The 144,179-nt window shown below is 37.4% G+C and overlaps 2 protein-coding genes and 1 non-coding gene across 7 annotated transcripts in view; 1 reads left to right on the plus strand and 2 right to left on the minus strand.

The window, feature by feature from the left end:
- Window positions 1-4,407: 4,407 nt before the first annotated feature.
- MOK (MOK protein kinase) lies at window positions 4,408-98,593 on the minus strand. 5 transcript variants are annotated; one of them, XM_027848960.1, is made up of 12 exons: window positions 98,317-98,593; window positions 72,923-73,037; window positions 52,383-52,472; window positions 50,392-50,462; window positions 31,894-31,972; window positions 31,736-31,784; window positions 28,638-28,816; window positions 18,110-18,211; window positions 16,565-16,738; window positions 15,126-15,240; window positions 5,309-5,506; window positions 4,408-5,224 (listed from the first exon to the last, which is right to left on the minus strand). In XM_027848960.1, exons 1-12 carry the CDS (start codon window positions 98,321-98,323, stop codon window positions 5,144-5,146), a joined length of 1,260 nt encoding a protein of 419 aa, XP_027704761.1. In that variant the 5' UTR covers window positions 98,324-98,593; the 3' UTR covers window positions 4,408-5,143. The 5 variants fall into 5 exon arrangements, with proteins under 5 accessions (XP_027704761.1, XP_027704763.1, XP_027704762.1 ...); XM_027848962.1 differs by lacking the exons at window positions 50,392-50,462; window positions 52,383-52,472; window positions 98,317-98,593 and having other exon boundaries at window positions 72,923-73,004; XM_027848961.1 differs by lacking the exons at window positions 50,392-50,462; window positions 72,923-73,037; window positions 98,317-98,593 and having other exon boundaries at window positions 52,383-52,468.
- A 14,547-nt stretch (window positions 98,594-113,140) lies between these two features.
- TRNAI-AAU lies at window positions 113,141-113,214 on the minus strand. Its single transcript has one exon. It is a non-coding gene; the product is annotated as a tRNA-Ile (tRNA).
- Window positions 113,215-133,949: 20,735 nt separating this feature from the next.
- ZNF839 (zinc finger protein 839) overlaps window positions 133,950-144,179 on the plus strand; it is a 37,483-nt gene continuing 27,253 nt past the window's right edge. The window contains 2 exon segments of the mRNA XM_027849030.1: window positions 133,950-133,983; window positions 133,986-134,500. Coding sequence (XP_027704831.1) covers window positions 133,950-133,983; window positions 133,986-134,500 — 549 coding nt within the window.

Raw genomic sequence — 144,179 nt, forward strand, 5'->3', positions numbered from 1 at the left:
TCCAAGAACCCAGCTCAGCTACTACTTTGACTAATTTATCTCATATCTCTAGACCTCATTTTCTTCCTGTTCGAGGGGTTAGTACTAGATTGTGCTTCCATTTGAAATCCTGTGATCCTAAATCCATGGAAAGATTCCATTAGCTACTCTAAAGGCACCAATAAAGTTTGGTGAACAAGAAAATGGGAACACCTGTTTTGGTCTGGAGTAGTCCACAGAATTTTGCTACCCAGTGATGCTGTAGGTATTACTTTGTCACTACAAATTGGATTGAAGAAGGGACATATCATTAGCAGGAGTCCAGGTCAGTTGTCAAACCAAAATAAGGAAGGAAACATTCACTTACCAGATGCGTGCCAGAGGAGAACTGAGTAAGTGCTGGTGTTTTCATTGCTTCGTGCCAGCACCTTCGTCCAGAGCAGCATTTTGTCATACAAGGTAGCCCTGACTTGGTATGATAAGTAAGGTAACATAATGAACCAGTTAAAGATATCCTTTGATGAACAAACTACTGTTTACCTTCTACAGCTTTAAGTTTGCCTCCTGCAAGGAGTGGTTCTTGCACCTCCCTCTGCCATTTTTTCCCCAAAACTGTTGGGTAGTCTGTCTTTTGCAGGTGAAGGGTAGACCAGTTTCAGTCATGCCTGTTTCTTGGACACCAGCGTCTGCAAATTGACAACATTTTGATTTGATTTCTTTGACAGTGCTACAGATCTTTATGAAGATTTTGTACACCATTGCTTATGTTAGGGGTTCTTAACCTTTTTCTATGTCACGGAACCCATTTTGCAATCTGGTGAAGCCATTGGTCGTCTTCTCAGAATACTGTTTTTAAATAGTTGAAGAAAATGTTAACTTCAGTTGGAGGTTACTGAAAATGAAAAAATATTTTTCCCAGCCAAGTTCATGAACTCCCAGTGGACCCCAGATTAAGAACCCCTTGTTTTTATCATTTTATTTTCTTAAGTGTTTATTAAGCACCTCCAACATGCCAGGCATTGTACTAGGCTCTGGTTTAGTAAACCTAGTGCTTGAATACTTCAAATGACATTCCAAGACAGTGACCAACCTTGAGACAAATTAACATAAACCAAGTTCTAAAGAATTAAGCTGTCTTTGAGTTCAAAGCAGTGTGGATTTGGAGAGGACGTGAATTCAAATCCTAGCTTTAACACTTAGTAACTGTATGATCATGGTCACTTAAGTCACTTACCCTTTCTGGACCCCAGTTTTTTTATCTGTAAAATGAGGGGGCTGGACTAGGTGACCTCTGAAGTCCCTTCAGCCTGATATCTAAGACCCTATGGGTAATGACCCTCCCTACTGCTTCTGGCCAGGATCTGTAATTCTTCAAACCTACACGTGCGCACACATGCACACACACATGACAATCCAATACTTAACACATTTTATTTAAAGTGACTAGCTCTGATCAGGCAATGAAGGATGGACATGATAGTGGAGTAAGAGTAAAAAGATCAAGTTTTTGAGTCCCTTCTCTGACAGATTAGCTATGTGACTCTTACCTCAATTTACTAATTTGTAAAATAAAAATACTAATAGGTACATTGCTGGTTACAGGGTCATAAAGAAAATACTTTACAAACTTTTAGAAATCAATCAGGCACCTAGGTGGTGCAGTGGACAGAATAGTGGACCTGGAGTTGAGAAGACTTGAAATAAAGTCACCTCAGACACTTCCTGGGCAAGTCACTTAACCTCTGATTGCCTCAGTTTCTTCAACTGTAAAATAAGGATTATAAAAGCACCTACCTCCAAGGGTAGTTGTGATGATCAAATGAGATGTTATTTGTAAAGAGTCTTTGTAAACCTTAAAGCAGCAGTTCGCTATTAATATTACTCAATCATCCAATAAGTATTTATGGAAAGAGATATTATTGAGATTTTCCCTTTTATTGTACATGGGCTAGAGTATTAAGAGGCCCTGAGAAAAAGAGGTTCTTCCTCCCCCCTTTCCTCTCATGTCTCATTGTGCCATGAAAAAAAAGAGTTGATTGTAACCCTAAAAGATGAAAAGGCTATTTCTTGCTCTGGTTCCATGCTGTAGAAAAGGGGACCCTGGATGCACAAATATGTACAAGCTTCAAAGCACCCTAAATTGTTTAATGGAACTAAGGCAGTGAGTTGTTTCACTATAATTTACAAAGCAACCAACTGCATTTAAGTTCATCAAGAGCTACTGTCACCTGCATCACTGGTTGCCAAGGCACTTTAAAATTTGCAAAGCACTTTATATAATCCCATTTGTACTTCACAACAACCCTCAGAGGTGGGTACTACAATTATCTCCATTTTATACATGAGGAAGCAAAGACTCAGAAATTAGGTGATTTGCCCAAGGTCACAAAACTCTTAAATGTCAAAGGCTAGATTAAAATCCTGCTTCTCAAAGCCCAGCACTTCATCCACCATATCATACACCATGCCCATTCTTGAGCATCCTTAAGTTTTCAGAGTAGGATATATGGTCACTTTAGCTACATTTTTTAGAAACTCTGTTCTCAAGCTCCCTCACCATTACTGCTAAATTTCAATTAAATGTTATAGGAAATATTAGTTTATATTTCCATCTAAATTAAAAGGGGGTAAAAAAAAATCACATTATTTCAATAAGCTTTTCATATATGACAAATATAAGGGGCAGCTAGGTGGCACAGTGGATAGAGCTCCAGCCTTGGAGTCAGGAGGACCCGAGTTCAAATCTGGCCTCAGACACATGACACTTACTAGCTGTGTGACCTTGGACAAGTCACATAATCCTGATTGCCTCACCAAAAAAAGGCAAAAAAGAATAAAAAAAAATATGACAAATATAATTTATACTGCTCTTAGACGTAGTGTCTGTAATAGTTTTTAATTCCTGCTGATGGCATATTTGGTTCCTTTGTAGGTAATTTGGTTCCCTTTCAACATTCACTGAAAATTTTCCTACCTATTAGTTTGAAGTTTTAGAAGACCTAAAGCAACATAATTGATAATTCTGGGAATCTTTGCCCTTAGAGCAAAGCTAACACAAGTCCCAGTCCTGCAGAGCATGAGAGATAAAACACAGTGAATTTATCCTGTTTTATTGTCCCTCTGCCTTCAATTAACCAGATAACTAACAAAACTTTTTGTATTATGCAGAAATAAGTGTTAATCTAAAACCAGGGTTAAAACTGACTTCTGTTTCATATAGTATCTGAAATGATTTTTTTCCTCTTGACATAAAATTAAGTCTAATAATTATCAAACTTCCTTCCAGTGTTTTAATTTACTTAGAAGCTCCATGTAAGCATTATTATTCATAGACTAGGTTTCAAGGTACTATTTAAAAGTATATATTTGATTTAGATTAACATAGAGGGCTGGAGAATCTAGGAAGTGAAGAAACACAACCTGAGACAATAACTAGAGGTTTTAAATTTTAGAAAATATTTGTGGCCAAAAAAAAAAAAATCACGTACACATCACAATACCATCCCAAGTAGGTATTTTTATTTAGAAAAACATTAGGAGAGAACTGGATCAACTATTACACTTCTTCTCCAGGAATTTGGCCAAAACAATCACTGGTGAGGTGGGAGAAACATCATTGCACTGATCAGAGCCTCAGTTTTCTTATGGAGATAAAACATGTATACCACTTACCTCATTGCATAGTTGTGAGGAAAGTGCTTTGTAAACTCTAACCTGTGTTAGAAATAAGATGTTACTATTATCATAACAAGGTACCAATATTCTTTATAATGGAGCTTTCGACGTGAAGAGGGAGAATATTTCATGCCAGGCTTTGTATGGTGCCTGACACTGAAAAACCGCAATTGAGTCCTGGCTTCCACTGAGGCATTTGGGAAACAAGGAAGAAGCACAACCTGTATAGTGTTGCCCCCACCACTGTCATTTCACAACAGTGTGACTAATGCATTATAAGCAAAAAGTGACATCATTCAACTACTCACCTGAAACACCAACCCAATGATTGTTTGAACTGGGTCCCAGAATTACCCCCCTGAGCATGAACCCATTTGGTCTTTATCTTGGCAGCATGTTTTCATGGCACCCACAGTGATGGCAGGCTTGGTCTGCCTGAATTATGGTTTGTTTGTTTGTTTGTTTGTTTGTTTCTAAAGAAAGATGAACTACAAAAGAAACAAAGCATTTTACCTTCAACTTCAGAAATGTCATTTTGAGATCAACGTGAAAAAGCCTACTCTATGTTGTACACAAAGTTGGAAGACTGTGGCATCTTCAGAGAAAGGACCTGAATTTGGTTCTACTGATTATATGATTGAACTTACCCAAATGTTTCAGAATTGAGCCCTTAAGCAGGAAAAATGCATATTTCCATGAGAAAAGTTTTTATTTATTCCTTTAATATGTCAAATAAAACAAAATTAAGCATTGTTGAAGTCCTTGTGACTGTCACATTTCAGTACTTTGTATGCTATCAGAAGCTTTAAAATAAGGCTGAAAGGATTCACAAGGACACAGATTTATCTTTAGAATTAAAAAAAATCATAGCTTATTCTTTAATATCAATCAGTTGTTTCCAATAACATAATCCATAAAACATTAACACGAGCATTGTGGTTATTCAAATATTACTGTTGGTAATGTTCTAATAGCTTAACATTTTCAAACAAACTGAAGTTATAAAATGCACAGAGCTCACAGTTCAAGAAGACCAAGATATAAATAACACATAAAATAAAAACCTTGTTTACCTGTTTTGACTTTTGTATAAAAAATTACAAAATGCCCTCCTTCCTCCAAAAAAAGTCTTAACCCCACTAAAATGAAATAAAAACCCTAGAATTTGATGCTTTTCACAAATCCATTCAAATGGAAAATACAGTACATGCATTTAGAAGGTGAAAATACAAAGTGCATTTCTGATCTGCTAAACATTTGACGTCTTTTCAGGAAAGCCACAAGTGCTGACTAGACATAGCTTTTAACCATCTCGTGCCTATATCGTGAAGGTCCTAGAGAACTTCAGGGAGCCTCCAGGTAAGGCACTGTCACTTGTCTGTTCCCCAAAGCCCCTCTGTTACATCCCAGAAGCATAGTTGATTCTGTTTCTCTGCTTCCATTCATGCCTGGTTTTATAATCCAAGTATCTGGAAATAAGACAAGTTGTTCAGTATCCTCCACTTTTTCTTTCTGTCGTGGGCAAACGATATTGTTTCATGTTAGACTTAATGTCCTTCTGTGTATCTGTCTGTTAAAGAAATTATAGAAAGGTTCAAGTAAAGACTCATAGGCTCTGAGAATAATTTGATAAAGAACAAGTCAGAATTAGTACCTTCTTGTTTGTTCCAATATATTTCAGAGGCTTTAAGATGGGTACTTTTCCACTTGTTCCAGAGCCACTAAGAACAGCACGCAGGGTAGGGCTGGAGTAGGATGTGAGTTTGGTTACTCCAGAGACCTTCAGTCTGGGTAGTTCCACCGGACAGGTAGATCCCTGCCTTTCTGAGTGGTCTTCAACTTGCTTTAGATACTGTTTGTTTAAAACACACACACACACACACACACACACACACACACACATTAAAGATCATTTTAGTATGATGTAGACAAAAGAGTCTTGGACAGATGGACAGGAAATCTGGATTTCAGTCCAGACTATTTTACTAGTTTTGTCGCCTTGGGCAAGTCATTTCTACTCTCTAAACTTCAGTTTCCTCATCTGTAGAGTGAAAAAACTGAACCAGATGAGATGATCTATTGCTCAGATCCTTCCTTTTAAGTTGTAACATTTTATGGTTCCATGAAATAACTGGTTTCTTTTCATTTTCTAGAAGCAGTATTGCTGAGCCCTTTATTTTATTTTATATTATACCCAGACAACTTCATAGGCAGGATGTGACTATAAATGGACTATGACTGACCATTAAACCAAAACATGTATCATTTGTATATCCAGACAGTACAATATAATGGGAAAAGCCCTGGAACTTTAATTAAGATGATTGTGGGAATGGTCAGAAAGATAGCTAGCTTTCCCACACATACCAGACCAAAGAATTAACAATAAATCCAAAAGCAGCCTACACTATGCATCTTCATCCAGCTTAGGACTTCACAAAAACATAATCAAGAAACCCTGCAGGCACAAAGAAGTCCTGCCAGAAAAGCCAAGTTGAACAAGGTAAATAAGTCAGAAGCTTGCCAGTGCTTAGAGCCTCCTAGGCCTAGGGCATCTGAAGCTTACAGTGCTCTTCACCTGGGACAGCAAGCCTGAAGTGCTCCTATGACTAAGGTCGGGGGAAGGGGGGGGCCGAAAAACCACATCAAGAGTTGGCAGGTCTCAGACCGAGATCATTCCACCCTGCCCACGTTTCCAGGCTACTATCCAGGCTTCTCCATCATGCCTAAGAAGAGAAATTTATTAATCCTGAAAGATCACTTCAGCCCTGGAATTACCCCTCTCCCTGAAGCTCCTCCTTCTGATTAGATGATTTCTCCCAGAACTTCCATTTAAAGATGGCAACCAGGTCAAACATCTCTTCTTTTCTCTCCAGGCTGCATTCTGGACTTCTCCATTATGCCCCTGTGCTGGGTATCTACCTCAACCCCCTCTGACAGCTACCCTTTTCAGCTTCCTTTTATATGTTGTCTTTCTCCATTATAATGTAAGCTCCTTGAGGACAGGGATTGTCTTTTTTATATTCATATTCTCAGTGCTTAGCACAGTGCCTCGCACATAGTAAGTGCTTACAAAATGCTTGTTGACTGACGGACTCACCAAAAGTCTGCAGCACTCCTAAATGATATACTCCAGAGAGTCCTGAAGACCACAGGCCTAAAACCTGCCAGCATTCTGAATACAAACATACCATAGCTTCCTCTGAAGCTAGAGAGACCAAGCCAGGAGATTGAGGTTAGAACTAAACAGGGTCTGACCACATGGAAGAATGCAGGAAAGAATAGGGCTTTGTTTTGGCAAGAAATCCCAAACCAGATACTGAGGCTGGAGATAATGGTAAACAGAAGAACACACTTAACATTATGAGGAAATAAGATGTGTTGAGCCAACTTGAGAGACAAACCCTAAAGAAAAAAGTAATTCCAAAACAACTACAAGGCTCAGAGAATGGCTTGGCCATAACAACTTATAAGAGTGTCTGGAAGAAATGGAGCAAGAGATAAAAAATGAAATTATAAATTAAGAAGTCTATAAGAAAGAACTGGAAGGAAAATAAATAGCTTTGAAAAGAAGGTAGAAATTCTTACCCAAGTAACAGACTTCCTGAAAATTAGAATATACCAAACAAATCAATGACACTTTTGGAAAATAAGAGGGCAAAATCAAAATACTGAAAATAATACGGAAAAAGGTATTTAATATCAAACAATTGACCTTGAAAATGGATTAAGGTGGTATAATGAGAGGTAATTTAACAATCGTCAAACTCCCTGAAAACCATGACTTTAAAAAAAAAATAGCTGAATATTGTATTTCAATAAATCTTAAATGAAGACTGCTCAGGATCTACTAGAACCAAAGGATGAAGTAAAAAAAGAAATAATGGAACAGTCACCTCTTGAAAGAAACTCCAAATGAAAATTCCCAAGGACAATCAAAGCTGAAATCCAGAAAGAGTTCAAATACCAAGTAACCACAGTCAGAATCACTCAAGTCTTGGCAACCACAACAACTAAGAAGAGGAAACCTTGAAATATAACCTTCCAAAAAGGGGAACAATAAAGGCTTAAAACCAAGAATAACTTACCATGAAAGACTGAGGTGAAAAAAAAAAGTGGGCCCCTAATAGAACACAGGACTTTAATTCTTGATGAAAAGATCAGAGCTGAGAACAAATTTTGTATTTTTTTTCTTTATTCTGAACTTAACCACCAAACAAAATTGCTAAAGTAGAACAGAAAAAAAGGACTGCTCATAAAACTGTAAATCTCTGTTATGTAGAACTTCCTTTTCATTTTAAGTAAATTCAGCATGTAACTTTCAGATCTATCCTACTTGTCTCTTTCCCTCTGGCCTTTTATTCTCTTCTGTTCATTTTTTTAAGAAAAATTTTTAAATGTCTTATTCGGTGGTCTTCAGAGAAGAAAGAAAAGAGAAGGGAAAAAAGGAGAATGAATAAATATTTAAGTGCCTACTATGTGCCAGGCACTGTATTAAGTGCTGAGTATACAAAAAGAAGCAAAAGATAGCTCCTGCCTTCAAGGAACTTACAGTCTACATGAAGGAAGGGGTGGAGGGAGCCTCATTCAAATCTGATAAAGGAGAGTTAACAGAAACACAGGCAGCTAGGTGGCACAGTGGATAGAGCACTAGGTCTAAAGTCAAGAACACTCATCTTCCTGAGTTCAAATCTGGCCTCAGACACTTACTAGCTATGTCACCCTGGGCAAGTCACTTAACCCTGTGTGCCTCAGTTTCTTCATCTGTAAAATGAACTAGAGAAGGAAATGGCAAACCACTGTAATATTTTTGCCAAGAAAACCCCAAATGGGTTCACAAAGAGTTGGACAAGACTGAAATGACTGAACAACAAACGGAAATATAACACAGATATATAAGAGTTTGGTGCTAAAATAGATTAAACAGAAATGAGTAAAGACAGGAAGAAGGGAGACAGGGTCAGAGATGGAATAGACAGAAGCAAAACAAATTTCAACTTCAAAGACTTGATTGTGAAGGGAGAGTTAGGAGAAAAGAACGGAACAGTAAAAAGTAATAGAAGAGGTAGGGAGGAAGAGCAATGGAGTTTAAGTAGATTGTTTCAATTGTAGATCATTAATGTTAAAATACACTCCTTTTATCTCCTTTTTTATAAAGAGGTGGCTAGTGTCAAAGAGGAAAAAATATACAAAGGTATGATATAGGCAAATCCACAGTTAACATTCATAACCTTGACCTTGAATGTGATAAACTCACCCATGAAATAGAAGAGAGCAGAATCCAAAAATATACTTTTTGCAAGAAACAGACTTGAAACATATGATGCATATAGTATTAAAATGAGAGGCTGGAAAAGAATTTATTGTACTCCAGGTGAACTCAAAAAGCAGGAGTAACTGTCATGATCTCAGATAAGGCAATAATAAAAACAAAGGATTGAAAGAAATAAACAGGGAAACTACATTATCCCAAAAGGTACCAGAGAAAGTATCAGTACACACACACACACACACACACACACACACACACACACACCAAATGGCATGTGTAAAGGAAAAATTGAATTACAGGAATAAAGATGAAAATAATAATAGTTATGGTCATCAACCAACACCTTTTAGATCTAGACCAAAGGTTTCCAAGTTTATTTGGCCTACCACCCCCTTTTCAAAAAAAAAAGTTACTGAGCGCCCCTCCTAGAAATCTACTTTCTTTAACCCTTTAATTTTTTTTAAAATTTGTGTCATTTCAAAAAAAATATAATTTTTTTAAATGATGCATCTTAAATTTAACAATTTATTATAAATTTGTGAGGTTTTTCCTGCATTGAAACTTTGGTGATGCAATATTGCATCATGTAACCATGTAGTATCACATTGTAAACAACTCATTACATGCACGTAATTCCTGCCAATGCATGTTGGACTTACCAACAATGCACAACATGCTCATCTGCCAACATTTGCTTGTTAAGACCCGTCAGTGGACTTGAACACTGATTGGTTATAATGGCATTTTGTGTATTTATTTGTAAAATAATGACATCACTATGATTTTAACTCTGTTATACAACAAATAAAACATGTACGAACGGTTTTTCAAAATTTTCTTCTCTTTCCTTATGCTTCTACTACCCCCAATTGCACCCAAGGTTACTGCTGGATCGTTCCAGCACCCCCCAGGGGGCAGTATCATCCACTCTGAGAACCTATGCCGAGTCTAACAAAAAGGTAGACAAGAAATAAGTTAAGGACCTGAATGAGATTTTAGAAAACTTAGATATGATAGATCTCTGGCAATTAATGAATGAGAAAGGAATATATAAAATTTTAACTTCTAATTTTAACTGCATTGATTTTAATCAATAGTTAAGTTCTGGACCTGAAGTCAGGAAAACTCATCTTCCTGGGTTTAGATCTAGCCTCAGACACTTACTAGCTGTGTCCCTGGGCAAGTCACTTAACCCTGTTTGTCTCAGTTTCCTCATCTGTAAAATAACCTGGAGAAGGAAATGGCAAACCACTCCAGTATCTCTGCCAAGAAAACCCTAAATGGGGTCATGAAGAGTTAAACATGACTGAAAAAACAACTGAAAAAGATTCCCAAAATCATTGAATTATGAATTCTCTCCTAATCTAGCAATACTACTACTAGTTACACACCTCCAAAGAGATTAAAGAAAGAGGAAAAGGACACAGATGTACAAAAATATACTTTTGTTGTAGCAAAGAACTAGGGAGATAACCACCAATAAAAGAATGGCTGAACAAAATATAGTACAGACAGTTATTGCTTTACATGAATTTGCATTATACAAATTTGACTTTATATAAAGAGTTCTGAAAGAAATCCACATTCCAAAAAAACACCTATGTTAACTTTACTGCAGTACTATGCTCTCTCTCTCTCCACTCCTGCCCCTGGCTCAGGGCTCTGCAGCCTCCCCGTACTGCCCCCTCCAAAAATCTAAAAACTAAAAAACTCTCCAAGTGAAAGGAGAACAAGAGACTACTGCCACTGTTGGACTTGGCCAGAGAGGAGCCCTTTGCCCATGTCTGACCCCTGCATGTCTTGTCTTCAGTCCTTGAGTGCTTGGATACTGAATGTCTGCTGCTAGCCCTTTCATGTTGTTCATCCTCTCCTGTCTATGTGCAGCCCTGACTTGTCTGCTGGCCACGTGTTCTTCCTCGGTTCCAGCCAGGCCCCCACATGGCTATTCTCAGCCTCCACAAGTTCTTCCTGCTTTCACTTCTCTGTCCCCAGCCTCCACATGCCCTTAAACTGTGTATTGGCCACTCGTCCATAGTGTGCAGCCTCTTCCTGCTTCCCTTTCTCCTTCTCTTTCCCACATCCATGGGCAAATTCGCACTATATAAAAATCACTTTACACAGTGATCTGCAGAATGGTCTACTTCTGTAAAGCAAGAACTGCCTGCATGTGAATATAATGGAGTATTATTATGCCATAAGAAAAGATAAAATCAATGGATAAGAGAATTCTGAAAGACTTGTAGTGTATGAACTGATGCAGGGTACAGTAAACAGAGGCAAAATATTTTATTTGGTGACTTTTTAAAAGGGTTTTTTTTTTTTTAAGAAAAACAACTAAAAGCTTAAGAACTGTAATCAATGCAATAATCAGCTGTGATTCCAGAGACCAAGAATGAATCATGCTACCTGAGGTGGCAGACTAGAAGTGCAGAATGAAATACATATTTTTGGATGTGGCCAATGTGTAGGCTTGTTTTCCTTGACTATAATTATTTGTTACCAGAGCGGGGTGGTTTTTTTTTTTTTTAATTTGGGAAGAGATGGGAGCTAGTGATAGCGATGCCAAGAAAAAGTATCAGAAGAAAGAAAAGAGGGTCACTGAAATATTTTTTAAATGCACAGAAGAGAACAGAAGGAAATTCAGGGGGAGATAAACAGAACAGCTTCAAAACAATGTTGAATTTATTATATACTTTTTAAAAGGTATATGTAAGTAGAGATTTGGGTTTTCATAACAATCCTCTTTTTATGTTCTTTGTATATGAAATTTTCACATAAATTGGTGTTGTCAAGTTCAGAATAACAAAAAATTAAAAGCAAAAGCACTGGACTAGGAAGAAAAAGATCTGTAGCCAAGGCCCAGCCCTACTACAAACTAGCTTCATAACCTTGAGCAATTCACTGTATGTCTGCTCATTGTTATCAATTGTTTTACAACTGAAGAAACTGCTAGTAAGTGTTTGAGACTGGATTTGATCTCAGGCCTTCCTGAGCCCAGACCCAGGACTCTATCCACTGAGCCACCTAGCTGCCTAGGAAGGGGAGTAAAGTACAGTGATGTTGAATAGATAGGTTGGGCCAGGTTGTAAAGGGCTTTAAAAACTATAGCAAAGGGCTTATATTTGATACTAGTGGTAATAGGGAACCAATGGAGTTTACTTAATAAGGCCACTGCCTTATATGTGATATACTGATATACTGTGATATGGTCAGACCTGCCCTTTGGCAGCTGTGTGGAAGAAGGGTTAGAGTAGGTGGAAACAGGCAATACAACCAAACAGACATCCAGTTTGAAATGTCTAAATAAGCAGATAAGTAGGACTGGAATTCAGTTGTTGTAAGGATCAAATGAAAGAGTATTTATAAAGCTATGTGTCTGGCACATAGTAGGCACTTCATAAGTGCTTACTTCCTCCTCTCAACTTCTTCCTGCATTCTATGACTGAGCCACCTTGGCCTTCTCTCTCAAAATCTCAAATTTATAAGCACAAATGGGAGAGGCATGGGTTGGAGAATGAACAATGAGGCACTACATAAGGAGGGTGCATGGTCTCCATTCTTCCCCACTGCACCCACCACTTTGTCAATACTCTACTTAAAATGTGACCCTCAAGACTTGAATATTATACTTGAAATGCCCTCTAACCAGAAAAGAGTACAGCAGGGCCATCACCTTCTTTATAAAGAATACCATGCCGCTACTAATGAACACGTTATCGAAGGCTGTATGACTAATGGATAGAGCTGGAATGACAGCTCTGCTTCTGACGTGTACTAGATGTGAGACCCTGGGCAAGTCCCTTAACCTCTCAGTGCTCCAGGCAGCTCTCTAAGACTATAAGGGACAGAACAAGGACTGATCTGCACTGGTAAAGGGAGTTTCAAGAGCTCTCTATGACCATGAAATTTCAGGCCTACATGCAAAAAAAAAAAGATTCCCCATAGTTTAAGAGGATTTTTTTTTTCTGCTTTTCTCTACACACAGTTAACTCATGTTGAATTTTCAGTCTGGTACATCCTCCAGATCTTTATCACACCACAGGTTTCTGTGTCTCTGAAAAGTTGACTGAGGAAGGACATATCTACTAACCAGATGTGAATATTTGTTCACCAAAAAGAGCAGAGCTACCTAGCTATCTGAATTGAGCAAACAAATGGCAGCACAATGTTGAGTAAAACAAAGTGGTATAAAGAGTGTTGCACTTGGAATCAGGAGTTCGCCTTGTGTGAATCTCAGTTCCAACATTGTATTTACCTTCTTTGTGGCCAAGTCTTTACCTTTCTAAGTTTCAGTTTCCTCAGCTATGAAATAGGAACAGTAATACTTGTGCTACTTATTTCACTGTGTTGTTGCAAGGAAAACATTTTGAAAGCCTGTAGAAATGAGCTATTATATGAAGCATCAGTGAAAAATTAAAACTCAGCACATTGCAAATTTAATCTCTTTCAATGTTTCTAAATCAAAGATTAACTAGTGGTTATATCTCGTATAAATGAAGTAATGGAAGATGGCAGAGTAAGAAGTAAGTCGCTGTTACCCTCCCTTATTAACCTCTGAAAGCCCAGATAATATTGCCCCTGGAATAGCTGAACCAGAAGAAAGATAGCATGCAACAGTCCAGTAGCCCAGGTAGCTTGAGGGATTAACAAGAAAGGCCCCCCCTTGCCCTGGAGGAAGAGGAGAAGTACAGAATGGGAGGAATCCCAGCAAGCTAGGGGAAAGCCCCACCTCAGCATACCAGGAGGAGATCCTGAAACCCAGGTGGTGGAGCGGGCAAATACCAACACCAGCACTCCCGAGTGCCTCAGTGAGGGCGGGGGAACCAGTGGAAACCAGCTCAGAAAACCACCAAGTGCCTTGACATTCTACAGCAACCAGGTCTCCCAGTCTCTCAGCAAAATTAAGGGAAGCAGCCCTCCGATGGGCCCCAGGCAGATAAACATCCTGCAACATCCATCTGAAAGGAGTTGAAGAAAGTGAAAGGAAGGAAAGGCCCTGTGAGTAGGAAATCTCCAGGGGCCAGACTACCCAATCCTACCCCTTAGAGTTCCAGTGTTGCTGATTCCAGCCCAAAACTAGGTAAGCTGCCAGAACCCTATAGCCTCCAACTGCCAGCCTTGGAGGCCCCAGCACACAAAAACAGTGACCAGGCCCTAGGCTCTCAATACAAGAAGCTAGGGTCAGTGCCCTCTGCTCCCCAGCAAGAGAGCTCAATCTTTTTAAAGGCCAGGAAATGGGGCAGCTAGGTGGCGCAGAGGATAGAGCACCGGCCCTGAAGTCAGGAGGACCTGAGTTCAAATTCAGCCTCAGACCAAACACTTGACACTTACTAGCTGTGTGACCCTGGGCAAGTCACTTAACTCCAACTGCCTTAAAAAAAAAAAAGGGCCAGGAAGTAAGCAAATACCATAAGCAAAAAGAAAGGTACGATAGATTCTTATTATAGGAAGAGTGAAGATCAAGGCAGAAATTCTGAAGAGGATAACATTGTCAACAAACCCACATCTGGAACCTCAAAAGGGAATATGAACTGGTCTTAAGCCCAAAAGGCCTTCTTAGAAGAGCTCAAGAAGGATTTTAAAAGTCAAAAGAGAGAAGTAGAAGGAAAAATGAGAAAAGAAATGAGAGGTTTGCAAGAGAAAGTAAATAACTTGGAAAAGGGAAGGACAAAAATTAACTGTAGAAATAAATGAAGTAATGCTTTGGCATACGTTGTAAGACAGGCCAATACAATATACGGCCTGCAGGCTGTTTGCAGCCCTCGGACATTATGTTGTGCAGGCCTGTTGTAAGAAGTAAGATGGAGATGAATGCTTTCATAATATTCTAGAGGAGAATTAAAACCAGTAAACAGATGGATTTCCCATAGCTCTAATGTTCAAATTTAACATCCTCTTCTTTGTAACTTGGGAACATTTTCCCTGTGATGGAGGACATAGGAAGGTTTGGGTGAGTTGTACCAATGGTTCTCTATTATTCAGACATAACAACTGCCAGATTTCTCTCAAGCTTAATCAGAAAGGGACTGCCTTCGCCAACACTTCATTTACATATATGCCCTCCTGCCAAGAAGTCTCTGAAGTAATCATCAGTTCCACATTCATTAGGTCCCAGGGAAGAGGTATGTATTATAAACAAACACTTTGTAGGGGAGAAAACAATCAGCTGTGAAGTCAAGATCCTTACAAAATTTGTTACCTGCTTTTTGCCTTCCTTTGAAATTTGCCACACATTTTTGAGTGATTCTGCTTCTCCCAGATGTTCTGTCAGTCCTACTTTCCTGCGGGCTACAAGAGCTTGCTTCTCTGATACCCTATGATGAATAAAAAATATAACCATTCCTGTACTGTATAACAGTATACAGAGAAACCATAACTACTTGCTTTCCCTGTTGTAAGATATGCCTCAGTTTACCTGCTGTCAGCAACTATTAAGGGAATATCTTTCCCTAATTCACCAATTTTAGTGTAACAGTCTGAACCATGGAACTAGAGATCTCATAGTAATATATGTATATGCTCAGGTATCTGTGGGAAAGTTAACAAATCCAGCGGGATAACTACACAATTACATGACACTCTTGGACAAGCATTTGTTTGTAGTTTAATGATAAAGAGATGAAACTGATTTTCACATTTGTGTATAGAATAAATCTCATTACTTTAGAGTCACACTGCACATACATAATTAATCTTTTCTAAACTGATACATTCAGCTCTAATTATCCACATAGGGATTTTCTACAAGTTGCTAATACTAGTCTGGCTTCAACCTGCAAATTGGTAAGCTATAGGCTGTTAGAAATTTATGTCTTGTAATCTAAAGTAAAAATTAAAACATGATGTGAAGGATCCTTCCACTGTCTAAAACAAATGTATTTCTAAAGTTTTAGGAATAGGTATGTTTCCATCATTTTTGTTGATTCATTATATCATTCCATTCCCATTGAAGTAGATGATCAAGTGATTTAATTCCGTAAGAGAGGAAGAGGACTATCAGTCTTAATATCACCTGAAAAGAGAACTTTTTGCCTCACAGAAAATACTCCCCACCTCTCGTTTTATAATAACATTACTACTTTGGGGGCCAATTCACCTGAAGCAGGATGGAGTAAGATTTTTTTTTTTTTTAAACTTTCAGGCAGTTGGGGTTAAGTGACTTGCCCAGGGTCACACAGCTAGTAAGTATCAAGTGTTTGGTCTGAGGCTGGATTTGAACTCAGGTCCTCCTGATTTCAGAGCCAGTGCTCTATCCACTGCGCCACCTAGCTGCCCCAAGGAGTAAGATTTTTTAAAGGCCTCTGTTAGGCACATCAAATGCCAGGTGTGATAGCTGCTTTTAGGAAACAGCATGCTTAAATAAATCCAAACAGTGGTCATTTGCCCCCTAAAAATGAGATGCATTAATAGCTGCTATCAAAGGGTACTTTAAGCAGGCGTTGTTTTGAGATGATAAAATCGTAGAGGCCAGAGGAATCTCAGAAGACTCTAGTCCAGCTCATAGAATCCCTACCCCATTCTCCCTAATCGGTGCCCTCCTGAGGCTTCCTGCCCCCGAAGGCTGCTGGCACTGCTCCCCAGCAGTGCTTCTCTGGATGGAGTCAGACTCGGGATCCAATAAAGATGTTAGAAGCTTACCTTTGTTCTCGGAAGTAAATATGCTGCAGCGCCTGGTGGGCACTGATTCTTTCATCTGGGTCATATTCTACCATTGCATAGATCAGAGAAAGGCACTGAGGGGACAAAGTCGATGTCATCAGAGAGATTCCTGATCCCTTTTTAAAAGGAAAATCAAAACTCATAGCTCTTGACCTGTGTTAAAAGCCCAATGATAATAAACAACAGTGTCATCATTGAGAGGATTCAGCTGGTAAGCTATCACATCTCCCAAGAGATGGTTGTAGCTTCACAATTGTACTGGCTTAACATGGCAGCAAAGATTAGAATTATAGGTCATAAAACTAGAAGCAACCTTAGAGTTCAACCTTTTTGTTTTACAAATAGGGAAACTGAGGTCTAGAGAGGGAAAGGGACTTTAGTTCATATAGCATATTTGTGACAAAATTAGGACTTAAACACAGGTCTCCTAACTTCCATCCCAGTGCTGAAAGCCCAGTTCAAAAATGAGTTTTAAGCTATTTGAAGGAAGATGTTAGCACGTTAAAAAATGGATCAATCAACAGGCATTTATTAAGTATTATGTAACAAGCACCATCCTAAACACTGTGGGATTGTCCCTGCCCTCAGGAACCTTTTGTTCCACTACAGTAATAATATTGCAGATGTCAAAGAATGATAAAATAATTTTTAATCAAAATGCTGCCCCACTCCTTCAGCAAATGTGATGATAACATACCTTAATGAACTAACTATAGAGTAAATATGAATCAATTTTCCAGTTTTGGCTTTGCCTCCCTCTCTGAGCTGCTGTGGCTAATGGTTGTAAAGAAAGCCCACTGAACACTGTAAAAAACTGTAGATGCCTAAGCCATAATTATTTTGGTTCCTCAGCCTTAGGAGCAAATGTCTCCCAAGTCTCTTTTCTTCCCAGGTTTCTTCCTTTGTAAGATGGGAAGGTTGAACTAAATGATATCTAAGACTTTTTACATCCCTAAAGTTTTGTGAAACACATTCAGTACTGTTTAAATATTTATGGAGATTCTAGAAAATTTACACATATTTACATACTGAATGCATATAACAATTTCCATCAAAAGGTTTCACAACATATAATATAAATATTTAATATAAATAAACATATTTACATACTGAATGCATATAACAATTTCCATCAAAAGGTTTCATAACATACAATATAATATATAATATAAATATAAATCTGGGCCCTGATTTTTAAAGGGCCTCCTGATAAACCAAAATCCTCAGAAATATGCTGGTCACCCAAACTGGTCAAACTTTCCTTGTACCCTTTAAAATCACAGTCTGTGTAGTAATTATGCCTATACAAATAGGAATTGTTGTCCTTATAAAACATTAGAAATAATAACATCAACAAAGAGGATATATCAAAAAGCCAAAAGTAAATTAACAATGGTCTTTGCCTCTACATGTTTCTCTTAGGGCAAAGCTAAGAAATGTGCTAGGAATATAATATCAATAATATTAGACTTATAATAAAAAAATAATGTACAAGTTCATAAGCAAAAGGTACCATGTGCTTACTGTTTGAATTTGGTAAGAGTTTTCTGAGGAGGTGTGCCAATAATATCATGGATTTTGGAGATTTGGTCCAGTTCATTAGCTCCAGGAAAGAGAGGCTGCAGACTGAAAGAATATGACAAGATGGTATTGCTGGTAAAATGGAGGAAACACTTGGAGTTATCTTCCCATTACAGGTATGTCTATTCCTACCATCTCCTGCACTCATCCAACCCTCTTAGGGGTCCATGAACTTCAGATTAAGAATCCCTGATCTAATCCAACCTTCTCATTTTAAAGATGAGAAAACCAAGGCTCAGAAAAGAGAAGTAACTTGTACAGGGTTGCACAGTTAGAAGAGTCAGGATTTGAACTCAGTCTTCTGACACCAAATCTAATGCCCTTTCCTTTACAATATGCTACCTCAAGAGCAGTCACTTAATCTAAGCCTTAGTTTTCTTGTTAGCATTTGATTGCACTACCTAACTTAGAGGTTGTGAAGGTCAAAAAAGAAAAAGTATGTAAAAACATTACACACTCTATAAACATTGTTATTATTAACTGTGTCACAGGGTTATTAAATGGGGTCTGGACTTGAGATTCATTAGTATAGATAAGGAAATAAGGATAAGGATAACTCCCTCTACCAATGTAGATTAGCAGCACATTCTCTGCAGCTTATAGTCTTAGAGAGGTTAAGTGACTTGCCCAGGGTCACACAACTAATAGGTATCATAGGCGAGGCCTGAACCCAGATAGTCTTGTCTATAAAGTCAGTTCATTACCCACTCTGCCACATCACTTCATAGGGTTCAGATCAAATAATATAAATATATATGAAAGTACTTGGCAAATTTTAAAGCTTAAGAGAAAATATAATTATTGTTACTTCTAAATTTCTTAAGAAATAGCCCTGATTAATATTCCCTTAATCTCCATTTTTCTTTTTAATTCTGTTTTCCCCAATCACCCTTATTTTCCTTAATTGCCACCTTCATAAGTTTATCCACTGTTCTCCCCGCCTCACCTTCCACCCAAATTCATCTTGTCTATTTACCAATGCTATAAAGGGCCACCTAATCCTCACCAAGAAACCCAGCTCCAGCCTTGACATTCTACCATGTCATGTCATGTCATCAATGTTCAACCATGCCAACCCTTATTGGGCACTCCTGGGACTAACTTTTTCCAGTATCCTCCCACCAGCTTGAAGACCACTATGGTGATCCTCACCACTGCCCCCACTTCACCCAATTTTCTTTCCTTGAGTGGCAGATTCAGCTTGGGTCTAGTCTAGAGACTTCATAAAAAAAAAAAAAACAAGTTTACAAGTAGTAGGGGCAGTACAGAATAAAATGTTATTATTGTTGTTGATAATAACAACAACTATCATTTCCATACTGGCCTTTAAGGTTTATATAGTGATATAATAACCTTATAAGGTAGGTAATACAGATGTCAATCCATGAAAAGCATTCAAAAAGTCATCATTAATGGTTCAATGTCAAATTGGCAGAAGATCTCCAGTAAAGTGTCCAAGGGATCTGTGCTTGGCCCTATGCTATTTAACATTTTTATCAATGACTTGAATAAAGGTATGACTGGAATATTCATTAAATTTACAGATGTTTTGAGAAAAAAAGTCATTTGTTAAATGCCTGTTACATGCCAAGGACCGTGCTAGGCTAGAGACAAAGACAAAAAATCAGTTCCTATCCTCAAGAAGCTTACATTTTACATTCTATTGAGGGAGATAATGTGTCCACAATTAAGCATATACAAAATATATACAGAATAAATACATGGTAATTTGATGTGTGGGAGGGAAGCACTAATAGCTGGAGAGATGAAGGAAGGCTTCATAGAAGTGGCTTTGAAAAAGAAACCAGAGATTGAAAGAAACTAGGCAGTCTAAGCACAGAGTCTGACACATAATAGATGCTTGCTGACTGAGAGGCTGAGGTGAGAAGAGTACATTTCAAGCATAAGAAACAAGCAGATATTAAGCTCCTACTATGTGCCATGCACTGTTAGGGGCTTGCGATACAAAGACAAAAGTGAACCAGTTCTTGCCCTCAAGCATCTTATAGTTTAGCCAAAGAACTAACACATACAAATACAAGGTAGTTTTGAAGAAGGCACTCATAGATGAGGAGAATCAGGAAAGGCTTCACGTAGAAGATGGAATTTGAGATGAGTCTTGAAGGAAACTAGGAATTCTAAGAGGCAGAGGTGAGAAGGGAGTGCATTAGAGGAAAAGAGGGTAGCCAAGGCAGACATACAGAGATAGGAGATGTAGAGTAGTATAACAGGAACGACAGCTTGGCTTCGACACGGGGTGAGGGGTGGGGAAGAGAAAGTGCTCGAATCTGCTCATACCTGCTTGCAAAAACCAATTGTTAAATTTTCAGCGTGAGAATTTACACCTCACTACAAATCAGGATTTATTATTTTATTGACAGTCTAGACTCAAGAAAGTGATGGAGAAGATGTTTATAATGCAGAGTAAACTTTAAAATGTTCTGTGCACACATTTTTCCCCAGAAAGCTGGCTGCAAACATTTACCATCACATCCCTGGCTGGACTTAGTATACATAAAGGGGAGTGTAATAAAGTTGGAAAAGTAACATGGGGCTATGTTATGAAAGGCTCCAAATGCTAAACAGAGGAGTTTATATTTGATCCTTGAAAGGAACTATTGTATTTTACTGAGTAGAGGAGACATATGGTGATAACGTCAGGAAAATAACTAATAACACAAAGCTATGAGGGACAGCGAACACACTGAATGACAATGTCAGGATCCAGAAAGATCTTGCTTGACAAGCCAGAGCACTGGGTTAAATCTAAGAAGATAAAATTCAATACTGATAAGCACAAAGTGCTATATTTAGGTTTAGGAAAAAAAATTTCACAAGTACAGGATGAAGGAGGTATGGTTAGAGGACAGTTAGTCTGAAATACAGAGTTTTCATGACCTGTTGGCTCAATGGGAGTCAACGGTGTGATGTAGAAATTAAAAAAAAAAAAAAGCAATTTGGATCTTGGGCTGCATTAAGAGAGTCATGGCTTCCAGGGATAAGAAGGATCAGTTGAAGGAACTGGGGAGGTTTAGCCTAGAAAAGAGAAGACTCAGGGGAATGAAGCAATTTTCAAATATCTGAAGAATTGTTATGTAGAAGAGGAAGAGGCTTGCTCTGTGTGGTCCCAGAGGGGAAAACAAGGAAAAGCTGGAGAAGTTGCAAAGAGGTAGATTTAAGATTGATGATAGGAAAATCATCCTAACAATGAGGACAGTCTGAAGTGGAGTGGGTAGCTTCCAGGGGTCTCTAAGCAGAGTACGAATGACCACCTATCAGGTATGTTACAGGGGCAATTCCTTTTGAGTATGAGTTAGACTAAAGAGCTGCTGAGCTCCCTTCCAATTTTAAATTTCATGATTCTGTGAAGTTCAGAGGTGAAATAATTTGAGCAGAGCCATGGAGCCCACTCAACCTCTCACTCTGAGCTTTACCACTTCTGATGCAATTCTCTTACAGTGTCATAGCCAGCCCTTGCTAACATCTCCAGTAGCTATCTTTTAAAATCTACACGGATTGGTCAGTTCTCTGTAGATCCACATCAATCCTTTCAAATAAATCCCATTTTTCTTCCTCAATAGAATTATTTCTTTGTGTCTAGAGAATTTCTTTCTTAAGAGCTTTCTATGTCTCCTGAGATGGCTTCTCTTAAAGAATTTTCATCTGTATGATACCTCCTTGCCTTCCTCTGAAATGAAATATACTCCACTAAAATCTAGGGTGACAGACCATGCCTGGCTTTTCTCTTCTCTATCACAAACTCTTAAGTGGGAATTGTAACTCTTCCTTATTTTTATCCCAGCAACTAGTTCTTCCCCGTTGGCTAAAAAATCAGATCCTGAATAAAGTTCTCTCCTGGTGGTTCCTCTACCTTTTGAAGGATAAACTATCATTCAAGGGCTTCATTATAAAAATGGAAATCAAATGGCCTAGTTGGGCAGAAACAATACAATAGAATTGCCTGCACCTCTAATAGCTCTGCTGTACTCCTTGGACCATTTTTCTAGCGCACCAAATTATGCTGCAGAGTTAGAGAAGCTTTTGCAACACTGAAGAAATTAGTGACCTACACATTTTACAACTCAGTCTCTGCTGTAGAATATTTCTCATCTTTCTTCCATATTAAGCTCTTGCCTCATCTTCAACCCATACCCAAGAAGACTCCATGTTATATGTTCCTTATATCATCTTCCATTTTCTAGACATTAATATCAGTTTATCCATTTGCCTTTAATTTCCAAACAACCCTTTTCTCCTTTGTCAATGCTCAGTCAGGAACATTTTATATCTTCAGGGAATAAAATCTAAATAAAATGATCCTTATGCTGACTTGAGAATAGGAAACCAGAAAAATTCTTTTATAAATATTATTTCTATATACCCACTAAATTTGAACATAACTTTAAAAAAAAAGGAAAAGAAATTAGTTACTTATTTTTGGAAGAGAGCTCCAGTAGCTGTCTGGATAATTAGTTTCCCAGAGATGCCAGGCTTGTGATCACTAGAAGGATGGAGGGAGGAAGAAGGGGGAAGGGGATGAGGGAAAGAATTCCTTTTAAAAAAATTCTTTCCAATTATTACGAATTTGACAAATATCAACAAATATGATCATTTGTACATACAAAGAAAAACAGAAAAATGGGACTATATACAAATTTAACACAGTAGTTCCCAAACTGTCCTACTTGTCCATATCTATTTCTGAACTTTATTCAGCTCACATCTATGTATTTCTTGGTGTTCTTTTCTTTATTTTCGGCATTCCTATCATTATTCTTCCCACAGTTCTTCCTCTTCCCCCAAAAAATTGAAAACCCTCCCTTGTAACAAATAAGTATAATCAATAAAAACAGATCCACAACCTGGCCGTGTCTGAAAATGTTGAATAATAAGGCTGGAAAGGTAGACTGCAAAGAGATGGAAGTGAGTGCAAGAGGAAATGGAACAAGTGTAAACAACCTTTCGAGGTTTTTGGCTGCAAAAGGGAGAAGAGCTATGACAGTAGCTTTAGGTGGCGACAGGATCTACTGAGAGATTTTTAAGAATATCTGTAGGTAGGTGCTGTAGGCAGAAGGGAAGCAGCCAGTAAATAGGGAGAGAATGAAGGGAAGGGGTGATTGTTGGGTAATCTACTGGTGATAAAGAAACTGTGACCCAGAAAACTTAAGTGACTTTCCCAAATTCACATAGATAAGAAGCCACACAGATAGAAGAAACCAGATGAATTGAAGGTCCTCTAGCTTCAAATCTATGTCCTCTTTAAAAAAAAAAAAAAGTTCTTTCAAAGACTGAGTTTCCGCATCTCTGCCAGGCTGGAAATGCAGAGGGCCCAGTCCTGCCACCGGTAGGCCTAGGTTCTTTAGCTTGTTCCGTTTTTAACCTGGGCCACCTCATTCCTCCTCAGGCAACCAGCCCACCCCACCCCCAAATCCTGGAAGCTCACTAATGATACTGAACTTAGCTCAAAAACCCAATCAACATAGCTCACAGCAATTCAGAACTCCAGAGTTCAAGAGATCCATCAGCCTCAGCCTCTCCAGTAGCTGCAAATACAGGATGTACACCACCATACCCAGCCCAAATCTATTGCCTTTTAAGGTAAGAAGTGGGATGATTGAAATGTGAGTTTGGTTCAGTTCCTGTCTCACTATGACAACTCCTGTGCTCCTTACAGTTGGACTGTTGGGAGGAACACAGAATCTTTCTTCTCTGCACTTTGCTTTCTTTCTGTGACCAATGAGTGAATGAAAGAAAGGGCATTAAGTATGTGCCAATCAGTGGGGATACAAACAAAAAAGTAAGACAGTAGCTCATAAAGATTTTGTTTGACTGTGCTTATTTGTTGTAAGGTTTTTCTTTTTCAATTGGGGTTGCAGGGGAGAATGAAACTAGCATGCCAACCAAAAAAAAGGAGAAAAGAAAGGACCATTGAAGCATTTTTAAAATGTACAGAACAGAAGGAATTTGAGAAGGATACATAGATAGTTAGGAAAGCTTTGAAAGTAACATGTTTAATTTCTTATATACTTTTTTCAAAAATGATAATTGTATATAATGGAGATTCAGTGTTTTATATGCAATTCTCTTTCTGTTCTGCTTTGTATATGGAAATTTTCAAATTTTTTTGGTATTTGCAAAGTTCAGAATAAAATAAAGAATTTTAAAAGTTTAAAACAAAAGATCGCCTAAGGTGTGAAGAAGTTGGAATCTGAGTGGAGGAAGTACCCAGATCAATAAAAGATATTGAATAAAAAAAAAAAAAATAAAGTGGAAATCAATTCTCAAAATAAGCAGTAGTTTAGAATCAAATATTTATGTTTTTCAAAGCTTTTTTTTCTTGATTAAAGGTATGCTCATCTTAAATTCTGAATTACTAATGTAAAACTATTGTCTTAAAATCTACTAACAAATGTTGGCTCTTATCCTCATCCATTTAATTCTACTGCCCAACTTTTGAATGGTTAGAAACCCACCTAGAATAAGCACTTTCTCTATGCTATCTTTCCTGTGTAACTGTCCTCCACCCCTCCCTCTCCTCTCACTCTCTGTGATCAGGATTTTCAGATACTCTGGTGACTCTTAGATGATCTCTCTTTAACCTGTTTTCCAGAATAGTTGTTTTTTGATAGTACCTTATATTTTCTTCTGTTTTCAATCTTTTTATTTTATTTTAATGTTTCTTGTCTCATGGATACGTTACTTTCTGTTTGGTCCATTCAATTTTCTGACAATTCAATTCTTCAATCCTTTACTACCATGTGTTCCAAGCCATTAATTCTCTTTGACATTCATTCTCCTCCCTCATGGTCATCTCATCGCATATAACATAACATTTTTCATTTTTTATTTCATTTCTTCCAGATACTCTAAAGAGTCCTGTGGCCAGGACATTCTTTTCTCTTATGCTGTATTTGGACTTAGTCTCTTCTTCGCTCACCTTTTGGGCTTCTCCCAAGCCATCACAATTCTTTCAATGTGTTTGGCATTTTCTTCTGGTTATTCCTGTTTCTAGCCCCTGTTTCAGGACTAGGGCTTTGTGCTGGAGTCAAACTCTGCTTCTTCCCATATGCTAGGATGGTGTGTGCAGGCTCTGCTTGGTGCTAAGTGGCCCTTCTGCAGTACTCCGGGTTTGGGCTCAGTCCTCTGGTGACTCAACTTCGGTTTTGACCTGGGCTCCCTCGTCTTTGCACAGTTCTGAACCTGGAGCTGGCTCTGTGCCTTGCTATGAACCTGACAGGACTCAACCAGAGCTGCTGAGTACATTGGTAGCAGGTATTTTGTTCTGGTCATTTCCCCCGCTGTGGCCTGAGCACAGACTGCCTGAGCACTGGTCCAGCTTTGTCTCCTCAGAAGCTGCTGCCAGCAGGAGGAAAGACTGCCAGGAGCCAGACTAGGCACTTCCTTCTGCTGCCTCACAGCCAATTATCTCAGGTGAGAAGACCTCAGACCACAGATACACTAGAGCCCCGAGCTTTCAATCTCCTGATAGAAACAATGTATCCCTTGAAGAAAGGCTTCTGGGGCCAGACCAGGCACCTTCCATCTACTACAAAGCAACCACTTATATATAGAGCAGCAGAAGACATTTTCCTCCTCCTTCTACCAGCCCAGTCTCCTAACTGGGATATGGAGAATCTCCAGTGCAAAGAAGAGCAGCCCTCCTTTTGACATCAGGCCCCCTCCACTCACTGATGAATCTTCCCACAGCTGGTCATACCCTTCACATCCCAGTGAGACTCAACTCCTGTAGATCATTATCTGAACTCCATTTCACACCCCCTCCCACCCAATTCCCATCCTCAACTCTCTCACCTCAAAGTTTGACCCTAACTCTACCCCACCCTTCCACTATGCCCTGTGGAATGCCTGTGCCATAGGCAACAAGCTTCCCTTCATCTTAAATCTATTCCTCTCTCACTCCTTCCTTCTATTATTTCTTACTGAAACCTGGCTTCTCCCTGATGATACAGCCTCCGTGGCCACCCTTTCCAGGACTTACTGTACCTTCACTCATTCTCTTCAGCTCACTAGTCAGGACAGGGGAGATGGAAGGCTCCTTACTCCTCCATCATCAAGTAATCTCTCTTAAGTTCCATACTATACATCTCCCATATCCTGAAAAATTCCTCAGCTGATCCTTCCATCCCTGCTATCATCCTGTAACTCTTCTGCTATAGGTAGCTAAACTCTTTGAAAAGGCCATCTACAATAGGTCTCTCCACTTTCTCTCCTCTCACTCTTTTCTTAAGTCCTTTTAATCTGGCTTTTGGCCTTATCATTCCACTGAAACTGCTCTCTCCAAAATTATTAAGTGATATCTTAGTTGCCAAATCCATTGACTTTTTCTTAATCCTCATTCTCTCTGACATCTCTGCAGTCTGCTTTTTAATCCTCTCTTCTCTCTAGGTTTTTGGCACACCACTCTCTCCTGGCTTTCCTCCTATTTGATGACTTCTTCTTTCCCATTTGTTGGATTTTCCTCCAGATTACACCCTGTAACCATAGGTGTCCCTTAAAGTTCTCTGCTGGGCCCTCTTCTCTTTTCTCTCTATACTATTTCACTTGATCTCATCAGCTCCCATGGATTTAATTTCCATCTCTGTGCTAATAATTTTCAAATCTATCCTGCCCCAATCTCTCTGCTGACCTCCAATCGCCTATCTCCAGCTACCTTTAAGACATCTCAAACTAGATGTCCAGTAGCATCTTAAACTCAACACATCCAAAACAGAACTCATTATCTTTTCCCCTAAATCCATCCCCCTCTACCTTCCCTATTATTGTAGAGGGCTCTTCCCAGCCCCTCAGGCTCTGCATCTGTAAGTCACCCCCCCCCCATATCCAAGCTGTTGCTAAGGCCTGTCATTTTCACTTTAGCAACATCTCTCAAATATGCCCCCTTCTCTCCTCTGACACTGTCACCACTTTAATGCAGGTTCTCATCACCTCATGCCTTGATTAGTGTAATAGCCTACTGGTAGGTCTGCCTGCCTTAAGTCTCTCCCCATACAATCCATCCTCCAAAAGCCACAAAAGTGGTATTCCTAAAACATAGATCCAATCATATCACTCCCCCCTACTCAATAAACTCTAATGGCTTCCTACTGCCTTGAAGAGCAAACACTTGGCATTCACAAAGCCCTCCATAACCCAGTCCCTTCATATCTTTCCAGTCTTCTTATACCTTACTCCTGACACTTACTCTTCCATACGGTGACTGGCCTCCTGGATGTTCCACAAGCAAGACATTCCAACTCTAGACTCCAGGCATTATCTCTGGCTGTCCCCCATACCTGGAATGCTCTCCCTCCTCCACTCAAACTACTGACCTCCCTGGCTTCCTTTAAGTCCTAAATAAAATCCCACCTTCTACAGGAAGCCTCCCCCAACCCCTCTTAATTCTAGTGTCTTCTCTTTCAATTATTTTCCAATTATCCTGTATATAGCTTGCTTTGTATATATTCGTTTTCGTGTTGTTTTCCCCATTAGACTGTGAGCTGAGGCAGGAACTGTCTTTTGCCTCTTTTTGTATCCTTTGTGCTCAGCATAGTGCCTAGCACATAGTAGGCACTTAATAAATGTTTACTGATTGATTGATTGGTCTGGCCATCCCTTTGGTCTGAGTCTGAGGCAGTTTTTCACTTTGCCTTACATCCGTCCTGGCTTGTCTCTGCTCCAACCATGCTTAGGCCAGGATTCTGTACAGTCTGGGACTGGATGGAAGAGTTTATAATTACTTCTCAATGTTTTCTTTATCATTGTTCCTTCTGGTGTGATTTTAGAGGTTTATTTGGGTAGAGGTTAGGTGAGATTTTGGGCTCATTTAAGAGCTAATATACTGTTATCTTCTCTGGCTTGTCACCTTCCCCTCTCCACATAAAAGCCAAAGTAGTTGTGGTGCCTCAGGGCCTAAAAGCTAACCTAGGCTTGCTAATGGATCACAAGAGCCCAATTCTGACATCAAAAGCCACTCACTACCTTACCTGGTTCCTTACCCCTGAGAACAAATAATCAAGGCTACAAGCCTTGTTCTTCTTATCCACTCTGATTTATCAAAGCATCAAATTAATCAGAGACACTTTGCTAGAGTTGTGATCAACAGTAGAAAAATAAACTCCCAAACTGTGATGCTTCCTTTTGGATGCAAATCAATGATAAGTATTTGAGAATCAAAATAATAAAAAATAAGCAGGAAATTTTCAGTTTAGTATAAAACTAAAATAAACTACAGAATTGCTTTTAAATCCACTTTTAAGGATGAAGTGGCATCAAACCACCAACACTAACCCAGACTCTTGTGATTTAGCTTATTTTAAAATCACAGAATTTTAAGAGCTTGGTAGGATCCTACAGATCATCTACTCCAATCTCCTGATTATATTTAACTCTACCATATAAGGATGAGATGTTATTAGCATTTTTAAATTCAGCAATGTTTTTATCTTTTAAATACTATATCTGATTATTTTACCTCATGATTTCATAAAACACACAGCCAGCACTCCACATATCCATCTTGTAGCTATAATATCCATCTGTAAGGAGACACTCAGGGGCCCGGTACCAACGAGTAGAGATGTATTCTGTATATGGCTGCTTAGAATAAACACTTCTACATGACCCAAAGTCTCCTAATTTCAGAAGATCCTGCTGCAAGAAAAAAGCAAAATTTTAAAGCCCAAATAAAATGTATCTTATTCTGTAGCTTCTTTAAGGAAAATAACTTCAAACATGCATTGATGAGAAAGTTACTAAAATGTAAACTTATTCTACAAAACAACAAATCACTGACCTTTTCTGGCACTTATAATTACCCTCTAACTGATGAGATGGGGTTTATATTTGTTGGAACTATAAACAGATATTTACAATTGCCCTGGAAATCAGGATTTGACACATTTCCAAACGACTACAAGCTTTAAAATATTTAAAGTCATCCTATATAATGCTAACAGTGAAATATATACAATAACAATAGATTTCCTCACAGCTAGAACAAGGCATCTGTACACCCTAGGCAAGGTTTGAAAATTGTACCCCCTGACCAATGGTCAACAACCACACCCCTTCCCTCAAAACTTGGTGTTATTGCCCACTGAAAGCTTTTAGCCTTCACTGTAACACATACAGCTTGACTGAAAAATAAACCTTTACTGAATCCTGAACAGTGGGGGTTTTCTGGCACTCAAAGTAGAGATACTGACTGGACCTGTGATTTCATCAATGTAGTAACTTCGACAAGGTCATTCCCTCTACCAGTGCAGGCTGGCACAGCTTATAGAGAACTGACTAAAGCACAGACTTGAACCCAGGTCTTTCTGGCTCTGAGGCCAGCCCATCTACTATACCACAATGCCTTTCATTAAAAAATATGTGTGGTGATACAGTTGCTCTACCTTAGGCAAATGCTTGTTTTCTAACCCTAGTAAAGAATCTACTACTCTAAGAGGACTAGGACTCTTAGATATGACAAAATCTTACCTAAATCTCATCTAATACCTAGCAACTTTCTACTAGGGAGGCACAGAATTGCTTTTTGCTATTGTTCTATCCTTTTATGCCACAACATCATTAAAAAGTCTCTGAAAAACTAAGCTTTCCCATTGGCGATGGCATCTCAATTAAGCCTTGAGGGAAATTACAGATTCAAAGAGTCTGAAGAGAGGAGTAAACACAGTAGAGGCACGTAGACAGCCTGTTCAAAGGCTCAGAAATCAGAGATAGAATGTCATGTTTAAGAAACAAGGAGGCCTGTGTGACTATGAAATATACCTAGAGAAGTGGGCTGGAGCCAGACTAATGGGCTCTAAATGATAGGCTCTCTATTGTACATTATCAATGTGGATCATTAGAGTATTTGTTAGTTGAAAAGTTTATTTATCAAATATTGGAAATAAATTTTTGCTCAATTTTTTTATTTAAAAACATTAGATTTAAAAATTTTTTTCTTTAAAATGAGTAATTTTTATCATCTTACTACTTCTTCTTCCACTATTTATTGGTCATTTTTAAACTGCTATTTGCCTATATTCTAGTCTCATCCTCTAACCCAAAATTCAAACTTCTACCCTGGGACCCTGGGTTTCTGACTGGTGAACATTCACCATGCCTTGCCTGGACCTAGACCCACCATGATGCTTCCCACCTATCTTTAAGCTTCCATTCTTCTGTACTCTAGCCTTCACTTCCAAGCCATTACTCAAGCTTCTACCCTGTAAGCCTGGGCTTCTGATTAGTATAGCTTATATTAAATAGTAGCACTATAAGTGAAGTTAATGAGAAAACAAGATTTGCTTTACAGAAATTAACTTTAAGCCAACTTTTCTATAAAGCATAGGGTAACAGTCATAGTTCCATAATAATGATGTCATGTTATCTAACTAAATTGCATGGCATTAAACTGATTTTTTAAAAAAAATTTTTAAAAAACCCAGTCCTTGAGCATTCTTCATGGATAATCATGGCTATCTGTTTCCTGTGCTTCTTGAAAGCTGGCCAAAAATTTCAGTGGTGACTCCTGTGTTTCTGAAGAACTTCATTCATTCATATTAAGTTTCTTGTAAATCAATGACAACAGTGTATCAGATATAAATGCACATGGTAATAACTTAGGTGTATGGCACTTTATAGTTTAAAAGTGTTTTCAATCTTATTTTCTTCTTTGGTCCTCAAAACGATTGCTATGAGGTAGGTACTGCAATGAATACCACATTTTGTGGATAAGAAAATTGGCTTTCAGAGAGGTTAAGTGATACGACCAAGATTACTAAGGCTAAGGCATTTCTCGGTGTAGACTTCTGATCCCTTCCCATCAATCAGTCAGAGGTCAATAAACATTTTCTACTATCTGTCAGGCACTCCTGTAAGCATTGGAGTTAAAAATAGAGGCAAATGACAATTCCTGCCCTCAAGGAGCTCACAATTTAATGGGGGAGACAAGCCAACAAATAGGTACAAACTATATATCTGAAAAATAGCAAATAATTAAAAGAAAGAAGATACTAGAATTAAGAGGGTTGGGAAGGTCTTCCTATAGAAGATTCGAATTCACCTTTTTCTCTAAGGTAACATAGCACCTTATTTTGTCCTCTTTCAAAATGCTTCCTATGTCAAAGCCCAGTGTTCATGAATGCTACACTAGCACAGTATAATTGCTTATCTATTGCCAAAGGGCCAGTCAAACTAAATACTGAATGGCACATTGACCAGAGCGACTAATGAAATTGCAAAGAGTGAGAAAGCATAGAGGGAATAATACCAGCAATGAAATAAGAAATCCATTAAAGTATATAATTTTGTGTCTTAACACCCTGTTAGACTGTTAATTTATATGAGATGAGGGACTATATCTAAATTTTTATATTACTCCATTGCTTAGCATGGTGCTTGGCATACATAATAGGTACTTAGTAAAAATATACTTAACTGAACTGGATCTAAAAGCTGGATTCCCTCAGATTCAAAATTTACTGAAAACATGGTACATCAGCTCTAACTCTAGGAGATAAGACACAGAATTTTGAATTCCAGGTCAAGCTCAATACCATTTTCTTATGTAAAGCATCTTACCTTTATTAATATATTTTCTGGTTTTACATCTCTGTGAAATATTCCATTTCTGCACCAACACAGAAGAAAAAACAGAATCAATCCAAATATCTTAAAACAATATTTTGATAAGGGCTAAATCTTCTTGTGAATTTATGTTCACAAACTGAGTCACTTACCTATGCATGTGATCAAGAGACTTACACAGCTGGTACATATAGTTCATTATTTTCTTTTCTGGGAGTGGGTGCCTCCTCCCTATGCAGAAGAGACATAACAGTGACGTAGTTACATCTTTACTGAATTCAGAATGAGAGCCTACAATTTGAAGAGACACTGAATAAAAACCCATCTTCGGCTCAGATTCTTATAATCTAGTCAAATGCTCAGATTCTTGCAATCTAGCCAATAGCTCACTAATGTTCAGACTCCTTAAGAATCTGTCCAATATGGTGGATGTTCTAATAAACCTTGTCTTTGGCTGAAAAAACAAAACAAAACAAAAAAAACCCATCTTCCCTCCTCCTTACAAAATAACAAGGAGGATCATTTTTGTATATTTATATGTAGTACATAGGTTATATAAATTTGACAATTAAAATACAGATAAAATGGCAGTTATTTAAAATGCAAATGGATTTTTTTCAATTGTTCAATCATGGTTTCTAATTAATAATGATATTTATGATACTAACAGTTTTGCTTGTCTTAATCAGAGTACATCTCTGGTCTTCCATTTCTTAACTCCCAAAATCATGGAAAATTTAAGATGGTTATTTGGGTTTTTTTAATGTATTTTTGCTTGGGCTTGATATCTATTATAAGTTTTAACGTTTTATATAAAATCAGCTATAATGGACAATCCTGAAGTAGTTTTGTTTTGTTTTGCTTTGTTTTAATCATTACAGGACAATGGTGGCTTACAACTGCAGTTGCCCTAAGAAGTCGAAACAAGAGCTGTTTTCACATAAAGTTCTTGGGAGCATGGTTTATCTTTAATATATTTACTTTTAAAAATATTATGTTATACATGTTATACATATCATTAATGTACCATGTCTATACATTTTTTAACCTGAGAATTCTAAATGTCATGTTCTTTCTTTCTAGGTAAATGTTCCCATTTAAGCTTTATGGTTATTTTCATAGTTAACTGTCTACATATTTTCTCCCTTTAAGTAATAAACTCCTTGAAAGTGGGATCTGTTTTGTATTCAATTTTTCAATTTCCAGGACAAAGGTCTTGCACAAATAAATATTTGTTGATCTGAATTTTTTGGTTTGTACTTTATTTTGGCACTAAGTAATGATTCTGTTTTTTCTACATAATTAAAACTGTAGCAATGATAATCTAAAAGAAAACCCACTAATAATTGACTTAAATATTTTGGTGTCAGTAATTAACTTTAATGTGATAATATGACTATTTCAAATTACTTGTAATATGTTTCCAAGGTTTATATAAAAAGTTAAGAATTAAACCACATACTTCATTTTTCTGTGGTATACTGAAATTTCATCAAAAAGCAACTATAAAAAAGTAAAAAAGACAGCACTTTTTGCTATAGCAAAGTCAAAGGCTGCAGACAGCCCAGTTCTCCTATTTTTACTCCCTTTACTATCTAAAACAAGCACCAGATTGAATGTTGTCCAAAAAATCCAAAGAGAAACATCAGTAAGTTCCTCCATCCGTCTCATGACAGCATAAAAATACAAATATGCTACAGAACCTAGAAGAAGGGTCCCATACAGAAGTCAACATGAGTATAGGTAAATAAGCCAGAAGGCCACGGTAGCACCCCAAATGGAGATAACCACAGCAGAATGGAAGTCTCAGAGAAAATGAAAGACCATGGCAGTGCCCACTGAGTCAACCATAGAATACTAAGCAGGGATAGTAGGGGAACTGGAAGCCAAGGGCAAGTACCTAATGAAAGAAAAGTCGGGACAAAAGGGCAAGAACCCAGGAAAGAGAGGTCAGGACAAAAAAGGACCTAACTACCACATTCAAGAGTTAAGTATGGGCGGAACCTGGTCCTGGCACAAAGTCCAAAATCATGAATTGAGCCTGGTGGAACTAGTGAACAAAAGATACCTAAATAAAGAATTCTTATAAATTTATAGCTGCCTAATAGACAAAAGAGCAACCCCACAATACCTATGCACAGAGCTTCAGAGAAAAAAGAAAAAAAAAAAAAAACCTTGGTCACAAAGACTGAAACAGAACCTGGAAGAAATTAAGCAAGACATTTTTAAAAATGGAATTATAAATAAAGGAAAAAACTGGAAGGAGAATAAACAGGTTAGAAAAGAAGTTAGAAAACCTTAGCTAAATAGAAGGCTCCTAGGGGCAGCCAGATAGAGCACTGGCCCTGAAGTCAGGAGGACCTGAGTTCAAATCATTTGGTAAAGCTGCCATAGCTCTTGTTGTAGCAAGGCACATCTGGCCACAGCCTTGTTAGAGAGTCTGAAGAGTAAAATCTTAGGCTTCAAAAAATGATGAGCACTTCTGCACCCTCCAAAGTTGCAGCATGCCCACATCCTGGCAAGGAAAGCTGAAGGAGAAGAGGGGAAGGGGAAGGGTAAAGAAACACGTCATACTGTGAATTTAATTATGAATGGAAAATACTACAGAATTATGATCCATCAGATAGTTATACAGCTATTTCACAAACTTAAAGACAGTAGTCAGAAACAGAGCATCTGTAAGTGAAGGGAAGTACAGATTTAACACTTGAAAGTCCTTGATGCTAATTCTCAGAAGCAGGAAACAGAAGAGAAAGAAAAAGTAATAAAAGAATTGGAGGAATGATAAGCAGGGCTAGATGAATAGCTAAAAAAAAAAAATAAGTAATAGAGCAACTGAAGCAAACTGAGTTTTTGTATATGTTGTTGAAGAGACTTCTGGCACTGATTGGGTGCCAGATGCGGTTTGGCTGTATGATCATATTCTCAAGTCTAGCAAGCAGGCCAAAGGTGTCTCCCATATAGATATTCAGTCCTTATCTCTCTCAAGCAGCATCCCCAGGTCATTGAAGAAAGGCACAATGAAAACATTACAACTGCAATATCTTCATCTTACTCAGAGAAGTTGTTTGTAGTAATTGGACTAATTATGTTGAGGAGCTTTTTGGGGACATTTTTTGCCTTTTTTTTTTTTTTTTTGGGCTAGGCAATGGGGTTAAGTGACTTGCCCAGGGTCACACAGCTAGTAAGTGTTATGTGTCTGAGGATGGATTTGAACTCAAGTCGTCCTGACTCCATGGCCAAGCATCACCTAGCTGCCCCTTTGGGGACATTTTTTGGATCGCATATTTTGCTTTGGAGTTGATTACTCTTTGTGAATACATGTTTTCTTCCTGACATTCCACAGCCTCTTGACTTTCTATGCATTATCATTTTTAGCTGTACTTATAATAAAATTCTCTTTCAAACAGTACTTTTTAAAAGAAAAAAAAAGGAAAAGAATACTCTAAGAAAGAAATGAGGAAGAAGCAAGGGAAAACTTACTGTATTTATCATAACTAAGATGTAGGAAAAGATTATACAAAAATGAATGTGTGGAGCAGAAACTACATAGGAACATCATTCTTGTTTGAACCTAACAAAGGAAGATCAAATACACACACACACACACACACACACACATACACACACACAGAGTTTGGTGAAATAATACATAAAATACAACCAGGAAATAGGCAGAGACAGGAAAGAGAAGAGAAAGGTTTAAGAAGAGTAGAATAGGGATAGAATAGTTACAAGCAAAACAAATTTCAGAGAATGGATCATAACTGGAAAGTGAAAGGTAAGAACCAGTGATATGGGTTTGGGTGAAAGCAAAAAGGGTGAAGTAGAAGCAGATCACTTCAAGTGTAGACTAGTACTGATCACACCTTCCCTTTCACCACCTTCTTCACTGTGACAAGAGAAGGGAAACTGAGAAGAAAAAATAGACGATATGCTGGAGGGAAATACTTGATTAGCCATTATAACCATGAATGTGAATGGGATGAACTCACCCATAAAAGAAGAACAGAAAGTATTAAAAAATGGAATCTAAGAATATGTTATTTAAAAAAAACATACATGAAACAGATTCACACAGAGTTAAAATGAAAGGCTGGAGCAGAATGTATTGTACATCAGATAAATTTAAAAAAGCAGCAGTAACAATCATAATCTCAGACAAGGCAGTAATAAAAACTGAGTTGAAAGAGATAAATAGGGAAATTATATTATGCTTGAAGGCACCAAAGTCAATGAAAGAATATCAATACTTCTCATATATGTGTGTGTGTGTGTGTGTGTGTGTGTGTGTGAGAGAGAGAGAGAGAGAGAGAGAGAGAGAAAGAAAGAGAGATCACTGAATAGCACAGTGTCTAAATACTTAAAAGAAAAAGTGAATCAAATTATAAGGGAAAACAGCCAGCAAAACTATAATAACCACCTCAGTGTACCTCTTTCAAGCCTAGACAAATCTAATAGAAAGATAAATCATAAAGAAGATGAGGACCTGAATAGAACTTTAGAAAAGCTGAATGTGATAGCTCTCTGGTAATTGCTTAATGAGAACCAAAATGAGTACTCATATTTCTCATCATTCCAGGCATAAAACTTTTACAAAAATTAACCATGTGTTAGGATATAAAAACCTCCTAGACAAATGCAGCAAAAGTATAAATATTAAACATATCCTTCACTGGCAATAACATAATAAAAACCACAATTAGCAAAGGATCTCAGAAGTGAAAACTGAGAAAATCAATTGATTGTACTCTCTAATTGATTTCATTTTATATCACTACCAACATTTTGTATAACTCTCAATGATGTTTCATTCGTCTCTGAATTAAGTTTGGAAATACAGCTTTCCTGTAAATCACTCATTGTCTCTGAGTTAAATTTAGAAGTTGTTTTCCAAAAATAAAAATTTTTTAAAAATTTTAAAAAAAAGAAGTTGTTTTCCTGGGGCAGCTAGGTGGCACAGTGGATAGAGCTCCAACCTTGGAGTCAAGAGCATCGGAGTTCAAATCGGGCCTCAACACATAACACTTAACTATCTGTGTGACCCTGGGCAAGTCACTTGACTCCACTGCCTAACAAAAGAAAAAAAAAAAGGAGTTGTTTTCCTGCTAATCACTGTTCTTTTCTTATGTTAAGGAAATCTGTTATCCTTGAAGGATGCAGGTGGATGCCAAGGAGACTGGTCTGTTATCTTGCAACACTGGCTATTCATCAAGAAAGTCTGGTCTGCTATCACTGTGATACTAGCGAGCCATGCAGGTGTACACCACCAATCAGCTTTTCATAGTGACAAGATGGAAGGAGGGAATATTGCCAGCCCTGCATTCCAAACTACCAGCTAATTATATTGTTCCCCATATCTACATTGCTTCTGACTTTGTAATCAATCATATTGTTTTCCTCATCTATGATGCTGCCTTCTAGTTTTTGAATGCTCTTCCTTTTGTCCATAAAAATAATCTGGGGTGATATTTTCTGGGTTTCCAGAGGCTGATAGAGGAGGGTGAGAGCAACTATCTTTTTACTCCACCATCTTGTCTCCCCCATAAAAATAATCTGTCAGCCCTCATTTAGTGTCTCTGGCTTGCTGAGGACCTAAAGACCCCATTTGGTGGTAACTGCTAGCTTTACCAATGAAGTGAATATGCTTGGAACTTTGTTGCCTCAGTTTACCTTAATTTCAATTTCAATCACAACAGTAAAAAGGATTTCTATTTTAATGGAGATTAAATAACTTAATCATAAAGAATTGGTGAACCAAAAAACCAAATCATATTAACAACAGGTAATTTCATCAACATCAAGACAATATGCCAAACTTGTGGGATGCAACAATGAGACAATATACTAAAATCTTATTAACAACAAGTTTCTCATCTTCTTTATTATTTATCTATTAGACTTGTCTGGGCCTGAAAAAGGTTCACTGAGGAGGCTATTATAGTTTTGCTGGCTATTTTTCCTTATAATTTGGTTAACTTTTCTTTTAAGTATTTAGATCCTGTGCCATTCAATGAATATATATGTATATATATGAAAAGCATTGATATTATTTCATTGTCTTTCATGCCTTCAAATAAACTGGCCATGCAACTAAAATTAAAAACTAGAAGAGCAACAAGTTTTAAAAAACCAACCACAACAATAACAAATCACTAAAATAGATATTCTGAAAATAAAAAAGATTAACAAAATTAAAAGCAAAAAAGAAAAAGAATTGGTAAGTGAAAGAAGCTGTTTAAAAAAAACTAATAAAATAAGTAATGAAATAAATCATTAGTGAATCTGAAAAAAAATCAAATTACCAATACCAAAAATGAATAATGAGAACTCAACATATGAAGAGGAAATGAAAGGAAATATTAGAAGATCTTCTGCCCAACTATATGCCAACAAAACTGATTAACATAAAATAAATGTATATTTATAAAAATATAGAATATCTAAATTAGTACAAAAAGTATAATTTCTATAACCCAATCTCATAAACAGAAAGTAAAGGAGCCATAAATGAATTCCTACAGGGGAGAAAAACCCTCAAAGGACAAGATGGAATTATTCTATCTTCTATTGAATTCTATCAAACATTCAAAAAGTAGTTAATTCCAATATTAAATAAATTATTTGCAAAAATAGAAAAAGGTATCCTATCAAAATTCCTTCGGCCTTGCTACATATATCGGGGGAGGCAGTATAGAGAGGAAAAAAACCAAAAACTAAAATCACTAATAAATATCAACCTACACACAAAAACAAAAAAAATTTTAAAAAATATAAGCAAAGAGGCAACAGCAACATATTAAAAAGATTATACACTATAACCAGGTTGAATTTATGCCATAAATGCAGGGATGGCACAGTAGGAAAACTATCAACATAACAGACCATAATAACAACAAAAGCAATACAAATTTGATTACTGACAGATGCAGGAAAAGCTTCTGACAAAATAGAACACTTTTTATCGAAAGCTAAAAAGCATAAGAATAAAAAAGACTTTCCTTAATATAATAAATAGTGTCTATTTAAAACCAAGAACATAAACATTATCAATAAGAGATAAATCTTAGAGGCTTGCCCAAAAAAATTAAGGGTAAAGGAAATAGGTCTATTATCACCACCATAATTTTATATAATGCTAAAAATGCTACCTATAGCAATAAGACAAAAATAGCAATTGAGGGAATAAACACTGGCAAAGTGGAAACAAAATAATGATTTTATTTACTGCAGATGATATGATGTCCTACTTAGCCCCAGGATTCAACAAAAAATTCACTCAAATATTTAATGTCTTTTATAAATTAGTAGGGCATAAAATTGGGTTTAGATCAGCATGTCACAATGCATACCAAAGTAAGCCAAAAATGGAAATATGTCTAGAAAATCACCACGTCAAAAATTAGAGGACCAGGGAAGAAAATACTTTTTAACAACTATGGAAAGGGGATGAGTTTTTAATCAAACAAAGGGCAGAGAAAATCAAAGGAAATAAAACAAACAATTTTGATATTACAGAATTGAAAAACATCTGAACAAATAAATTTATTTAAAATGTAAAATAAGATAGCAGAATAAGGCAGGAATTCACCTGAACTCTCCAACATTCACCTCCAAAGAATTATAACACCTTAAAATGAATGTTGGAGCAGCAGAACCAACAAAAAGATGGGGCAAAATAATTTTCCAACCCAAGACAACCTAGAAGGTAGGCAGGAAAGGTGTGTCTCACATTGATGAAAAGGGAGCACAATCCAGTAGAGCCAGTGTCCATACAAGCCAGCAATAGGCCATGCCCAAGGAAGCCAGCAGGAGACCTTCAGCCCCTGTTCAGGTTAGAGGTCAACCCCACAGCTCCAGTGTAGCAGGCCAGCTGCCAATCTCCTTGGCCCCAGAACAGCAGGCCAGCCATGAGACCCAGCAATCCAAGCCCAGCAGGCCAGCAGGGAGGTACCAAGGATCAGGCATAGCAGAACAGCTAGATGAGAGGCCTCACAGCAGAGTACTCACCAGATCCTGTGGGCCTGGTCCCCCAATTTAAGAAGCTTAGGACAGTGCCCTCTCCACCCCAGGAGCAGAGTCCAACTTTAAAAGTCATGAAAAAGACTGAAAAATTAAAAAAAAGGATCTAACCCTAGAACGTTACTGTGGTGCCAAGGAAGGTCAAAACACAAATTCAATGTCAAAACACCTACATGTAAAACCTCAAAGAAAAATGTGAACTGGTCTCAGGCTCAAAAAGAACTCCTGGAAGAGTTCAAGTAGGATTTTTAAAATAAAATAACAGGGGTAGAAGAAAAATTGGGAAAAGAAATGAGAGTGATACAAGAAAATCATGATCAGGTATTTGTGAAGAAAAGACCAGAATTGAATGGAAAATTTGACCTACTAGAGTCAGGAGAAACAAAAGAAGGTAAACAATAAAGACTAATTATAAAGGACTTAATAAGGTCAAAATCTTTGCTTTTTATGTAGGAAAACATTATCTGTAACTCTTAAGAATGTTATCATTACTTGGGTAGTTTGAAAGAGTATAAATAGATAGAAGGCTTGGGGTTGAGTTGAGTCTCATGGGAGGATCCTAAAAAAATAAAATTGGGTAGGGACAGGTAAAATGGAGCAATTTTCACACAAATGAGGCATGAATTGAAGAAATGTTATAGTGGAGACAGAAGGGGGTGGCGGGCTGGTAGTGCTAGAATCTTATTCTTATCAGAATGGGGTTTAAAAAAAGAATAACATAACTAGAATGGTCTAAAGTCTTCTTGATTTACAGAGAAATAGGAGGGCAGGGAGACAGGATAAAGGAGGGACTTTTAGAAGGGTGTACAAATGAAGAAATAGAGTAAGGGAGAGAATTAAAAGGAGACTCTTAAGAAGGATGGGCAAATTAAAGAATAGGAGAGTAAAGGCAAAGGGGAAAGGTTAAGGGAGGGATTCTTAAAAGGGGGAAGAGGCGAAGAGAGGGAATCTTAGAAGAGTGGTGGATTAAGGAATAGGAGGGTAAGGGAAGTAGATAAGAGAGGGATTCTTAGAAGGGATGCAGTTTAGGGAGGCAGTGATTAGAAGGTAGTTAGACATTTGAGAAGGGATAGGGTAAAAAGAGAGGGGGAGAAGGATAAAAAGTGATGGAAAACAGGATGGAGGGAAATGCACAACTAGTAATTATAACTCTGAATATGAATGAGATGAACTCACCCATAAAATAGAAACAGATAGCAGAATGGATTAAAGACCAGAATCTAACAATGTCATTTACAAGAAACACATTTAAAAATGAAAGATACACATAGAGTAAAAATAAAGGGCTGGAGGAGAATTTACTAAGCTTCAGCTGATGCAAAAAAAGCAGGGGTAACAATCATGATCTAAGATAAAGTTAAAGCTAAAATAGATTTTATTAAGAGATAAAGTCAAAACTACATTATGATAAAAGATACCATATGTAGCCAAGATTAGAAGGAAAGCAGAAACTTGGGGGGATATGGTTTTATAGACAGTTTCTCAGATAAAGGTCTCATATCGCAAATATATCAAAAACTGTGTCAAATGTGTAAGAATATGAGTCATTGCCCAGCTGATAAATGGTCAAAGGATCTAAACAAGTAATTTTTTGATGAAAAAATCAAAACTATATTTAGTCACATGAAAAATGTTCTAAATCATTATTGATTAGAGAAATGCAAATTAAAACAACTTTGAGATACCATATCGCACCTATCAGATTGGCTAAATTGACAGAAGGGAAAAATGACAAATATTAGCGGGAATGTGGAAAAATTGGGACACTAATACACTACTGATAGGATTATAAACTGATCCAACAATTCTGGAGAACAATCTGGAATTATGCCCAAAAAGTTATAAAACTATATACCCTCTGACCTAGCTATAGGTCTGCTTCCCAAGGTGATCAGGGAAAAAGGGAAAGAATCTACATGTTCTAAAATAATTATAGCAGTTCTCTTTGGCAAAGAACTGGAAATTGAGGAGATGCCCATAAATTGGGGAATGACTAAACAAGTTGTGGTATATGATTGTGATGGAATACTACTGTACTGTAAGAAATTATTTTAGAAAACATGGAAAGGCTTGCATGAAATAATGAAAAGTGAAATGAGAAGAACCAAGAGAACTTTGAATACAGTAACAGCAATATTGTTCAAAGAGTAATTGTGAACAACCAAGTTATTCGGAGTACTATAAATACTCAAATCAACTAGAAAGACCTATGAAGAAAGCTGCTATCTACCTCCAAAGAACAGATAAATAGAAGTATGCATAGTTTGCTTTTACATATATTTATAAATCTGTGTCAAATGGTGGCCTTCTCTAGTGTGGGGTGAGGAGGGAGGAAGGGAGACAGTTCAGAACTTAAAATGTAACAAAAATAAATAAATTAAATTGCATTTTTTTTAAAACTGCTGAAGTTTAAATTTTTAAACCTCCATTTTTAATCACTATTATTACCTTTTAGTAAGAGATAACCCAGCTTGAATTTCACATGAACAAATATACACCTTCCATTTTGAAGCCGGAGCTATCTTCAGTCAGTATTTTCGCATATTGACATCTCTCAGGAAGAAACAAAGACTAACTTAAACTAATAATTTATTATATTTTACAGACTATATGGTGTGCTCAAGGACTCTGCTTAAAACCCTGGACTTTCCATCCCTGCAGAGAAAATCTCTCTTTATATAGATCTTTCCTATATAGGAATACTTTGTCTAAAGTAGTTCCATGTGGCAAAGAATTGGAAATTGACAGGATGCCCATCAATTGGGGAATGGCTGAGCAAGTTGTGGTATATGAATGTGATGGAATACTATTGTGCTATAAGAAATGATGAACAGGCTGACTTCAGAAAAACCTGGAAAGACTTGTATGGTCTGATGCTGAGGGAAGTGAGCAGAACCAAGAGAACGTCGTACACAATAACAGCCACATTGTGTGATGACTAATATTGATAAACTTAACCCTTCCTGGCAATACAAGGATCTAAGACATGATGGAAAATGCTATCCACGCCCAAAGAAAGAACTATGGAAGCCAAACTGTTATTTTTTTTCTCTTCTGTTGAGTTTTGTTTCCTCTTTCTGATGGTTCCTCCTATTGGTTTTAATTTCTACTTACAACATCACTAATGTGAAAATATGTTTAATATGAATGTAAATGTATAGCCTATATCAGATTGTGTGCCATCTTGGGGAGGGTGGTGGGGAGGAAGGGGGAGAAAAATTTTAAACTCAAAAGCATATGGAAGTGATTATTGATAAATCAAAATAAATTAATAAAAAAATTTAAAAAAATAAAGTAGTTCCCTGGTTGATTAAAAACACATTAGATAAAATGGTTTTATAGCATAATCAGTTCAACAGGGACAAGTGATGATCAATAGAAGATATTAGCTCATATTTCTATAGCACTTTAAGTTTTATACAGTACTTTTCTCATTAATAACCTTTGTAATGTAGGCAATGTAAATATAATTATCCTCATCCTACAGATGAAGAAACTGGGTTCAGAGATTAAGCGACCTGCCCTCAGTTACAGACTGAGTGTCAGAGCTGGAATATGAACAGAGGTCATTCCAACCTTCCAAAGCCTAGCATTCTTTATATACCATGGTTTCAAATATTTTGCTATGTGGTTTAATGGTATTACTGGGAAGGGGAGGAATCTTAGTTAGGGTTGCCATGTGTGGGATATGCTTGTACTGATTTAATGACCTAAACAGCAAAAAACCCAAGATTGAAGCCTGGAATTCTGGTTACTTAGTCCTTTATTACTATGTCTACTCATTGTTCAAATACCGATAATTCCAGCATCCATGATCTCTTTCCTTACTCCATCAACACATACTTCACTCTGGTCTTAGATGAAGAGAAAGAGCCTTCCTCCTTGACAAGGCAAACCCCTCTATAGCCTCCTTTCAGCTCATCCTCTCCCAGCTTCTCCAGGAAATTGTTCAGATTATCATCCTCATTCTCTTATCTTCTTTTCCTTTATATCTACTGGCTCCTTCCCTACTGTCTGCAAACATGTCCACATGTCCCCCATCCTTAAAAAAACCTTCACCTGATCCAACCAACCTCATTAGCTATCACCCCTTGAGAAAATTACAGATAGCAGGTGTCTCCACCTCCTCTCCTCTCACTCTCTTATAAATTCCCTGCAGTCTGGCTCATCATACAACAGAAACATCTCTCTCCAAAGTTACCACCAATCTCTTAGCTGCTACATCTAAAGACCTTTTTCTCAGCACTTATACTCCTTGACTTGTCTGCAGCATCTGACAATGTCAATGACTTCCTTGTGGACCCTCTCTCGGATTTCATCCTAGTTCTCCTCCTGTCTGTCTGATTCCTCAGTCTCCTTTACTGGTTCTTCATCCAGGTCTCTCCTTCTAACTATGGATGTCCCCCAAGTCTCTGTCTGTGACCACTTTCTCTTTTCGCTCTATCCAAGGTTCTTAACTTTTTTTTTTTTTGCTTAGGCAATTGGGGTTACGTGACTTGCCCAAGGTCACACAGCTAGTAAGTGTCAATTGTCTGAGTCGAGATTTGAACTCAGGTCCTCCTGATTCCAAGGCCAGAGTTCTATCCACTGCGCCACCTAGCTGCCCCCTTAACTTTTTTTCGTATGTCATGGAACCCCTTTAAGCAGTCTGTTGAAGCATGTGGAACTGTCCACAGATTGCTTTTAAATGTATAAAATAGCACACATAGGATTACAAAGAAAACCAATTATGTTGAAACACAACCATCAAAATACTTTAAAAAATAGGTTCAAGGATCCCAAGTTAATAACACCTGCTCCATTCTAATTTATTGAGTCAGCTCACCAGCTGCCTTATCTGATCTGCTGGCTTTCCAAACTGCGACCTCCAGTCCTTTGACCCCTCAATTCTCTCCTAGGTCATCACCCTGTACTAGTTATACTCTTCTTACACCATCTTAGTAAAAAACCTTAGTAAACTCACTATTCCATTCATCACAGAAGCTCTTCCAAGTCTTTTCATCTTTCCTTGAGTCTCCCATGGTTCCGGCCACTTCCTACCCTTTCAGTTGAGAGATCTTTACCTCATATTTCACTGAAAAAAAAAATCAGGAATTTTCCAAGAGTTCCCTCTTCTTCCCTCCTTCTCATCCCATATCACTTAGGTCACAAACCCACTAACCCTGAGTGTGCCACAAGGCTCTTCCTGGGCATTCTCTTCTTCCTCTATACTATTACACTTGGTATTCTTATCAGTTCCCATAGATTCAATTATCATCTTTGTGCTAATGATTTCCAAATCTACTTATTGAGCCATAAGTTCTCTTCTGATCTCCAGTTTCACATCTCCAGGTAAGTATCTCAAATTGGATGTCCTATTGACATTTCAAACTCAACATGTCCAAAACTAAACTCATTTTCTTTCTCCCCAAACCCTTCTGCCTTCCAAACTTCCCTATTACCATTGCCAGTACCACCATCCTTCCAGTCCCCCCAGGCTTGAAAATTATATGTCATCCTCAACTCCTTACTATCTCTCACCCCTATATGTCCAATTTATTGGCAAGTCCTGTCAATTTCACCTTTGCAACATATCTCGAATACATACATCCTTTTATACTACTACCACCCTAGTATGGGCACTCATCTCCTCATGCCTGGACTATTGCAACAGCCTGCTGTTTAGTCTGTCTGCCATAAGTCTCTTCCTGCTCCAATTCATTCTCCATTCGGCCAACAAAGTGATTTTCCTAAAGCACTATTTTGACTATGTCACACACACCTATATCCTGCATCCTACTGCCTCCAGGATCATCTTCCATTTAGCATTCAAAATCCTTCATAACCTGCCCCCTCCCATCACCTTTCCAGTCTTATTGTATCTTATACCTCCCACCCCACACTTCCATATAATCTTCACTTCAATAACACTGGTCTCCTTGCTATTCCTCAAACAAGAATTTCATCTCTCAGCTGCAGGCATTTTCACTGGCCATCTTGATTGCCTAGAATACTCTCCCTCCTCATCTCAGTTTCCTGGTTCCCTGGCTTCCTCCAAGTACCAACTAAAATCCCACTTTCTACAGGAATTCATCTTAATTCTAGTGCCTTACTTCTATTGATTACTTCCTATTTATCCTGCATGTAAATTGTTTGTACATGGTTGTTTATAAGCTATCTCCTCCATTAGATTGTGAGCTCCCTGAGAGCGGGTACTAACTTTTACCTTTCTTTGTGTCTTATCACTTAATACAGTGCCTGGCACATGGTAGGCACTTAACAACTTATTATTAAATGACTGACCTCTGTATAGATCACTCCCAGATCTACATATCTTGTTGCTAAGCTATAGACACACATCTCCAACAGCCTTTTGGACATTTCAAACTGGGTTCCCCTAGGTATCTCAAATTCAACATATCCATTATATCAGACCTGCACAACTTGGCAGTAGGTAGGGGCCAAAATTAAAATGGGCTAAACTTCTGCAGGCCATAGATAGGTTTTTAGCAGCTCACTTTTGATAAACCCAAAGATCTCACCTACTAGGGTAAAGATTTACTATTAGACAAAAATTTCTGGGAAGCAGTCTGACAGAAATTAGTTTTAGCCTAATTTTGTACAAATTTCTGTACAAAATACAGCTTGAGATGTCTAATAGAAAGCTGGATATTTTTGAATCTGGAGGTCAGGAAAGAGATTAGGGCTAGAAATATAGATTTGAGGGGAAACTAGGTGACACAGTGGAGAGAGAAGCAAGCCTAGAGTCAGGTAGACCTGAGTTCAAATCTAGCCTCGGACATTTACTAGCTATGTAACACTGAGCAAGTCACTTAAGCCTGTTTGCCTCAGTTTCCTCATCTTTAAAATTATCTAGAGAAGGAAATGGCAAACCACTCCAGTATCTCTGCCAAGAAAACCTCAAAGGGGGTCACAAAGAGTCAAATACAACTAAAACAACTGAACAGCAACAACATATAGATCTGAGAATCATCTACAATAATGGATTCCATGGGAGCTGATGAGATCATCATGTGAAATAACATAGAAGGAGAAGAAAAGAGAGGCCAGGACAGAGGCTTGATGGATACCCACAGTGGGCAGGTATGACCTGGACGAAGACTGACCAAAGGAGACTGAGAAGGAGCAGTTGTGTGTATAAGGTGAATAAGGCCAGGGAAGTGTCATGAAAATCTAGAGAGAAAAGAATGTCAAAGAAAAGAGGGTGATCAGCTGGGTCAAAGGCCAAGAAGGACGAGGATTGAGAAAAGGCCATCTAGGAGACAACTGATAATTTTGGAGAAAGCAGTTATAGTAAGAAGCAACAAGATGTAGAAGAACGATCATTGAACTTTTAAGTTAGGAGACCTAAGTTTCAATTCTAGCTCCAATACTTGCAAATTGTGTGACAATGAATAGGTCACCCACATGTTGAGGCTTTGTTTCCTTAAACTAGAGATAATACACATAATCTTTGACCTCTAGGAGCCAAAAAGCAATTCATTCATTACCAACCTCACAGGGTTGTTGTGGAGAAAGTGCTTTGTAAATATAAAGTACTAAAAAATTATGAATTATTCATTACATTAATAACAGGACCTATGATTACCAGGCTCCTTAAATTGCTTATACTAATTTTGGGGAGAAACATGTTAGGGTTAGGAACCTATGCAAAGAGTAAACTTGAATCAGTAAAGCAAGACTGAGAATTCCCAGCATAAGTCAGTTATAAATGAGCTAGGGCAAGAAAGCTGGTGTTGAACTTTAGAGTCTTGAATATTGTGACTCATTGTCAGATCACCACCAATCAGTTCTGTCGGTTTGTGAGTCAGGTTAGGCTAGAAAACTAATATAGGCTAACCAAGAGCCCAGACCTAAATTCACAGACCATCAGGGCTAGAAAGGCGCTCAGAGGTAACCTGGTGTGCCCCCTAACCAAAGCATTTTCTCTATAACATCCCCAACAAACAATGTCTGCTTGAAATACCTCCAATGATGGAAAGCTCAACTCTATAAGTCAACTCATTCCATTTTTAGAGATTTATGATTGTAAGGAAGTTGGAGGGGGGGGTAAAAGGAAGGAGGAATTCCCAAAGCAGGAATCAGCTACAAAAGGCAAGAAACCAGGTAAACACAAATATATAGGTAATACAATTACAATTCTGTTTGGAGCTAAGTGTGGGAGAAATATTACATAAAAGAAAAGAACAATTATCTGAAAATTGAGAGTTTTACAGTGAAATGGCATTACAAATACAACAAAGATCTTATTAGAGATCAAAACATAGAAAGGTTTATTTAACATTTTAAGAAAGGATATTGTTATATTCTCAGTTTTCTAGAAAAACTTGGAAAAGTTCAAAATTCTTACCAAAGTCATTGCTATTCTCCTATCGTTTGGAATGTCATCCTTCCCTTCTCTCCCTCACCAAGTGAAACTTTTCAAGACCCAAGTTCAAGTTCCCTGCTCCTCTAGGAAGCCTTCTCCAATTACTGTGATTCACAATGATCTCTTCCTACTCTGAACTTCTATTGTATTCATACCTAGAATCACAATGTCTAGCAATTAGAATCATCTAATAGAATTCCTTCATTTTGTAGTTGGAGAATCTGAGGCCCTGAAAGACGTGATCTTGCCCAAGCAGAGCAAATCAGTGGCAGAGCTGGTTTTACAATTCAGGATTTCTGACTGAATCAAGTGCTCTTTCCTCTACATCATAAGTTCAACTGTCCACTATTTGACATTTTTAAGTTTTGTAGCAATTAGATTATAAACATGTTAAGGGCAAGAATCAAATCTTACACTTTCTTTATATTCCTCAAAATTCCTGCACACTATTAAGCACATTACTAGATACTTTACTTATTGAGTGACTGTTCCGCTACTTCATTATTAATTCATCTTCTAACTTCCAAAATATCCAATAATCTAAGAGGCTGCCAAACCAACACAAGAGAATAACTATTCTCACTAAAACAACAAGGATTGGCTCAAGTTACAATATGATGTCATCATCATGAATGCCTATTATATGTCAGTTACAAAAAAGAAGTACATGGGCAGCTAGGTGGTGCAGTGGATGGAGCACCAACCCTGGAGTCAGGAGGACCTGAGTTCAAATCTGGCCTCAGACACTTGACACTAGTTATGTGACCACGGGCAAGTCACCTAACCCCATTGCCTAGCCAAAAAAAAAAAAAAGAAGTGAAATCTAGTTAGGAACATAGACTATATATATAAAAAGATAAATGATAATGCAAGGTTGTGTATGCTATCAATGAGTGGCAGAGTCAATAGTGTAATATAGGGAATTCAGAGAAGGAAATAATTACCAAAGGCTGGGGTGATCAAGGAAGGCTACACAGAGGAGATAAGACTTGAATTGGACCTTGATGGAGGGGCCAGACTTAGACAAGCAGAGAGGATGACTGTCAAGCTATGAAATTCTCCATTTTCTACAATCTGTCTAGATCAGGCCTGCACAACCTGCAGCCTGCGGCCTTTGAACCGTTTACGACTTGTGGGCACACCAAAGGATTTTGGCGGGCCACAGGTTGAATAGGCCTAGCCTAGATGGAGAGAGATGTTTCAGATTAAATTTCTCCAATTAAACACATTCCCTTATCCTTGAGAGTTAAACATTTTTAATTCAAAATTAAATTGCTTTGAATATTTGTGTATATAGTATCACAGAAATTCTCCCTATGCTTGAGTTTTGAGAATTAACTGTTAAATGTGTATGCTTCAGAAATGCAGACTATCAATAAGCTAGGTTAACAGTAAAAAGATATTCCAAACTAAATGAATAAAACTTAGTGTTTTTAAACTGACTGTATACTTTGTCATATTTTACATTAGACATAAATCCACAAAAATATTCTAAATCATATACAGCATATGAGACATGTTTTTTCTGATACTTCTAAGAAACAAGGTGTCCCATATAATTGGACTTTCAGATAAATGAGGCTTTAAGCATAAAACATTTTAAGATTTTAATAATTGTAAATGAAAATCTTCTTAAACCTTTTACCCTGCTTCCCTACCTTCTTAAGAGTATGTTGAACATAAATTAATCTTTTTTATGATAATCATATAAATATTAATTACTCTATTTTACCATAACACAGTGATGTTCTCAGAGGCAACTGAGCTACGTATGGTCATTTGTCCCTTACGCTAAATGGTTCTGAACTGCTGTGCTTTTTAATTTTGTTTTTTAAAGTCTTACTATAAGGCAATCAATTGTCATTTCCTGCGACTGTGCCGGGCTCTAGGCATACTCTCCCCTTCCTGGTTCTAATCTGCCAAAAAAACAGATAATCAAACTTGTTAAAATTAGAGTAAATATACTCTGAAGGAGGGTCTGAGAAGCTTGCCTAGGACATCATGGTCTTATTAACATTTGTTTTGGATCCTCTAGTGGTATCTGTTTCCTTTCAGTTTGAAATCATAGTCACAGCACCTCAAGTTGCTGAATAAGAAATCTCCAGTGAGTGAGTACAATGTCACTGCACTATGCATTAGTTATCACTACCATTCCAAAATAACAATTCTCAAAAACTAAAGCATTTCAACATATATAAATAGGTCTAACAACTCTATATTTTAAAATAGGTCTTTAGATTGGCTTTCAAGTTGAACGTACCTCGTATTAGCTCATAAATATTCATGTCCATAAGTTCACATATTAGTGCAAGAGAACCAGTTTTTCTGTCACTGAAGAAAAAAGCATTTTTTATTCTGTTTTCTCCTCATCAGGAAGTATAATCAAATCTTCATTTCATTTCTAAATATAGTTTGTAAACATAAGGCATTCCGACACATTGTACAAAGATAACAGCTTAGTGATTAAAAGGGAAAGTTTTGTTTTAAATCAATATTTATAAACAGATAAAATTAGGTTGAAATAATAATAAGAGTTTAGTTCAAGGCAGAATTCTAAGTATTTTTTTATATAGATAACATAATATCTTAAGGACACCTAACAGGCAGATAGCTACGCTGTGCTTTGCAAAAATAAAATTAACGAGATGTAGAATGAAGAGAAAATCCCAATAGGAGGGGTCTGCTAAGTGAAGAAAACAAAAGAAATTTTAAAAACCATTCCAATTCAAAACACTAGCTTTTGGACAGCATGGAGTGAATACAGAGCACTGGACTTGTAACCAAAAAAACCTGGATTCAAGTGCCCCAGCTCTGCCACTGACTGGCCACAGCTAGTGAAGTTCTTTGAATTTCAGCTCCTTTGCTAGTCAAATGTTGAGAACAATATTTTATTACCTCTCTGCCTGCCTGCCTGCCTGCCTCACAGGGCAAGGAAGGTACTTTGTGAACTCTAAGGTACTAGGTAAATATAAGCTGTTATTGTTATTACTGTATACATGGAGAGAAGATTTACTATGCTTTAACTATCAAAACTTGTCTGTAAAACTCTTGAGAAATGAGAAAAGAATGGAATCATGAATCAACCACAGCAAAATTATGAGGAAGACAACAACTATTCAGCACATGCCTGGCTTCACCTTAACTCCAATTCTCCTTGAAGTGGATGGATGGAGATACTCAAACTATTTTGTCTGCATTACCCGAAACACACTTTAGAGACATCTGAGCTTCAAAAAAGAAATTTTTTAAGGATCCTTGAGAGTGGTCCATTATCAGGCTAAGGAAAATGAAACTGATTTACTCAAAGTAGTTAATGATAGTCAGGAGTAAATGTCACTTAAAAAGAGATGTCTAATTTGGTGGTGAGTTTTCTACTGGGTTTTAAGGACCAAGATTTTGATGCTTAGTTGGAGCCAGGCCTCTGAATTTAGGACTACTTTCTATCAATACATTTACTGAAGTAGTTCACAGAAAATGAAAGCCAGAATCCTTGAAGCCACAATTCTATAGCTGTCTCTAAAATTCCATTTGGACCTATCAAACTAGGAATTTCACAGTTATAAAACTGGCTCCTGAGGAGATGTTGTATATTGCATGTTTGGCTACAAGGTAAACTTTAAAACAATCATCTAGTAATTGGAATTGAATAAAAATTCCTCTTAAATTATAGAACTTTGTTAGGAAAGGTTATTAGACACCATTAATGCAGTAAACAAACTGCATAAAGGAAATGGAAAGATCTTGCCTTTGAAAGAGGTTTACAACATTTTCCCAATAAGTCATTAATAAACTACTAGATCGTAAACTACATGACTTCAGGCACTATGTCTTAATTAGTCTTCATATCACCTCCAGGGCTGAACACAGTAAAGCTCTTAATTTATGTTGCATGAATAAATAAATGTATGTTCAAATTTCAAAATATGTTCCTTAGTGCCAGAGTCATTCACTGACTTTCTAACACTGACCTATATATTTTTTTCTATATAATCTAGTTATTTCCCTTAGTTTTTTTTTTTTCTTTTGCATATGTTCTACTCATGAAGTGAATTCCTGCCCTGGAAGTCAGAAATCCTGTGCGCTCATTAAATGTCCAAATAAAATGGAGTTTAAGTTAAGAAAAAAAGACATTATTGTTTTTCTGAGCAACCAAAAAATGTTTAAAATCTTGACATAAACTTTACTTTCTGTTAAAGAAAGATTAAATCACAAGCATCAAAATATAGAAAACTGAAAAAAAATTATACTTACAAGACAACTTCATGCAACGTAAGAATATTTGGGTGTGGATTCAGGCGCCTCAGTGCTTGTATTTCTCGTAGATTATTCACTTGCTCAATGCTATTTTATAGGTGAAAAAAAACCCACTACAATTTAAAACTTTGATTTGTTTTTCAAACAGTATAATTTAACATATAGGATCACAACTATTAAAAAAAAGAGCTATTTCTGGCACAAAAACTATATTCTAAATTCTGCTATAATAGCTGTAGTTAAAGAATGGTTAAATGCACTGATTTTCACCATTAACCTCTGAAAATCAAGGCTTATGAGCTTTGGAAAGACACTAAGTTTATCCTTGGTTACATTCCCAGAAGAATTTTTTGGCTTTTTTTTTTTTTTTTTTTTGCACAAATGAAACAGACAGAGACAGAGACACTTCCTGAGGATCAAGTCTTTGGCCTACTTTAGGATTATCAAATGTTTTGTTTAAAATTTGACACTAACATCAATATAAATTAAACTTGTTTAATAACTATTTACATTAAAATTAATTTTGATGCATAAAATATCATAACACTTTTAAAATATCAGTCTCTGTAAATCCTCACCAGAATTCTTTGTCCTTTCTCATTTTATGTTAGTATCTCCTTTTTTCTTCTAGTTCTATTTTGCTCTGAATTATTTCATAAAGGCTGTTTCAGATTTCCTCATGGTCCTCATACTTGTTTGTCTTAATTATATTATAATTTCCATTACATCAATATAACATAATTAATATAACCATTCCTCCACTTAGCTTGTTTGCCCTTTCTTTGCATTTGCATGGAACACTGCTCTGAAAATCTTCAAGCTACTCTTGTGTTTTTATTAGCACTTCTCAACAATGGAATTACTGGATAGTGTGTTTATACCTGTAACATCTATTACATACTGGAAGACTGTTATCTAAAAATATTCTCTAAGTCTACAATCCCCCTAATTTTCTATTCTACCAGCAGTGAGTGAATCTGTTTCTCCACAACAGAAACATTCCATTTCATTGTTTTTATTTATTTTTGCCAATTGTTTTAATTTGCATCTCTTACTATTAGTGATGTTGAATATTTTTTCAAGTAATTATGAACAATGTGTTTCCTCCTTTGAAAACTATCTGTTTCTTTCCTGTGATAATTTATACAGTGTGGACTGGAAATTACCACTTTGGTTTATTTTTCTTATCCATTCTGCACATTTTTTCATTTCATTACAGTATTTAATCATTCCATTTTTAGTTATAAAGTTTATGCTTGTGTTGGGCTCCTTTTTTTAATTTTTCAATTTTATTTCAGACTCAAACACCAGAATACAAATAGAGAATAGAGAAAAAGAAAAAAACATCATAAACTTAAATATTGAAACTTAATTACAAAGTAAGAAAAGAAAAAAAAGCATGTCATGTGCATAGCAGAACATGAGAGGATTCAAAATATGTAACAATAAATTTTCATTTCAAAAAAGCCTATATGAGGGACAGGTAGGTGGTGCAGTGGATAGAGCACGGGCTCTGGAGTCAGGAGGACCTGAGTTCAAATCCGGCCTCAAATACATAACACTCACTAGCTGTGTGACCCTGGGCAAGTCACTTAACCCCATTGCCTAACCAAAAAATAAAAAAATAAAAAATAAAGCCTGTATGATAAATACTACACGTTGTGTTAAGAGCTGTCCACCTTTTCTTTGCCTCCTTATAAGTTTTTTTGTTCTCTGCTGTGCACTTTTTTAACTTTGTTCTTTTTTTCCCTTCCCCCGAAAGCTACAATTGAGTGCAGATATAGTTCTCTATGGCTATAAATACATACAGTATACACATATACACATACATACATACATAGACATATATTTTCCCAAATTCTACTCCTGATCTTTGTTTTTATGTTTGTACAGATCTCTTGTTTCCTATCCCTCCTGACTCCTCTACTTTACTTCTACCCACTACCTTGCCCTTCTGTTACTTAGCCTACCTTTTTCCAAGGATCCTTCCCCTATCCTCCCATTCCCATAAATCTAAACACCCTTCTATAGCCCCCTAAAACCTATTCCCTCACCCTCCCTCTAGAGATCCCTCCCTTATCCTCTCCCCCCTTGCTATCCCCTCACCTTCTTATTTCTTCTAAATTTAGAAGACTTTTATACTCTTCTAAATATATATGTATTGTTCCCTCTTAAACCCATTCCCAGTGAAAGTAGGTGATTGGAACTACCAGCCCCCATCCCCCATCTAATTCCCCAGTATCAATTCTTTGTCTTGCACCTCATTTGTATAAAAGAATTCCTCTTTTTAGCTGTGCTAAATGGTTTTACATTTTAAAGTCACATCATGCTCAGATCTACCCCAATCTTTCTTATGAGCTACCCAATTATTAATAAAAATTTTAGACATACATTTTGCATTTTACATATATAAAAAGTAAACAGCCTGTCCTCATTGAATCCCTTGTAATCAGTATTTGGTATGCACTTTATGTTTCTCTTGGCTCTTGTATGTCAAATCTTCTATTAAGTTCAGGTTTTGGGTTTTTTTTTTAACAAAATCTTGAAAGTCTGACAGTTGATCAAATGTCCATATTTTTCATTCAGGATTATACTTAACTTTGCCAGGTATGATATTTTAGGCTGGAGCCCCGGTTCTTTTGCTTTACAATATATAGTGGTCCAAGACCTGTAGTCCTTTAGTGTGTCCACTGCTAAGTCTTGTGTGATTCCAATTGTGGCACCATCATATTTAAATTGATTTTTTCTTGTTGTTTATTTTATCCTCGAGCTGGGGGTTTCAGAATTTGATTATAATATTTCTATGAGTTTTCCTCGTAGGATCTCTTTTAAGTGATGAGCAATGGATTTTTTCTATTTCTACTTTTCTCCTTTGTTCTAATGCTTCAGGACAATTGACTATAATTATTTCTTGTATTATTGTATCAAGATTCTTTTTTGATCATAGCTTTCAGTTAATCTGATATTTTTATATTTTCTCTTCTTGATCTATACTCTATATCTGTTATTTTACTTATAAGACATTTTATTTTCTCTTCTATTTTTCATATTTTAAAAATTATTTCTTGATCTCTTATAATTTCGCTGGCTTCACCTTGCCCAATTCTAATTTTCAAGGTGTCATTTTCTTCCTTAAGATTCTGGATCTCTTCACTTAATCCCAACTGCCTAAAAAAAAAAAAAAAAAAAAAAGATTCTGGATCTCTGAGGCAAGCTAGGTGGGGCAGTGGATAGAGCGCAAGGCCCTGAAGTCAGGAGGACCTGAGTTCAAATCTGGCCTCAGATCAAACACTTGATACTTTGGCTGTGTGACCCTAGGCAAGTCATTTAACTCCAATTGCCTAAAAATTAAAAAAAAAATTTAAATTTAAAAAGATTCTGGATCTCCTTTTGTAATTAGCTGACTTTCCTTTCACAGTCTTGTTTTTCTGGAATTGTTCTTTTTTTTTTTTTTTTTTTAGTTTTTCCTCAGTCTCTTTCATTCAGTTTTTAAAGTCTTTTTTAAGTTCTATGAATTCTTTTTGGGCAGGTTGACATTACTGTTTGACGTTACTCTTTGGGGTAGAAGGGGGCTTCTTTGCTTCAATATCCTCCTCTGAAGATGAGCCCTGGTCTTCTATATATTCCCATAATAGCTTTCCATGGTTGGATTCTTTCTCCTTTGCCTTTGCATTTTTTGTAGTAATAGCTTAATTTTTGTAATCACCTCTAGCCCTGGGGTATAGGGGATGGTGCTTCTTGCCCCAGATCTTTCGTTCTCCCCTCTAGCCTGGAACCAAAGCCAAACCTCCAGCCTCCAGTAAGTACACACAGCTAGGGGCCTTATGCCCCACTGCTTCTGTGCTCACTGGGCATGTGCTGGTTCCTTCTCACCCTGGGGCTCTACGTAGCACAGCTGGGTCTGGCGTTCCTTGTCAGCAGAGGTTCCTTCGATTTTCCTGGGCTCAGACACCCAACTCCCTTCACTATCCCAGAGGTAAAAGTTTCTGTAGTTAGGGCCAAGGCAGCTTCCTAAACCAGCTAACCCCAGGGCTTGCCACTTGTTAATGGGGCGCCGAGCCTGGAGGTGTTTTGTCTTCTCAGGGACCAAACCTCATCCCAGGATTTTTCTTCTGATCTTCTCAAATTGTCCCAGGAAGACACCTGTCATGCCTCTATTCTTATTTATTTTTACTTACACTTTTTTTGACCTGTGGTGCTATTTTGTCACCTTTGTGGGAGAAAATCTTGAGAGCTTGGAATTTTCTGACCTACTCCGCCATTTTCCCAGAATCCTCTCTAGGTTCCCTTTCTTTTGTTATACTACTTTGATGTTAGTATTCAGATGTTCTTCCTATAGACTCACTCCCACACTCAGCCCCATTTACCTGCCTTATCCCAAGTTCTTCTGAATTTACTAAAGTTGTTCATTTCTCTTTCTTTCACTCTCACTTCCTCACACTCCTTCACCCACATATCTGATCAGTTACAAAGCTTATCAATTATACCTCTACAATATTTATCACATTTATCTCTTTGTCTCTAAGAACACTGCCTCCACCCTAGTTCCAGCCTTCATCACCTTATGCTTGGAGTATTGCAATGGCCTACTGGTTGGTCTCTCTACCACAGTTAATCTTACTAAAGTGCAGGTCTGATCATATCTCTCATCTATTCAATACATTTCAGGGGTTCCCTACCACCTCCAGGATCAAATGTAAAATCCTCTATTTGGCATTCAAAGCCCTTCATTATTTCTCCCCACCCCTTTCCAGTCATCTTATACCTTGTTCTCCACAAAGTACTCTTAGGTCAAGTGACACTGGCCTCCTTGCTGTTTCTTGAACAAGATATCTCAACTGGGCATTCCCTCTGGCTGTCCCAAATGCCTGGAATACTCTCCCTCCTCATCTCAAATTCCTGGCTTCCCTGGATTCCTTTAAGACCAGCTGAAAGCCCACTTTCTACAGGAAGCCTCAACATTAGTCGCTCTCTCTGTTGATTATTTCCAATTTATTCTGCATTTAGCTTGTTTATACATAGTTGTTTACATGTTATCTCCCCCATTAGACTGTGAGTTCCTTGAGAGCAGGAAATGTCTGAATAGTGCCTGGAAAATAGTAGGTGCTTAATACTGTTTACTGGAAAATTGACTGACCTCTCATTTATACTATCCCAACAGCCTCTTAACTAGTATCCTGCCTCATCAGCTTTTACTCAGCTACAAACGTGATATTCTTAAAGCACAGATCTGATCATGCTCTCAGATAGCTCAAATGACTCCCTAGTACTCCTAAAATCAAATATAAACTCAGTTTGACATTTAAAACCCCTCACAAACTAGCCCCAACATACTGTCAGGTCTTATTACATATTACTCCCCTTCATGTATGCTACAATCCCCCCCAAGTTGGCCTTCTTTTTGTTCTTCACAATACTCTCTCTCTCATCTCCATGCCTTTTCACTAACCAGAATGCATTTCTTTCTCACCTTTGCCACTTAGAATCCTTTGTATCACTTCCACTCTCAGATCAAGTAAGATTTTCTACATGAATCCTTTCTTTAGTTACCCAGCTACAAGCACCTTCCTCACAAAAACTATCCTGTAATAGATGTTGTCTCCTCCAGATTGTAAGAACTTCAAGGGAAAAGACTGTTTCATTTACATCTTTGTATCCCTAACAGCTAACAGAGTGCTTGGTACATAGGAGATGCTTAAAAAATGTTTACTGAAGGATAAATAAAATCAATTTTCCCCTCTCTTTTTGACTCTTCTTCTTTGCCCAGTTAAAAAAATGATTCGAAGTCCTTCCTCTTTGCCTTCCCTCCAAACCTTTAGTTAAGTACTCTATTTTGCTATTCAATTTTCTAAAAAGTTTTTCTTTATCCTCCTTGATATTTCTCTTCTCTTCCAATCTATTTTTAAATTTTGTATTCTGATCCATGGGCTACTTGTTTCTTTATTCTCTTTATGTCCCTCATGAGAAGAAAGTCTCAGAAATACCAAGTTTGATCGACCTCTTCTATCCCATCTCTGTTATTGCCATTGTAGATTTTACCTAATCATCCCTGATGTGAGAGATGAGCTCTGAGGATCTCAGGAGTGAAGCCTCCTCAAAGAGTTAATCGTTTGACCTTGTAAAGAGACATTCTTTTCAACACATCCTGTACTTTATCAGACCCCTCCCCCTTCCCAAACTTGTTTTTAAGCACATAGCAAGGAGGAATAACCCCCCCCCCAAAACTGTTTCCTGGTTTTTTTTTCCCCTTGTCTCTAGGCAACTGTTTTTTGGTTTTGTTTGTTCTCTGTTGCTGGGGTAGACCGGCAGAAAATAGACTGTGCCCTCAAGGCTTGCACCAATGAACTGAGAAAAGGGGGTTAGGGAGGAGGAGTTGTGGTTAGGAGGCTATATAATCTGTCTTTGCTGAGCACACCCGTCTTAGGCAGAGGGAGGGTGCCCTTTCTCAAGAAAGTTAATAAAGAAAACTTTCTTTTTGTTAATATCTCTGAGTTTCCGATTTATTGGTAAGGGTCTCTGTACCCCACACACTGACTTTTTTTAATATTGCTGCCTTTTACTTCTCTTCTGTCATTTTCCTCCATTTCAGTACTTTTATATCTGCTATTTTCTGTCTCAGAACTTTGATTCTTTGAAAAGATCTCATATCATATATTTAATTTTTCCTACTCCGCTGTTTGTGTTTTTTTTTAATTCTGCAGTGAGAATTCTTTCTTTTGAGCTAAGCCTATTCCTCATATTTTGTACTTAAGAAGTTTTAATCTCATTACAAAAACAGAAAATAAAGAAGGAACAAATAATGGTTCAGGCCATGAATCAGAAAGTAATTCAGAATAAACTGGAAGTGAAGAGAAATAATGAGGACAAATCAAAGAAACGCTTCTTGAAAAAGAAGACAGCAAAAGAAACCTACTTAAGAGGCTGATGGAGAAGTAGGGAGAGAAGATTTTTGAACCACTTGCTTAACTGAGCAGGGAAAGAAAAGGGGCAAAAGAAGAGGTAAAATAAATTAATAAATTAGATTAAGACAAGCATTTATTAAGTGCCTACTAGGTGTCAGACACTGTGGTGTGCACTGGGAGCACATATAAAAAAACATAAAATAATCCCTGTCTTCAAGGAGCTTACATTATTTTTGGAAGAAACAACATGTAATACACCTAAGTGTATACAAAAATAAATACAAGGTAATTTACTCCTTGGCACAAAAGTCCATCTTCTTTTTTTCACCAATATTCTCCTTCAGCTAAAATCCTAGTGAAAACATGGCCTGGCTTCTCAAAAGCTCTGCCAGATAAAGCAAAGCAAACCAAGCTGGAAAGACAGGATTGAACATGGCCTCAACAATGGGCAGTACACCTGCTGTCTGAGGACCAAACTAGCTGTTTGGTTCTCACCACAGAGTGATGAATTTTTTGGCCACAGAAACTCCCAAAGAACATCTACTAAATTATTATAGGAGTTACAATCTGTGTTGATGGAATAATCATAGGATTTCAAAACTAATCTAACTCAATCCCTACCAGAAAAAAAAAATACCTCCTACAACATCCCAACAGTAGAAAGAATGATGTGATTAGAGTCTGGGGATCTGGGTTCAAATATTGATTTTGCCATGTGTGACGTTGGACAAGTCAATCAACCTCTTTGGGCCTTAGTCTCTTTATCTCCAAAATAAGAAGCTGAACTAACTGACCTCTAAAATCCCTTCTACTTCTAAATCTGATCCTATTTCACAAAATAGGAATTGGTTGTTGAAGAAGAAATGATAGGAACTTAAAGAACAAATGACCACACTATCATGAAATCTATGATAGAGAATGGGAGGAGAGGAACATCAGGAATAATCTGATATGTACTCTAGATTTTAAAAGATTTTAGAAAAGAATGAGTATGATCCCATAGCCTAATATTTAGCAGAGAAAAACAACCTCCAAGGATTTAATGTTAATATGTGATGATATATAATAGTGAATAAACTGAACTGTTCAACTCCAGTTTTGCTTTTCTTTTCCAAGCAGAATAATCTTTAGATTAGAAAGTATAAGAGTGTCTACCTCAGATCAATTTAATCAGCAGAAGGCCCAGACATCTTCACTGAGTCAACCAAAAGTAAATTAGGTGCGGATAAGTTTTTTTCAATTAATATGAATTTCAATTTTTGATTTGAATTTCAATCTCAAATTTTTCCATTTTCAATCTTTTTTCAATTTGAAAAGATCAGTGGGACTTTGGGTCACCGGATGAAAGTAGATGATGCCATACAGGAAATATCTTGTATTTGGCTGACACAGCTCAGGGCCTATGGAACCCAGGGAGTCAGTTCATAATCACAGATTTCAGTAGTAGTGCGGTCAGGGCCAGTGATGAAGGACTACTGGGAAGGAACTGCCCTTGGCAGGGGGTGGGGCAGAGAGGAGGATTAAGTTTTCTCTCCCCTACTAACCCTCTTCTCCACCACTGACCAAATGATGACCTTAAAAATTTGAGCATCATGGAGCTCCCACTGGCACTGATGGTAGTTAAATGAGGAGCACTACACCAAGGAGCAAACTGTGGAGACCCAGCCCAGGAGTCACCACATGGTGTCCTGCAGCAAGAGAAGAATTGGTCCAATGGCTTTGCCACATCTGAAAGTGACCCTGACAAGATGAAATGTTTATAGCAGTTACTTCACATTTGAGCCCCTTTGCCCAGGGGCTAAGGTGATAGAGAGGAGATGCCCTGGCTTGGGGGGAAGAGAGATTTTGTTGTTATTACTATTTCTTTTCAGTAAATATCCATTTGTAAAAGTAAGTTATATTAACTAATTAGATGATAAGGGGATACTAACTACTGGTCACTAATATTGAGAGGAATACTGAATTGGGGGAATGAGCCAAAAGCATTAGAAAGAACCTCAACACCATTCAGGGGTAACCCTAGAGCCCTAATGGAGACATGCAGACAGCCAAACTCCAAAGACCCAATCTGCTAGCAGTACATATAGAGTATAAGTCTAGAGTTTCACTACAATAATATAAATGTTTAGTAGAAACATACTGTTTCCTGCAGATTAACCCAAGAGGCCTAGGAATAGCAGTGCCCACCAGAGCATTGGCCCTGCTTCCAACCAAGGCTTTGAAGCCATCATTTCTGGTAATTTGGTTTTCTTCTTTCTTTTTTTAAATTAAATTAACCAAAGGTTTATCTATCTAATTGGTTTTTTTTTTTCATAAAACCAGCTCTTAGTTTTATTTACTAGTTCAATAGTTTTCTTAATTTCAATTTTATTTTCTCTCCCCTACTATCCCTCCCTCCACCACTGACCAAATGATGACCTTAAAAGTTTGAGCGTTATGGAGCTCCCACTGGCACTGATGGCAGTCAAATGAGGAGCACTGCACCAAGGAGCAATTTTTGTGTATGTGCCATGTACTGCCAAGAAAAAAGTATATTCCTTTCTATCCCCTCCAGAGGTCTATCATACCTAACTTTTCTAATATTCTATTTACCTCCTTAACTTCTTTCTTGTTTATTTTGTGGTTAGACTTATCTAGTTCAGAGAGAGGGAGGTTGAGGTCCCCAACTAGTATAGTTTTGCTGTCTATTTCTTCCAATAACTCCCTGCACTTCTCTAAGAATGTGGATGCTATACCATTTGGTGCACATATGTTTAGTAATGATATTACTTCATTGTCTATGGTGCCTTTTAGCAGGATGTAGTTTCCTTCTTCATCTCTTTTGATAAGATCTATTTTTGTTTTTGCTTTGTCTGAGATCAGGATTGCTATGGAGCCATCGTTTCTGGAAGAGGAACCCTTGCGGAGAAGGGACCTGCCATACCTGTGACCATCAACATCAAATGTTGACCTAATGCCACTAACAAGACCGGTAAATAAGCCTACCTTAGGCAACAAGCCACGTTGAGAGAGAAACAAGTGGTATCATGGTCAAGTGGGTCAAAACAACTCAGTAACTCTGGTGGAGATGGCCCAGGAGCCCCCAAGACCACCAACTGGGCTTCCAGCTAGGCTTCTGCTTTATGGCCAACATTGAGAAGAGCATTCTTTGGAAAAGAGGCTCACCATTCCCACTACCACTAACAGCAGCCGCCACTTACTAGCAGGTAAACATAAGAACCTTACGAATAGCAGCACTACCACCCCAACCTTCTCTCAGATTACCAGCCCTGCTTTTAGCCTGGATGTCAAACCACAGGGAAATAACCCCCTATGGAGATGTTCCCTGGCAATTTCCTCTGCATATGCTTAAGCTCCCAACTTCTCAGCAATAGCTATTGAAGAACCAGAAAAGAAAGTTCTTACCACCAAGATCCTTGGCACCATCAAATGATTCAACATCAGAAAATATGTTGAGGGTTGGGAAGAAGTACAATGAGCTCTCCACCAAAACTCCTGCAAATAGATCTAAAAAAATGCACCAGACTGAAACCTGATCAGTAAATCCAAGAAAAAGTCACAGTGAGTCTCTTTTCTAGCCCAGGTGAGCACAGGGAGACAAAGAAGTTTCTGGACACTAAGGATGGAATCTGGACAGAAGCAAGTCACATAGAGTACTTTAGCACAGGAAGATGCTGAGTACTAGGGTATGACAAGGCCCAATAGCCCTACTGGGGTGCCATGACCTCAAGCAGGATTTAGAAACAAATGCCAACCTGTAGCTTTGTAGATCAATACCCAATTCTGGGTAATAGATCCAAGGTAGACTGAGAAGGGGACCTGCACCCTGGGAGTGGCATTCCAGGCTGAGTGAGTAGTCTTGTGCCTTGGCCTGTGTACCAAGAGAGGAGCAAGTTCAGAAGCAAACAGGTATGGCTTATACACTACCACCCCCCACCCTGCCCAGGAGCAGAGCAGGCTCTCAGTTCCAACTTCTATCCAAGTCTGAGGCCTGCAGAAAAATAACCAGAGTGGGAATTCCAGACAAAAAGCCCAACTAGCTAATTGTGGATGAGTTTAACAATAGTCTACTGTTGCTCAGAACCAAATCCAGGTCAGAAACTTGCAGATCTCAGACCAGGGAAGCAACTATCACATTTCGCCTTGACGACTCTAAAAGCACTGATAGCTTGCAGGTCTCCAGCTTAAGCTGGCCCTGACAGCTTGGCACAGTACAACAGTCAATACACCAAGAACCAGGGCAACAAGACTATCCACAAACAGAGTCCAGCCATAACAAAGAGTCTGAAGTCATGAAGTAAACTGGAAGAATGAGTAAACCAAAAAGGAATCCCACCATAAAAAACTATTATGATAACAGGGACACTTAAGATACAAACCCAGAAGAGAATAACTTTAAAACATCTACATGCTAAGGCTCAAAGGAAAACACAGCTTGGACAAATTCAATTAGAATTCTGGGAAGAGACAAAGAGATTTGGGTTCTTTTTTAAGAGTTTAGAACATTTTTTATTAAAAATGTCAGAGCACCAGAGAGGGGGGAAAAACTAAAAAAGAAATCAGAGGTAAGGAAGAATTGGAAAAAAAATTAACAGTTTGGCAAAAGTAGTACAAAACTTTGCCCAAACAACAAATCCCTGAAAATTAGAATGGACCAAATAGAAGTCAATAACTCCACGAGACTGAAAAAAAAATGCAAGGTATTTCAGAGTAAAAAAAAATTAACCTGGAAAACAGATCAAGAATAAAAATTAATATTCATTAGACTGCTTGATTACCACAACCAGAAAAAAAACCTAGATATATTACAAGAAATCTTTTTTAAAATACATTTTCCAATTACATGTAAAATTTAACATTCTTTTTTTTAAATTTTGAGCTCCAAATTCTCTCCCTCCCTCCCCTCTGCCCTCCCTGAGACAGCAAGCAATCTGATATAGGGTTATACATGTGCAGTCATGCAAAACATGTTTCCATATCAGTCATACTGCAAAAGAAAACACAGACCAAAAAAATAAAATAAACCAAGAAAAATAAAGAAAGTAAAAAAGTATGCTTCAATCTGCATTCAGATGCCATCAGTTCTTTCTCTAGGGGTGGATAGTATTTTTCATCATAAGTCCTTTGGAATTGTCTTAGATCACTATATTGCTGAGAATAGCTAAGTCATTCACAGTTGATCATCATGCAATATTGCTGTTACAGTGTATGATGTTTTCCTGGTTCTGCTTACTTCACTTTGTATCAGTTCACGTAAATCTTTCCAGGTTTTTCTGAGAGCATCTAGTTTATCATTTTTATAGCAAAATAGTATTCCATGACAATTATATACCAAAACTTGTTCAGCCATCCTCCAATTGATGGGCTTCTCCTCAATTTCCAATTCTTTGCCATCACAAAAAGAGCTATCATAAATGTTTTTGCACATATAGGTCCTTTCCTTTTTTTTTTTTTTTAATTAAATCTCTTTGGGATACAGACTCAGTAGTGGGATTTCTGGGTCAAAGTATATGCAGTTTTACAGCTCTTCGGACATAGTTCCAAATTGTTCTCCAGAAGGGTTAGATCAGTTTACAATGCCACCAACAGTGCATTAGTGTCCCAATTTTCCCCTATTCCTTCCAACACTAGCCATTTTCCTTTTCTGTCATATTCGCCAATTTGATAGGTTTGAGGTGGTACTTCAGAGTTTCTTTTAATTTGCATTAATTTAATCAATAGTGATTTAGAGCATTTTTCATATGATTACAGATAGCTTTGATTTCATCACCTGAAAACTGCCTATTTATATCCTTTGACTATTTATCAATTGGGAAATGATTTGTATTCTTACAAATTTGATTCAGTTCTCTATATATTTGAGAGATAAGGTCTTTAACAGAGATATTTGCTATAAATTTTTTCCCCAGTTTTTTGCTTTCCTTCTAATCTTGGCTGCATTGGTTTTGTTTATGCAAAATCTTTTTTCATTTAATGTAATCAAAATTATCTATTTTATATCCTGTAATGTTCTTTATCTCTTCTTTGGTCATAAACTCTTCCCTTATCCATAGATCTGACAGGTAAACTATTCCATATTCCCCTAATTTGCTTATGGTATCGCCCTTGATGTCTAAATCATGTACCCATTTTGACTTTATCATGGTATATAGTGTATGGTATTGGTCTATACCTAGTTTCTACCAAATTGCTTTCTAGTTTTACCAGCAGTTTTCATCAAATAGTGAGTTTTTGTCCCAAAAGCTTGAATCTTTGTGTTTATCAAATACAAGATTACTATTGTCATTTCCTACTGTGTATTTTGTATTTAATCTATTCCATTGATCTACCACTCTATTTCTTAGCCTGTACCAGATAGTTTTCATGGTTATTGATTTGTAATACAGTCTGAGATTTGTTACTACTAAACCATCTTCCTTCACATTTATTTTCATTGATTCCTTTTTTAAATTAAATTTTTTTTCTTTCTTTCTTTTTTTTAATTTTATTTTTTTTCAATCAGTAAAATCCATCTTCTCTACCTCTCCCCCCCAAATTGAGAACATAAGAAAAACAAAAACTCTGTTACAAACACAGAGGCAAGCAAAACTATATATATGAACATTCACAAATATCCATATATAACTATATATATATAAACACATATATATTATATTAGACATATTTAGATATCAAGATACATCTTATTTTACACCCTGAATCTTTCACCTCTGCGTCAGGAGGTAGATAGTATATAACTTCTGGAATTGTGATTTGTTATTATGCTGATCAGAATTTCTAAATCTTTGAAAGTTGTTTGTCTTTATAATATTGTCATTATTGTAGAAATGGTTTTGGTTCATTCACTTTATTCAGCATCAGTTCATTTAAGTCTTCCCTGGTTTCTTAGGAGCCCTCCCCTTTGTAATTTCCTACAACACAATAGTATTCCATCATATTTATATGCCTTAACTCATTCAGTTATACCCTAATCAATGGACACTTTCAGATTCCTATACCTTGTTAACTTAAAAGGAGTTATAAATACTTTTGCATTTCCTTAGTTATCCAAACTATAGTTTGTTTTGCATAAAACTAATCCCTCCCTTAATCTGTCTCTCCCCTAGTTTCCCCTTCTTTCTTCTCAATCTAGAGAAAAAAGGAACCTAAGAGGCCAATTAGTCTAACCTCTTCATTTTACACACAAGGAAACTGAGGTCCAGGGAGTTGTTCAGTGACTTATTTAAAGTTACATATGTAGTAAGTATCAAAGGCGGAATTTGAACCCAAGCCTCTAACTCCAGAGCCAGTTCTTTTTCTACTGTACCACACTCCATAGTCTCATCCCTCAATTACTAGTAATTAGGTTCATTTAGGAATTATTTAGCACATGGAAGAATTCCTCAGCTCAGTTCTTTGGGCTCCACTAGGTTTCCAAACAAGGCTGTTGGAAAGTGCATACATTGATCTTGGCTTCTGCTGGCAATACTGTCTGAGAAATGATAGCAAGGTACAATGGCACATAATGGAGTAGGTAATGCATCGTGAAAAATGGTCTTGATGTGGTGGTATAGGCAAGTGCCAACAGCCAAGCCCCACCTTTGCATAAAACTTCCCTATATGCCTGGAATGCCCATCCTTTCCACCTCCACAATCATCTCTTCCTGCTCAAACCCTACCAATCCTTTTAAGACTCAGCTCAGGCGCCATCTCCTCTATAAAACCTTGCCTCATCCTTCCAGTTTTGTAACAATCCTTCCCTTCTCCAATATCTCTTGATGTGGTTTTATCAATAGAAATGACATTAAAGAAGAAACATTACCAAATGCTTTGCCACTTTACCCTGAAGGCCCATAGGGCCACTCCATCTGAGTTATAGCCAAAACATCTTACATGCATTCTCTCACCCATTAAAATGTGAACTCCTTGACAACACTAAAATGCCTAGTTCTATTTGTATCTCCAGCATTTAGTACAGTGCTTTACATACAATGTTTAAAAATACTTTTTTTTTCATTCTTTCATTTAAGATTCAGCAGCATGACACATAACACTCACTAGCTGTGTGACTGTGGGCAAGTCACTTAATCCCCATTGCCTCACCAAAAAAAAAAAAAGAAAGAAAAAAAGATTCAGCAGCATGACAGTGGGAATAAAGAAAGCAAACGGTATGGTTTTAATCCACAACATGACCAAGAATCAAGTATAGTGTGCAGTTGAATTGGTCAGTTATACGGGTGAAAAGAAGACTGTGAAATAAAAGAAAGTGAGGTCATGGAAGGATTGATAAACTGGGAGAAGAAAGAAGAGAATGGGGGTCATGGTGAGAATGACCAAGTTTAGGATGAAGGAGGTAAAGGAAGATATAGAAGGCAGAAGGTTATGTACATCATGGGAATTTAAGAGTTCAAAATACAGAGGTAGCACAGTTATAGGTGATAGTAAAATCTAAGGTATACTATTTTTTTCTTTTTTATTCTTTGTTACAAGGGATGGCTCACTGAGTAGGGGAGAGGGAGTAGATTCAGAAAAAAAGATAATGTAAAAACAAAGGATAGTTGAATTTGAAAATCTGAAAAGAAAAGAAGTTAAAAGAAAACTCAAGTATGATCAACCCTATCAGTGGCTCTCCTCAGTTCACACACTTCTCTTAGGTACATATCATTTTCCATGTTAGTTATTTGTTTATGTGTTTTATCTCCCTCCTTGTTTACAAATTCCATAAGAATTCTACAGCCCATTCCAGTTCTAGATCCTGTAAGTTCCACTTGATAGCAAGGATTATAATATAGCTAAATAATTGTCTCTCCCCCAGCATTTAGTATCTTATGTATAACTTAAATGTGTAATGAATACTATTCTTTAGGAGAAGGAAAATAGTATCAGGTTTGAAAATTCAAAAAGAAAGTAGCTACTACTTTAAAAAAGTATTTGGCGGATCAAGAGTAAATTCAAAATCCACATCAATCTTGTAGAAAGTAAATTTACTTGCCCAATCCAGTAAATATGAAAGGAAAGTCCTCTGCTAAATTTCATTTAAATCTTTCTATATTACATTATTTCTACATTAAACCTAATATATGGAAATCCAAATTTCAAATAAAAAATTACCTGCTTTACAAAAGAATTATTCCCTTTAAAATGATTTCTTATATATGCCTTTAAATAAGTGAACTAGCATTTACAAAAATATAATTCTATTGTTATACAGATTTTGAGGACCACAGACATTATGTACATTGGATTACATATGAAGTTAAAGTTCAAGGATCGTTCTACACAAAGAGCACTTTCAAGTTATTAGGGTTTCATTCTTAAGCAGTTACTTTTCAGGAGGTTTATTTGAATATCCTCCTGCATCCTTCCTCTCCTAACCACATAAATAAGAATTCTCCTCTAAGGCAAGCACATGTGCTGCTAAAAGTCAGAGAACTTCCAGTATGACTCATTTATTTTGCCTTTGATCTTATTTATAACCTAATAAGCTCCACTTTTTATTTTTTCAAAGGGTATTTGAGGACCACAAAGTGTTAATGTGACTTAAGAAAATGTCACTGCTACACCAAAACCTTTCTGCACAATGCTTTACCTACCCCACTATGCACCCTCATACCTAACTATCATCTAAAGGGAAAATAGCCAAAGCAGAGGTCAATGCGGACAATTTTCAACAGTCTTATTGTTTGGGACCTTATGGGAACCACATTTCAAATTTTAGGACATAGGACAAAAGACTTGCTATTCTCTGAGCAACATTATTATTATTATAGAGACTTTAGAGTACTCTTTTGGTAAAAGAGTCGTCTCACCAAATATGATCTTTTACTGACATCTCACTCTGGAGAAGTGCAAAGAAGTTATGACAAAACACCAAAATAGATACCAAAAGGAGGTTATAAGACCCGAGGTAAGTGTGACCAACTTTGCCATCTCAAATTAACCCTCTGAATAAACTTCTACAGTGAGATTAGCTTCCAAAAGACAAAGGACTAATCCACAATTTCCCAAATAGAATAATTCTATAATCTAGTCTGATCTACACCTACACTGAATTGTGTGGATTTTAATGCTTCCTAGATTGGCAATGATCAAGAAATCCATTTAAAACCAACCAACAATATCAACAGCAAAAAAGGAAAGTGTGACAGCAGAAGCAGCACAAAACTGGAGGCTAGGAGCTCCATAGGACCTATCTTTCCAAAGTTTCATTTTCATTTGTTAATCAAGTGTGACGACAATGACCCAATTCACAAAAAGTTACTGGGCAAAAGATAGGGTTTCGAACTGCATGGGATCTTGGAAATGATCTAGTCCAATTCCCAGATTGGAAACCAAGGTCTAGAGAAGGTTTCCCCAAGGTCACATAAGGAATAAGTAGCAGAATCAGAATAAAAAACCTAAGTCCTCCAATTTCCTGCCCAGTGCTCTTTTTTACAACACCACAAGGAATATTCATAAAACTTTAAATGTAATAAAATGTTTATAAAAGGAAACAAAGGTACCTAATATTACCTCATAGAAATATTTTTAAATGTTCTACTAAAATCCTATTCGTATGTCTCAACATGCCTTGGAGGTACCTAATGGTTATGCCAGCAAAGAACTCTGGCAGGTCTTCAAAATCTGGAAAGGTTCTAAGCAAGTCTCAGCAATGACTGTTTGTTTCTGTTGTCCAGAAAGAAGCCCAGCTAAGTGCACAGAGGCTTCACTGCAGGATTCACCACCTGGTGATGAATTAATTTGGGCATAGCAACTCAGAAAAATTGTCTAGAGACATATGAAGAGGGTTGAAACGGACATCAATGGAGAAAGACCCTGATAAAATCAGAGACTTTTAAAAGTCTTGAGGAGTAAATAACCCATTATAAACACACACACACATATACATACATACACACACATATATACATATATGCATATATATACACACACATATATTGGGCAAAATGACTTGAACTCTTTAAAACAGAATTAAACTACTTATTGTCCAGTGTCATTAATACTCAAAAAAATATTTAACAGCTTCTTCAAGATCTCCTCCCTTGAGAGGGAGCATTTCTCTTTCCCAGCAAGTGAAAACAGTTTACAGTTATTGTTATAAATAAAATAACAATGTGCCAATGATTAAATCAATGGAATAAGTCTAAAAGTAAAATGTGTAATTCCATTCCTTTCATTGTTTTGATCAGGATAATAGAATTGACACCTGGAGCCCCAAAAGCTATTTCTTCTTGTACCGAAAGATTGCCAGGCTAGCTAATCACTATTTTTTTTCTGAAGACATATAAAATCTTTGTCAAAATTCAGCACAGGCTCTACCAATAACTGTGTGGGGAAAAAAACAAAGAAGTTCAAATGGAGCACACTTTTAAAAACTCCAACATATGAAAACTCTGATTTAAAAAAATAAAAGAAACTAATGAACTTTTCTTCTATAAAGATCAATAACCCAGAGGAGAAAAAAATCATTTAAAAACCACAAACACAAATAAAAATCAATTTGGACCTTTGTTTTTATGTCTTTTTAACAGAGAAATAAAATAAAATGTAAAATTCATTAGCTTTTTAAATTAAGAAAAACATGAAAGACTAGTTAATAACTTTTTAAAATACATTTACATAACATATCATTCACATAGCATCATCAGGAAAGAAGGCTTTCCTTATAAGCAAATTTTCTAAATAAATGAGGCTTAACACCTTAAGCATTAGAACTTTAAAAAAAATTGTCAACCATTTTTGGCAAATGTTTCATGGGGGGGGAAGGTGGGGGGGGGCGGGGAGGCAGCTAGGTGGTGCAGTGGATAGAGCACCGGCCCTGGATTCAGGAGGACCTGAGTTCAAATTCGACCTCAGACACATAACACTTACTAGGTATGTGACCCTGGGCAAGTCACTTAACCCCACTGCCCAACCAAAAAAAAAAAAGTTTCATGGGGTTGAAAACGAGGAAGGCCTCTAGCATGCTGAACAGACACCCTAGGGTGAAGCTATGGGAGTACACAGATGAGTCACACAAGCTGGGCAAGCAGCAAGAAAGGGTTACAATCTGAATCATTGGACTGAATATGGAAATCAATGAGTTCACATAATTATTTGAGTATTTTGGTAGAAGTCTTTCTAAAATGTGTTGCACGCTTGCCTAAATTACTATAAATAAAGCACTCTCTTCTTGATGATTCATTATTGTGAATATCAATCACTGAACTATGCTGTAATTCCTAGAAGGTAAATTGAGATATATAAGGCTATTTAGAGCCTATGAAATGGTCAGAGTGATGTGTTTTTTTAGTCCTTATGTCTGTTTTCTATTGTTCTGTCTACTGATGTCACTATTTGCTACAATCTGTATCTCCCTATTTTCATCCTGCACCCTTATTTCACATACAGGTCTAAATCAATAATAGAGTAAGAGTCTCAGGGTGGCTGACTTTGGGCCTCTCCTAAGCGCAAGATACGTAGATTTTTTTTGACAACTGTTTCTTGGAGTATTTTTTTTCTTTTTCTTTTCTCTTTCTTTTTGCTTACTGTGCCCTGTGGTGCTGTGCCCTGGAAGTTTCAAAGAGTCTGACCTCTTGCTAACTAGAAAGCATTACTGTACTTTAGATCTGTCTCATGATCAGTTAAGGGAAGACTACAGGAAAGAGTTTCAAAGACAGATAGACATACAGAGAAGAAAACAAGATACATCAAGGGAGACAAGGAGGAAAATCACAGAAAAATGCTAAGCACGGACATTTATTAATGTTAGGTAAACTTCTGGCATTTTATTTGGAATATGGACAGTTATTACTATGCTTTGAAATGTCCCCTTACCCATCCAGTATGTTCCTTATGAACTAAGAAACTGTGTTTCTCTTTTTATGTTCAAGCTTTAAAGTTTAATATCCCACCAACTTTTGAAACTTTGTTTACCCAGAATACAAAGACATGACTTAGGTTTTAGAAATTAATTTTAGATCCTTAGAGGGACATTCAATTTACTATCTAGACCTAAAAGTTCCTTTAATATTAAAAAGGCATCAATGTTTCCTTATCTTTGTTGAGAAATTAATATTGTCTCATCTCACAAATGTTTAAAAGTTTCGATGAAACAAGTTTTATTTCTTCCAAAAGCCATTTTTTTCTCTCCTAATCAAAACCAGCGTTTTAATCTAATTGGGGTATAATGGCAATACTTGATGGAATATAATAGTGGAAATTTTACTCCTTGAGTATAGTCATAATTTATATGACTATAAACGAATCAACAGAAAGACATGGCCTAGATCTGGCCCACAAACAAGGAGTTCCCCATTCCTGATGTGTTTCTCCAAATTATGAAAGAGCTCACAATAGTTCTCTTTTCAACTGGAAACATCCCTAAAGAATTTCAGATAGGATGTGATTTGCAAATACACAATTTATACATAGCTTTTCAGGAAGATATCTATTAAGTAACTGAGGAATACCTTGTGTTCTAAGGAGTCTATCATCTTTAATTAGAGTTGTACTCCAACTGGATGACATCTAATAAATCACAAAAAATTAGCCCATACTCTACATCGCCTGAAGAATCAGGTTACATATTGCCATATACAAATGTTTGTTTTCCCAAAAAATGACATAGCACATTATTTTGTAGTTGTTTATTTGAACTTTCTGATTTTTGCTTACCTTTCGAAATGCTGTTTCATCTGTTTACATGCATAATAACTTCCATCTTTTAGGTTCTGCATCTTTATAACTTCAGAAAATGTTCCTTCTCCTATTTTGCCAATTGCTTTATATTCTACAAACAAAAATAAGTTGATATGTAAGCTGTCATTGAAGTATTGATTTTTACACTCATATTTGACAACATAAACATGTAAAATGGATTCAAATATCCTTGATTTTTAATCTTTAATAGGAAAATGTCATTATTAAAGTGCATGTATTCCTTATTTTTAGACAATCTGATCTACAGAAAAATCCCAATTTATAAAACATTCATTCATCCAATAAATACATATTAAACACCTGTGTGCAGAGCACTGTGCTAGATCAGTCAGTCAAAAAGCATTTATTAAACACCTATTATGTTCCAAGCACTGTGTTAAGTGCTGAGGACATAAAGTAAGGCAAAAATAGCTACTGAATTCAAGGAGACTATAGATGGACTGTTACATGCAAGGAAAAGCAAGAAGGCCAATGTGGGTAGATTATGGAGTAAACAGAAGGGAGTTAATTGTTAAAATACTGGAAAAGATAGGAAGGGTTCAGTTTATAAGGAGCTTTAAATGCCTAATGTTCTCCAGGATGTTTGAGTCTGAAGATAATAGCCATCTGGTGGAGATTATTGAATAGACAGGTGACATGGCTAGACCTATTAGGACTTAGGAAAATCACTTTGGCAGCCAAGTGGAGAATGGATTGGAGTGGAGAGAGAAGTGGCAGGGAGAATGATTAGAAGGTTATCACAACAGTTCAAGCAAGAGGTGATGAGGGCCTGAACTAGAGTGGTGGTGGAGTAAAGTGGACAAAAAAGAAAGAAACTGTGAAGACAGAAACAATAAGATTTGTTCCTGCCCTCATGAAGCATACTATCTAATAAAGATAGGGGTAGGAGCTAGGATAGGGACTGGACCTATAATTTCACCTGTATTAGTGAACTCCCCACTCCTCCAAGAGAAAGCTCCCTCCACCAACGCAAGAAGATACCTTCTCGGGGCAGCTAGGTGGCACAGTGGATAGAGGACTGGCCCTGGATTCAGGAGGATCTGAGTTCAAATCCAGCCTCAGACACATAACACTTACTAGCTGTGTGACCCTGAGCAAATCACTTAACCCCATTGCCTAGCCAAAAAAAAAAAAAAAAAAGATACCTTCTCTGCAATTAATAATCTTCGAAAGTTGCCCAGAGCACTGAGAGGTTAAGTGACTTGCCCAGAATCACAGCCTAATATGGAGATAAAATACCAACAGACAAGCTATAATACATGATAGGAGCTTCAGTGCATTAGGGTCCTCATGGAGTGGGAGTAACCCTGGACTCTTGAGGGCTATGCCAATAAAGCAAAAGTTCAGGCACATCATCTCAAACTGGAAAGGCTTTGCATGCTGGCCTGGGAATCAAGTGTGTACCTACTGAGCTATAGCTCAGTCTTTTCACCAAGTTCTATTCTTCATGAACCCATTAGGGGTTTTCTTAGCAAAGATACTGGCGTGACTTGCATTTTCTTCTCTAGTTCATTTTACAGATGAAGAAACTGTGGCAAATGAGGTTAATTTATTTGCCCAGGGTCACAAAGCTAGTGTCTGAAGCTGAATTTAAACTCAAGTCTTCCTGACTCGAAGTCCGGCACTCTATCCACTGTACCACCTAGCTGCCCTGTGTGTCTAAGGATTAGCATAACAATGATCTGACAGTATTATCACTAGAAAGCCACCAAGTAAGTAATTTGTTTTGGTTATAGCAACTCATAAAAGTCATCTAAAAAGCAAGAAAATATTGCACAGTAGATAGAAAACTGGCCTTGGAGCCAGGAAAATCTCCAGCCTCTGACACATCCTGTCTGTGGGATTCTGGGAAACTGGAAGACTCTAGAGAAGGCGCCAACCTGAATTGGTTGAAGGAGCCTCTTTACCAGGGAGTTCCCAGTACCAATGAAATCACATGCCTAGTCATTATCGGAATAATAATGACTGACATTTATGTTGTGTTTTAAAGGTTGCGAAGCTCTTTGCATATATTATCTGATTTGAGCTTCATTTATAACAATTTTTTGAGATGGCTGCTATAGGTATTATTATTCCCATTTTATAGATAAGGAAACTAAGGCTCAAAGAAGTTAAATGACTCGCCAAATTTTCATGGCTAGTAGGTGTCGGAGGAAAGATTTGAGTTCAGGTGCTCTTGACTTGAAGTTCAACTTTTATCCACTATTCCATACAGCCTCCTACTAAGTTGTAATCTGTGTTGATGCAAGGAGAGACCAGACTGATGAAATTACATTTCCTTGAAGCAAGAGGTTAATCAACTTAAGTATGTGAATGTCAGTAGGAACATAGCAATGAAAAAAAACACTACAGATAACCTTTTCTGATCACATATTTATGTATTTGTGAATACATAATATATAATATGCATATACATATACATATATAACATGTATATCCATAAATACACACATATGTGTGTGTATTTATACATACATATACATATGTGTGTGTGTGTGTATATGTATGTGTATATGCATGCGTATTTTACCATACACATGCATCTATACAGATCTTTCCATCTTCCATTAAAATCCTGCACCAATGATTGCCTCACTGTGGTGTGGAAGTGTTGTGGTATGGTGTGGTGTGGTATGGTGTGGAAGCTCAGGAAGATCCTGAGCTCTCAAAAACTATAAGAGAGGAACCCAACCTCTGACAGGGCTTCCCAATCTGGAAAGACTTCTAATATAATCTCACAACCACACAATCTCAGAGTTAAAGGAGACCATAAGGCCATCTAGTTGAATCCATAACTAAAAGAGAATCCCCTCTGCAACCTACCTGACCAGTGGTCTTAAGCTTTGATTAAAGACCTCTAATGAGAGTGAAGTACTCTATTTCCCAAAGCAGCCCATTCTGAAAGTCATCACTTATACAGAATAACCCACTCCTTTTTATAGATGAGAAAGATGAAACCCAGAATGATTTGTCCAAGGTCCCACGAGGTAGGGTATTTGAATTCAGGCCATTTACAAATCTGTTGCTCTTTGCACTGTACCACACTATCTCCACCTAGGTGATGAATGGTGTGTCTGTGGCCCAAGGATCAGGCTAGCCAAGTTTATAAGTTCATTGCTAAGGTGGCCACAGGGTGATGAATTTTTGGCCACAGCAACTCTCAAAGACTGTCTGCTAAGTGACAGACATATATTCTGCATTGGTGGGGGAAGGACCCACAATCCATGCCTGCAGGTAGTATGTATGAAGTAATCCTAGTTATTTTCCTACTTCGCATGAATCATTTCATAGAGATTTTCCCTTGTTTCTGTATATTCTTTGAATTTTGCAGCAAGGTGGAACACTGCACTGCCCTACACTAACATCGGAATGCCTTAACATTGGGCATTTAATCACATTGTCTTCTAACAAGGAAAACATCTAGATATGGACCACAAATATTAAGTATGTATGTCACATACGGATAAGTCTCATAACAAGCAGGCCGAAATTATACAAGGATTTTAACATAAAGTAAGTTCCTTGAGGTTAAGGAGGCTGTCTTGGTTTCATAACTTATTTTGTCTTCACCCCAGGACAGTGCCTGAGGACATATGGTAGGTGATTAATAACTATTGGTTGAATGATTGATAAGTACATTGCAAAATTACAAAAAAAAATGAGAGGTGGGGGCAAGGGGACAGAGAATAATCAAGACTGACTAAAAGCAAAGTGCATAGTAGAGTAATAAGATAAAGCTAGAAACGATGGAGAGCCTTGGGAGGCAGACAAATTTGTACTTGACTCTATAAACAATAGAGGTCCACTAAAGTCTTTTGAACAGACAAGTGTCATGGCCAGATTTATGCATAAGAAATATTATTCTGATAGCAGTATTAAGTATAAATTGGAGGACATAAGCAAAGGATTTTCCACAAGTTTATTTTAAATAAGGTCCTGTTTCCTAAGAATAATAGTTCACATTTCTGTAGAGTTTATACTAATGTTCTTTCTTAAAACAATCTTGTTTTAACAATCTCGCTACCCACATTTTACAGATGAAGAAACTGAGGTTCTGAGACGTTAAATGACCTGTCCATAGTTACATAGTCTCAGAGCCTGGCCTCTAAGTCCAGTATTTTTTTGCCCTCCATGATGCTGCCTCTTTCCCAAACTGATATCTCACAATGCTATATAAAGTTAAATGGTTCTATTTAGAAGGAGAAAATTGGGAACTGTGATTGATAGCCACCTTATACTTTCTTCCTAAAAATCAATTCTGAAGGAACAAATAAGACCAAATACGTGACACTTTTTAGCTGTGTGACCCTGGGCAAGTCACTTAACCCCAATTGCTTACAAAAGAAAAAAAAAGAAATTTATTCAATAAACATTTACTAAACAGCTACTACGTGCAAGTATCTGTATTAGGCACTATGGAGTATACAAAGATAAATAAGACAGTCCCTAGCCTCTACAAAAGTTCAGTCTAGTACTGAGATAACATACGTACACAAATAACTATTAAAAAGTCAGTGTGATGAGTGGCATGGAGGGAAGTAAAAGGATAATATTTTTTTTCTTCAATTACTTTCAACTGAATTCAACTGCATTCACTGAGGACCTATTACTCTGCTAAGTGCTACGAATAAAAAGCCAAAAATGAGGAAGTCCTAGCCCCCAAAGAGCTTGATTTCTGCTATGGAAATACTTGTTCATAGAAAAGTAAACACAAGATTACTTAGGGAAGGAAAGACTATAACAAACTGGGAGGTAAGGAATAGAATTAGAGAAGGTTTCACAGATGAAATTACACCTGAGCTGAGTTAAAGGAAAAGAGATTGGCAGAAATAAGGTTGAGTGAAGCACATTAATGGCACAGAGGACAACTTGTGAAAATAAATAGTGGTAAAGCATGAAATGCTGAGTTGGAGGAACAGCTAATTTTTCAGGTTAGCTGGAATGTAGAATGTTAAGTGGAATAGTGTCTAATAAAAATGGAAAGGCAGGTTAGAACCAGTTTACATAGCACCATAAATGCCAAGCTAAAGAGTTTGTACTTTATCCTAGTGGTAAGACAGGAAGCCACTATGAACAGGTGAATCTGCTGTCAGGCCTATGCTTTGGGAAGTCATGTGAAAGATGAACTGGATCAGAGGTAGACTGGAAGCAAGGAGATCAATTAAGAGGTTCAGGCAAGAGTTGTTGAGGCCTTAACCAGAGTCAGTCAGTTAATAAACATTTATTAAGCACCTATTATGTGCCAGGCACTGAGCTAAGTGCTGGAAATACAAAAAGAGGCTACAGACAGTCTCTGCCCTCAGGGAGCTCACAATCTAATGAGAGATAACAAGAAAACAAATATGTACAAACAAGCTATATACAGGAAAAATAAGGAATAATTGGAAAAGGGGTAGCATTAGAATTAAAAGGGGCTGGAAAAGGCTTCATATAGAAGATGGGTTTTTACTTGGGATTTGAAATAAGCCAGTAGGCTGAGATGAGAGGGAAGCATTCCAGGTACAGGGGACAGCCAGAGAAAATGTCCAGAGCCAAGAGTGAGAGTGTCTTGTATGAGGAACAGCTAGGAAGCCAGCAGTATCACTGAACTGATGAGTACATGGCAGGGAGTAAAGTGTAAGAACATTAAAAAGGAACTAGGGTAACGATGTGTACCTAAAGAAAAGAGGAAAGATTAAAGAGAAGCTATGAAGGCAAGATTTGGCAACTGAATGGATATAGGAAGTGAAAAACAAATGGGTATAAAATGACACTGTGGTACAATGAAAAAGCCAATAGATAGATTCAGGGGACCCGGGGTCAAACCCCAATTCTGACATTTAAAATCTATATGACCTTAAGCAAATCACTCAACTTCTTTGGGCCTCAGTTTCCTCATATGTAAAATCAAAGGGTTGGTCAAGATAACCCATAAGGTTCCTTCCAGCTCTAAATCTATGATCCTATGACTCTGAAGTTAACAATCTGAGTAACTATGAGGAGGGCAATATCTTCAACAAATTAAAGGAAAGTTTGAACGTGTAGGTTTAGGGACAAAGTTGATCAGCTCTATCATGGACATATTGAGCTTAAAATGCCAACAAGTTTAAAATTGGTCATTCCAGACTGGAATCCAGAAGGAAGATTAGGGGTTGATATACGAATGTGAGAATCATTTCCTTGGAAATGACAAATGAACTCACAGAAGCTAATGAGATTACCATGGAAGAGAGCATAAAGAAATATGAGAAGAGAGTTCAAAAATGCACCTTGGGGTATGCTTACACTAAGAAACGAGGAGATAGATGATGATTCAGCAAAAGAGGTTGAAAAGGGCAGATCAGTAAAAGAACCAGGAGAAAACAGTGTCACAGAATGCAATAAAAAGAAATATCCAGGAGGAAGAGATGGTCAGCCACATGAGAAACAGCAGATAAAGTCATGGAAGATGACAACTAAGAAAAAGCCATTGCACACCTGGTGAGGGCAGTTTCAATTGAATGGTTTCAACAGAAGCCAGATTGCAACAAATTAAAAAGTGAATGAATGAAAAAAAAATGGGTGCTAAGAAAAAAGAGGCAGCAAATAAAGACCACTCTTTCCAGAAATTAAGCAGTGAAAGGTAGGAGACACAAGACAACAGTTTGAAGAGATGGGGAGGGTTAAGCAAAATTTTGTTTTTTCTTGGTTTTTTTTTTGTTTTTTGTTTTTTTTTTTAAGGATGAGGGACACCTGAGCATGTTGTAAGCAGTAAGGAAAGAGACAACAGATAGGTAAAGATTGAAGATGAGAAAATGATTGATAGGGCAAATTCCCAAAGGAGCAAGGTTACAAAAATTCAGGCTACTTAACTTTGGCAAAAGACTTCTTCAGGAATTAAAGGAAGAAAGAGAAAAGAGAAGTGTTTTAAGACATAGAGTAGAGTTGATGAAGTAAGTCATGACAGATGGCCTTGATTTTCTCTCACGAGGAGGAAGAAGGATCATCTACTCAGTGCAAGGAGACAGCAAAAAAGGCTTGAAAAGAAAGAGAGTTTGAAATAGCCACTATAGAGACAGTGATAAAAGGATTGCCTTGTAGTCCAGCTGAGATAATATAATAAGAATCTGTGGTAAAGCCAGTCACCATGGTTATACAGCTTCCTCAAGGACCATCTAATAGCTCAGGAGTAAGAGCTAACACAATGAATGATCAGGATACCATAAGACTGAGGACAAGATGCATATGAATAACAGAAGCACAAGGGGAGTAGGAAGTCAAGGGTGGCTGGCATAGTAGAATTGATTAATCATAGAGCCAAGATTAAAAAGTGGATAATGCATCCAGATAAGGACTGATGGTCTGAGAAAACAAGGAAAATGGAAAGACTAGGGGGATCATATGAGAAGAAAGTGTACAGTAGTGGACAGAAAGTTGACTTGAGAGGCAGCAACACTTGGGTTCAAGACCTGCACCCTGGCTGTGTGACCTTGCACAAGTCATTTAACCTCTCAGTGACCCAAGAAACCTTTTTTTTTCTTCAAGTTTACTTATAATACTTTTATTTTTACTTACATAATTGCATGTTGGGCATTACAATTCACAATGCTTAGGTAACCTACAAATTTTGGCTTTCTATTGTGTTGTGAGAATGAGAACATTAAAGCAACATACAAAACTCTTACATAAATTAACTAGATGCACAAATTTACAGGTTGCAAATGCAAACTTTTTTCCAAGGCTAAATAGCTTAACCTTATGACTTTGGGGGATAACAGTGGGTTAAGGAAAAAAAAACTGGTTTCTAAGGTTTGGATTCAATGTATTCCTGCTAGGATGCTGGCAAGATGTAATACTCTTTAATAAACTATTTCTTGCCAGCCTTAGAAGAAAAACTCAGGAAGTCAGTTCATTTAGATGCTAGAAATGTGACCATTAGATATCCTGTACAGACGTGATGCTTTAGAGAACTAAACTGAAAAGTTATTGAGTGTCAACCAGCCATATAGATATTATATAGACATATTATCAGGTTGATTCTCTATAGAAGTTAACTCTTAGCCTTACTTATCACATGAAGTGACCTGTATAAGGGTTTAGATCAAAGATATCAACAAGATATACTTAAATGAACACCAACGGAACTGTTAACTTGAATACAAGATTAAATCAGTAATGGTTCAACAATCTAAAAAGTACTGAAATTTGTCTAATATCATATATAAATTTCTCCAAGGATAACTTTTTCTTTTCAAAGAAGATTTATTCCAGCTTCATGGAGTGAATTTGAGGCATATATTTGCCAGGGCAAATCTATATTTTGTGAATACTCATACAGCAAATGTTACAAATCTGCTAGCAGCCCATTTAGAAGCATTTTGCAATGGACAATGGATGGACAAATTCATCATACTCCTGCTTGCTGATCTACATCTGCTCTAAGATGGAGAGGGAAGCCACAATAAAATGGATTTGCTCCAGGAAAAGCAATGGTCTTAATTTTCATTGCGCCAAGTGCCATGGCTGTGATTTTCTTCTGTATTCTGTAAGCAGTATCAGGGTACATAGTAGTACTACCAGACAATACTGTGTTGGCATACAGATCTCCTTTTTGGTTATCAACATCATATATTACAACAGAATTGAAAGTGGTCTCATGAATAGCACAGGATTTCATATCCAAAAAAGATGGCTGAGAGAGGGCCTTTGGATACCTGAACCTCTCATTGCCAAAGGTGATCACCTAACCATAAGGAAATTGATAGCTCTTCATGAGGGAAGAAAATAGCTCTCTGACACTCAAAGCCCAGACCCCTTAATAAAAGGATTTGTTCTATGAAGTTTGGATACGGTCAAAGGGCAGTACTTGAGGACCGAGAGGGCCACCACCTCTGGTCAAGGACAACATAGCACAGCTTCTCTTTGATGTCATGAACAACTTCCCTTTACGCCGCAGCAGTAAAGCCAGTATCTTCTTTCTGTCAGTATCTTCATGAGGTAATTTGTCAGGTTACGGTCAGCCAAGTCTAGAGGAAAGATGGCATGGGAAAGGGCATAACCCTCACAGGTGGGCATAATGTGGGTGACATATTGCTAGAGTTCATAATGAAACCAATGGTATATACAATCTGAAGCACACACAGACAACGCAGCCTGAATAGCAACATACGTGACTGAGGTACTGAAGGTCTCAAACATGATGTGACATCTTCCCTCTGTTGGTTTTGGGTTTTACAGGAGCTTCTGTAAGCAGAGCAGGTTATTCCTCATGGGCTACATGAAGTTCACTGTAGAAGGTAAGAGGCCAGATTTTCTCCATGTCATTCCAGCTGGTAACAATACCATGTTCAATAGGATACTTCACAGTCAGGATACCTCTCCTACTCTGGGTCTCATCACCAACATAACTGTTCAACCCCATTACCACCATGACACCCTGGTGTCCTGGGTGTCTAACAGTGGAGGGGAACACAGTCTGAGAAGCATCATCCCCAGTAAAGCCAGTTTTGCACATGCCAGAGCCATTGTCAATGACAAAAGCAATTTCTTCTTTCATTTTTGCTTAATCCAAGGCTGAGCTCTATTTTAGTTACAGAAATTAGAACCAAGAGGAAGACAAGGGAACAGAAAAAAGGGGGAACATCCAAAGCCTACATGTGGTGCTGGCTACTACTGACTGGGACCCAAGAAACTTTCTAAGACTACAAGATGCAGAGACAGCAGTGATCTGCATTCGTAGAGAAAGTTCTTCAGTGGAAGCTTCTTATACACCAATGAAATCACAGGTCTGGTTGACCAACGAAAAAAAAAAAAAAAGAATAGGTTTATGAAGAGAGAGAGAGAAGAAAAGTCAAGATCTTATGATCAGAAGAGAAAAATTTCAGAGTTCAAGATTAATTGGTACAGTTTGAAGCAACATTGAAGTCTAAGGTATGACCACCCCTGTAGTTGGCTGAGGGCAGAATGAATTTGTGTTGGGAATTGGGGAAGATGATAATCTGGGAAGCCAAGAATTCAAGGGTATATCTACAAGAGTAGCAAAGATTCCAAGTATGAGGACAGGGACTGGGGCAGAAAGACAGTGAATTTAACTCTTGGAGCAAAAAGGGAGAATGACTGAGAGGCTAGAGGAGGAAAACAATAAGGATCTAGAACAGCATGATATAAAGATAATATGTAGCAATTTAAGGTTCATAAAACATTTCATATGCATTATCTCCTCTAATAAAATGTAACTATCTTGAAGGCAGGGACTTTTTCATTTTTGTTTTTATAGACCCAGTGTCTAGCATAGTTCTTGACACATAGTAGTTACATAATAAATGTTCATTATCTCTTTTGATTCTCATCTACTGCAATGAAGACATTATAACTATTATCCCTCTCATAGAGAAAGATCCAGATAAGTTAGGTTCCCATGGTCATACAATTAGTAAATGTTGCAGGTGAGATTTATGTTTAAGTCAAGTCCAGCACTTATTTAGTACTTATTCTACTACATAGAGAGAGTAAACCTCAAAGGAGGAAAGATTTCTGAGTGAAAGTACTACATAAAAAGAGTGACAGTGGAAATAAAGCAACAAAATGCTAATTCCTCTGCCTGGACTGAAATGTCAAGGAGCATAAGGGAATGAACAACCAAGCACTGGAGGAGGTGTACAGAGATGAAGTATCATCCAAAGAAAGCCAAATTTCTATGAATGAAAAATGGAAGAGTTTGAGAAGAAATCAAGGATGACTGGGAATTTGTTAACAACACAGCAGGTATTGCAGAGGGCACAGAGAAAGGTGAGGAATGAGGAGGACAGGAATTGGGGAGGGACAGAGATAAAAGTTTGAAGAGAGGTAGCAGGGAAAAGGGATTTTCACCTCAGCAGATGGTGACACTGAATCATGAATCACAAATACTAGAGGGGTAAAAGTTTGCTAATCATAGGAAAGAAAGTACCAGTTAATTAGGTTTCTAGTTGTTCAGAAGAATAGGGTCAAATGGTAAAAATACTGGACAGTATCTTCATTACAATCTTTGAAAGGGGCTGGGAAGATCAAAAGTCACGGTCACTGGATCACAATCAAAAGTCACTGGAAGGCTGTAGAGTGACTCTTCTGTTCCAAGCTGCATGTAGCCACTTCATTCCACTGCTCCTTTTCAACACAATCTCATTAAGGAACCAAGGTTATGAAAGCAGTTAGTAGTAGCACTACATTTTCCACAGCACTGGCAGCCCTTATCTCCATGGGTCCTGAATACAATAATACAAGAAATAATTAAAAATTAATTAGAAACTAATTTAATCTTAAAGAATGAGTGGGCTAAAGAACAAGTCAGTGAAATAATTAATTTTATTAAAGAGAATGATGAGACAATATGTCAAAACTTATGGGATGCAGTAAAAGCAGTAATAAAAGGGAAATTTATATTTCTAAATATTTACATCAATAAAATACCACATTTCACCACATACTCATTGCAGATTTTATACAAAATTTTTTTGCAAAAAAGTAGGGTGTGACCGTTATGTGAAGCTTTTTTTTTAAATTTTGCACTGGTATTACTTAAAAATCATTTATTACTAAACTGTCTTTGGTGCAAGATTTGAAATTGAATACTAACAATGTGCATGTGCTGAGAATTCTAGGCTTGTGGCTCACAATGCATGAGAGAGAAATGCGTATCCATATGCCATTGGTGAATACAATGCTGCTCTGCTTACCTTTCAAGCACAGTGACTAACAGAATTATACCACATGACAATTACGCAATGAAAAGTTATAAACCAATTTGTGGACTGAAAAAACAGAGTGCAACGATTATGCGATGAAAGATGGTGGAGAAAGAGTAGATCAAAGAATTGGATATATAATTTAAAAACTAGAAAAAGAACAAATTAAAAATCCCCAATCAAACACCTTGGAAATTCTGAAAATTAAAAGTGAAATTAATAAAACTGAATGGGATTAGGAATCAAGATGGTGGAGTAAAAATCCCTCCAAATACCTGTAAAAAATGGCTCTAAACAAATTCGAGAGCAGCAGAACCCACAAAAAGACAGAGTGAAACAAATTTCCAGCCCAACAAAACCTGGCAGGTCGGCAGGAAAGGTCTATTGTGCCGAGCTGGGACAGGAATGCAGTTCAGCGTGGGCCCCACAGAAAAAGACCAGGCCTCAGTGATTCCTGAAGCAGATCTCAGGAGACTGAATCACAGGCAGCTATGATTTCCAGACTTCTCAACCCACAAAGGCCAAGGACAACTTAGAAGGTCAGTAGGAAAGGTCTATGACTGCGGTGAGAGAGGAGCTCTGTCCAGCCCCAGTCTTGGCACAGCCCCTTACTGTCGCCTTTGATCATACCACCTTGGAAGAACAAAAAATTTACAGATCCCTAGAATTATCTCTGAAAACAGTTGCACAAAACCCGCAAAGCTTGGAACAGTACATTCTCCACACTGGAAGCAGACCCTATCTTGGCAAAGAGTTTAAAAGTCAAATAATTGGCTGGGAACATGAGCAAACAATGCAAAAAAAAAGTCATACCATAGAATCTTACTTTGGTGACAAAGAAGATCAAAACATATAACCAGAAGAAGACAATAAAATCAAAGCTCCTACATCCAAAGTCTCCAAGAAAAATATGAATCAGTCCCAGGCCATGGAAGAGCTCAAAAAGGATTTTGAGAAGCAAGAGAAGTAGAGGAAAAACTGGGAAGAGAAATGAGAATGATGCAAGAAAATCACGAAAAACAAGTCAATAGCTTGCTAAAGGAGACCCAAAAAAATAGTGAAGAAAATAACACCTTAAAAAATAGACTAACCCAAATGACAAAAGAGGTCCAAAAAGCCAATGAGGAGAAGAATGCCTTCAAAAGCAGAACTGGCCTAATGGAAAAGGAAATCCAAAAGCTCACTGAAGAAAATACTTCCTTAAAAATTAGAATGGAGCAAATGGAAGCTAGTGACTTTATGAGAAATCAAGACATTGTAAAACAAAACCAAAAGAATTAAAAAATAGAAGTCAATGTGAAATATCTCATTGGAAAAATAGCTGACCTGGAAAATAGATCCAGGAGAAATAATTTAAAAATTATTGAACTACCTGAAAGTCATGATCAAAAAAAAAGCCTAGACATCATCTTTCAAGAAATTATCAAGGAAAACTGCCCTCATATTCTAGAACGAGAGAGGAAAATAGAAATTGAAAGAATCCACCAATCACCTCCTGAAAGAGATCCCCAAAGGAAAACTCCTAGGAATGTTATAGCCAAATTCCAGAGTTCCCAGGTCAAGGAGAAAATAGTGCAAGTAGCCAGAAAGAAACAATTCAAGTATTGTGGAAACACAATCAAGATAACACAAGATTTAGCAGCTTCTACATTAAGGGACCAGAGAGCTTGTAATATGATATTCCAAAGGTCAAACGAGATAGAATTACAACCAAGAATCACCTACCTAGCAAAACTGAATATAATCCTTCAGGGGAAAAAATGGTCATTCAGTGAAATAGAAGACTTTCAAGGATTCTTGATGAAAAGACCAGAGCTAATAGAAAATTTGACTTTCAAATACAAGACTCAAGAGAAGCATGAAGAGATAAACAGGAAAGAGAAATCATAAGGTACTTATTAAAGTTAAACTGTCTACATTCCTACATGGAAAGATGATATTTATAACTCATGAGACCTTTTTCAGTATTAGGGTAGTTGGAGGGAAAAAATATATGGAGAGATAGATAGATAGATAGCACAGGGTAAGTTGAAGATGAAGGGGTGATATCTAAAAAATAAAATTAAGGGATGAGAGAGGATTATATTGGGAGGAGAAAGAGAGAGGTAGAATGGGATAAATTATCTCATGTAAAACAGACAAGAAAAAGCTTTTACAGTGGAGGGGAAGTGGGGGAAGGTGAAAGGGAATGAGTGAATCTTATTCTCATTAGATTTGGCTTAAGGAGGGAATAACATACACACTCAATTGGGTATGGAAATCTATCTTACCCTACAGGAAAATAGGGTGGAAGGGGATAAGAGAGGTTGGGATGATAGAAGGGAGGGCAGATTGGGGGAGGGGTAATCAGAAGCAAACACTTTTGAGGAGGGACAAGGTCAAAGGAGAGAATAGAATGGGGGTGGGTGGGATAGGATGAAGGGAAATATACTTAGTTTTTCACAACAAAACAAAATAAAATAAAATGAGGGGGTTAGACTAGATGACCTCTAAGATCCCTTGCAGTTCTTTGATATATGATCTTTCCCATTTTACTTTCTTTAGTGTATCTGTCTCTTATTCAAAGTGTACATTGGATGAGAAAGTCCAAACGTATCTCATTGCTATTGAGGATAGATCATAATAATGTTGGGAGATCTCTTCCATTTAACATTTATTTGTTGCTTTTCCAATTTTATCTCTAACTTTCATCTCCAGATGGATGATATGGCTTAGTTTGGCCCATGTATCAAATGGTTTGAGGCTTATTGTTTCCTCAAATATTTTTTGTTGTTGTTGATGTTGCTGCTGCTGTTGTTGCTGTTGGCATTGCTATTTTGTGAAATGATTTATTGTTTGGAATCTTCTATTCTCCTCCTTGATATTTTTAAAAGGTATTCTAAACCAGTGTTTATTTTAGCTGATCTATCTCCCTCTGTTTAGAATGAAAAACAAGTGTTTCTTAAAAAAAAAAACTGAATGCAAAAAAATTTAATTAATAAATAAAACTAGGAGTTAGATCTATGAAAAAAATTAACGAAATAAACTATCAGTTAATGTGATGTTTTAAAAGAGAGAAGAAAACCAAATCACCAGTATTAAAAATGAAAAGGGGGAATATATCACTAACAAAGATGAAATTAAAGCAATTATCAGGAGTTATTTAGCCCAATTACATGCCAATACATTTAACAATGGAAGTGAAATGGAAGACTATTTACAAAAACATAAACTGCTTAGATTAACAGAAAGAGGAAATAGAATATCTAAATTAACCTATTTTAGAAAAAGGAATTGAATGGGCCATAAGTGATCTCCCTAAGAAAAAAGCATCAGGACCATATGGATTTACAAGTAAATTCTACCAAACAGTTAAAGATAAACTAATTCTAATATTAAATAAATTATTTGGAATGATAGGCAAAGGATTTCTACTAAACTCCTTTTATGTAACAAATACGGTGCTGATACCTAAACCAGGAAAAGCAAAAACAGAGAAAGAAAATTATAGACCAATTTCACTAATGTATATTGATGCAAAAATCCTAAATAAAATACTAGTTAGGAGACTACAAGAATTTTAGTACAAAGATTATTCATTATGACCTATTGGGATTTATACCAGGAATTCAGGACTTGTTTAATATAAGGAAAACTATTAACATAATTGATTATATCAATAACAAAAGTAATAAAAATCACCTGATAATATCATAGATACAAAAAAAAGCTTTTAACAAAACACTACATTCATTCCTATTAAAAACACTTGAAAACATATATATAAAATTGATTTTTTTCTTAAAGTGATAAAAAAGCAATCAGCAAACATTATCTGTAATGGGAATAAGCTACTAGCCTTCCCAATAAGCTCAAGAGGGAAACAATGATGCCCATTATCACCAATATTATTCAATATTCTACTAGAATTGCTAGCAATAGCAATAAGAAAAATAAATTGAAGGATTCGGAATGGGCAATGAGGCAATAAAACTATCTTTTTTTTTTGCAGACAATATGATGGTATACTTGGAAAAGCCTATAGTCAACTAAAAAGCTAGTTGAAACAATTAATAATTTTAACAAAGTAACAGAACATAAAATAAATCCATAAAAACATCAGCATTTTTATATGTCACCAACAAAGCCCTGCAAGAAGAGATAGTAAGAGTTCATTTAAAATAACCATGAACACAGCAAAGGAGCTATGATTACAACCAAGAATCCCCTATCCAGCAAAATTAAGCATAATACTTCAAGGGGAAAAAAAGAGTCATTCAGTGAAATAGAAGGATTTCAAAGCTTTCATAAGGAGAAGACCAGAAATGAACAAAAAATTGAGAAGCCTAAAAAGGTCAAAGGGGAAAAGAAAACAAGGGATTCAATAGAGCTAAACTGTTTACCTCCCTAAATGGGAAGATGATACTTATTATAGTACTAATAGTACAGCTAGAAGGAACATACATAGACAGAAGGCATAGATATAAGGTGAATTTGAGGGAATGACAAAAAAAAATAATTAAGGGATGAGAAAGAGGACTACACTGGGTGCAGAAGAAAGAGAGAGGTAGAACAGGGTAAATTATTTCTCATGAAGAGGGGCAAAAAACTTATTACAATGGAGGAAAAGATGGGAGAGTGGGCGATGGACATCACTTGAACCTTACTGTCATCAGTAGGGGTTCAAAGAGGGAATAATATACATAATCAGTTGAATATAGAAATCTATCTTACCCAACAGGGAAGTATGAGGGGAGGAGATTAAATGAAGGTGGAGGGGGGAGCTAATAGAAGAGAAGGCAGATGGGGAAGGAGGTGGTAGATAGAAGCAAAACACTGTTGAGGAAGAAAAGGGTTAAAGGAGAGAAAGGATAAACAGGAGAAAAAACACAGGAGGGAAATACACAGTAATCATAACTATGAATGGGAATGGGATGAACTCTCCTGTAAAGCAGAAGCAGATAACAGAGGGCATAAAAAACCAGAATCCTATAATATGTTTACAAGAAACACACTTGAAGAAGAAAGACACACACAAAGTAAAGATAAGGGGCTGGAGCAGAATCTATTATGCTTCAGCTGAAGTGAAAAAAAGTAAGGGTAGCAATCCTGATGTCAAAGCAAAAGCAAAAACAGACCTAATTAAAAGAGATATGGAAGGAAACTACATCTTGCTAAAAGGCACCATAGACAATGAAGTAATGCACCAAGTGGCATAGCATTCAAATTCTGAAAAGAGAAGCTAAGTAAGTTACAGGAAAAAAATAGATATCAAAACTACACTAGTAGGGGACCTCAACTGTCTCCTCTCAGAACTTGATAAATCCAACCAAAAAATAAACAAGAAAGAAACTTAGGAGGTGAAAAGAATATTAGAAAGTTAGATATGACAGAACTTTGGAGAAAACTGAATGGGAACAGAAAGAAAAATATCTTTTTCTAAGCAGCATATGGTACCTACACAAAAACTGACCATGTATTAGGGCATAAAAACCTCAAAATCAAATGCAGAAAGGCAGAAATACTAATTGTATTCTTTTCAGGTCATAATGTAATAAAAATCACATTCAACAAAGGGCAGTGGAAAGATAGATTAAAAATTAATTGGAAACTAAGTAATTTAATCCTAAAGAACGAGTGGGTCAAAAAACAAATCATAGAAACAATCAATAATTTTATTAAAGAGAATGACAACAATGAGACAACATTCCAAAATTTATGGGATGTTGTACAAAGCAGTACTTAGGGAAAAATTTATTTCTCTAAATTCTTACATAAACGAAATAGAGAAAGAGCAGACCAATGAATTGGGCATGCAACTAAAAAAAAAACTGGAAAAAAAATAAATTAAAAATCCTTAATTGAGCACCAAATTGGAAATCCTGAAAATCAAAGGTAAGATTAATAAAATTTAAAGTAAAAAAAAAAAACGAGGAGTGGGTTTTATGAAAAAACCAATAAGATAGATAAGCCATTGGTTAATTTGATTAAAAAGAGAAAGAATCAACAATGACAAGGGTATCAACAATGACAAGGGTAAAATCATCATCAATGAAGAAGAAATTAAAGCAATCATTAGAGAATATTTTGCCCAACTATATGTAAATATATGTGACAATCTGAGCAAAATCAATGAATGTTTATGAAAATATGAATTACCTAGATTAACAGATCAGGAAACAGAATGCCTAAATAACCCCATCTTAGAAAAAGAAATTGAACATGCCATTAATGAACTGCCTAAGAAAAAATTCCCAGGGCCAGATAGGTTTACAAGTGAATTCTACCAAACATTTAAAGAATAAATTCCAATACTATATAAAATATTTGGAAAAATAGGCAAAGAAGGAGTCCTACCAAATCCCTTTTCTGACATAAATATGGTGCTGATACCTAAACCAGGAAGAACTAAAACAGAGAAAAAAAATTATAGGCCAATTTCCCTAATTAATATCAATGCAAAAATTCTGAACAAAATATTATCAAGGCAATTACAGCAATATATCACAAGGATTATACACTAACACCAGGTGGGATTTACACCAAGAATGCAGGGTTGGTTCAATATTAGGAAAACTATCGACATAACTGACCATATCAATAATAAAACCAACAGAAATCATGTATTATCTCAATAGATGCTGGAAAAATACAGCACCCAATCAAACATAGGAATAAAGGGAACATTCCTTAAAATGATAAGCAGTATCTGTCTAAAACTACTAGCAGGCATTACCTATAATAGGGATAAGCTAGAAGCCTTCCCAATAAGATCAAGAGTGAAGCAAGGATGCCCATTATCACCACTATTACTCATTATAATACTAGAAATGTTAGCTATAGCAATAAGAGAAGAAAAAGGAATCAAACGAATTAGAATAGGCAATGAGGAAACAAAACTATCACTCTGAAGATGATGGTATACTTAAAGACCCCTAGAGAATCAACTAAAAAACTACTAGAAATAACAACTTTGGAAAAGTTGCAGGACATAAAACAAACCCACATAAATCATCAGCATTTCTATATATTACTAACAAAACCCAGCAGCAAGAGATAGAAAGAGAAATTCCATTTAAAATAACTGTAGACAATATAAAATACTTGGGAGTCTACCTGCCAAGACAAACCAAGGAACTACATGAACACAATTACAAAACACTTTTCACACAAATAAAGTCAGATATAAACGAATGGAAAAATATCAATTGTTCATGGGTAGGTAGGCTGAGCCAAGATAAATAAAAATGACAATTCTACCTAAGTTAATTTACTTATTCAATGCCATTTCAATCAAACTACCAAAAAATTATTTTGTAGAGCTAGAAAAAATAACAACAAAATTGATCTGGAAGAAGAAAAGGTCAAGAATATCAAAGGAATTAATGGAAAAAAATACACAGGAAGGTGGCTTAACAATATCAGATCTCAGACTATATTATAAAGCAGTAATCATCAAAATTACCTGATACTGGCTAAGAAATACAGGGACGGATCAGTGGAATAGATTAGGTACACAAGACATAGTAGTAAATGACCATAATAATCTAGCGTTTGATAAACCCAAAGACACCAGCCTTTGGGATAAGAACTCACTGTTTGACAAAAACTGGAAAACAGTACAACAGAAACTAGGTATAGACCAACATGTCACACCATATACCAAGATAAGATCAAAATAAGTACATGATTTAGACATAAAAGGTGACACCATAGGCAAATTAGAAGAGCAAGTAATAGTCTACCTGTCAGATTTATGGAGAAGGGAAGAATTCATGATCAAACAAGAGATAGAAAGCATTACAAAATGTAAAATAGATTATTTTGATTATATTAAATTAAAAAGCCTTTGCACAAACAAAACTAATGCAACCAAGATTAGAAGGAAAGAAGAAAGCTGGGAAACAATCTTTATAGCAAGTATCTCTCATAAAAGCCTCATTTTTCAAATATATAGATAACTGAGTCAAACTTATAAGAATGCAAGTCATTCTCCAATTGATAAATGGTCAAATGATATGAACAGGTAGTTTTCAGATGAAGAAATCAAAGCCATGGGGCAGCTAGATAGCACAGCAGATAGAGCACCAGCCCTGGATTCAGGAAGACCTTAGTTCAAATCTGGATTCAGACACTTGACACTTACTAGCTGTGTGACCTTGAGCAAGTCACTTCACCCCATTGCCTAGCCAAAAAAAAAAAATCAAAGTTCTATAGTCATATGAAAAATGCTTTAAATCACTTTTGATTAGAGAAATGCAAATTAAAACAACTCTGAGGTACCACCTCACACCTGTCAGATTGGCTAATATGACAAAAAAGGAAAATGATAAATGTTGGAGAGGATGTGGGAAAATTGAGACAACAATACATTGTTTGTGGAGTTGTGAACTGATCCAACCATTCTGGAAAGCAATTTGGAATTATGCCCAAAGGGCAACCAAACTGTGCATACCTTTTGATCCAGCAATACCACCACTAGGTCCATATCCCAAAGAGATCATAAAAAAGGGGAAAGGACCTACATGTGCAAAAATATTTACAGCAGTCCTTTTCATAGTGGCAAAATATTGAAAACTGATAGAATACCTTCAACTGGGGAATGACTGAACAAGCTGTGGTATATGAATGTAATAGAATACTATTGTGCAATAAGAAATGATGAGCAGGCAGATTTCAGAAAAACCTGGAAAGACTTATATGAACTGATACAAAGTGAAATGAGCAGAACCAGGATAACACTGTACACATTTTCTGCAACATTGTGTGATGATCAACTATGAATAACTCTGCTCTTCTCAGCAACACAAAGATCTAAGACTAGTACAAAGGACTCAGGAAAGAAAATGCTATCCACATCCAGATAAAGAACTGATGAACTCTGAATGAAGATCCGCAGCATATTTTTTCATCTTTTCTCTTCTTTTTCGTGTTTTTTTTTCTCTTGATCTTTCTTCATTCACAACTGTGACTAATATGGAAATATGTTTTTCATGATAAAACATGTATATCATATTACCTACCATTTTAGGAAAAAGGTAGGGGAAGAAGGGAGGGAGAAAAATTTGGAACTCAAAATCTTGCAAAAAATGAATGCTAAAAATTGCCTTGACATGAAATTGGAGGAGAAAATAAAATACAAAAAAGTCAGAAAAAATAATAAAAACAAAATAATCATAAACAATACATAAAATACCTGGGAGTATATCTGCCATAACAAACCCAGGAACTACATGAACATAATTATGAAATATTTTTATACAAATAAAGTCAGATTTAAATAAATGGAGAAATATTAATTGTTCATGGGCAGGCTGAGTCAATGTAATAAAAATTACAATTGTACCTAAATTAATCTGCTTATTCAGTGTCATTTCAATTAAATTACCAAAAAATTATTTTATTGAGCTAGGAAAAAAATAACCAACAAAATTTATTTGGAAGAACTTAAGATCAAGATTATCAAAGCAATTGAAGACAGCCAAGATGGCAGAGAAAAGGTAGGGATGTGCCTGAGCTCTCCCCTAAACATCTCCAAATATCTTTAAATGATGCCTCAAAACAAATTCTAGAGTGGCAGAACCCACAAAAGGATGGAGTAAAACAATTTTACAGTCCAAGACAACTTAGAAGGTGGGCAGGAAAAGTCTGATGTACCAGGGTGAGAAAGAAGTATAGTCCAATGCAAGCTGTACCAGCACAGGCTGGGCCCCAGCAAACCAGCAGGCCTTGGGGGAGACTGAATCAGTGCCAGCAGTAGTTGTTTCCAGAACTCTCAGCCCACAGATGGTAAAGGGATCGAACAACTAGTCAGAAGGAGATCACAGGTATCCCTTTGCTTGCACCAGGGGCAGGATTTTGTTGCATTGCCCATACTTGGATCTATGTCACAATCATGGGTCTCAGTCTCAGGGCAAGGAGGAGCACTAGCACATCAGAGCTTTCAGCCAGAGGGGAATGGGGACCTTGGTCACAGTTCCAGGGTGGAAAAGAATACTTGTGGTCACTCATAGACCAGAGCACAGTACAGAAGCATAGTAAACACACTTCTCCCTAGATCATACCACCTTGGAAGAACCAAAAACTTACAGGACCCCAGAATTACCTCTGTAAACAGCTGCACAAAACAACCGGAAGCTTGGGACAGCGTCCCCTCCACTCCAGAAACAGAGCCTCACTTTAGCATAGAGTTAAAAGTCAAGAAATAGGCTGGAAATGAGCAAGCAGAAAAAGATCTTAACTACATAAAGTTACTATGGTGACAGGGAAGATCAAAACACAAACTCAGAAGAAGACAACAAAGTCAAAACTCCTATATCCAAAGAGTCAAAGAAAAAATATGAATAGGCTCCAGGCCATGGAGGAGTTCAAAAAGGATTTTTAAAATCAAGTAAGAGAGGCAGAGGAAAAATTGGGAAGAGAAATGAAAGTGATGCAAGAAAATCATGAAAAAAGAGTCAAAAGCTTGGTAAAGGAGACACAAAAAAATACTGAAGAAAACAGCCCCTTAAAAAAAAGGAATAGGCCAAAAGGAAAAAGAGGCACAAAAATCCAATGACAAGAAGGCCTTGAAAAGCAGAACTGGCCAAATGGAAAAATATATACAAAAATTCACTGAAGAGAAGAACTTCTTAAAAAGCAGAATCAGAAACAGAAAAAGAGGTACAAAAGTGAATTCTGATCCCTAAAGCTTAAATCTTTACAGTTATTCACTGTTTGGTAAAAAATTATTGGGAAAACCGGAAAGCAATCTGACAGAAACTAAGTATAGACCAATATCTTTATCTTTATCTTCATAAGGTCACTCTTTATCATTATAAGGTCAAAACAGATACATAACCTAAACAGAAAGGGAGATATAAGTAAATTGGAAAAATATAAAACATATTACCTATAAGAATTATGGATAGGAGAAGAATTTATGAATAAACAAGACATGGAGAGCACTGTGAGATGTAAAGTGAATAATTTTGATTATATTAAATTAAAAAGGTTTTATATAACATGAAGACTGAGATGAGCAAAACCATGAGAATATTGTATATAGTAACAGCAATACTGTTCAAAGAGTAAATGTGAATGAATAAGCTATTCTGAGTTATATGAATAACCAAATCTACTACAATGGACCTATGAAGGAAGACACTATCCATCTCCCGAGAAAGAAATTATATATGGAACTATATATTGTATAGCGTCAAATGTTGGCCTTTTCTAGTTCAGGGTTGGGAGGGAGGGAGGGAAACAGCTTGGAACTCAAATATAACAAAAAAGTTTTTTTTAATTAAAAAAAATCAAATCTGTCCTCTAGAATGCTGAAGGCTGCTATTCAATGATATCAGCCTTCCTTGGCATGGTAATAAATTTCTTTGCTTTCAGTTTGGCTTTCTATCTTTGACTCACAGTCATTGTACCCCCATCCCAAGGATCCCATTCCTCTCAATTAAGAGAATTATTCCCCAGCATTAGCTTCCAGGAATAAGGTTATAGTCCCTCTGTACTCTGCCTTGGTCTGACCTTATCTGGATTACTGTGATCAGTTTGGAGCACTACAATTTTAAAAAGGGCCTTCATAAGCTAGATAGCATCCAAAAGAGGGCTATCAAGATGGTGAAGGACCCCAAAGTTATGCCATAAGAGAGGATTGGTTGAAAGGGATAGAGAGGTATAGCCTGGAGAAAAGGAGACGACTCAAAGAGCATAAGACGCTTGATGTCAGGAAAAATTTCCTAATGCTTACAACTGTCCCAAAGTGAAATAGGCAGTCTTGAGAATTAGTAAGTATACCTTCACTAGAGATCTTCAAGTAGAGCCTGGAGGAACACTTGTCCTTTATGTTATATACAGTAGGGACACCTTACACTTACAGGTATATAAGATATATAAGATAGCTAACTGAGGTCCTTTCTGACTCTAAAATCATGTGATTCTGTGATTCTCTCTGGGAGTCAGTTTCCTCATCTGTAAAATGGGGATAACAATGCCTATCTCACAAAGTCGTTCTAAAGCTAAAATTAGATAATATACTTAAAGGACTTTATAAACCTTAAAGCACCATATTAATTATTATGCTATCTGCATCATGACTTTTAATATATGCAAAATAATTTGTAAATGGCAAAGCATTATATAAACATCAACTATTATTAGTATCATTATTAGACTTAATATTGCAATATTGTTTTAATGGAAGGAGTTCCAGTACTATGGATCCGCAAATTGTAACATAATCTCTATAACACCTCACTGTATTAAAGGGGAAGGATGTAAACAATATACAACAAAGATTAAAAACTACAGTCATTTCTCCTTTATGATTGAAGAATGGAATGGTCTGACTTAACACTCAGGTTACATCATATACCTTGACAAATTTTCAAAGAACTGGATTGTTTTTTTCAAAATGTAGATAGCACACTGACAAAAATTTAATCTTATTTTGATGATACATCCTTCAGGACTTTCAGTGTGGCAAGGTGAACAGCAATTACATTTATTAAGTGCAATGGAAAATAATTCTGCCTAGTTAAGCTTTCTGGATTGTTTGGATTCTGGATAGGATGGAGTAAACTACTCACATATATTAAAATTCAACACAAGATTTTACTTTATTAAATGTTCATGATTAACATCTCTGTATATTCCAAGAGCATTCTGTATAAATTTGCATAGAAACAAATATTTCAAAGCTATAGCCAGTTGTTTCTTCTTCTCTAAAATGTGTAAGTTGGTCTGATGCTCTTTCAACTACACAGAGTTTACCTCAAATAAGAGGTTGCTCTCATTCGTGAGCAGCACAAGGGGAAGTGGGGGTCACAGTGGGGAGAAACGAAGTTTGTGGTCTAGTGGAAAGATGATTTTTAAGTGATCTTCCAGCTCTAAAAGCCTATCGTTTTACAAACGAAACAAAAACAAAAACCATCCCCAGCTTCTCCACCTTACCCTCTTCAACTGGATCAAAATGTCAGCTCCAGTCCAAACTCAACCCTAAGCCCCCCAAGCATAACTGAACCTTCCTTGTCCCACCATCACAAAAGGAGGGGGGAAAGTCCAAAGTGTTTTATGAGAAGATTCGTTTTAAAGGGTCGTTCCTTAACAAGAAATGTTAGATTGGCAGCTCCCAAGAGGCAGAGGCTCTGTTGGATTTCACTCTATCTTTGCCTCCAACACCAAGCACAGCGCCCAGCAAATAGTAGGCCGTAATAAATAGAAGCGTGGGGCGGTGGAAAGAAGAGCCGCTCCCTAAGTCGGGGTCCCAATCACGGCTCTGCTATTTATTCACTACCACTGGCACCCTTGGACAGGTCATTCCGCCCCCCCCTCCCAGCCTCAGTTTCCTCATCTGTAATCTTACGATCCCACGATCAAGAAAAACGAAGGAGTTTAACGAGAGTGATTTCGGGAGTTCCTTCCAGTTCTAAATTTCATGAATTCGGGGATGGGTGAAGGTTGAATTAACCAGGACGAATCATTAAGGAGCCTTCCCCGCCCCCCCCAGCCTCCTCACCTGCTCCATGTCCCCCTCTGACCCCGGCACCCCCTCCCCCCGCTCCGCGGCTGGGCTCCCCCTCAGCTCAGACCTCTGGGCGGGCAGAGACGGGGCATCCCGCCCCTACTGGGCCTCCTGCCGCCCCCCGACCTCGACCCGGGCAGCCCCCACTCCCCAACCCGTCCGCTCCATTCACTCACTCTTCATCCTCAGCTCCGGCCGGTCCGGGCTGAGCCGGTCCGGGCTGGGCTGGGTTGGGTTTGGCTGAGGTGGCCCAGAGACTACACGCCGATATGGGGCGGAGGCGGAGGTAGAGAAGGGGAAGGGGGGAGGGAAAGATGACTTCTCCACTCCCCGAGTCCCCTGAGGCAGAGTCCCTAGACTTGGACCCTCCGCTAAAGCCCCCTCGGTAGCTAGCCTCAAGGTCCGGCCGCCATGTTGTATCGCTGTCACCCTGGCAACTACGAAGGCCCCAAGCTCCCATGGACTGGAGGGAGGGCGGAAGGGCAGCTGCGCACGCGCGCACAAGCTTGGCGCTTCCCTCGAGCCCTTCTTCCCCGCTGCTTCCCTCCCCCCGGCCGTCTACGCCTGACCTCATTGTGGCCCCTCCCAGCTCCGGCGCGCTCCGGCGCAACCGCAGCCCCAGTACAGAGCGGCAGCTCCACGCCTTCTCCGTTGCTAAGCACCTGTTTCCCGAGGCGTTCCCGGGTTTCTAGGTTCCCAGAATCGAAATGTCGCTTTGCGCTCCTCTCCCTAGGCCTTCGTAATTATAGCCTCTTGGAGACGGTATTGTAGCTGCTCCGAGGCTCTGTGGGATAGCTTTTATTAATTGATCACAATTCTCGTGCATCTCTCATAAATGTAATTAGCCAGGTCAGCCAGTCAATCATTATGTCTTGTCATTCAGTCAGTTGGCCGTCAAGAAAATTAGCTCAAGAGGAGAAAGGGACCCGAGAGGGCATTCATCCTCCTCCTTGTGTAGGTGAGGAAACTGAAGCCCAGAGAACTGTAGTGACAAACACAATCACACCCCTAGTAGGTGACAGAGCAGAGAATTGACCCCCAGGTCTTTTAAGTCACATAATTCACAAGTAAATGGGCAGAAGCACAATTGTCAGGAATATTTGCCTGCATAAACAAGCCTGCGTAGAGCTTCATTCTGAAATTATTGATAAGTGGGGAGAAGGCGGTGCATGAAGGATGATGGTCCAGAGTTACTTTTATGACTATTGAGAAGCTGTCATTTTCAAGCCAGATAACCCCTTGACGATTTTCAAGCACTTTGAAGACAAGAATAGTTCAACAAGCATCAATCTATTAGACACCTACCACAGGTCCTGTCCTAGGTCAGGAAATGGATACAAAGATGAATGAGGCTTAGGGCATGCCCTCACCTTATTCAACCTCAAAATAACCTTAAGAAAAATGACTGTCCTGTGAAGGAATTTTCCCCTCCCAATTTTCCTATTTCTTTTTTAGTAATATCATGCCAATTTCAAAACCAACATCTACTGCTTCTCTATCCTGCATTCCAAGTCTTATTGGGCCATAATCAAAATCCTAATTATCTCATATCTTGATTTTTTTAATTCTCTAACTGAATTCCTTGCTTCTAGTTTCTTTCCCTTCCAAATTATACTACACATTTTCAAATTTTCTTAAAACATCAGTTTTGAGCAAGTGACATTAGTCCCTTGCTCAAAATTTTTCAAAATTGTCTCACTGTTTACAGTACAAAGTCTAAATTCTTCAGTCTTATATCTCCACTATTTGACTTTGTTCTACCTATATAATTTTAAGTCCCATTATTCAATTCATATATTTATTAAATACTTATTATATGCAAAGTATTATTTTAGGTACTAGAAAAGATTTTTAAAAAGATGAATAAGATGAGATTCCTTCTTATGGAACTTATAACCTTGTGGAAAGAAAGTAACATGTTCACAAATAAATATATTACAAAATTAAACATAGCAAGTATTGAAAAGATGTACAAAATGTTAAATGAAGTTTGAGGCAGGAAAGACCATTGCCAACTGAAGGATTAAGCAGGGCCTCAAAGAGGAGGTAACATTGAGACGGATCTGGAAGGATGGGTTGACAAAAATGACAGTTAATGGAAAAGCTCTGGGAGAACAGGTGTGCTATTTGCAGAGCTGTGAACTGGTCCAGCCATTATTGAAATCAATTTGGAACTATTCTTTAAAAAAGTCACTAAACAGCATGGCCCCGTGATATCATTTTTTTTTTTTTAGGTGAGGCAATTGGGGTTAAGTGACTTGCTCAGGGTCACACAGCTAGTAAGTGTAAAGTGTTCGGTCTGAGGCCAGATTTGAATGCAGGTACTCCTGACTTCAGGGCCAGTGCTCTATCCACTGCACAACCTAGCTGCACCTCAATGATATCATTTTCAAAGAGGCTAATGAAAGTGATACCAATAAAGAAAAAGAAAAAAAAGAAAAAAGGATCCCTGAAACATTTTTAAGGCACAGAAGACAACAGAGGGAATTCAGAGAAAGGCACACACACAAAAAAGCAGCCAGAATGTCAGTGCTGCTGAACCATAGAATATGTAGAGAAGAGTAAAGGTCATTATCATAAATACCATTCACAGCAAATGTACATCAGCAATACATGCAATATACACAGTACTACTGTGCTATGTAAAAGAGCTTTGCTTGACAAGCTACTCAGGCACTATGGGTCTAAATTACATGTAATACATGTACAGATATCAGCAGTATATGCCTATCCATAGAACACAAGCAAATATACATTACAATATTCAGAAATAAAGCATTTAATAGCATCAGTAGGATACAAAAGAACAAAATATAGAAACAGCAACATATGCACAAAACTGCAAAACTATGCATAATTAATAGACTAATGCAGCTAAAATATCTGTAGGATACAAACATAAAATGAAACATACATGAGAAAATATTAAAACAGACGCATACTTAAAATATGCTATAATTAGTAGCTGAATTGATGAACATTTGCAATTACAGACGAAGCAACACATTATACTGGTAAACATTAGCATTATTGATGGATACCTGTGTAACCATTTCTTCGCTTTTCTCTGAATGATCACAAGCTAATCTGGTCACTGATCAAAATGGCCTTGCTCTCCCGTGACCTGACGACTTGTGTGGTGGGAGTAATGTTCTAACTCATTCCAGCAAGCAAGTTAAGCTAGTTTTTCCCTAAAAGGTATAGAAACCATCCTCAATACTTGATTGGATCAGGAGGTTGAAGGCTCAGGCTGTTGACATCACCTCCTGGTTGCTTGAGCACAAAATTGCCACAAGGTCAGGCATTTGGAACAGTACTTGGCTGGTGGAAAATTATGGGTAACACAGGTAAGGGAGTCTTGCTTTCTTGAACCAAATAAAAGTGTCTTCAATGCACATTTTTGTTGACTATCATCCTGTTGTGGCTGAAAAAATCTCCTTTTGCTAATTGCTGAATAATCCACCAGTGTCCTATTTTGTTCCAATATTGAGCATAGGAGAGAATGGCAAAAATCAGAAACAACCCAAATCAACCTCTCTGTCCCTATATTTGTTCCTTAAATTTCAGGGAGGGGCAGTGAGGTGGCACAGTTGATAAGCTTCAGACCTGGAGTCAGAAAGACCCAAATTCCAATTCTGCCTCTGATACTTAGTAGCTGTGTGACCCTGGGCAAGTCACTTAACCCTGTTTGCCTCAGTTTCCTCATCTGTAAAATGAGCAGGAGAAGGAAATGGCAAACCATTCCAGTATCTCTGCCAAGAAAACCCCAAATAGGGTCATGAAGAATTAGACATGACTGAAATGACTGAACAACAAAATTTCTGGAAGCAGTCAAGTTCTTCACTCTCTTTCTTATCAGCAGTTAGGCTAATGTGACCTAGTTGATGGCATTATTGTCTTGACCATTAGAAATAGATATTTTTCCCTTCGTAGTAATGTAGAATAATGGAGGTTTTTTTGTTTGTTTTACTGGTATTCTCACTCTTCTTCCAAATTTAAGAAACTTCATCCTGCATTATAATGGAATTAATAACGACCTTTCCATCTATCAATTCCCTGTGAAGGTCTTTATATGTTTTCTGAAGCTTCATTAGTCTACGTTTCAGTAATAGTTTGTCAGTTCTTGGCATTGTTTTTCATTTTTGATCATATTTTCCTTTGTACTTTGGTGCAGCTCAGTCTGATTCACTGTAGGTTTGAATGATCTTTGAAATGCTTGACTTCCCCACACCAGTAGCTGCTGTGATATCTCCAGTAGCCATTAAGTGTGGTCTTTAAGAGCTACTTTTGCAAGTTTCCTTGGAATAATATCCACTCTTTAAAAATACAGAATTTAAAAATACAACAAAAGATAATAGTGAAGCATATGTAGATTGAATGAAATCTAGCAGTCAACTGACAGAAAACTAACTAAAGATGGGGGAAATCAGCTCAAAGAGGTATCACCTGATCAATGTCGATGTTCTGAGTGAGGCTAGTGTCAGAAGATGCACTGTGACCACTGGTGTCACAAAATGAAATCATTTAAAAATTATTCTTTGTCCCAAATAATTCACACACTACTGTGCATAATTCTAGGGTTTGTGTCTCTCAGTTTCTAGAGGTATTAAAATGTATTTTTCATCAAATAATTCATCTTATCTTTCTAGGATGCCTACATAATACAAGCCCCTTAGAATATCAATTACATACCAGCCTACAAGTCTAAGGAGTGTTCTTGTAGGAGGATAATTTGGGTACCAAGAATGTTTCTATGCTGGGCATTTTTTTTTCGTGCTAGTAACAAGGAATCTTGTCTAAGGGTTGCTCACACTTGATGTACTGGTAAACTATCTTTTTCAAATTTTGTGTAAAGGACATGGAATCAGCCTTGCTCACAGATGAAATGCCTGATTCTGATGTTAAGAATCATGCCTCAGCTTCCTATACATTCTGGAATTCTACTGTGTATACACCTGTGCTTTGTCTGATGTGCTATGTCATCTCTTGTACTTAATATTGTGACAATTTTTGTTTTCTTTTTAGAATTTTATTTATTTGTTTGTTTATAGTTTTCAACATTCACTTCTATAAGATTCTGAGTTCTAAATTTTCTCCCCCTCCCTCCGCTCCCCCTTCCCCAAGCCAGTGTGCAATCTGATATGGGCTATACATGTACAATCATATTAAACATATTTCCACATCAGTCATGTTGTAAAGAAGAATTAGAACCAAAGGAGGAAATGTGGCAATTTTTCTACAACACATTTTCATTACTGAAAAAGAATCTTAAATTATTTTCTAGTGAAGAGGTAGATGATGTTCAGAGTCAGGTTGTCTTGAAAGAATTCAGGGGGCAGAGGTTCTCCTAGTCAAGAGGGTTTTATTGATGCAAAAGCAACGGACTAGTCCTTAGGAGCACTAGCTGTTTGAGGTAAGACAGGGGCTTACTTTTATACCCAAGTTTTGGGCACTTAGCTAGGGGTGAGGAGTATACTCCTATGTGGGCAGTTAACCACAGGGAAGGATGTCAGGAGAAGTGAAGCAGGTGTAAGGGGAGGCAGGAAAGGAGATGCAGATGTGTTGGGTACTTTACAAAACAGTTCAGGGATGTGGTCACAAAATAGGGAACTTAACTTGCAACATTCAAGGATATGGGCACAAATCATAAGGATTAGTCACATACACAGAAAATAACAAGGTTTTATTGTCAACAAATAGAGCCCCCTGTCACTTGACAGATTTAGATTTAGATAAGGCTCTCATTGTTGCTGGGCAGAAGTCAGCCTCATCACTAGGGGTTGTCCTCTATCTGGATTTTGTCAAGTATTTGTGAGTAATTAGCTGGGTCTCTAATTCCTAGTGCACATTCTTAGTGAATTGTTTTGGCCTTATCCCTGTATAGACTATTCTGCAGTCTCTTACTTTGTCCTTCAAGACTTTTATAACATCTATCTATATCAATATCTATCTCTCTATGTATAAAACATACCAGTGGATAAATTGCATTTATCCACTGATATCCAAATCTCAGCAATACCTGAGAGATGTTAAGGTCCATAAGATTACAGTACTTTTCAAGTATGACACTCATATTTTCAAGCTATTGATCTAGAATGCTAATAATGGACCTATCACCAAAGGAAAATGAGAAAAAAATTAATGAAATTATAAATGGAATTAAAGGTCTGGAGGGAGAAAATTGAAAGGAGAAAAAAAAATCATTGGCACTGAAGGTAGAAAACCTTACTGAAATTGTGACCTCCTGAAAAAAATTTTTTTTTAATGTAAGCATATACTATGAGAAACAACTGATCTGAAAAAACAGATTGAAGGGAGATAATTTAAGAATCATTTTATTCCCTCAAAACCATGAACAAACAAAAAAACTTGGACACTCCATTTCAAGAAATCCTAAAAGAAAACTCAGATTTATTAGAATCAGAGGCCAAAGTAAAATTAGAAAGAATACACTTGTCAACTACAGAAAGAAACCCCAATCTGAAAACATCCAGGAATGTCACAGCAGCCAAGATCTAGAACTTACAAGTAGAAGAAAAAAGAAATGTTAAATACTCAGAAAGAAAGAGTTTCTTTATAAACAACCACTCTGCTGCAAATACTTTTAAAAAGAGAAAATCTTGGAATACAATATTCCAAAAGGCAAAAGAAAAAAAGGCCTACATGAATAACAACCTGCAAAACTGAGTATAATCTCTTGGGGGAAAATATTTTTAATAGAATAGAGTATTTTCAAGCATTCCTGATGAAAAGACAAGAGTTGAGTACAAATTTTGAAATACAAAAAGAAGAGTCAAGAGAAACTTTAAAGAGGTAATTACACTTGAGAAATTAGAATGAGGAACTTATATTCTGATGGGGAAGCAGGAACAAGTGTGCTTTCAGAATCCTATTGTTGGCAATGAGCACTGAAGGGGGTAAGCAGAAAACAAAATAAAAGAATAAGTGATTTCAAAGATTTCTTGTTTGTTTATTTTTAACATTATTTTCTTTTTAAATTTTGAGTTCCAAATTCTCTCCCTCCTATACCCACTGAGAGGACAAGCAATATAATATCAATTATACATGTGAAATCATGAAAAACATGTTTCTATATTAGCCATATTTCCGGGAAAAAAAAGACAGGAGAAAATTATACTTCGATTGTACTCAGAGTTCATCATTTGTCTCTCTGGAGGTGGATAGCATTTTTTCATCATGGGTCCTTTGTTATGGTCTTGGATCATTGTATCAATCAGGGTAGACAAGTCTTTCACAGGTGATCATCATTACAGCATTGCTGTTACTGTACACAATGATCTCCCAGTTCTTCTCATTTCATTTTGCATCAGTTCATATAGGACTTGCCATATTTTCCTGAAACCGACCCCCTCATCATTTCTTGTGGCACAATAGTACTCCACCTCAATCACATGCCATAACTTGTTCAGCTATTCCCCAATTAATGAACATCCAGTCAATTTTCAATTCTTTGCCACCACAAAAAGATCTGCTATAAATATTTTTGTACATATAGGTCTTCTTCCTTTTCTTTGAGCTCTTTGGGATATAGTCCTAGTAGTGGTATTCCTGGATCAAAGGGTATATGCAGTTTTATAACCCTTTGGGAGTTTCAGATTGTTCTCCATAATGGTTGGACCAGTTCACAACTGTACCAACAGTTCGTTAGTGTACCTGTTTTTCCCTCATCCCCTCCAGCATCTGTTGTGTCTGATAGATGGGTGGTACCTCAGAGTTATTTTAATTTACATTTCTCTAATCAATAATGATTTAGAGCATTTTTTCATATGACTTTAAATAGCTTTGGTTTCTTCTTCTGAAAACTGCCTGTTTATATCCTTTGACTATTTATCAACTGGAGAATGGCTCTTATTTTTTATAAATTTGACTCAGTTCTAGACAGTATATATTTGAAATATGAGGCCTTCATCAGAGACACTTGCTCTAAAAAATTTTTATATTGCTGCATTGTCTATGGTACTTTTTTTTTAGCATAATGTAGTTTCCCTGATTATCTCTTTTAATTGGGTCTAGTTTTGCTTTTGCTTTGTCTGAGATCATGATTGCTGCCCCTGCCTTTTATAGTTTAGCTAAAGAATATTAGATTCTGCTCTGGCCCTTTATTTTAACTGAGATTTTTTTTAAAAGCTAAACAAATCATTCTTTTTTTTGTGAGGTAATTGGGGTTAAGTGACTTGCCCAAGGTCACACAGCTAGACCGTGTCAAGTGTTTGGTCTGAGGCTAAGATTTGAGCTCAGGTCCTCCTGACTTCAGGGCTGGTGTTCTATCCATTGCGCCACCTAGCTGCCCCTAAACAAATCATTCTTGGCAGCTAATTTTCATTCTAGAAATGATGAATGATAATATTAGCTAATATTTTCATAATGTTTATGGTTTACAACGTAATGTGCTTTACATCCATTATCTCATCTAGTCCTCTCTATAACTTATTAAGTAGGCAGTGAAATATTATTACTCCCATTTCACAGTTGAGGAAACAGGCTAGGAAGGGAAGTAGCATTTGCAATGAATGGTCAGTGAAGGTGCATGCTGGTTACAAAATACCAGAACTGAAAGAAATTCAAGCAGCAAGCATTCTACTTTTTATAAAAGGAGAGAGTCTACGGTCAGCTCCTTCTACCACTGGAAAGAAGCCAGAGTAAGGTCTCTCCACATCACTTAAGTCTCCTTAGCGAAAGGATACTGCTAAATCAGTGCTTTTTCAAAATGTAAATTAATAAAAGCACAGTGAATTGTAAGACATTTCATGATGAAATGGTACACGTTGGGGGTGTATGTTCCAGGGACCGCTAGTCCTGCTAGACAGACTAGCATAAACCCTAACATCTTTCGCTATTCAGGCAGCCTCTGCCCTCAGGCTATGCCCCAACAGGCCTTCGCTTTCCAGGTGGCCTTGGCAACCTCAGCTACAGAAGTGCCAATTCTCCAACCAGCTTGGACTTTTTACTCCTCTTCCTTGTCTAGCTCTGGATTAAGATTCATTTGAAAAGTTATGGAACCATAAGACTCATTCGCTCAGCTCTAGCCTCCATCCCTAGTTCGTGCTGAGGGGAGGGAAAATAATCACACATTAAAGGGTTTCTGCTCACTTTCCCCAACCCCGAGTTTCAGTCCCTATAACCATAAACTCTGACACAGAACAGTAAATCAATCAATCAATCAAGGTTTATTTGAAGCACAAACTAGCATATGAATAAACATTTAGAGGAACAGTATCCTATTTTGCAAGTTATACCATCATCAGGAAGGTCCAGTTCTTGCTCTTGCCAAGGCAAACTCCTCAAGGTGCACACTTGATCCTATCCCATTTCTCTGGTACATTGCCCCCTCTGTCATCCCAATTATCTTATCTTATTCTTACCACTCTTATCTTCAATTTCTCCCAATTTACTGGTGCCCTACCTGCTACTTTCTAATATATGTCTCCCCAATTCTTAAAGAAACCCTCAGATCTGACCATTCCTATTATCTACATATCTCTCACTTTTTGTGGCTACATTCCTTGAGAAGACTATCTACAACAGGAGCCTCCACTTCACTTCTTCTCACTCTCTTCTTAACTCTCTGTAGTTTGGTTTCTGATCTCAGCATGCACCTGAAACAGCTTGGTCCAAAATTCCTAATAGTCTCTTTTTATTCCCTAGTGAAAATGTTTGTGTTTTATTTTTTTCCAATTACATGTAAAAACAATTTTCAACATTCATTTTAAAAAATGTTTTGAGTTCCAAATTCTCTCTCTCCCTCTCTTTCTTCCCCCCTCCTTGAGAAGGCAAACAATTTAATATAGATTATACATGTGCAGTCATGCAAAACATATTTCCATGTTAGTCATGTTGCAAAAGAAAATACAAACAAAAAAAACACTCAAGAAAAATGAAGAAAGTAAAAAATAGTATGCTTCAATCTGCATTCAGACTCCATTAGTTCTTTTTCTGGAGATGGATAGCATTTTTCATCATAAGTCCTTTGAAATCGTCTTATTATTGTATTGCTGAGAATAACTAAGTCATTCACAGTTGATCATCGTGCAATATTGCTGTTACTGGGTACAATGTTCTACTGGTTCTGCTCATTTCATTTTGTATCAGTTCATATCAATCTTCCCAGGTTTTTCTGAAACCATCCTGTTCATCATTTCTTGTAACACAATAGTATTCCATCACAATTATATACCACAACTTGGTTAGCCATTCGCCAACTGATGAGCATCCCCTCAATTTCCAATTCTTTGCTACTACAATAAAAGAGCTGCTGTAAATTTGTTTACACATACAGGTCCTTTTCCTTTTTTTTTTTTTAAATCTTTTTGTGATACATGCCTAGAAGTGGTATTCTTGGGTCAAAGGAAATGCACAGTTTTACAGCCCTTTGGGCATAGTTCCAAATTGTTCTTCAGAATGGTTGGATCAGTTCACAATTCCACCAACAGTGCATTAGTGTCCCAGTTTTTCCACATCCCTTCCAACATTTGTCATTTTTCTTTTCTGTTATATTATTATTTTCCTTTTCTGTCACATCTGATAGGTGTGAGGTGATACCTCAGAGTTCTTAGGTCTCTTAATTGCCAAAACTAATGGCCTTTTCTCAATTCTCATTCTTCTTGACTTCAAAAACTGAAGAGAAAATGAGGTCCTTAAAACTCTGTCCTGAGACATTAAAGAGAGACCTACTACCTACATCAGAGAAAGGTATACTATTCCAAACCTCAATGATTCAGGGAGCCTAACACCAGGAAGTAGAAATCAGAACAAGTACTCCAGGATCCAAGACAAGAACAATGAAGGCCAACCAGGACACCCAAAACTGCAAGGAGGGTTAAGGGGAAAGAACTAGGCCCTGACACAAAGCCTCAATTGTTGAACTGGAAGGAAAGCTGAAAAATGAGTAAATCAAAGAAAACACCAAGGAGTATCATAAATTATTGCAAATTTAACTCCTTAACAACTGTAAGCAAAGACATGGCTTTTCCACAAGGACTACATGAATATCTAGAAGAAACGAAGTAGGATATAAAATATGAGAAAAGAAGGGAAAAAAAAGCTCTTAAAGAAAAAACTGGAAGAAGAATAAGTAGCTTAGAAGAGAAAGAGGTAAACCTTACCCAAGAATGAAATCCCTGAAAACTGGAATAGGCAAATCATAAATCAATGATGACATATAAAGCAGCAAAAAATATAGGGACAAAATCAAAGCACTGAAAAAAGGATAAAAATGTCAGCTGATATCAAAAACAATTGTCCTGGAAAGCAGGTCAAAAAGAGATCACTTGACTCCCTAAAAACCACGATCACTATATTTCCAGAAACCATAAATGAAAACTGTGCAAATCTATTAGAATCAGAAAGCCAAATAAAGATTAAAAAAAAATCCACTAATAATCTCCTAGAAGGAAAAGTTCCAGGAATAATATGGACGAACCACAGACCTCCAACATCAAACAAAAAATTCTGCAAGCATCCAGAAAAGAAACACCAATGTACCAAGGGATCATAGTCAGGTACACAAGATGTGCAAGTTTCTACTAAAAACCAAAAGAGATCTTGAAATACAATATTCTAATAGTCAAATAGAATAGACATACAACCAAGAATAGTTTATCCTGCAAAACTGGATATAATTTTACAGGGGAGAAATGGATCTTTAACGGAATAGAAGACTTTCAAGTATTTCAGACAAAAAGACTGGATCTCAGTGGAAACTTTGATATGTAAAAACTCAAGTCCAGAGAAACCTAGAAAGTTAAATTTATTTGAGTAATTGGAAGAACCTATATGATAATGTAGTACTAACATTTTAGTAGAGAGAGAAGAAACAAGTGTCCTTTCAGAACCTTAATGTATTCAAAGGATACTGAGGGAGTTAAATAAGAAAAAGAGGTAAGGGGAGATTAATTCTGTTCTGAGGGTAAAATGAAGAATACATTAGTATAGAAAGGAAAAAAGGGTATAGAATTTGTTACTTCTCATAATTGAAGTATGGGAGAAATATGCAGAAAGGGTTGGGAGCAGTGGCATGAAATGCATACAAAATACTCTTGTATTCTGTTTTACCTATGAAATGCTTTGTTTATGTTTAAGTTCAGAATTAAAAATTTTAAAAAATGCTATTCACATCCAAAGAAAGAACTATGGAGTTTGAATGCAGATTGAAGCATACTATTTGCTATTTTTTTTCTTCTGTTGTGTTTTGTTTTCTCTTTCTGGTGATTCCTCCTATTGGTTCTAATTCTTACAACATCGCTAACGTGAAAATATGGTTAATAGGAATGTATATGTATAGCCTATATCAGATATCTTGCTGTCTTGGGGAGGGACGTGGGGAAGGAGGAGAAAAATTAAAACTCAAAAGCTTATGGAAGTGATTGTTAATGATTCAAAATAAATTAATTAAAATTTAAAAAAATTTAAAAGAAAAACAATTGATCTTTGCAATTGCCTGGGACCACATGTACTTCCTATTCCATCTTGAACATTAGTATAGTATAAAGTATACTATACTATGTACATATATATATATATATATATATATATGTATATACTATGAAGTATACTAGTATAAAGCCTGAGGGAGCAAGGTGGAGTGGGAAAGAATGGAGGTGCCCTATCCCACTGGATGCCCTTGCTCTAGGCTGAAATGGATTAGGTTTAGTTCTAAAGTAGTTTGACTTACTGTAAGAAAGTGGATGTGGCTTTTCTCCAAATCTCAGGCTCAGTATGACCACACCTGGTCATACTAAGAAATTTTTCTTTTAAAAAATACTTAGCTTGGTTTCATGTGTAGGCTCTCCTCTAACAGATACTTATAGAATCACTTTTCGAACAGTACTCATTGTATAGACTATAGAGTAGTAGATATCAGATACAGGAGAGCTATTTACTTCCTCCACTACATAGAAATATTTAAAATACAGAAGACCGATAAACACACATTTTAATAGATTTTTATTAATATAATTTATCACCTAGACTTTCATTCCTTCTTCCCTTCCTCCCTGCTCCTAGAGAGTCATCTCTTGGAATTAAGAATTTTTTTTTCTAAAAGAAACTTTTAAAAAATGAGCAAAACTGATCAACACATTAAAAAAAAAAGCTTTTAGACCTAGACCTCTGCAAAGAAGCAGGAGGAAGTATCTATTCATATCTCTTCTTCCTTTTTGTTTTGGTGAGGCAATTGGGGTTGAGTGACTTGCCCAGGATCACACAGATAATGTTATGTTTCTGAGGATGGATTTGAATTCAGGTCCTCTTGATTCCAAGACCAGAGCTCTAGCTACTATACCATCTAGTTGCCCCTATAATTCTTCTTTAGAGTCAAACTTATTCTTTATAATTTTGCAACATTTACTTTTTAAAAATTGTTTTGTGATTGTTGTTCTTTGGATTTACCTTGTAGTAGTCATTATGTATTTTGTTTTTCTGAAACTGCTTATGTCATTCTGCCCCAGTTTAAGCAAATATTTTCATGCTTTTATGTATTCGTTATGCCAGTGATTTCTTACAGCACAATAATAGTCCATTACATTCAGTGGTGTGATGGAGCCAGTTCTAATTGGCCTGCAAGAGCTGATTGTTAAATTTTCAGTTGAAGCATTTGAACCTTAGAAATCAGCAATCACTACAAGTCAGGGCTTGATTTTAGTTTTGCTAATTATCTAGAGTTAAGAAAGTGTTAATAATTCAAATTAAAAAATACTTGTGCTTTCATTTCTCCCTAAGAATCTGTTAAACCTTTATCAACACACCTGTGACTACATTCATGTATCATAATGTTTTGCCATTCCCCAATTGATGGGCATCTAAATTGTTTACAATTTTTGATATCACAAAAAATTCTGCTATAAACATTTTTGGTGGTTATGGAGTCTGTTTTTGGTCAGTGATCTCCTTAGAGTATATTCCCAACATGTCCTAGTCAAAGGGTGCATTTTTAGGCACTTTATCTTCATAATCCCAATATATTCCAGAAAATGGTTGTACCAATTCACAGCTGCACTAACAATTCATACTATGCCTGAATTTCCACAACCCCTCCAATATTAACTATTCCTTTCTTTTGTTATCTTTGCCAAGTTCCTGTGTGAAGCGACCTGATATCAATCAATCATTTACTAAGAGCCTACGAGGTGCCTAGCCCTGGGGATACAAAAAGAGGCAAAAGATAGTCTCTGCCCTCAAGGAGCTTACAATTTAATGAGAAAGACAACTTGCAAACAACTCAATTTCATGCAAGATAAATACAGGATAAACTTAGTCCCTTGAGAGCAGGGACTGGCTATTGCCTTTCTTTGTATCCCCAGTGCTTAGCACAATATCTGGCACACAGCGGGCATTTAATAAATACTTGCGGACTTGACTTGATACTTTTCTAAAACTGATGTTATTGTTAGTGAAAAAGGTCCTGGACTTGGAATCAGGAAGTTTGAATTTTGATTTTGGTATTTAGCGGTGATCGCACAGGTTTCCTTTTCTGCAAGTAGAGATAAATAATTTTTGCACGCTCTACCTCGGGGCGTTGTCGTGCAGAAAGGGTTTTGCAAAGACCTGTGAGTTGTTTGGATATTGGGGTACGACCCTCACCGGGTGGGGGTGAGGTGGGATGGGGGTGTAAATGTACGGGAGGGGGCGGTTTCTTGTCTAATAAGGGAGCGTTTGTGAGTGTGGGGTTGTGTGTCTTGTGCAATAAGGGAACCCCAGGCTGGAGAAGGTGGAACACTTAGGCAACTGGGTCCCGGGCGAAGGGGCGCAGAGCTGGGGCTGGAGGAGCTGACGCAGGGAGCCGCAGGCTAAGAACCTGCTTCCCACGGGCCGCTCTGGCGACTTCCGAGACAACCAGCCATAACTAGACTTGGCACATTTTGCTTTTAAATTCAAGTGCTCCGCGTACCTTGGGTTATTTTCGTTCATTTCTCTTTTTGTAGTGATTTGGGAATTATTTTTTTTAAAAAGCGAGGGGAAAAAAAAAAATGTTACCCATTCCCATGGCCCGTACGGGGATCGAACCCGCGACCTTGGCGTTATTAGCACCACGCTCTAACCAACTGAGCTAACCGGCCACCGCTCGGCAGCTCGCCTTTTTGGTCTCTAATAGAAGATCCACGAGCTTCTGTCTATTGGGTTCTTTCTTTTTTTCCCCGCTTTCTCATCTTTGGAGTTGTTCCTGTTGCTTTGTTTTGTTTTGCTTTGTTTTTAAATAATCTTGGTATCGTTCTAGATTCATTTGGAAAAGAAGCGGCTGCTCTGACCCGGATAATGGAAAAGGAGGCTAGAGGCGAGTGTCGCACGCAGCCGTGGGGTGGAGGGAGCCCGGGAGCCGGAGAGGCCCCGCTGGGGCGCTGGGAAGGAGGAAGGGAGGAAGGAAGGAAGGAAGGAAAGGAGGAAGGGGCTCCGCGAATCCCGCATTCTCCACGGAGGGCCCTAGCCGCCCTCCAGACGTATCGTCAGCTCCGATATTTTTGCATAATATTGTGTCTGAAAAACTGCCGCGCGCCCTCCCTCTGCTAAGGAGATAGAGGCACAAAATAGTGACAGGTTTACAATCTAAGACTGACATTTTGGAAGATGACATATTTACTAGTCGATAAGCATTTATTAAGCGCCAACTATATGCCTGGCTCTCAAGCAGTCTGATGGGACAGACGGCATACAAACAAGCTGTACACGGGATAAAAAGAAAATGCAAGACACATTGGGAGCGTATTTATCTACTGCTTTTCTTTGTATCCTCAGTACAGTGCCTGGCACACAGTAGGTACTTGTTCAGTCGTTTTTCAGTCGTATCTGACTCTTCGTGATCCCAGTTTTCTTGGCAGAGATACTAGAATGGGTTAACATTTCCTTCTCCGGCTCATTTTACCGAGGAGGAAACTGAGGCAAACCAGGTTAAGTGACTTGCCCAGAGTCACGCAGCTAGTAAGTGTGGGAGGCCGAATTTGAACTCAAGAAGTCTTTCTGACTTCAGGACCTGCACACTATCCTAGCTGTTGCAGGTGCCTAAATTTATTAAGTAGGTGCTTAATGAATGTTTATTGATTGACTCATTGACCCCAGTCCAAGCCCGTCAGCAACTCCTTCGGGACTGGGACTATGATAAAAACCTTTTAATTGATCTCCTTGCTTCCAGGCTTCCCCTTCTCCTGTCCTTCTTCCCCGTAGCTTCTTCCCCAGGCACAGGTCTGGCCAGCTGACTCACCTGTTCCTAGAGCCTGGCTTCTTCTGACCACCAGGATGAAGTACAAACTCCCCGGCTTGCCTTTTAAGGTGCTATACAAACCAAATCCGGCCCACCACCTGTTTTTGCGCGGCTTGTGAGCTAAGAATGGGTTTTCACATTTTCAGCCGTGGCCGGATTTGTCCCTTGGCCTGTAGTTTGTAATCTGTCCGATTTAAGGACTCTAAAATCCAAGGAAGGCACGTCTTGTCTGTTATGTTCCTTTGTTGTTCCTCCTAGAAAGAGGAATTATTTTGTGCTACTTTTTCCTTTAATTCTTTAGTGAAGCTTTTCAATTTGGATCTTTTCTCCGGGGAGTTAAGAGAAAAAGGGTTCAATGATACTCTTACCTGGGACTAGGGGAAATTAGTTAGGGTTCCTCTGAGTTTAGGGATAGGCTGGTGGCAGCAGGAGAGAAAGAAGAAACCCATTGGGGTTCAGTGGCAGAAAGCTGCTTGAAGCATATCAGGAGTGTCTCTTCACATACCACCGTAGGATATCCTCCAAAAGTCAATCCCTCCCAGCTTCAAGAACCAGTTCAAATGACTCCCTCTGATCCTAACCCTTCTCAAAATTCTCATAACATCTTGTGTGCATGTACCATTAATGCATTTTCTCTTTTGTATTATGTCTATTTGCATATACATTTAGAGCAAGGAGTTACCCCCTCCCTTACTGAGTCTTTGATGGGCTAGTGGAGATGTTTGAAGAAATGTCCGCAGGTAATTTATATTATCTGATCCAGCTGCTCTGGAAGAAGACAAAAGCTGGAAAGACTGAAAGAAAGACCGCAGGAGTGATTTTATGAAACACAAGAGATGCAGTGGGAGGGGCTGATATGAATGGGGAGCATGCTGTCCAGGCTATGGGGAGTAGTGGAAATGTGCAGCTAGACTAGCCCTAAACTGACTTGGAATGACAAAGCAAAAAACAAAAAAAAACAAAAAAAAGAAATCCATTTGCAAAACAAATAAACAAGAAAGAAGAGTTTCCATAACCACCTAAGGAGACCCTTTGGGTGAAGTGTGGAGTTATATAATGTGGGTGTAAAGTAAAAATTGTAAACAGACCAGAGGCACTGAAGACCCTGGAGGGGGCTTACTACAATGAACATTTCTGGCACTCTATCAAATAATAATGGCGATAGTAGACATTCTTGCTTTTCCCTTATTAGAAAATCCTCTACCCTTTAGATAATGATAGCTCTTGGTCTTAGATAAATATTGCTTATCAATACCACCTATTCCTATGCTTTTTGGTATATTTAACAGAAATGGTGTCCTATTTTGTTAAAAAGCCTTTTCTGTCTATATCCCAGAGAGATTATACAAATGGGGAAAGGACCTACATGTACAAAAATATTTATAGCAGCTCTTTTTGTGGTGGCAAAGAATTGGAAATTGAGAGGATGCCCATCAATTGGGAAATGGCTGAGCAAGTTGTGGTATATGAATGTGATGGAATACTATTGTGCTATAAGAAATGATGAACAGGCTGACTTGAGAAAAACAGGCAGACTTGTATGGTCTGATGCTGAGTGAAATGAGCAGAACCAGGAGAACATTGTACACAGTAACAGCCAGTTGTGCAATGACTAATATTGATAGACTTAACCCTTTGCAGCAATACAAGGATCTAAGACATCTCCAAAAGCCTCACGATGGAAAATGCTATCCACAGCCAAAGAAAGAACTATGGAGTTTGAATGCAGATCGAAGCATGCTATTTGCTATTTTTTTTTTCTTCTGTTGTGTTTTGTCTCCTCTTTCTGGGAGTTCCTCCTATTGGTTCTAATTCTTAGCTACAACATAACTAATGTGAAAATGTTTAACAGGAAAAAAAAGCCTTTTCTGTATATACTGATCAATCATGCAATCTTTGTTATTTTTCAGTTAATAGGGTCTCCTGTGTTTATGGTGTACCTAATATTGAAACAACTCTGTGTTCTTAGTACAAACCCAACCTAGTTTTAGTGTATAATTTTTTAAAATATGTATCTGGAACCTCTTTGGTAATATTTTAATCAACATTTTTGCATAAATATTCATTAGAGAGTGTCCCCAGTTTTCTTTCTCTGCTCTGTCTCTCCTTGGATTAGGCACCAAGACCATATTTGTCTCATAGAATTTGATATGATCCCGTCTTTCCTAATTTTGCAAATAATTTATGTAATACTGTAATTAATTGTCCTTTGAATATTTGAATATTAATTGTCTTTGTAAATACAGATGGTCCTGGAATTTTTTCCTTTGGAGTTCCTTTATGGTTTGTTCAAATTCTTTTTCTGAGATTGAGTTCTTTAAGTTTTCTATTTCTTGTTCTGTCAATTTAGATATTATAGTTTTATACATATTTATTAATTTTATTTAATTTATCAATTTTGTTGACATATAGTTGGCCACAATAGTTTGCAATGATTTCCTTTATTTCTTCTTCATTTGTTGGGAGTTTTCCCTTTTCATTTTTAATGCTAGACATTTGATTTCCCTCTCTTTTTTGGATCAGATTAGCTAATGATTCATCTATTTTATTAGGTTTTTTAAAAAGCAATTTTAGTTTAATTGATTAATAATTCCTAGTTGCCTCAGGAAAGGTCTACTGAAAGAAGGTCCCTCCTGGCTATAAGGAAATTATATTTATATGTAAATGGGGAAAGAACTGTTTGGTTTTGAATGACTTTTTGGAAATTGTATATGGACATAGCCAGTCAATCAAGCGATGGCATGAAGAATCTGCAGCAGTCAGTGAATGCAAAGCTAAGAAGATCTCTGGAATTTTAGGATTGTTTAACAACTGTAAGGAAGAAACTATTTTAATTCTGCTTGTTTTTTTTTAATTTGGCATTTGAAAGATCAAATGGAATTGTGTCATGTGAATTTTATTGTGATTTTTTTAGTGTAAGCCATTGGGTAAAGTACTTGAAAGGACATTGAAAGCACATTCTCCTCAGAAGCCCTCAGACTTTTCTAGAATTGGGGATATTTTTTAAATTAATTAACTAATTTATTTCTAGTTTTCAACATTCACTTATATAAGATTTTGAGTTCCTGTTTTTTTCTTCTCCTTCCCTTCCTCACCCTTCCCCAAGATGGCATGCAATCTGATATAGGCTATAATGTACAATCACATTAAACATATTTCCACATTTGTCATATTGTAAAAGAAGAATCAGAACAAAAGGGAAAAACTATGAGAAGGAAAAAAAAGAGAGAGAGAGAAAATAGTATGCTTTGATCTGCATTCAGACTCCATAGTTCTTTCTCTGGATGTGGATAGCATCTTCCATCATTAGTCTTTTGGAATCTGATTTAAGATAATCATTGCATTTTTGAGAAGTGCTAAGTCAATCAAAGTTGGTCATCGCACTGTGTTGCTGTTACTGTGTATGATGTTCTCCTGGTTCTGCTCACTTCACCTAGCATCAGTTCATGAAAGTCTTTCCAGGTTTTAGAATTGGGGATATTGACAAAAGTTTTCTGAAGACAGGCAGGGGTGCTGTATAGGTTTTAAGTTTCCTCATAGAAGTGAGTGATCCTGAGCTGGACATTTCTGGTTTTGGTGGCAGCTTTGTGAGTTTAACATATCAGGAACTCCTGGATCCCTCAGTGGATACCAGTTGGCAGCAGGAGAAATTTCCTGCATTGTGGAGGATGACCACTGGCTAGAGAAATCTACACCCTAGCATGTTGATCCATTTCATGTGGCACTTTCTGACTTTATCAATTATGATGGACTAGGCTGGGGCAGGCCCACTCTGGCCTGCTGCCCCCAGCCCCCATAGCAGGGTATAGTTAGGCCCAGTAGCCTGCTGAGCACAGGAACATAATGGCAGCTCAGGACCACAGCCATCATTGGCATGTTGAGGCAGAATCAAGCCTGCCCACAGTAGGGTGGAGTCAGGAGTCAGTGGTGGCAGCAGAAGAGTAGAGTACTCAGGCCTATATCAACACTATAAAGTAGCATTGGAGAGGAAAAGTTAAGCCATCTGTAATGGCAGTTGCCTGATCCTCAGCACAGAGGTAGAACAGTTGATCCTGTCAGAGTGAGCAGTGGGCAAAGGGGTAGGCCCCAGCAGTGCTGGCTGGGTGGCAGTGGGCACAAATGTGGGCCCCAGAGGAAATAAACACTGGAGCAGCTCCCAGTGGCAGAAGAATGGACACTGGCATGTGCAGAGACAAAAGGCAGGCCCCATTACAATCTGTTACTTACTGTAATGTAAAATTAATTGGTCTCTTCAAGTTGCTGCCAGTTAACAGCCAGTGATCACTCTTCATCACCTTCCTAGGAGGGACTGAAGGACCAATGGGTGGCATTGTTGGAAGGTGACTTAATTTCTAGCAACATGAAGGAGGTGAAGGTGTCTCGCTCCCATAGAAAAATGGAAGCAATTCATCAAAAGCATCTCTTGGAGCAATACTTTTATATTCTGCCACCACCATGGGGCTCCTAGGGTGGGGGGGGGGTCCTGGTTTCTGAGTTAAGAGAAACTAAGTGTGTGATGGTACAGGTCAATTCTCCCTGATCTGTGACTTTGCAGGAAATTTTATCATCTTTGCTCAAGCCCTGATATTTTTGGTGCTATACTTTCTTATGGTCACCTTTTTTATATGGAAAGAGCCATGGTGAACTGCAAAGATTTAGCATCCCCTACCACGTGGACCTGATCCTTTAGACCAGGGGTTCTGATCTTTCTGGGACTCTCCCAGATTCAGTCACTCCTTCAGAGAACTTTTACATTGTTCTGGTTTTGCTGTACTGCTGTTATTGTTTTTCTTATCCTCTTAAAGTTCAGCCTCTATCAGGCTTCTTGAATATCGAAGGTTGGGTTGAACAATAATAGCCCTAAATTCATTTAAGTGGTCTAGAAGACCTTGAAGACATAACAAACAAAGAATAAAATGTGGTAGAGCCTAACTCCTCCTATGAAAATTAGACTGGTTTTTCCTTAAGGGATGTTGAAACACTCTTTGAGTCTTGGTTGGCTCTGGAACTAAAGGCTCAGGTTATTGGCGTTCTTTCCCGGTTGCCTGAATACAGGAGCTCCTTAAACTCATTGATACTTAGCTGGTGGAAAATGATGGGCACCTTAGATCAGGGAACTTAACTTAGCTGAATCAACTAACAGTGTCTTTAATACGTGTCTTTGTGGACTATCCTCCTATTATGGATAATTAAATCTTTTGTTATTTCTTGAATGATTTATGAATGTCTCATTTTGTTCCAGTATTGAACCTAAATTACCAAGGGACTGGTTTGAGTCAGGCCCCACCCAGAACAGGGTAGCAATCTCAGAGAAACTGATTTTAGCTCAAAGTTTGTGCTGCCAACTGGTATCCACTGAGGGACCCAGGAGTTCCTGATATGTTAAACTCACAAGGCTGCCACCAAAACCAGAAATGTCCAGCTCAGGATTACTCACCTCTATGAGGAAACTTAAAACCTGTACAGCACCCCTGCCTGTCCTCAGAAAACTTTTGTCAATATCCCCAGTTCTAAAACCTGGAAAGACTTTCATGAACTGATGCTAGGTGAAGTGAGCAGAACCAGGAGAACATCGTACACAGCAACAGCAACATAGTGCGATGACCAACTTTGATAGACTTAGTTCTTCTCAAAAATGCAATGATTTAAGATAATTCCAAAAGACTAATGATACCTGATGGTATCCACCAACTCACCAGGTAGATACTCCAGATATAGGTATCCCAATGTTTAAGGTGCTTTGTGGGTTTTTAATCCATTAAAATCATAGCCCTGGAGCCCCCATTGACATGTTTATCTTTAATAATCAGCCAGAAAGTATACCTAGTTCAAATAAAAGCATTTATTGAAATAACATGGTAGGAAAAGTAGAAATAAAATGTTTCATCATAAACCTGGGGAACACTATCACACAAATACACACATCATTAGAGAGAACATACGTGAAGAAGAACATATATGGGAAACATATGACCAGGGTGCCTGCAAGGAGGGACACAGTTTTGGGAAACACACTATGGAAGGACAGCTCCATTCTCTGACTGTTCAGGACTAGTATCTTCTAGTAATGTAACTGCACTGTTTCTGCCAGGCCTGTTCTCCAGTTGTCTCTGTCAGGCATGTGGTCTCTGTGAAACACTACTGCTCCACTGGATATATTAGCTTGGCTAGATGATGCTTTGCTGGACAGGCAGTTTCGACTGGATGCTGGTAGGTCCTGACTTGCCATGAGGCTGTCAAACTACTTCTCACTTCTTGCTTTAGCTGAAGTCCTTGGCTATAATGTTATCTCTTCTCTATTAGAAGAAAACAATGCCCTTTTATTTCAAAAGCTGTTTTAGAAAAGCAACTGCCTTAGCCATGAACCAGCAAATGAATGGCTCCTTTGGGAGGGGGAGAAATTCCAAACCTTCTCAGCTTTTTTTATAACTATTGCCCTTTACAGTTTTGGTAACAGAGGACTCTCAATTGCAGCAGAAGATTCTTAACCTCAGGCACTTGGAGTTTTGTATTACTGATTTAGTTCTCTCTGTCAGAGACTTCACCCTAGCTTATGGTGAATGAACACCCCTGATTTGAATTGCTGAAGCCCAGAGTCTAGGCTTCTATCCCTGGTTATCATTTGAGTAAGGATGTCTTTCCTCTGTTGAGTATTTCCAATTCTTTCCCTAGCTTGTTTGTCCATAGTTGTTTAAAACAGAACTTACTGGTCCCCACTGCCTAGAAGGCCAGGTAGGCTAGATTTCACCATTTTACCCTGGGGTTCTCCCATACTCTTCAGGGGCTTGGGGCATGTCTAGGCTGTTTTCACTTGGCCCCAGCCCCCACCATGGTGTTCCTTCACTTGTAGGGAGTGGTCCCCAAATCTCAGTTAGCTATGAGAGTAGCTTCTACACAGAAATACTTCAAAAGGTGATCAAAAATATACAAATGTACTTCCTCAACATGTAGGAGGCATAATGCTTCCATTTCCTGCTTGTACCACCTCAGTCTCTGGGGAAAGGAAGGGGATTAGGTTTATAGTTTATCTCAATTCCTATTGAACATGATCCCAGTTCCATGTCCAAAATGCCCCTTCGGAATTGAGTATTTAAAAAAGTGTGGAATAGAGGCTGAAGTTGACAACCAGCATATTCCTTCATAGGTAGCTCAAGTACCTCAATTCTCTACCCAGTCTAATCCATCCTTTATACAGCTGACAAATTGATTTGCTAAAGTGTAGGTCTATTTTATCTTCCTACTCAGTAAACTCCAGTGGCCACCACTACCTTTAGGATCAAATATAGACTCCTTAGTTTGACATTTAGATCTCAGCAACCTGGCTGCTTCTTATCTTTCCAGGCTTTTTATACATTACTCCCCTTCTTCACTCTGCAATCTAACCACACTGTTTTATTTGTTATTCCTTATATTCCTTTATATGTTATTCCTTATATAACACAAAGCTTCATATTTTATCTCCATGACTTTCTACTGGCTGTGGAATACCTAGAATGCTCTTCCTCCTAATTCCTGCCTCTTAGATTACCTGGATACTTTTAAGACTTAGCTCAAATATAATTTCCTACAGGAAGACTTTCCTGATTCCCCTAGTTGCTGGTGACTTCTCCTCTGAGGGTGTCTCCCATCTACTTTGTATATATCTCATATACAACAACTCATATATGTTGTCTTCCCTACTAGAATGTAAGCTCCTTCAGAGCAGGTACTTTTTTTTTGCTTTTTTGGGGGGAGCAGGGAAAGGCAGATCTCATTCATTTAGCACAGTGCCTGGTACATATTAAGGACTTATAAAATGCTTATTGATTTATTGATATTAAAATCTGAACAAAAGGCATTTTATAGCCATTTGGTTTTTCCTCTGTGAATAGTTATGGAGAACTTTTTTAGGTTATTAAGGATCTCATTTAGGACGCTCTGCAATGTTCTGGGCCTTCATGAAAGCAGTATGATGCCATTTTCAAATAGGAACACTGTAGAATTTCAACCCCAACACTCATTTGTACTCTGCTGGATGTTCTGTATGACAGCGACAAACACACATGTCAAACATAGGTCTCCCTGTTTTATAACCAGAGGGTCAACAAAATTATTCCTGTTGTTAAATCTTTATAAAAAATCTTACACAAGCATGGCATATACATAGGAGATGTTGAAGAAGAGGTACTATTTTTTTTTATAAAATCAAATACTTTTTTATAGCAGCAAACAAGCATAGTGGGATCTTGAATTAATTACATTTTTTGTCAATTGTATGATTGTAAAGATCTGATCTTTTGTAAAATACGCCTGCTGGCCTCCTACTCATTTCTTCATCAGGGATGCCCTCCCCCTGACATGGTTGTAGATTACTTTAATAAAAATTTTATAGAGATGGGAAAGTAGGCATATGCTTCAGTAGTTACAGACATTTTCTCAAACCTTTTAAAATTAGTAATGAATGAATGTAAAAAGAATTGATTAAGAGTTTACTATGTGTAAAGCTCTGTGCTAAGCACAGGGATACAAAAAGAGAAACAAAAATCTCACTTTCTGAGAGAGGAGGACAACACACATAGGTGGTTTTTACTGCAAGGCAGATAGAAAGGCCCAATGGTCCATAGGGTACAGTGGCAAAATAAATAGTAATGTGTCTTCTTTAATGGATTTTCCATTGATAAAACTGTTTCCAATATTGAAGCTCTGGGTCCTGGGCTGGATTCACCAAGATCTGAGAAGAGGTGTTCCTTGATTTTTTCCTAATATTTAGTATCCTTTCCTCTTTCAGATATCTGGTAAATTGATGGGACCCCTTGATGCCTTGAAATTTGTATCAGTTCCAGTCTAGGAACCTTTTGTTCATACTTGGTCTCTTTGCATCTTTGTTTACAGCTATTTCTACTTCCTCATTCAAGACATCAGGGATTGTGATGTTAGAGTCCAAATGTGGTAGCACCCCTATACTTGATGGAGAAAAGAGTTTTTTAGAAAAATCTTGAGAAGTAAATTAGAAGAACATAGAACATATTACCTATCAGACTTATAGATAGAAGAATTTATGAATAAATAAGAGATAGCATTGTGAGATATGAAATGAATAATTTTGATTACATTAAATTAAAAAGTTTTTATATAAATAAAATCAGTGTAGCCAAGATGAAAAGGAAAGCAGATAATGGGGGGGGATTTTATAGACAGTTTCTTGATAAAGGTCTCATATCTGAAATATATAGAGAACTGTCAAATTCACTAAAATATGAGTCATCCCACCTATTGACAAATGGTTAAAAAATATGAAGTCAGTTTTTGGATGAGAAAATCAAAGCTATATATAGTCATTTGAAAAAATGCTATAAATCATTATTGATTCGAGAATGCAAATTAAAACAACTTGGATATATCACCTTACACCTATCCTTTTGACTAAAATGATAGAAGGAGAAAGTGACAAATGATAGAGAGGATGTGGAAAAATTGGGACTGTTGGTAGAACTGTGAACCGATCTGACCATTTTTTTTTTTTGTGCAAGGCAATTGGGGTTAAGTGACTTGCCCAAGGTCACACAGCTAGTATCAAATGTCTGGTCTGAGACCAGATTTGTACTCAGGTCTTCCTGACTCCAGGGCCCGTGTTCTATCCACTGCACCACCTAGCTGCCCCTAATCTGACCATTTTAAAGAGCAATCTGGAATTGTGCCTAAAGAATTATAAAATTGAGTATACGCTTTGACCCAGAAATACCACTATTTGGTCTGTTTCCCAAGGTGATCAGGAAAAAAGGAAAGAACCTATATGTTGTAAAATATTTATAGCAGCTCTTTTTGTGGTGGCAAAGAACTAGAAATGGAGAGGAGGCCCCTTAATTGGGGAATGGCTAAACAAGTTGTGGTATATGTTGTGATGGAATCCTACTATGCTGTAGGATTACTATGCTGTAAGAAATGATGAGCAGGTTGATTTTAGAAAACCATGGAAAGACTTGCAGAAAATAATGAAAAGTGAAAGGAGCAGAACCAAGAGAACATTGTATACAGTAACAACAATGTTGTTCGAAGAATAACTATGAACAACTAAGCAATTCTGAGTATATTCAAATCATCTATAAAGGACCATGATTCTACTTCCATGGATCTACTGCCAGAGAAGAAAGAACTCATAAATAGAAGTATGCACAGTATGGTTTTGCATATAAATATACATATATATATATAAAATCTGTATCAAATGTACACGTGTGTATATATGTATGTATGTGTGAGAAATGGTGGCCTTCTCTAGTGTGGGGTGGGGAGGGAGGGAAAGAGGGAGAAAGTTTGGAACATAAAATGTAACAAAAAATTTAATTTAATTTTTAAAAATCTTGACAGATCTTTTTCATTATTTGTTTGTATGTTGTTACCCTCCTGATTATACTTGATCTGGCATAATTAGCTTTCTTGCCAAGCGTTTTGTAAACTTGTTTCTTTTTCCTACTTATTACTGTTTTATTAGGCAATACTGCTCATAACTTTTTATGACTTTCCTTTGTAACATAATACAAGTGAGTTTTTATTGTAAACTGATACTGCTCTTCGCTAATATGTCACTGTTTGGCAAGAGAGATCAAATGTTTATTGGCACTGGTTTCATCTAGGCTCTTTTGGCCTTCCTATTTTGGTAATTGATTTACATTAGTTAAAATTCCTTTAAAAATGATAATGGTTTGTGTCAAATTTTTTAATACACTTTTCCTTTTCTGGCATAAACAGCTTATTCAAATACGTCAGGTTGGAGTTGTCTCAATTGCATACCATATCTTCTCATTTTTATTCTTCTAACTCGGTATGATTTTAATTTTTGTTCTAATAAATCAATGACTATACACAAACAGCTGATTTGGAAATAACTCCTACATCCGTAATACATTGTAAGGAATACAGCAGCCTCCCCAATTGGTTAAACAAAGAAACCTCAGGGAAGCTGAAAAACCCATGACAGGAAACTGAGTTACCTTGTTAGAGTTAAGACCAGAAGTAACAGACCAAAGTCCATTTCATCCTGGCAGGAAGTCTGAATATCAACTATTTTCTTATTCCCTAGGAATCTTCCCTTCCCTTCTATTAGGATGAATCAGAACCAGTCCTCGGGCCTTCCTCCATTCCCTTCCTCCAATCACTGGTCTCCCTAGACCTAGATAAGAACCCTCTATAAATCCACCAGATTCTACTGATTTGGGAAAGGGTGCTTCTAGGGCCCTAGGAGGGTGCTCAATTCCATTGGGCACTCAGCAGACCTGACTGGCTTCTACCCTCTTCCTTGATTGCCCTTTCATTTTGTGAGTATCTCCCCTTCATAAAGCTGGCTTGCTTTACTAACATGTGTGCCCAAATTTCCTTGTACTGGGTTTTTGATATTCTAAACCTTCCTAAATCTGTACTAAGACACCCATTATTTCTATTTAGTTTAAATATACTCAATTTCATTTTAATGATGTTACCTAATGCTTTCCCCATCTAGTATTTCTCAGTTTTCTTCTTAGAAAAGTCATTCATGATAAAGTCATGATACTTCTGGGTAGTCTACTATCCTTTTGCTTCTCTTGTTTCTTACTCCAAAGTTGTGGGGGTTTTGTGTGTGTGTGTGTGTGTGTGTGTTTGTCCTCCCCATCCCTACCTTTGGAGTCACTAAATATTAGAATACACATACACACATGTATATGTATATAGTGATTGAGTGATTGAACTTGGGAGAATCTTATCAAATTTTTTGTAGAATGTCTTGACAAACCTTCTGGAACAGATGTATAACGTGTATAACAGATGTATAATGTGTCATTACACTTATTTTTTGTAAATACTTACCATACATACTACAGCATTAATGATCAAGTATGTTATGAAATGATATTTCTTATATCCTTCAGATGTATAATTAGTTAGTATATAGTATATAGTATAATTAGTATAGTTAGTATATAGTATATCGTATATAGTATAATTAGCCAGCTCCATCTATCTGTCCAAGGAAAACCTGTGACCATATTTTTATTCATTTCTTACCTACAGCTGTAAAAGGTATATGATCTGCTTATCTTCTAAAATTATTTTATTGCATGATCTCTAATATTCAGATCATTTAATCTTTAAAAAATTTATTGTGGAATTTGATATAAGAGGTTGGTCTAAGCCTAATTTCTGTTATACTACTTTCCAGTTTTCCCTGCAATTCTTATCAAGTAGGAAGTTCTTTCCTAAGTAATTTGTGTTTTCCAATTGATGAAATACTGAATTGAGTTCCATTATTTCTATTCTTCCACATCTTATCTCTTTTGTTGAACTATTCATATATTATTTCTCTCTTCTTTAGCCAACACCAAATAGTTTTGATGATTCCTGCTTTATAATATAATTTGAGGTCTGAAAGTGCTAATCCAACCTTCTATGCCTTTTTATCCAGTGACCTGTCTCTATACTCCTATAATACCTCTATGGGGATCCACCCAATGGGCGGAGGGCTTTCTTGAGTGTTCTTAATAGAATGTGCCTATCAGCATAGCATATGGGTTGTCCATTTGTTGTTTCTTATTCTTGCTATGTGATCTGTCTACCTCCTCTTCTGGTTAAGCATCTCTTGATGATTTTGTTGTCATCGTTAATATGCTGTAGCCTTTTTATACTCATCATGTACCTCTCCATTGCCCTTTGAGTGATCTGCAGTTTTGATTCCTGGTGGTGTAAAAATATATTAGAAGAAAAGAAGCACAAACTCAGAAACCCCTCATTTACTTATTTAATGTATAGAGTTAGGCCAAGAATGGAGTAAGAGGAAGGTTGGGGGCTGGATTTCATTTTGAAAAAACGAGTAGCACTTCCAGTAATCCCAAAATACTTTTTCTTTTTTTTTTTGGTGAAGAAATCCGGATTAAGTGATTTGCCTAGAGTCACACAGCTAGTGAGTATCATATGCCTGAGGCTGGATTTGAACTCAGGTGCTCCTTACTCCAAGGCAGGTGTTCTAGCCACTGTGCTACCTAGCTGCCCTGCCCCCCATCCTCAAGCTACTTTCTGATGTGAAAACAAGCCCATCTTTTAAACAAGAATTTTCTTCAAATCAAATCAACAAGGATGTATTAAGTGCCTAGTATGTACTAAGCATTGTGCTAGGTATTGAGGATACAAAGTAAAAAAATAGCTCTTTTTCTCAAGGAGCTCACAGTCTAATGTAGGGGAGACAATATGCAAACAACTATGTACAAACAAAATGTAGACAGGAAAATTGGAAATAATCTCAGAGAGAAGACACTAATAGTTAACTGCTAGCATTTATGTAGCCAGGCATTGTGCTAAGTGCTTTACAAATGTTGCATTCTATCCTCCCAACAACAATAGGTGATATTATTATCCCTATTTTACAGAGGAGGAGACTGAGGCAAACAGAGGTTGAATGACTTGCTCAAGGTCACACAGCTAATTAAGTATCTGAGGCTGGATTTGAATTTAGGTCTTCCTGACTCGAGGCCCAGCACTCTATCCTCTGTAACACTACCTGCTTAAGTGTCTGAAGTTGGATTTGAACTCATGACTTCCTGATTCCAAGTCCAGTCTATCCACTGAATAACCTAGATATGCCATTAGCATTAAGAGGGATCAGGAAACGCTTTTTGCAGAAGCTATGATTTTAATTGAGACTTGAAGGAAGCCAGGAGGTAGAGGTGAGAAAGGAAAGAATTCTAGGCATGGGGGCCAGCTAGTGAAAATGCCTGGAATCAGGAGGGAATATATCCTAGGAGGAAGAGTAAAGAATCCAGTGTTACTGTATTGTAGGGTAAGTTGGGCGTGGGGGAGTGGGGAGTAAAGTATAAGAAGACTGGAAAGGTAGGAAGGAACAGATGGCAAAGGGTTTTAAAAGCCAAAGAGCAGATTTTCTGTTTGATCCTAAATATAATAACTCCCTGGAGTTTATTGAATGGGTGTGTGTGTGTGTGTGTGTGTGTGTGTGTGTGTGTGTGTGTGTAAGAAAGAAAGAGAGAGACAGACAGACAGACAGACAGAGTCAGCCCTGCACTTTAGGAAGATCAATTTTATAGCAAATTGATGTTCTTTTCTTAAAAAAAAAAAAAATCAGTCATTTTCTACAGACTCCATTACACTCTTATCCCACCCCCTTAGAAACTTTTTCTGTAATAAATAAGTACAGCCAACCAAAACCAAACCAACATATTCACCACATCTGATGCTGTATGCCTCAGGATAATGACCATTCTCTTCTTCATCCCCCCACTTTGGGTACTGAGGCCATAAATGTTCTCCTTCTCCACTTGTGAATAGCAAAACATTTTGTTAAAAGCTATCTATCTCTGTGTGCCATTGTTGCTTTTCTGCACTATATCACAACTGGTCACTGTATTGATCAGAATTCTGAAGTCTTTTAGTATTATTTTCCTTTACATGTTTTTCCTGTAATCAGGACTGTTTTCTTGGTTCTGTTTACTAAACAGTATTTTTCTTTAGGTAATGCTATATGACTTAGAATAATAGAATACCACAATGGGCGAATCATTTGACTTCCTTGGGTCCCAGTTTCCTTATCTTTAAAATGAGTCGTTTCATAACGAAGTTTAGAGACCTGAATAAAATTTGAGAAATGTTAGATATAGTTAATCTCTGGTGAATAATGAATGGAATGAAAAGGAATATACATATTCTCAGCTGTGCATAGAACCTTTACAAAGACTGATGATGTGACAGTGTATAAACATGTTAAACACAAAGGTAGAAAAGCAAAAATCCTTTACTGACCACAATACAACAAAATTTATAATCAATAAAGGGTATTACAATAAAGGATTAAAATTTAAATGGAAACTAAGTAACTTAATCCCAGAGAATTAGTGAATCAAAGAAGAAGTAAAAATAGATAATTACACTAAAGAAAACAACAATGAGAAAATAGCAAAACTTTTGGTATACAGTTATAGCATTCCTCAGGTGAAAATTTATCCTTTTAAACATCTTCATCAACAAAAAAGGAGCAAAAATACGATTCAATATTGCACTAGAAATGCTAGCAATAACAATAAGAGAAGAAATAGAAGTGGAAGGAATCAGAATGGGCAATGAGGAAATAAAACTATCTCCTTTTGCAGATGATATGATAGTATACTTGGAAAATCCTAGAGATTCAACTAAAAAGCTAGTTGAAACAATTAATAATTTTAGCAAAGTAGAAGAATATAAAATAAACTCAGATAAATCATCAGCATTTCCACATATCACCAACAAAACCTTGCAAGAAGAAATAATAAGAGATTCATTTAAAATAATCATAGACAATATAAAATACCTGGGACTATACCTAGGAACTATATGAACATAATTACAAAACACATTTTATAGAAATGAAGTTGATGGAACCCTAATAAAGCTGCCCCCAGCGCCAATAATCTAACTTCCTTATGGGCCCCACTGAATAGCAGGCATGTCCTGATTTAATCACACAATCTGGCTTTAACCACACCTCAGGCCTCCAGACTCAATATAGCCATTGCCCCTAGCTAGCCACTGTCCCCAGATCCAATTAACATATTTGAACAGGTATATTCTTGTACTCAACCACAATGACATCATCCATTTAGCCCAAGACAGGACCACAGTAGCTAGCCAATCACAAGGCGGCACGACCAGGATGTTTGACCACTGAACTGTAGAAGGGATCCCTTCCCTATTACCTAATCCCTTAACAAACCCCTCCTGTCTTTTTAATATTCATAATTCCTGTTGTGTAATTAGCATCATTACACTATAAAATTATCTGTCTTGTCTTACTAAGTTGCTGGTTCCTCTTGGAACCTAGTCTGCTTTTGAGGGGTGTCAATCCTCAATAAATGCCTACACTTGGATTAGAGGTTGTCTGACTGAATTCTTTGAGATGGTGCTGCCACAACACACACCATGAAACCATAACAAAGTTAGATTTAAATAATTGAAGAAATATTAACTGTTCATTGGTGGGCTGAGGCAATATAATAAAAATGACAATACTACCTAAACTAACTTACATATTCAGTGGCATCCCAATTAAACTACCAAAAATTATTTTACTGAGCTAGAAAAAATAATAGAATTCATTTAGAAGAACAAAAGGCCAAGAATATCAAAGAATTAGCAGTACCAGATCTTAGACTGTATTATAAAGTGGTAATTATCAAAACTATCTGGTGCTGACTAAGCAATAAAATAATGGATCAGTGGAATAGAGTAGATATATAATATAGAGTAGCTTATAGCAACCTTGTGTTTGTTAAATGCAAAGATCTAAGCTTCTGGGATAAGTACTCACTATTTGGTAAAAATTGCTAGGCAAAGTAAAAACTAGTCTGGCAGAAACTATATATAGAACAATATCTTATACCATTTACCAAGATAAGGTCAAAATAGATACATGACTTAGACATAATGGAAGATATCATAAGTAAATTAGAAAAGCATGGAACATATTACCTATCAGATTTATGGATAGGAAAATAATTTATGAATAAACAAAACAGAGAGCATTTTTATTACATCAAATTGTTTTGTACAAATAAAAGCTATGTAGCCAAAGTAGAAAATTGGGGAAAAAATTTTATAGCCAGTTTCTTGCATAAAGGTCCCACATCTCAAATTATAGAGAACTTTGTCAAATTTATACGAACAAGAGTCATCCTCCCATTGACAAATGGTCAAAGGATATGATCTGGCAGTTTTTGGATGAAGAAATCAAAGCTACATATAGTCATATGAAAAAATGCCCTAAATCATTCTTGATTAGAGAAATGCAAATTAAAACAGCTTTGAGATATCTCACATCTATCAGATTGGTTAAAATGATAGAAGAAAAAAGTGACAAATAATGGAGGGGATATGGAAAAATTGGGACTGTTGGTGGAATTGTTAACTGATCCAACCTTTTTTTTTTTTTGTTTTAGGCAATTGGGGTTAAGTAACTTGCCTAGGGTCACACGGCTAGTAAGTGTCAAGTGTTTGATCTGAGGCCAGATTTGAACTCAGGTACTCCTGAATTCAGGGCCAGGGCTCCAACCACTGTGCCACGTAGCTGCCCCTTGATCCAACCATTTTGAAGAGCAATTTGGAATTATGCCCAAAGAATTATAAAACTGTGTATGTCCTTTGTTTCCCAAGGTGATCAGGGGAAAAGGAAAAGAACCTATACGTTCTTTTTTTTTTAAATATGTAAAGACAATTTTAACATTTATTTTATTTATTTTTCCTATTGTTTTAATACAATTTTTTATTTTAAACTTAAATACAAAATGAGAAAAGAAAAAAAAACCCAACATTGCCATGTGCACAGTAGACCATAAGAGAGGATTCAATATATAACAATACATTTCCATTTCAAGAAAATCTATATAATAAATTCTGCACATTGTTTTCAGAGATGCCCAGCTTTGCTTCCTTGTTGGTTTTCTTTTGTTCTTTGCTGTTCACTTTTTACTTTATTTTTTTTCCTCTCTCTCCCCCCACCACCCTAAAGAAGGCTACAATTAAGCTTGGATATATATACATGTACATATCTACCTATAAATATATACATGCATACACATACACACTCATACATATATATGTAAGACCATACCATGCTTATTTCTTCCTATCATGTTTTTTTTGAAGGTGGATAGCATCTTCCTTCATAAGTCCAAGTCTTTCCATGTTTTTCTAGGTCAACCAGCTCATCATTTCCTATACCACAGCAATATTCCAATTCAATCACATCCTATCTGAAGGATTGTCTATGAAAGTTTTTTTCCTCAATTTTCTGCATTTCTTCTATTCTTGGCTACATAGGTTTTATTCAACCTATGTGTTTTAAGGTATTTGTAGCAGCTGTCTTTGTGGGAGCAAAGAACTTGAAAATGAGGAGATGCCCATCAATTGGGGAATGGCTGAATAAGGTATGGTATATGATTGTGATGGAATATTACTCTGCTGTAAGAAATGACAGGCAGGTTGGTTTTAGAAAACATGAAAAGACTTATCAATAATGCAAAGTGAAATGAATATAACTATGAAAACATTATATATAGTAATATCAGTATTGTGTGAAGAATAAATGTGAATGACTAAACCATTCTGAGTGTAATATGATGATTCAAATCATCTACGAAGGACTTTATAAATGAAAATGCTATCCTCCTCCAGAGAAAGAAGTGATATATGGGCATATGTATTGTATAGTTATATATATATTAATATATGTTAATATTAATATATTATAATGTATATGTATTGTTACACACACACACACCCCAAATATTGGCCTTCTCTAATGCTGAGTTGGGAGGAAGGGAAGGAGAAAATTTGGAACTCAAAATGTAACCAAAAAAAAGCAAGAACAAATCAATGAACTGAGCATGCAACTTAAAAGGTAAAGAAACTACAAATTGAAGAAAAGATAAATACAAAAAATCAAAACCCCACTGAATTGTTAAATAATAACAATGGCTAGTAGTTATATAGGTCTTTAAGGTTTGCAAAGCACTATACATTACTTCATTTGATTTCATCTGACAGATTAAAATAAAAGCTGTTTTTAAAAAAAATCCAATGAAACATAAATCATTAGTTAATCTGATTTTTTTTTTTAAAGAGGAAAACCAAATTGAAAATATATTAGTCTGGCTGAACCATAAAGCAGGTGGAAAAAGTAATGTATAAGAACAGTGGAAAGATGTGAAGAGGTAGGATAATGAAGAACTTTAAAGTTTATAGTGATCCTAGGGATAAAAGGGAACCCCTCGAGTCTATTGAGTGTACTCACTCTTTAGGAAAATAATTTTGGCAATAATGTGTGCTGTGGATTGTAGAAGGGAAAGCCTTGAGGAAAACAGACCAATTATATATCAATTATAACAGTCCAGGGAGAAGTGATTGGGCTCTGACCTAAAATGGTGCCTGGGTGATCAATGCTGATTGAGTTTACATCCTGTCCTTGTCCTATCCCTCATTCATTCAATAAATGCTAAGACTTTGCAATGTTAAGGCTTCCCATCAGGCTGCTGATAAAAAGACAGATCAATGCTTTCAAATGAAGGGGTAAAGAATAATAAAAATAGCTAGCACTTATACAGCGCTTTCACGTTTGTAAAACACTTAACAAATATGATCTCACTTTAGACTTACAACCTCCCCTTTCCACCCCCACATCTGTTCCCATTTTACTGATGAGGAAACTGAGGGAGACAAGGGGTTGTGTAGTGCCCAGGGTCACACAACGCATGTCTGAGGTCCGAACTTGAACTCGGAGCTTCCAGACTCCAGGTCTAGCACTCTATCAGAATATAATCAAGTATAAATCAGGAGGAGGCAAAAATGGGCAAAATAAAGGTCCAGGAGGAGGAACGAGAAATCCGCAGGATGGAAGTGATTCAAACTTACATCTTCAGACTCCGAATCTAGTGTTCTGGGATTTGGGGTGGCCTTCAAGAAAAGGAAGAGCACATGAGCGAATCGTATGAGTTAAACTAGGGGCCCTCTGAAATCCTGCGACCTCAGCAATCTGCTAATTATCTCCTAGGTGAAGGTTGTCTTCAGAGGAATATTGTCCTTGGAGGAACCCGTAGCCCCAACCCCTCCCCCTCCATGATGCTCAACGAAGTCGCCATCCAATGGCTTCGGCGCCTGAGGATGTCGTCACTTCGGCTGCGCTCGTGCAGTTCCCGGGTTTTGAGCTCGAACTCGAGCTCGCGCTCGCGCTCCCGCTCCCGCTCCCGCCGCGCCTTCCAGGCTGAGCTATGGCTGAAGCGGAGGCAGAGGAGAACGGCGAAGAGGGCGACGTCTTCCGGGAGCTCTCGACTCCAGTTCCCGGCAGGACCGCTGTCTGCATCCCACCGGCGGGGAGTCTGGCAGAGATCCCGGCCCCGTGGGCGGAGGCCGAGCCGCCGCAGCCCGGCTTCTTCTCTCCCCCGGCTCCCCTCGCGCCCGAGGACCTCCAGCGGGTGCTGGAGCAGGTGAAGAAAGCGCCGCCGCCGCCGCCCCGCCCCCACGGGACTGCGGGCCTCGGGCCGCGCGGGAGCTGCGGCTTTAGCGTCGTGCACGATGCGGCCCGGCGGCTGCAGGACGCAGCCCAACAGGTGGCCCAGCACTGGGGTCCGGACCCCCCGCCGCCGCCGCCGCGGCTGCTGCCACCCAAGGTGAGGCACCGCCTTCTCCCGGCCCCCTGCAGTGATTGCTAACGGTTTTCCAGGGTTCGTGAACTGTGGGGTCTTCAGAATTGGAAGTGACTGTAGAGATGAAGGGAACACTCGTTCCTACTCCCTCATTTTGCATATAGGGACACCTAGGCACTGGTAGAAGAAGTGATTTACCCAGGGCACACAGACAAGTAGCTTAAGAAAGAAAATATTTATTAAGGGAACAAGCATTGATTAAGCATGTAACCTGTTATGTTGTCAGACACTGCTAAGCGCTTTACAAATAACTCATTTGATTCTCACAACAACCCTGGGAGGAAGGTACTACTGTTATTTTCACTTTACAGTTGAGGAAACTGAGGCATACAGAGGTTAAATGACTTGCTCAGGACCACATAAGCCAGTAAGTGTCTGAAACCTGTTTTCAACACAGGTCTTCCTACTCGGTGCCAAACACTGTGGGCTAGCAGAGCTGGGTCTAGATCTAGATTGCTGTACTCAGGTTCACTTTACATGTTTCAATCGCAGAATCTGAGCTAGGAGGAATTTCAGAAGTGATACAGTCCCTTTCTTCTGCTTTACAACATTTCTGATTATAGGGAACTTTTTTATCTATCAGAAAAAAAATTACCAATTTTTTTTTGCAACCCTAATTTTTGGTTGTAGTATGCTTTGCTAAACATTTAGCTGAAATATATTAAATTCAGCAGAAATTTATTTTTAACCAGCAGTATGTAGAGGTCCTGAGGCTTTCCAAAGTTTAGATAAAATTGGATTCCTACATGTGTGGAACTCAGTTTAGTAGGAGCAGGTGACATAAGCAAATACAGAGAGCCTGGAAACATTATGGTGTGTTAAGAGATGGCAATTTTCCATTTGTCAGGAACATGTAGTACTTAGAGAATAATAGTGTAAGAAAAAGACTGGAAAAATAGGGGGGCTAGGTTGTGGAGGGCCTTGATTTCCAGACTAAGGAGTTTGACCTTTAGTAAGTATTTGGGATGTTTAAAGAATAAAAGTTTGTTGAGCAGGAGTATCTTTGAGAAGAGGAGAGTCATTATTGTCAGAAGCAACAGATAGGTCAAGAAGGATAAGGACTGAGAAAAGACCATCAGATTTGGCAGTTAGGGTTAGGATTGTTGGTAACTTTGGAGAGCAGTTTTATTTCATTGAGGTCAGAAGCCAGATTGCAAAAAGTTGAGGAGTGAGAGATGAGAAGTGGAGGCAATGAAGATGCCTAGAATAGCTTTTTTAAGGCCTTTGGTTGAGAAAAGGAGGAGAGATGCAGAATGATAGGTTGAGATGATACAAATGTCTAGTGAAGGTTTTTTTTTGTTTGTTTGTTAAAGAAGGTGGGAAACTTGGCCATGTTTGAAGGCATTAAGGATGGAACCAGTGGATAGGGAGAGGTTGAGAATCAGAGAGTAGAGAAGACAGGAGGGGATAGGATCAAGTGCAGATGTGAGAGGGGTTGACCTTAGTAAGGAGATGGGCCAACTCTGACCGAGTCTGGGGGGAAGGAGGAGAGTAGGAGATGATTTCTGGTTGTTTAGAGATGAAGAGGAAGCTCACCTTTTCTCGGTAAAGTAACAGCCAAGATCTTCAGCAGAGAATGGGGATTGGGGAAGAAGTTTGGGAAGCTTGAGGAGAGAAGAGAAGGTTTGTAACAGTTTATGTGGGGCACGAGATAGACATTCAGTTGTGGGATAATAAAAGGATTCCCTTGCCGAAGTGAGGTATTAAGGTTTGATAGCTTGAATTTGTAATGCATCTAGTTTTTATGGTTGTGAGATTTCTTCCAGTTTTGTTCAGTGGTGTGTGAGTAAGAACAGATTCAGATAGTGGGAGTAAACCGGAGCTGAGGTTTAGCAAGAGAAGAGGGCCCTGATAGGACCAAGAAGGCAGGGGATTCAAAAGCAGAGGATTGTATAGAGCTGAATTGGCTACATACTAAGTTGATGTAAGGGAGGAAAGTTAAGTCAAGGCAGATGTCGTAGCCTTAGAAAGTACTGAAAGATCAGAGGTTTTCTTAGTATGGAGAAGAGATTTAAGAGAGGGAGAGGCATAGGGAGAGGTAGAATGATGGATTATAGTTAGATAGACAAGTGTCAGGGTTTCTAATTAAGGAGATGTGGCTAATTATGAGGTCTAAAGTATAACAATCTTTATGGCTGAGGTGGAATTGAAGGAATAGGATATGGGATTTAAGAAGTTGAATTGGGAGGTTAAGGAGTTTGGGGGAGCGCCTTTGTAAATATTCAGGTTGCTTAGATAATGGTAGGAGTTGGGGAGGAAAGAAAGATACTGAGCCAGATGCTGAACTCCTTGAGAAAGAGAGAACGACCAGGGGTTATACTACAGGGTAGATTGGGTGGAAAATTTCGTATGAGTGGACTTCAAAGTTGGAAAACTTACTGAGGGATAAGGTAAGGGGAGAATCAGGAAGTGCCCTTGGGGAATAATGAGTATTCCAGCTCTCCTTCCAGGAGAAGTATATCATAGGTATGAGAAAAGGTACAACCTGTGTTATGGAGGAAATCAAGGAATATAGGGTATCAGTTTTTCTAGAAAGCCTTGCTTGACTTCAAGCATGAAGTAATCTCTGATACCTCTGAACTGTCACAAATGTTTGTTATCTCTTTTCTCAAACTTTTATCTAGAATCATGCTTTCAGAACTAAAAAGGTCATCAGAGGTCATTTTAAAAAATAACTTTTTTAATGATGTCTTTTATTTTTACATCGTCTAAATTTTCCTGTCTTTTCCCCTTCCCTTTCCTATAGAGTATTTTTTTTAATAACAAAGAATTTTTCTTTTAGAAAGAAGGCAGAAAAGGAAAAAAATTGAGCAAAATCAAATCAATACATTGAAAAAATTTGATATTATTTGCAATTCCACAACCATGGATCCATCCCTACCTCTGCAAAGGGGTGGGGAAGGTGTCTTCTCTCTTCTTTTTGTTGCCACACCTGCTCTCTATAACTTTGAGACATTCACTTCTGATTGTTTTATTAGTGTTTTTTTTTCCCATTTTGTGGCCTTTTAAAAGGTTTGAAAGATATAATTTTCTGGGTAATTTAACCATTTTATTAATAATGCCAGCATTTTAATAAAAGGATGGTCATTTGGTCCTCTCTCTCTTAGACTAAAGGCCATTGGAAGAGGAGTGTTCTGAGGATGGCAACCAACTTTGATTGGTTAACAACTAACCAGTGAGAATGAACATTACAGTGAGGGACTGACCCTGAACTCTTGATTATGTTATTTATTTCTTAAGTTACCCTTAGCCTTGGACAATCTGTTCAAAGAATTTATCCCCACCCAAACCTGAGTGGAACACTATGGCTTTCCCACCTGGGTGGGATCTGATAAGAGAAGAAGGTTAGTTCAACCTTCAGAGATTGAGGTCTTGAAATGAGGATAAAAGAAAAAGGGGGAAATCTGAATGTCCCCAAATCATTGGTTATTAATAATCATTTCTCTCAATTTTCACTATAGTGTTTGTATGTTGCTCTGCCCATTTCACTTGTTCTTGTCTTTCCGGGCTTCTCTGTATTCATATTCACTTCCCATAGTGTAATGATATTTCTATTACATTCTTGTACTATAGCTTGTTTCATCATTCTCCAGTCATTGGGTATCAACATTGTTTCCAGCTTTTTTCTACCACAAAAAATGCTGCTAAAAAATGTTTTGGTATACTGTATTTGAGCCTTTTTATCTATGAATAGGTCATCTGTTTCAACTTCTATCTGAAAAGAATTCCTTCTGTATCAGTCTGTGAAAGGTAATTGTCTAACCCTGCCTTAAGACCTTCAGTAATGGGAAATACAGTTGTATCTTATATTTACTGGGGTGTATTTGATGTTCAGGCAGGACTAGTACCTCTGGTTTGAGAGCTTGCTGAGCCCTTTTCAGGGTTGCTCATCCACCTTTAGTGTCCAGCTGTCATCTAGTTCTCACCTGTTGCTCCAAGAAGCTATAGCATGCTCAATGGCCACACCCTGCTAAACTGTGTGGCAAGCAGGTTTAACCAAGTTGAGGGTAACCTATAGGCCTCATACCCATCTATGACTTAGGATGTCTTTCCCAAGCATGTGAAGACTTCCCCCTTGTGGAATGGGTGGATGAGAACAGTTTGTCCTGATGGCCATGAAGGTGGCTGAAGCAGATTCAGTAGGGCGCTTAGAGCTTGGTCAGACATTCAAGACTCTAAGGTTATCCATTGCATCTTGGGCCATCACCAGTTGTCTTGAGTTTTGTCTTGCCGCTGGACTTTGATGACTCTGGAATAGAAAGTGAGACTGAAGACTTTGTGCAATTCTGCCTCTCTTAAATCCAATTTGGTGGTCACGACATTACCCCATGATGTCATTGGTCCTCTTCAAAAATGAAAGATGAACAACATGTCTTGCCACTTCCCTTAAACTCTAAACTCCTTGAGATTAGTGACCTCTTATTCTTCAGTGTATCCGCATAGTGCTTAGTGCAGTGCCTTGCCCATAGGGGTTAAATAAATATTTGTGGCAGAGCAAGGACTAGAACCCACGTCCAGAGCTTTTTCTATTCCACAAAGGGGTCCAACACTGACATAGAAGTAGCTGGAACATGGAGAACGTTGAGTAAAATGGTTTAGATCAGTGGTGTCAAACTCAAGTAGAAATGGGGGCCACTAATCCATACATAAGGATCACCGCAGATAATCACTTAGTTATAAAATGTGATATTATCAATGTTTTATTCTATTTTTTTTTTTGTTAAATATTTTCCAGTTAATTTTAATCTGGTTTGGAGGGCACTCAGAATGTCTTGAGCCTAGCATTTTTGAAACTTTTGATTTAGATAAGAGTGGGCCCTGACCAGCATGGAGCTTGTGCTTTATAAGGGTGATAAAACACAAATACAAATAACTGTAATACGTAATATTACACAAGTCTTTTGAAGAGTTGGAAAACAATGCTATTTTATTGTATCTGTATGGGAAAAGGTTACCAATTGGAGGATCGAGGAAGACTTCCTGAAAGAGGTGGCTTTTTAGTTGGGCTTTCAAGGGTGGGTAGGAATCCAATAGGGAGAGAAGGTGGAGGGAAGACAGTCCAGGTTCATTGTATAAGCTAAGACCCAGAGGTGGGAAAGTTAACTTTACGAGGGGAAGAATAGTATTGTTTTGGTGGAGTGTAAGAGTGCATGGTGGGGAATAACGTGAACTAGGACTGGAAGCGTACCGTAGTGTCAGATCATGAGGAACTGTGAAGAGCCATGAGGCAAAGGAATTGAATATTGAATCAAGTTAGTAATATGAAGCTACTGAGGTTTTGAAGAGAGGAGTGAAAAGATTAGATCTATGTATAAAGAAGGTCATTCATTATGGCACTGGTATAAAGAATAATTTGGAAAGAGGGAAGTTACAAATATTACACTTGAGATACATCATAATACAGCTAGTTATCCCACTTTAGCACCTAAAGAAATGGGGACTTCTCCTACATTATAATCATATTTGTTTCTGATGCTCCCTCCATGCCTAGGTTTCACATTTTTTTTATGATAGTGTAACAAGTTACATATACAACTGGGAGCTTTAGGTGTGTTTACCAGGCTTTCAGTACTTTTCATTATTGTGCCGAAATGACATGTTCATTAATAAGCTAGGTAAGTGTGATCTTGCCTCAACTTATATTAGAATAGTTGGTGAACAAAGTTATTGGACGCGTTGAAAAAAATTGTTCTGTTTCTTTTTGTGAGTAACATTCTCCCTGGAGCCAAAGCACCAAGGGATTGTAATCCATTTCTTCTTTTGTATATACCATGAAATGACTTGTATTAATGTCTTGTATTAATGTTGCTGTGTGGCAACAGAACATGGAATATGATAATTCCTGAAGAACTGAAAATGAAAATCGCACCAGAGAGCAATGTAGATCATGGTAGGAGTGCTTAGGCTGCAACATATAACCAATATGGAACTTCAAAGAAGAAAAAGAGTAAAAGATATCAAGGAAATGTACAAAAGATATCAGGGTAGAAAAAATAGGCTGGGCTGGTCATGTAGTGAAGATAAGAGATGACAGGTAAACAGTCAGAGTGCTCCTTTGGTTTCCAGGAGATGTCAGGAAAAAGCAAAGAAGGCCTCCAGCACATTGGGTGGCTTCCTCTCTAGTGAACTTAGGAGAAGATGCGGGCAAGAATTGCACAGGATTGGCAAAGCATGGGTAGGTTGGGATCTGTGTTGTTGGAGGAAGCATCCATGCCATTAAATCACAGATCCATTTGAGTATGTCTCAATAAACATTATTTCTTCTCTCTCAAAGTTTTAATATTGTTATTAGTTTACATGACTGTATATGTTATACTTTTGACATAAACTGTTAGTTTAACACTGATTTTGAGTATATGTTCACTGCCTTATTTGAATATAGCCAAATTATACACTTCCCTTCCCTTCCAAAAAAAAGCAGCATCATAAGTTGGTACTCCAGTGCTGTTTAAAGAAGTCATGGTCCACCACACATTAATGTTACCAAATTTCATCTGGTTGGATACTTGTGCTGGAGTTGTCCTGATTAGTCCCTAGGGACTCTTAAGGGTTATTTACCAAAACAAAATGAGATACTCTTAAGTCATTAAACAGTTAACAAAAAAATGTATTTAGCCTTAAGCTAGAGGCTACTCTGTGAGGATAAGCTTTGAGGACACCTGGAGTTTTTTGCCTGAGGAAAGTTCCCTTGCCTCCGTTATTCATTGTGATTCTCCAGCCTAGCCTCTGACTAGTCAACAGTCTGAGCCTTTAGTCCTCTGAGTCAACCAAGTCTTTTTTTTTTAACTTTTATTTTTTTAAGTTTATTTTCATTTTTTTAAGTATCAAAGAACCAAATTAACGTGAGCTATTATTATTAGCTAGAGTTTTCAGAGAAGGTGGTGAAGGGCCTAGAGATCATGCCATGTGAGAATTTATTGAAAGAACTGGAACTGTTTAGTTTAAGAGATATATTAACTGTATTCAAGTATTTGAAGGGTTGTCATGTGGAAGAGTGATTAGATTTGTTCTGCTTTTCTCCATGAGACAGAATTAGGAGTAATTGGCAAAAGGTAGAGAGAGGCAAATTTCTGGTTGATACAAGGGGAAAAAAAAACTACCAGACTTCTCACCTGGACTGTTGCCATAGCATCCTAATTGGACTTCTGCTTTCTAGTCTCTCTCCTCCCCAAAGCATCCTCTGTACTGCTGCCGAGAAAATCTTCCAAAAGTCTGATTTCGTCATCCGTCTACTCAAGAAACTTCAGTTGTCTTATGAATAAAATACAAACTCATCAGCTTGTCAATTAAAACCTTTCACAATTAGACTTTATTGCATATTACTCCCTATCATGTGCTTTCAACCTTGACTGTTGTTCCTATAATTGGCACTCCTTCTTTTACCCCTTGTGCCTTTGCTGTTGCTCATTCCTGAAATGCACTCCTGAGTCACCTTCACAATTTCTAATCCTTAGTTTTCTTTAGTTTTATTTCCTAAGCTTTGCCTGATTCTGACAGTTGTTAGTGTTCTTCCCCCCCCATTATCATCTGTATGTGTTTTCCCTCCAATAGAATGTAAGCTTCTTGAGGGTAGAGACTGTTAGGTTTGTTTTTGTCTTCTACTGGTACCTAACACACAGTAGGTGTTTAATAAACGGATGTTTGTTGAATTGGATTGGAAACTTCTTGACCATTAGAGTGTACTTTGAGAAGTATTGGTTTCCTTGTAAAATTGACGACAGTTTTAAATCTGATAAATTATTCTTTCTGAAATTTTTAAGCAGACACTGGATGACCACTTACTGAGTTATATTGTAGCGAAGGGACTCTTGTTCTGCCGTTATGGCTAGAATAAATGGTTTTTGAGGCCTTTGAAGCTATTTCTACTTTAGAGAATCTGTGATTTCTTTATGTGAACTGCTTTCTAAACTAAGTTTTATGGATACCAACTATTACTCTTTCACTCACATGTACATTGCTTTATTCACTAGGTTGTCTAAAAATTACTGCTTTGAATAATTTTATCCAATTTGTGAACAGCAAAGTTTTACTGAGGATTCAGTGAAAGTACTCTTCATAAAAATTTCTAATTCAGCCTGACCTAAATTGGTCGCATAAACTGCTTTTTAAATTCATCAGCTAAAGTTTATGTAACTTTCTTTCCTATCATAAGACAAGAGTACTTTGAGGGAAGACTTTTGACTTAAAACATTTTTCATGTTTTCTTTAAAAAACGAATCAGGTTCGCATTTACAGGTGTAGCACTTTTTAGTCCAAGACATCTCCTTAGGATACAGAAACAGTATATACGGTTTTCCCTTCCACATCTTGGGTGATGTGGTGCCCCATAATCTGGAAAATCCATGTAAAATTTTTTGGCCCTCCCTTCATAAGAGAAGTAGTCTGAATTTTTTTCTTTTGTGGGGTGTGTACAGTACATTACTGTAAAATTTGGGTTAGGTATTTGGTCATAGGCTCTGTGTTGTCTGCTGGTTTCTGCAAAACACCCCCCAAATTCCCACTTAATTTTTTATGCCTATCTGTGATATATTGAAACTACAGTGGGGAAAGTTGCAATGTGGAAGGAATAAGAGTAAAAGTGAGAATGGCTAATAATTAGCTTATACCAACAGCCAGGTTAGATACAGATGTAGAAAGAGCATTAACACCAAAGAGAGAGACTCATTCAACCTGTGGCCAGATTTATTTATAATGCTTCCATAAAAATGGGAAACATGGGGTACTCACATAGTTACAACTTAGGTTTTTATGTGTTTTATAGAAATTGCATGTTTCACTATGCAGTGCTATGCTATTATATTATGGCTTATTGACACATACCTCTTTGTTTATGTGTAGTGTTATGTGTGTGTTATTCTACATATCTATTACTAGTGTTGCATTGCTTTTTATTTCTATTTCTGATCATTTGCTTTGGTTGCTGATTGTGATTGTGTATATATTATTATGTGTATCTGTGTTGTTTAAATAATTTAGACATTTAATAATTGAAGTAGCTTGTCAAATGGTGCTTTGCAGTGTGATAGATGTAGTGCATAGAGTATTAATATGAATTTGGTGTGTGCTTTTTTTTCTTTAGAGATTGCAAAGTTTTTGGCTGCAAGGAGAAATATAATCTTAGCTTCAATAGACTCTCAGAGAGACTTCAGAAATTATTATGTTTTTTATTTAAGAGAGAGAAGAATCTTGGAAAAAGAGTTAATCGTCATCTTGAGAGAGTTAACTATCTACTTTGAGTAGTCTGTGAGAGAACAGAGAAGACTAGGAGAAAATCTTTCTTGAGAGTTGAATAGTTAAATGTGAGAGAGAACTAATCTGTGAGAGATTATGAGACTTAAGTGTAATTTTTGAGACACAATTTAGTAGAACTGAATTTAACTTTTATTCTGTGGAGAAGACATCCTGAGAGGCTAAATTCCCATACTGAGAGAACTGAATTGTTGGACTGTGGTTCTTGTGTGAGGAAACAAGTTGCTGCCATAGTTAGAGGTGAAGGTGACTTTTGCTTATGTAGATAGAGATTTCTATGTATCTTTATTATCTATTGATAATTTAGCTAACAATATTTATCTACATATATTTATAGACAAATTTATCTTTATTATCTGTTTATTAATGATGTAACTAGTAACATTGATGTTTG

The sequence above is a fragment of the Vombatus ursinus genome, unplaced genomic scaffold (assembly GCF_900497805.2).
Source record: "Vombatus ursinus unplaced genomic scaffold, bare-nosed wombat genome assembly UNPS02007284.1, whole genome shotgun sequence".
Lineage (NCBI taxonomy): Eukaryota > Metazoa > Chordata > Mammalia > Diprotodontia > Vombatidae > Vombatus > Vombatus ursinus.

Excerpts from the sequence above, each read along its gene's own strand:
- MOK (XM_027848960.1), bottom strand. Across the intron at positions 28,817-31,735 it reads CAGAAAATATATTAATAAAG|CAGGATCTTCTGAAATTAGG; the intron begins GTAAGATGCTTT and ends TTTTTCTTGCAG. Across the intron at positions 5,225-5,308 it reads ATATTGGAACAAACAAGAAG|ACAGATACACAGAAGGACAT; the intron begins GTACTAATTCTG and ends TTTCTTTAACAG.